Genomic DNA, 128,977 nt, shown 5'->3' with positions numbered 1-128,977 from the left:
CTCGGTGAAATAAGATACTGTCAGAAAATGGGATAAAGAGCGCAACATCGCGATCCGTCGCATAAACGTCAGTCGGCGAGGAGCGTGGTGTGTCATTAAACCCGTAGTTCATAAAACCGGATACGAAAGAAGAGTTGTAGTGGGATCGACTAAACATATCGATTCTCCGATCGAACCCGAACACGGTCGATCGTTCCGCGGAGAAATCCGCAAAGAAAGAAGATTTCTCTGATCGAGGGGACACCCGTTAGAATTTCAATCAGAGTGATGCGTCGATCCCATGCTTGCCTTTCCAGACATCGGAGGAGGCGTGCATTGGCTGGGCCGATGCAACGCGACGCGATGCGATGCGCGCACAGGGATGCACGTAGGTGCACGTAAGCGCGGTTTTACCGCGGAGGTGAGTGTGCATGCACCTTTCACTAGCGGAAGTGAACAACTGAGACAAACGCGTGAGAGCGACCCGGGTCATCGTGGGTTCTTTCATAGACGGCTGGATGCACTATCCGAGGGCAATCTGGCCGATCGATCACGGACGATCCAGCCGCGTAATCGTCCGTAATTATCGGGCCTTTGATTGCGCTTGTCCACGACCGTAGCCTGTCGCCGAGCCTCGAGGAAGTCTTCTAAACGTTGTCGCCTGTATCATCATTAGGCTCCGGATTTGAAAATGAGCAAACGTAATTTAAAACAGTGAAAATATTAAGACTTTACGAATATTAATATATGTATTATATTATTTTTACTACATTAGAATTATTAATTATGAAGAATATAAGTTTATATTCAGCTCGTGTGTCTTGCAATTGATGCACAAACCTTTTATTTTGCATAAACATCCGGAGTCTAAACGTCTACGAGAAACTGAACTCTGTTACAAGAAGAGGGAAATTTCGAAAAACATTACTGATTTTCACTGTTGAATCAACGCGTAAGAATCAGTGTCAATGTTTTTTATGACGAGTTTGTGTCTGAAAGAAACACGAAGCTAAATCTTCTACCGCACAACGCGACGGATCTTTCGGTAGTTGTTACGTAATTGAAAGATAACGGCGCGGAAGGTGTCGATGATTAGAAATGGAAATGCTGATAATTATGTACGATCCGATTCGAAGACTCTCAGGAAGGAGAATCAAGAATCCGCACTGGGTAACCGTGAGAAGAAGCGGGAATGATCGTGAGGCGGTAAATCATGCAGCGCGTTTGTACGAGAGCGTTGCCATAGGCGCAATAAACCAACCGCACATGTCACATTTCACGTTGAATTAGCGTTGGATAACGGTGCCGGCTTCAATAAATATTAACGACGGTTTTTGCTCGACAACACGCAACTGATTCGCTCGTCAACGAGGCGAGCGCGCTAAAAAAAGAAAATCGAAATCTCCATCGTCGATCGATTATTATCACTAGACTCAGGATTTTATGCATTTATTTATTTATTTATGCATTTATTAAAACAGCGAAAATATTAAAAGACTTTAAGAGTATTAATATTCGCTTTATTACACGGGTTAAGTAACTTGGCCGGATAAATGAACAACGCGAAAGCGTGCGCGAGCAAAAACGTGAAATTTAATCTAATCGTGCGTTAATAACGGTAATGCCGTTTTGATTGCGCGGTTCGTGTTATCTATATTACAAAATAATTTTCAAATCACGTTTTATTTCGAATTTACAAGTTAAACATTTTAATCCAACCGAAAGACGCCGTACTTTCTCATAGAAATAGAAAGATCATGTCTGAATCAATGTAAAGGATCGATCGAGTAAATTGAAGCACGAAGCGCATCAGGTTCGAAACAATTTCATCGTCGACTAGAATGGATGTTACCCGTGAAACGGTGTTCAAAGCCTCGGGTACAAATAGCCAATTACTTTGTCCTAGACATCCCCAATTACCCCCGAGGAGTTCTGATTAGCCAGCGGGTCTCGTGTTTCCGTGAACCGGGATGATTTTCGATGGATCGTCAAGGAGATCGTGTAGGTAAGGTCGGGAGCGTCGGTTCTCAGGGTGCATGGCTCAGAGGAAGAAGGAAGTGCGCGCGTATCGATCTTGAAGGAATGTGTACAGTACAGTTGTGCAGGTAACGGTGAACCTAACAGCGGACAAGATGAGCATGCCGGTGAAACTCGAGCGTGGTCTGGCCGACCTCTCCAAAGGTCGCTACTCGGAGCCAACCTCGAAGAAAGTGATCCGATAAGTAGAAACAGTGGGCTGAACGAATAATTACGTTTACCCGGCTCCTTCGAGTCGCCTATGTATTTATTTATTTATTACGGAGCTCTAGAAATAACTGTTTCACATTATCTTATAAGCATAACAAGAATGTGTCTATCCAAATTTTTGGCCATTTTTCCAATAATATATACCCAAATAAATAAATTTGGTAAATAATTCCTCAGGGAAGCATCTGGACAATCTTAATAATCGCAAATTAAGAATATTAGAACCCGCCGATCTCCTTGCACCGGGTCGAGTTCGAGTAGTCTAACGCCTACCCCTTGGAACAATCATGGGAATATTTCGAATTAGCACCGCCGAAAAATTCCCCATGAATAATCAAAATTGAAAATATGAAATGATGTTGAACATCTCGTATATTTGCATGGTTGTTGGTCAAACGGTCAGGGGAAAAGTTTGCCAACAAATGACCGGTGCATCCCAAGCCGCGGCTAATTAATGATTAATTAGCTGTTTGGTAATCATCGTTGTGCAACCTAGGTTTACGTAAAAAAAAAAATAGACGACGAGGAATAATCGAAAAGTAGAGCGGCACGGTAAAAAAGACAACGAGGAGAGGATTTTAATGGACGTTACGCGGCGCCAAATAAGCGTATTGAGCCGGAAAGGAAAGCGGAGAGATTAAAACGGTGCCAAGCTGATTAGAAAGAAGCGAAAGGAGCGAAACAACGAACTCTCGCGAATCTACTGGCACCGTGAATATTTAGCGCCGCGTTTATGGCAAGCCGAGGATGGTTCTTTGAAAAATATGTACCATAAATTCTTTGAAAACGAAACTCAAAGATTATTTCAGGTCACTGGCTGTCGATCGTTGACACTTTGCACAGTAAGTTGGTCAATTGTTAAGCAAACACGCCGTCTAACGATTCTAGAATCGCAGTCTAAACACTTTCGTTGACGTTTTCTAAATTCTCTCTTCGTGTCTTCGACTTTGATTCTACAGATGTCGAGGTAATTGCACGGTTACGTGACGGAGTAGCTTCGAGCATGGATCGTTCGATTAGGCGAGAAAGATTCGTCGAGGAAGAAGGCGCGAAGAAAGTGAAGTCGTGGCTGAAGTAACTGCAGCTTTGTTCATCGATTGGATCGAATATTGAAACGATCCAAGTGCAATCTAGACTTTAAACCTGTTCCTATAACTGCGGACAGCATGGAACGTAGCTAGGATAAATCCACACTGAAATATCTCTTAATCAGCCCATCGAATTCTGGATTTCTGGACAACCGGTATAATCGAAAAACTGATGAATCTGGTTCATTATCGAAATATTCTCCCTAACGACATATGTATATATCAATCGGGACCTTTGAATAAGAATGTAGAAGTTGTCTGGGACGAGCGAACAATGGAGAGCGAACAATGGACGGTCGATGGTTTTACGATGAAACGGCAGTCGAAACAATATGCCTGAGCATGCAAAAACGTGCAAGGTTACGAATCGTGGCCAGAGGGGTGTTCGAAAAATGAATAGCTCGTCATCCAGCGCGTCGTCTCGTCCGGTATAAACCAACCGGAAGCGTTTCTCCAGTTTTCACATACCACAGTGATAATTACGTACATGGGAAGATGTTCATGACGCTGTTCTAGGACGTCTGGCTATAATACCGGTCTCTGCTACTTCGTACAAAGAGCGTGCATCGTCGTCCACCGTTAGTACGTTTTGTTTTTCTTGGCCGGCGAACGCGCACGACATTCACGGTTCACGAGAACCGCTTAGAACCTCGTACGACATCCTTCACGAACTGTACACGCCGGTGGACGAACAGTGAAAGTGGTCGTCAGGATGTATTAATAGAAATTCCTCGGGAACTTCTTAATTCGTTTTAATGCGCCCCTCTGAACCGGGACCGCAGCAGGGCTCAAAATCGAAAGTCATAATTGCTGATTGTACAACCTTCGAACAGGTTTCCACTTTCCATTTCTTGGAAAATATTCAGACACGTTTATCGAAGAATGTCACTTCGAATCAGTATCTGTTATCGTCGAGCTTATATTCGATCGAGCGCGATCGGTTGACAGATTCGACGAAAAAAAATTGGATACAGTCCACGTATTTGGTACGAATATGAATGACTAGGCTGCAGAGTATAAGTTGAAAATAATACACACACAGATTCTTCTTTTCGTGTAAGTTGAAGAGGAATCGCGAGTTTCGTTGTCGGGACTCCGGGGGGTTAGAATAGTCAGTTTGCGCCGGAGGGTATGCCGAGGGGTCGAGCATAAAAGTCGACGGAAAAATTGTGGTTTTATTGTTGAAATGTGTGCCGTGCGTTGGCCTTCCGTGGCGCTGGTACTGCAACAGGGACAAGAAAGGTTCCGTTCTTATTATTTCGATAAGCATCGCACGATGTAATAGCCGAGATACGTCAACAACAGCTCTCATTAAGACTGTTGCGAGCTCGACGGCGCTCTGCTCTCACAGTGATACTACCTGCTTGTACCAATTTCTCAGCGATGAGATCATTTTATACCATGAAAGCACCGACGCCGCTGATTGCTCTACGGCGAATCTGATTCGTCGACTATCTGCCGCTTTCATCATCGATTTCTGTGGTTCCTGCAGAAGCTGCTCTGTTCTTCAACTCGCAAAGATTTTTAAACATGCAAAGAACATTTTCTTCCTTTACGCAAGGTTGAAGGGGATGGAATCAACCCTTAATGTCAAGCATTCTAAACCCAAGAAAAATCGATATCTCGTCTTCCCCACTTTTTATTTCTATCCGCTAAGATCTTCTAGCTAACCTAAATTCATAAAATCCGGTACCGTGGACGGAAGAAGAAATCAGGAAAAATCGAGCTTACAAGTTCGCAAGATTGACCCGGATCTCTAGCGCTTCGTAGAAGAAGATGATCTACGAGCCCATTAGTCCTGCTACAAGGCGAAGGTCCTGTAAACAGGCTCGCGGAGCGACAAGAATCCAAGGACCACTCAGAAGCTCGAGAAACGAATCGGCTGACAAGAACAACTGGTGTCGCTATTGAAATAATAATCGACAGATTTCACACTCTCTAATGGTTTTCGATGCTAGCATACTTAAATTATGTGCTGTTGGACTGAGAAGGGAGGCATCCTCTGTTACGCAACAGTCCAGCTAAACGCAGAGCTGCTCCGCTTCTCGTAAGCAATTTTGCGCAATCTAGCTACCTGTACAACGCTAATGAGCGCTCTCTGCTCACTTACCGCAAATCTTCGTTTCGCACTTATGTTAGTCGGTGGAACTCATCACTGAATCAGCACATCCGAGAACCTAGACATTGTATCAACAGCGAGCTACATCCTTCGAGGATCGTTACTGAAACGCGCCTTGATTTATCGAGCCCCTGCTACGAACCAGTTCGATGTTTTAATAACACCTTCAAGAATCGGGTATTGCAAACTGGTTTTCAGTGCATGCTGCTCCCACGATGAGGAATTCGATGCGCCATTGAGGATTCTATTAACCCTTAACATTAGAACTTGCCTTACCGCTCTAACACTAGAGGTAAAACAGCCTTTATTATACGTCTCGCGATACCTGTTATTATACGTCTACGTTTACTTTAAATATTCTCGGCAAAAGAACAGCATTTTGTTTAGGCGCGAAAGAAAGGAGTAACTTTCATAGCACGTCGTTTCATTAACACGTCGGCTTCGACTACTTAACAGATTTTAAACGTTTATGATTTTCACATGAGTATATCGCTGAAAGAATTACTCAACAGCAATGGCAGCTTTAAACACGGTCTAGCAGTATCAAGAGGTTAATCAGAGTCAGGGTATTAACCTAATCTGAATTGTATAGCTCTGTCCCGTAAGAGAATTGAGTTTTCACGCTTTAAACGCCACCCAGTATCGAAAAAGGGTCTATAAGCTTTGGATCCGGCCCGTAAATCATACATCTCAATAAGAAAGCGTCAAAGGACAATTCCCCAGCGCTATTTCGCGTAAATCTTCCTTAGAGCGTCGCCTGAGGTCGTGTATATTCATGAATTTGATCAGCCATCGCCGTAAATTTGCACCCCCTGAATCGGATAACCCGGACCCCGCCAAAGCGTTTATTATTCAGCAGCGTAAACATTTACGCCGATCACACATCCTCATTAGCATGGTAATATGTCAAGCGTCCCATCGACGTTGCCCGTATTGTTTGCACAGTTTATGGACCTTTTACTATGCGAATGGACTAACGCGCTCAGCGTAATGGTCACGTTGCCAACGATTCCGTAATAAGCATAGACAACCGGCGGATGCTTCCGAATCATCTAAACGGTCGCACAAAATTATTTTTCCTTTCACCTTTCACTTCGAATTCGCAGCCTTTCACCTCGCTGTCTAACATAGGATTTCGTTTCGCGATTCGAACATCTTTTTGTCCGCATCCGATCGACCTCTTCCGATGATCTTCTCCCCCTTTCTGTCATCCTCCCACGTTAGACAGATAATCACTGTTTTTATTAACTTCCTCTCCTGCTTGGAAATAAACGGACGCACTGTCAACCTTGATCGTGTATTCGACGCAAATCGACTAAAACCGGCAAGCGAATGATATTTTATGCATTCATAACATGTCCGTAGAACACAAGAGTGTGTAACAGTTGTTTGCTTTTAATCTTGCCGGAAGAAACCTTCCAATTAACCGAAACTATTTATTAATATTGCAATACCAGAGTATCGTCAGATATACTTGTAGTGTTGTATTAAGTTGGCCCAAAAGTTTCTTTCGCAATGCGTACATTTAATATTGTTAAGTATATACAGGGTGTCTCAAAATTAGGTCCGGAGCCGAAAATGGGAGGTTCCTGAGGTCATTTCGCGGCTTCGTTAACGAGTTATTAACGAAAAACACGGACCAATCAGAGCGCGAGCTGGACGCGTGCAGCCCGGCGCGCCGCGCCGGCAGCCGAGTGTCGGTGGCACGCCGCGATGTCGCAACGAACAAAAGTTTCTTGATGATGTGAATCCTCGCCAATTTCGATAAGCTTTGGATATGTTGTCAATACTTGATACTGAACAACATTTCCCTTTACGGTTTTTGTCGGTCGGCTTTAGTTTACGATATTATTGTAAAAATTTGTAATTGTAAATCGATCGATGTACATATCTCCTCGCCGATTTCGATGAGCTTTATTTCAAAGGAAAAAGATATTTAAAACATCGAATTTATAACATATTTCAAAGTCATCGAAATCGGTGAGGACCCACATCATCGGCAACTTTACCCGAACGATAGAAGAAGCACAAACTTATTGAATTAAAAACTCACTTATTCAGCCGTAAATCCATTTGACTACCACATACAACCACCACACTTTCACATAATTGTTGAACTCGTAGCACACTGTTATAACTCGTATCGATATCGAACGAAATTACTTACTCCGACGCGGAAAGAGTTCGATGCTCTTCGCGATGCCGCGCGAAATCCTATTATTGGCTGCAGTGTCAGCAATATATACAATAGTATTCGTAATATATACCTTACAGATGATAGAGTTGTGTTAAAATTCGTAGTGCTTTTAATATGGTATGGTATGGACATGATATTTGGTCCCCTCAGGGTTTCAAATTCATTTACCAATCCTCTCCTCTTTCCACTCTCACCATCGCCTTTTCAGCGGGACCTACTGCGAACCACCTTTTGCCAACAACACGTGAAAAACACCCCGGGTGGGTCACTTTCCGGTTTTTGACCAGACGGTCACCCATCCTAGTGCCGGTCACGTTCCACGTTGTTTAACTTCGGTGATCTAACGAGAACCGGTGCTTTCAACGGGACTACGGTTGTTGGCGGTATAATGGTAGTAATAAATGCTATTATTTCAGCAACTTGTGGATGTCTGTGAACCTATGAAAAATAAAACATTTATGAAAATTATGAAGAAAGAAAACATTTTATTTAGAATATTCCGCGCTGGGCGTTCTTAAACAGTCACTAAGACAGCGTCTGTTCATTGGCGATTTTCAAGTGTTTGAAGGAAAATTCTGTAAATTCTTGTATTACAAAAGTTGTTCAGGTAGGTATACAGAGCACTTTCGCATAGATTTTATTTAGTTATCATCTAAATTAGTATAGTTATTAATATTTGAATATTACCAATCATTCTGTAAGCTTTTCAAAAATTACAAAACTTTATTGACAATTTTGTTATAGTATAAAGCTTTATTGAGTGCTCTTTTTGGTGTCATTACATTCGGTAAACAACGGGTCGATCGTCGATTCGGTCGAACTTTTCGGACAACCTAATATAACAACTTAGTATTATAATCGCTAGTAAGATCATTCTGCCCCTCCCCAGTAGAAATATACTAACCAACCAACCAAATAAAAATTGAATAAAATATCAGCGCCTACACAAACATTCTCCACGCCCAGCAACATGCAATCAGATTGTGGGAGGCTCGACTTTGCTACAGGCGAGAAATCAGCCATGGAACATCAAGTACCATTGCGCAATCGCAAAATTTCCGATCCTGGAATCCAGGATGAAGAATTAACACTTTCTTTTTTTTTCGAGGACAAGCTAACTGGAAATGTCTATCCGAAAAAGGAATAACTCTGTGAAATCCGACGACCTCTAGCACCCGCGAGCCACCTTCCTCTCTCGCTATTTCCCTTAATTGCTTAGGCAAACGAGTGATCAAGCCGTTGTGTAAAATTCTTAATTACACGGGCGATGCTTTTATCTTGTATCTGCAAGGAAAGTTGGAATGAGTGATGCGCTGCTTAACGAAGCAGAAGCGGCTTCCCAAAAGCACTTCCGCTGGTACAGAGCACTCTAACTTCTACCGAGACAATGCTGAAGGCACTGTGAACTTTGTAGCATAGGTTGCAATACTGAAATTCGATCTATCAATTTTTCTTTGGATTCTTGGATTTTGTGCATTTTGGTTGAAACTTATTCTATAAAAATTGACAATCAAGTGATAAACAACGTTTTCTCTTAAGCAGACTACACTGTACTGTTCCATTAATTTCAAACGGGCTTTCCCAGGTTAATTTTGCTTGTGTGACGCTATTGTCTTCATTCGGATGACTTGGGGACATATTTATTTCATGTTATCTTGATCTGTATATTATAGAATGAATGTCTATGTAGATCCTGTAGCTTGTAATTAACGCGGACAATTTCTACATTGTATAAAAATTCACAGTCTTCATCTATGCGACTTATGGACATTTTTACTTGTTGTAGGGTAACTGCACCAGTGAATGAACATTTAAGAAATTGTTCAGGAAGATATTTTATTTTTAAAAAAAATATGTGAATTAAAGGAATCTCATATATGCCAAATGGCTCCCTATACTTCATTTGTCAAAAATAAATGAACACAAATAAAATGAAATTATTATTATTTTTCTTTATTAAACGTTAAATAAAAAATAGAAAAAATACCAGTCAATGGACACTACATTCTAGTAATTGAACAATGATGGTCCAATAGGAATACAGCTACGAAAAAGAGTCATATATTCCATTGGCCCAAGAGTCATTATGTATCGCTAGTATGCCGTGCGGCTTAAAATTTGTTGAAATATACAAAAGCGTTCATTTACTGGTGCCCGTTTATTCACTCTGGTGCAGTTACCCTATAACCTATATGTTAAAGTGAAACAAAGAGTAATGATGTGGAATTTTTGGCAACAAGTGCTGTTAAAGGTCTCGTCGCACGATGTCCGGGGATCGAGCGATAGTTGGTCGGTTCTCCGAATTTCCGTGACCACGATAGATCATCGCGTTCGCAATCGAAGCGTTTCATCGGGTTCTGCAAGCAGAAAGAAGTCGAACGACAGCGTCAAAGAGGAGGAGGACGCGACGCGAGGGTCCGAGAGAAGCCGAAGCTAATGGCCGAGCGAAAGTCAAGCCCCAGGCCCACGGATTCCCCTTCTTTCTCTCGACCCTGCAACATTAATATCCGAGAAACTCGGATACAGTACATGGCAAGACGTGACTCGAGGGCCCCGACGAATATTACGAGTCATCCGGATCGACGGGTCTCGACGGATCGCATACGCGATCGAGGAAATCGACGTTTTTGCGACTGACCTCCGACGCTTCTAATCTCTCGTTAACACTAAACCTACCGACCATCAAAAGTGACTGATGTGTACAGTATTATAAAAATAACAAGATTAAATTTATTTATATTTTGTGCGATGTTTACTGTAATATATATTCGAGTCAAAAAATATATTCAATAAATTCCCATGAAAACACCTTTACAATTTCAATAATGGGTCATTTGACCCCTCGTGGTAGGATTTAGTGTACGACGAAAGTAGATCGCCGTTTTCGCAGGTTTTTGCAAAAGCAAGACGGAAGAAAGAACGTCGAATCCATGGTGAAACGATGACATTTGAACGGCACGTACGATTTCCTATGTATCTGCAATCCGGTGGATTTAAGGAATTTCTGCACGTCGCGAAACGATCGCGACTCCCTATATATGGCGACGGTTCGAAATCGTTGCAAAATAAGATGGGATACCCATGGGTACCGGTGTGTGCGGGTGCATCTTGCCTCGATACAACGGGTAATTTCATGATGAAGAGCAAGGTGTCACACCCGTCTACCTCCGCAGCTTCTTCGGCTTTCTCCTGGTGGACACGAATTTATTTATTGTCGTGCGTGATAAATTATCGCACGACGCACGATGGCATTATCTCGTTACCATTATGGATTCCAGTCGTTTGACACCCACCGCGTGTCGTAAATACTTCTATTCTCTTCGTTGAATATTCTAAGCAAGTCGTTTCGAGAAATGGGCGGGTGACGCAAGGGAATTTCGGATGGACGAAAATTTCTTCATGATTTGCTTAAGCTTGCTCAAGCTGTTAAAAGCATCAGCACTTTTTAAAATAAACATCTGACCCTGCACTGCATTCTAGAAAACTATACTATACTACTAACAATAAGCGATTTTGCAGGGAAGGATGAAGCGCCGAACAAAAATCTCTGGGAGCCATTTATCTTCCGAAGAGATACACGATCGTCGGTTTTCCCAGTGTAGAAGCATCGCTCGTTTCGTAACACTGAGATGTTTACGCGCTTCAATATTCCTGTTATCGAACCGAGCGTAATACAGGAATCATTAGAGTCGTGTTTCCTTGTTCCTCTAATTACAATCGAACGATTATCTTCGCCGTCTGATGGCGAGCTATTACTTTCCAGATTTCTAGCTGCGGTACACTGGAAATCTAGAAACGGCGAGCATCGGAGGAAAATGAATTCTGAAGTTTTAAATACTGAGAGTGCGTTCCGTTTCACGCATAATGCGCATACACTGTATAGTGTAGTATAAGAGTCTCTATGCATACACTATACAGTGTATGCGCTTGAAGCGTGAAACGGAACGCACCCTGAGATCAGCGTGGAATATTTTTCTACAAAATCCCCTCTGCTTTTAAGGGGCTGGCAAACATTTGGACATCCGAATGACAGTTCTTCGAAACTTCTACATGACAGAGTTACTTCCATGGATTTTGCACAGCTAAATCGTGGGGCCACCTTGCGAAGAGGTCACCGCGCGAATCCGTCCGGAAATGGGGCAAACAGTCCTCGGCAGAGGAAAGGAAAGAGGCGAGGGATGACAGCAACATTGCTCAGCAGTGTCCCGGGAAGTGGGTCGAGAGTTCATGAGCCGGATAATTAAATTCCACATCGAAGAAAGCGTTTTCCCTCTCGTTTCGCGGTATGATCGTCCGCGCGCGCGGACCAGAACCTGACCAGCGCAGCGTCCGGTATCTTCCGATATTTCACCGCGTGATCTCTAGCGCATGTGTACACACAAACGCGCACGCGATCTATGGATCATCCAAGAGCGTGGCTGGCGTAGACGACGATGATTACTCTCGAAACGAGAGGAAGCTCTCCGGCGCGGCGAGAGGATGATACAACACCGACCGCGTACTTTTCTTCCTGATACTCTCCACCTGGAGAGCAAGGATCAACCGACCTACCGGGTGACGATCTAGAAACGCTACATAGATGTATACAGTCGACACAACCTAGATGCGACATATTTTCATTTCACCTAGTTGCACAACAGGGTTACGTAAAATGGGCGCGAAGAAATGTGTGAATCTTCGACGCTGCCGGTGTTAACGAGCGAGGAAGATTGCTCTGAATTAGTATGTTCCGGTTAACGAATTTTGCAAAGCTCCTGGGGAAATGGGCGCACATTTTTCTCGCGACTATTGGTAGAAACCTGACATCGCCAGGAGCTGTCGTTCTCTCTAAAATTAATTACTTTGAGCGTCGTGTTTGAGCAAGTGAAGCGAGCTGTCTCGTGAAAGATTGATGTTCTGGGCAATAAGAATCGATTCAAAATGAATTGATAATTTTGGTTAACACGGTGTGAAGCAATTACTTTCCAAGAGATACGAGGATGTTCATGATCGTTCCTTAATCTAATGAATTGTGTAAATATAATGTCTAACATCAAAATTGTTCGAACCATATGAAATAAAGCTAGGAAGAAAATACACAATTGTCCTACCACGATCACTTCCCTCTATCTTATCACGCAACAAGTCAGAGTTGTGAAAATACAGGAGCATTAATTGGCCGTTCACGATGCACTATTGACAGAACTTTTTCCACAGAAGCGAGATAAAAGCTTCGCCGATAAAAACCGTCGTTGGTTTATCTTGCTTTTAGTTCTCGACGTCGAGTAAATTGCAACGAAGTAGGTTAAACGTTCGAATACACCTGAAATAGCGTACCGACTCGACGGTCTACTTGTAAAGTAGATGGTCCCACGCGTGTTCCATGAACGTGTGTACAGAATCTTAATACCCGAAATTCGTACACAAGCGGGTCCTAGATAAACGAACCTACGCAACAGTTCTCGAGTTCCGACATTTTTTATCCAAGTATTAAACAATGTAGAAAGGGGATTTCGAGATCTTGCCAGGGAATCCCAAAGCGATCGATCATCTAATAGAAAGAGGCATTCATCATAATTTCGAGTGGCCGTTGCGTCACGTGGCATGATTCCCGGGCCAAGATCGAAGTTGGTAGCGATCGCTGCGGGTCAGAGAGGATCTGACGAAATCGTTGAGGATCCAGAGGATCGAGGGCGCAAAGGAGTCGAGGTCTAGGACGTAAGATGGGGCCCGCAGGCCGTTCGTGAGCGTCCGAGAACCGTGCGTTTCGCAACCGGTCACCAAATTCGGTTGTTCCCCGATGGGGTATAGGCATGTGGATCGCCGGCAAGTAGGATAAGCCTTTACCAAGACCGGCTGAGCAACAGAGACACCTAGCACAATCGAAAGGATAGCTGAGAGCGTCGACGAGGGAGGGAGGACGAGGAGGAGGAGGAGAGAATCGTCTCACAAGCTGAATTACTCTCACTCGAGAGGCCCCCGTCTCTTCTTCGTGGGGGCCCCAAGTATCCCCCTGCTTCTCTTCGGGGTATAAAGGATCCTGGTCTACCTTCCACAGAGTCACAGAACCGAGCGGCATCGCAGAAGCCGACATGAATCCTCTGATCGCGGTAAGCACGCTGAAATTCACTTAAGAATTGCCCTAAAACCGTATAGAGAGAAAGGGAGAGAGTGAGAGAGAGAGAGAGAGAGAGAGAGAGCGAGAGAGAGAGTGTGTGTGTGTGTCTGTGTGAACAAGTGAAGATTGACGAAGTGACTGACTACCGGTATACAGTGTCCTCAGTGTATAGTCTAAGCAAATTGATCGAGAGTGTCCCCAGTCGATTTTCCAAGCGGAAGTTCTACTCGGACACTCCATCTTTGCTGTGTTTTTTTTTGGGTTTCCGACAACTTTCCCTTTCGGCTTTTATTTAACTTCGACCACGCCTCGATGAACAGTGTGGCAACATTTTTCCTGTTTCCTCTTGAACCGATGCGAGAGAGAGTGAAACTAATTATCCCTTTGCTCCGTAATATCCTCGCGATCGAGATTCTGAACAAAACCTACTAAATATTAGTTGTTCATTTTTGATTTTCACTACTATCCTGAAAAGAGTCCCCGACAAAATCATAAATTAATGTAATATTCTAAAATGTAAATTCTGTTTATTTCAGTGTATGATAGTCGGCCTGGCAGGGTTCGCCCTGGCCGAACCACCAGTCTCCTCAGGCTACAGCTACAGCAGACCAAGCGGTGGTGGTGGCGGCGGCGGTGGTTACTCTCTGGGCGGCGGAGGTGGTGGTGGAGGCGGGTACTCTCTAGGAGGAGGAGGCGGTGGTGGCGGCGGGTACACCTCCGTGTCCACCGGATATCAAACCAACGAGGGCGCATCCGTCGACGGAGCTCTCCTCGAACAGATCCGTCAAATCTTGCTGAAGGAAGAACTCCAGGCCCAGCAATCCGGAGGATTCGGAGGCGGTGGTTACGCTCCCAGCTCCAGCTATGGGGCCCCATCTTCCCAATATGGAGCACCGAGCTCCTCGTACGGAGTGCCTAGCTACCAAACCCGTGTGGTAGGCATCGATCTCGAGGGAATCAGACAGGCTATTCAAGTCGCCCAGTTCAACCAAATCAGCCAGGGACCTGGAGGTTACCCCAGCGGTCCCAGCTCTGGCTACGGGGCTCCGAGCAGGCCCAGCGGTAGCTATGGTGCACCGTTCTAAGCGGTCACCGTAACGAAAAAAAGAAAGAGAGCAGAGGTTGGACGTCGGGAGAGCGAGAGAGGGAGAGAAAGGAAACGAGTGAACACACCAGTCGACCACCGCGACCATCTTTCGAGCCGAACTCATGCCACAGGTGTTCGATGGCGGATGAAAACTTACTTGCCGTGAGGGAAGTTCTTCCAAGTGAAACGTTCCCGAAAAAAGCCGCTCGGAAGATCGCCGCACCAAGGACAGATCGTTGAGATCGTCGAGGAAGCTAATCGTCTCTAGGGAAAGAGTCCCGCTGATCGAAGGTCGCCGTTCCGACGTATCAAAGTTCATAGAGGGACAAAGAAGACTAGGAAGTCTGAAGGTGCACGTACAGAAAGAGATCGGGAGAGAATTCCCAGGCTCCTGTCTCGTTGAAATCAAATCGTCGTCGCTTCAACGGGCCACGAGCCTCTTTGGAATCTACGGAGGTGCGTGCGGATGCTAACTTAGCCCTTGAGCTGCTAGCTCGTTGGAGACCAAGGGTCGTCGCTCCAATGGGTCAGGGCTACGGGGTGAACTTGAACGTCGGGACGGCAGCCAGCTCAACGATCCGGTCGGTGTCGACGAGGTGTCGCACACCTGTCCGTCGTCGTAACAAATGTCTGTCGTCGTCGCGGTCGTGACCGCGAGGGATCGAGAAACCCCTTCACAGTGATAAATAAAACAAGCATCGATCGAAAGAATCCTCGGAAGAAGGATCCTCGCCGATATATTTATAAGACTCGCGAGACATGAAACCGTTGAGCCGGAGCCGAAGTCGAAGCCGAAGCCGTGATCGGCGCGGATCACGCGCCTTGTAAATACAATTAATACCTACACACGCTTTCCACGGCGTCTGCCGCGCGTTCTTCGATCCCGTTTCGAGGAGGACATTGACTAGCCTTCGCCGGACCTGGCCGACATCGAAAACCGGAGGAGCAAACATCATGGGGAAACGGGAGCGTAACATCTCGAAACGTGTAGGCGGCCGCTGGCGCGGAAATATACACACGTACACACACGTACAGAGATACACACTATTTTTTTATATGTTCTGAACGCTACTTCTTAACCACGCATCTTTTTTATACTTGTATAAAGGCTTTTTTGTAGAAAAAAATAAAAAAAAACGTCGCCACCGTTGAACCCACCGCATTTATTCTATTCTCTTCAGCCATTGAACCTTCCTGCGTGGACAATTTTACCGTCTACCGCTGTAACAACGCAAAAACGTTCAACGCGATGTTACTATAGTCTCTTGGGAGTCTGCTCACTTCCCTAATTTCTCTTTTCGACGATCCTACTCATGCTTCCTGATTTATGTCCCGAGGTTCCGACCGCGTGACCCGAGCGATCCCTCGGACACTTTTTCCGCGCTTCCTTCTCCGGGAAGAGACTGAACATTTTTTCCTCGATTCTTTTTCGGCGAACGGACACCTTTCTCCTTTCACTGCGTCGATCGAACCGGGAGCGTGCCCTCGGGGGCCACGATCATCTCCGGCGTGACGTCAAAGCCTCGTCGAGCAGCAACGTTCAGCGAGAAGGTTTTGCAAATGCAGACCAGTGGTCAGAGATTCGAAAGTGGCCGGCCAGAGGCCAGGCATTCTTCCGTCGAGAGAAGGGGCGAGAGATTCCAATCGCCGATCATCTCGATCCCCAGGATTCCCGCGTATCCTCTCTCGGATCCACGGATAATTTTTCCCGTGAAAGCAGGCATCGATCGCGCCGCGCCGCGCGCCGTTGCGCAAGATCTATCGTGTTGATCGTTTTCTCGGTCATCCGGTTTTATCAGACGGTGGAGAACGTTTAGCAGGCCGGTTAATGAATTATGTTACGGGGCGTTAAGTCGCTTACGTGTGTTTAGATTTCGTTGGTAACGCAACAAGCACCGGCGCACGTAACGGGTTCATTAAGAGCCCCGTCAGGGAATTTCCTTTATTAGGAGTACCTATCGCTGGGGATACGTTGATTAGCCCATCGGTTGATTGCTATTGTCTTCGCGAGATTCGTTGGAGGTAATGATCGAGATTGGATATATTCAATCGTTTCGAGGTGAAAACGATTTACACCGGCAGGGATGATTGTAAACGTGAAATTCGATTATGGACGGAGATTTGAAGAAGCAATTAGAAAATGAGTAATAAGTCCCGGAATTGGGTAACCTGGCCACACAATGCGAGGCTGGTGCAATCGTGCTGTAGATTGAGCTGGCACCTACGCCTCGGTTAAATTAAATCATTACGGTGTTCCACCGCGTTTTACAATTTCGTTTGATTGAGCAAGGGAACAACCGCTCTAGCGAATTTAGGATGTGGGACGCTATGTGCTTGACAACATAGTTCACAATTGTGTCGTCAAAGCAGCCCCGTGTCTCATTAAAATTGACTGTACCAAAGATCTTCTCAGATGACTTGGCGATCTAATTATCCTCTGACTTCTGCAACAAATTAGCGTCGCGCGTTCTGTAATTTCAATTCGATGGAATCAGATTCGACAACATTGTCCAATATTATTTCACTTTACTCAACACGTTAACTCGACTTACTTCAACATAGTTCCCCTGGGTTAAAGAATATAGAGTCTCGAGTACTCGGATGCTACACAGTAGTTTTCCAACGTCCCGAGGAAGCGTAACGACCCGCAAAAACTCGGCTCGTCCCTAATACAGGGTTCCCCCGACCGAGGATCGAATAATTGAATTCAGGAAAGTGTTGTTTCTTGGAACACCGAGGAAATCGGTCTATCAACGATTCGCCCATTCTAAAAGACTTACGTATGTACGACGTCCAGCGGGGAAAGTGCCGCGACTCCTCGCCAGCAGGGATGGCGGGGTCGAGAAAGGGGAAAGGAGAGAAGAAGAGGAACTGTGAGACTCTCCGTGGAATTTTGTAAGAGCTGTGCATAATCCATAAACGCGCCTGCCAGCCAGCTAGATGCCGTGCGAAAGGAGAAAAACGGGCGCGCACGCACGCAATGAGGCTCTGTGCTCTAATTCCACCGAACGAAATCTATCGAAGGTATAACTAATACAGATTATCTATGCAAGTTTATCGCTTGAACCTCTGCCCCGGAACTATCTCATTTGCATCTGCTTTCTATCCCGCTGGTAACTGTTACAAGTACCAACTCTTTCATTCTACATTACATATGTACGTTACATTCTACATTGCTTAGGGTGCTCGCACGTCTGTGCACGTAAGAAAGTTGCACCAAGCCTGGCAAGAACCGATTAGATCAGATTCAGAAATCCGCGGACGGAATTGATCGTAATTACGCCCGCGGTCGATAAGGAGGAGACAAAAGAGGAACGGTGGCCATCCGAGGGTTAAAAGAATGTACAACCGACTTTTTCCACGCGTTGCACGCAATCGGAAGAGGCATCAACACAGCGGAGACGTGGTTGTCGTGTGAAAGGAGAGAAAAACGCGGGCACGGTGACGCACAATGCGATCCGGTCGGCCAATTATGGGAAGAGGATTTGTCGAGCGAGGCACACACACCAGCTGGCTCGTAAAACCTGCTCGTTTCAACAATGGCCCCCGTGTGGCTCCTACCATACTTTCGCTAATCCCCTTTCCGCGGCCGCAAGCTTCTGACCGGGATAACGCTGGTTGCCTAACACGTATTCCCTTCGTTAACGTGGACGGATGTGTTTTTAACGAACTAGCTTAGGCCGGAGAGACGCGCGAGCTTCGCCCCATCTTCTACGATAATTATGGGACCGGCCAGCAATTACCTGGGCGTCAATTAGATCGGCGTCTTCCGCGAGCTTCTAATCATGAGATACCCAGGTGTAAGGACTACAACGGCCCACGTGGTTACGTGTCATCCTTTCACGGTTTTCGGAAAGGAAAAGGAAACAAGGAGCCTACCGACCGCCGAAGAAAGTTCCGCGGATGTCCTCTTTCTCCTCCCTCTCTCTCTCTCTCTCTTTCTCTAATTATATCTATAGTGCCTCTAATGATCTTCGCTGCAAAGTGCGTCGGTGTCTTTGGTTATTTAACGGCTCCGCTATCGCTGAACACCGCTGCAACACCTTTCCAGCCGCTGGCACGCTTGAAAACCACCGGTTGCACTATTTCTACTTGCGCTGTCAATAATCTACGGATTTAATTCAATTTGGCTAATAGACTTCTTTAAATTCTCTTTAAAAAATACATAGTTTTAGCAGCTTCAGAATGATTAAGAATGGTTCAGAATGGTTGCGCAACGTGTAGTCCCACAAAAAACAGGAATTTTACGGAATTAATTGTGGGGGACGAGAATCTCTCGGGGCAAGAAAGATAAGAGAGACGAGAAGATAACTTATGTAACGCGATAAAAGTTGCGTGGAACAGTTCGGCGAATGCAGGTCGCAGTTGCAGCTGTGTAAAAGGAGCAAAAAAAAGAGGCCGTGTAATTTTAAGGGGTCCGTACGTGTGGCCAGAAATCGTGTAAATCGGACGAACCGGTTGCACAACCCGGGCATCTACCTGTCTCGATCGTTATTGCGGTGAAGGAGATCGTAACAGAGAGAATGACCGCACACCGTTATGATACTCCCTTTTCCGATCGCGACCACCGATCATGGTAACAAATTAATTTCCTGCAAACGTGCCGAGGATTAATCGCGAGTACGGACTCTGCTGATTTTTAATCGATACGATTGTCATTACCGCCTCCCCTAGAAGATATAATTTATCTTACCAATTAGCAAAGGTTCTATACTTTTAAAGAAGCATCTTTAGCAATTGCAGACCCGTTTAAATAAGACAGATTCCTTAAAATACTACTGCAATCTCTTACTTGCAGATACGCTCACAAGCATCGGAAGCATTGAATCATTTTTCAAGAGAAAGTCGGCCTCGTATCCGCTTTGGGCAGCGGGATCGGGGAGTAATAAAATACAAAAATGAAAGTACCTTCGATGTGAAGCAATAGACGTTAATGGACAATAAAAGATAATAGTTACGAAGGAGAACAATTTGATTGGGACCGTCGAAAATGAAGGAAACACAATTCAATCTCGCGTTTGAAATGAGAATGCGAGAAGTTACAGGTCTATCAATCGTCGGTAGATTTTTATCGCGGAACTTATTTAAAAAAAGAAGTTGCTTCTGGGAGAAAATGCTGTGCAGAATGCAGATGCATCGCGGTTTGGCGCGGCCGTCGATTACACAAAGATGCTTCTACCCTGAGAAAGCGAGGAAGGGGAGAAAGTTACGGTAAAATCATCGGTTTCCCGTCCGAGCGCGATTACCTCGTCCGTAAACACACAAAGAGGAAGACAAGTTACGAGCTACACCTTGCCACGCGGCTGAGCATAATTTACAACACGGCTGGTCGTTCGATTTATGATTTAAGTTGCGTCTGGGAGAACATATTACAAACGACAATCCTCGACCGGAAGCCAAGTGGATGCGCGGGTCCCGAGCAACAAAGCAAAAATCGAATGTTTACGAAGAAACTGAGGAAATTAAAATGCGCATTTTAAAAATACAAAAGACTTTCCAAATTGATTAATTACGGAAGAAACTCGTAATGCGAAAGTCCGATAAACAAGTCAAGAAACTTAAAAGAGCAAGGATAAAAGTGATTTCAAAGTTTTTCATGGAACAGGTGCATGGCTTGGTGGACACCAGAGGAAACCAATGTGGAACAATTCCTGTTTGATAATGAATCGAGTACTTCCATTTTCTTGAAAAGATAAAAATAACGGAATTTAATTGCCATTTATGTACATGTTCAAAACCCCTGGTTTTGGCTTTTCACAGCACTCTGTCCTTTTATTTACATCGCGAATCATCCTAGCAACATTTTCATAACCATTATTACAATATTCAGAAATATCAATGGAACTGAAAATAAAAGAAAACAGATTAAAGAACACAGTAGCGAATGTTATAATTGAAATAGAAAATAGTTGAACATACCCCTTGCCACTGTTCTTATGGACCTAACAAGGTTCAATAGTTGTGCTTTCATTGTGGGCCTCTCCCCAAATCCTTGAACATTCTGCCATGATGCCCAACCAACTAAAAAATGAAATATAGAATGTACAGGCTTATTATAGCAGAAGTAAATTGTTGCAGCATCAAGAAAACAATGGGTATTGTAATGATACTTTTGCATGAAGCCAACACAACAAAATAATATAACCTATAACTGTTTTCATTCCAACATCATCACAAAGCATAAATAAATTGGCAAGAAATATTAATGTAAGCTTTTTAAAGATATCCACCTTTGGCCAGAAACCTCTCCTCGTTCAGAACACAAACGGCGTTCAAACAAAGCAATGTTGCCTCAAAAAGAGTCCACAAGGTGAACGCCATTGTACAGTATTGATGTGAACGTCATCTCCATCTGGTGATAGTCATAGGGAACAAATACTGTTATCCCTAGACCGTCTAGGACTGTTAGCAACTGTTAGGTCAATATAGGCTTAGACCTCAGACCATATAAACCTATAGATAATTTTCCTTGAGGCAAAGACTGGCCTATATCTACATCGGCTCTATAAGTATATATGGTCTAAGGTTTTATTATACTGCATTTGACTCATTTGACTGCATTATACGTCAGTTCGGAACAGTCCGGAAGGGAGCAGCACAGAGCAGCACCGATTTAGTTGTTGCAGAATGAATTTTATCGTTCGATACCAGAGATATGTGCAGTTGCATTTTGATGTGAATTCTTAAACGCTATTGTGCAAGGTATATCCATCTGATGCAGCTGTCCGAAAATACCGAGCAAATGCGGAAAAGTGTCTCAGTGCGATAAATACGTGCGTCGAAGCTATATGTTGAACTAGTGCGTTCAAACGGGGTACTAACCTCTTTTTTTTGAATTCCAACAATAACAATAAATCTTTTGTCACTGAAAATTACTTTTTAACGCTGTCAAAACGATGTCACACAGATGCCTGACCTCCTGGGACAGTTTATACTTTATAATTGTTATTTTACTCAAACCACAAACACTGAAAGTATATATTTTTAGTTAGCCTGCTCTTGCATATGCATAAGTTGTCTGTTCTTGCACATTATAGCAATAATATATCTAGAAGAGATTCGCTTCTGTCATTAAATGAAATCATTGTTTGCCTATTTACGATAGACAGCAATTTGGGACTTCTAATAAACATCCAGCTTTTGTTGAAATAGTTAATACAGCAACATTTTAGCAGATAATAAGAGAAAGATGAGTTATCATCGTGGAGGAGGTAACAAGCCTAAAGGCTTTGGCTTCGCCGGTTTCCAAATGACTGGCACCAAGAGAAGCGGTTCCAATATACCGCCTCCTCCTCCCAATTCGACGCTGAGCAAGCAAGGCTATCATACCATGAATTCCATCACGGAGAATGCCTTGTCAGCCTGTTGGGGTATGCCAAAGAAACGCAGTAAAACGGAAGAAGAGTAAGTTCAGCATAGTCCTTACATTGCACGTAACTACAACTACATATACATTTTAGATACTTCGAAGACGACGACGATACTCCAACGTCCTCCTTGGAGTATATCCCAGCCCCAGGGTCTCCCACTTACGATTTGATGAAAAAATGTGCGCCTAAGGAGGATAGTGATAGCGAGGAGGATCCATTGGATGCATTCATGGCTGGTATAGACGCAGAGGTGAAAAGGAATACCTATGAGGCTCAGCTTGCGGAGGACGAGCGCAAGGAGGACAAACCCAAAGGAATCAGAGCGGACATAGATGGAGAGGACGACGAGGAGAGTTACTACAGGTAAGTAATGTACATTAACGAAGGTTCCGTAGCCACACCGAAACGAACGCACGGGGTTTGTGCGAAAAGGTACATGGAGGAGAATCCGACCGCGGGTTTGCAACAAGAGGAGTCCGATCAGGAGATCGAGTACGACGAGGATGGGAATCCGATCGCGCCGCCGAAAAAGAAGGAGATCGATCCGCTGCCGCCCGTCGATCATAGTGAGATACAGTACGAACCGTTCGAGAAGAACTTTTATAACGTTCACGAGGAGATCGCTAGCTTGAAGAAGCAACAGGTCGAGGACTTGAGAAAGACTTTGGGGATCAAAGTGTCCGGACCGTCTCCACCGAATCCGGTGACCAGTTTCGGACACTTTGGTTTCGACGACGCGTTAATCAAGTCCATCAGGAAGAACGAGTACACCCAACCTACCCCCATTCAAGCTCAAGCAGTCCCCGCTGCTCTCAGTGGCAGGGACATTATAGGTATAGCAAAGACCGGCAGCGGTAAAACGGCGGCATTCATTTGGCCCATGTTAGTTCACATTATGGATCAACGTGAGCTAAAGCCCGGCGACGGACCCATCGGACTGATTCTTGCTCCAACGAGAGAGCTGTCCCAACAGGTACTGCTCGTTCACGATAGTTGAACGTCCATGTAGACCATGTTGAAGGAATCGCTATCGCGTCCCGTTTCGTTTTAACCCATTCGCATCATTAGCGTATCTATGCTGCTCGTAGATTTATCAAGAGGCGAGAAAGTTTGGCAAAGTATATAATATTCAAGTGTGCTGCTGCTACGGGGGCGGCAGCAAGTGGGAACAGAGTAAAGCGTTGGAAGGGGGTGCGGAAATAGTGGTCGCCACGCCAGGAAGAATGATAGACTTGGTTAAAATGAAGGCAACGAATCTGACCAGAGTCTCGTTCCTCGTGTTGGACGAAGCCGACAGGATGTTCGATATGGGTTTCGGTAAGGATCGGTGCGAACTACAACATTGATTCGAATATTGTATAATATTATCGTTTCAGAGCCGCAGGTGCGTTCTATCTGCAACCACGTCAGGCCAGACAGGGAAACGTTACTGTTCAGCGCAACGTTCAAAAAGAGGGTAGAGAAGCTTGCGAGGGATGTTTTAACGGATCCTGTCAGAATAGTCCAAGGGGACGTCGGCGAAGCGAACGCCGACGTCACTCAGCATGCGATAGTCTTCAACAACAATCCGATCGGCAAGTGGTCGTGGTTGTTGCAAAACTTGGTCGAATATCTAAGTGCCGGTAGTCTGCTAATTTTCGTGACGAAAAAGGTTTGACTTCGATTTAGTCTAAATTGGCGTTGTCTTCCAGAAACTTTCGAAACTGTTTAATTTGCAGTTGAACGCCGAAGAGCTCGCGAACAATCTGAAGTTAAAAGAATTTGACGTGCTGTTGCTCCACGGTGACATGGATCAGATCGAAAGGAACAAGGTGATCACGGCATTCAAGAAGAAAGATGTCAGTACGTTGGTCGCCACCGACGTAGCTGGTAATTATGTCGTTGCGTTTTATTTTCTCGACCTATACTATAGTTGTATATCGATGCGATTCGTTGTCCGTAGCCCGCGGGTTGGACATTCCACATATCAAAACGGTCGTGAATTACGACGTCGCGCGAGACATAGACACCCACACGCACAGAATAGGTAGAACCGGGCGAGCGGGTGAGAAGGGTACCGCGTACACCCTCGTCACGGAAAAAGATAAAGAGTTCGCTGGTCACTTGGTTCGGAACTTGGAGGGAGCGAATCAGGAAGTGCCAAAGAGTCTAATGGACCTGGCGATGCAGAGCGCTTGGTTCCGGAAGTCCAGGTTCAAGGGTGGGAAAGGGAAGAGTTTGAACGTCGGAGGGGCTGGACTTGGATTCAGAGGTCGACCGGATGCATCCCCGACTTCGGTATTTATTCGTCGCAGCGTTGTTGCTTCGTTCTGAGAATCTAGGTCACATTTCTCGTCTATTTGTGCGATTTCAGAGCGGGAGTTCGTCGTCGCAGGCGTCGAAAGACATAAGCGAGGTTGTGAAAAAATTGGAAAGGCATGGGCCTGGCAGCGACCGGTTGTCTGCAATGAAAGCCGCCTTCCGGAGTCAATACAATTCTCAGGTAAATTTTGGCAACGGTTATAGAGCGAGGTGGAGATGTTTTATCTATGGTCGAATCTTTCCGATTTCAGTTCCGGGCATCGTCGGATCACACATGGGAACAAACCATTACGCCACCTTCTGTGATAATGCCTCCACCACCCCCGGTTCCACCGAAACCAAATACGGAGCAACCAAGGAATCAGGACAACCAAGCTCCGAACGCGGCGGGAGAGAAGAAAAGGATCAGAAAAAGTCGATGGGAATAATGGAACGCCTGTCAAACTACGATTATTTTGTGTATACTGCTGTACTGCGATAATATGCTAAGAATCGACGATGCCGAATTGTTTTATATTATGATAAAATTTAATTTTACCAATTCCCGTATTGTCGTGCATGCTCACGCCTCGTCCTCTCTGTAAGTGCGTCTCTTATCCGGAATCACGACAAAACGCGTAATGGTCAACGAGAAGAGTTTTTATTGTGATATCTTCGATACAAAAGTTTGAACGGCCATTCGTACTCAAGAACGAATGGAACGATCGGTTTCTTCTAATCAGGTTCTACGTTCTACGGAATAATGCGATTAAATCTTTCTTCGTTACATGTATGCCGATAGCGATAGAGCGATAGAATTAGTATAGGCAGAGTTCTATCGTAAGAAGATAATCTCGCGATCGAGCAATACTCGTCGCGGTTTCTTGTTCCTCCTGGATCGATTAATAGCGTCTAGTTTACAACGGGATAGAAAGTGTGTGCCTGTTTTCGCCATGAAAAGCAAAAACGGAGTACGCGTTCGTTCGTTTAGCTCGCAGTTTCCTCCGAATGAATCACATTGCAATTATCCTCGTAAAGGAATATCGCGACTCTACCGGTGTCCACGTTGGTCTTTCTCATAATTGTATCGCTGCCTTCGAGAGCGATCGGTTCGGTGTCATTTTCATTGTTCTGTCGGTTCTCTCGGATTATCTGGTTCCCGGTCCCTCGAGACGCTCGCGAGACGACAAAGCTTCGCAGCTATTCTCTTCCGCGCGCGCGCGACTCGAGTCACCGCGATTATGGCGAACGGCGAGGAAGGGGAAACTCTGGATTCAGTCTTCGTGCAGAGGAATTCTAAGTTTACGGGCTGACGCATTGCGACATGGCAGGACTGCTTTTCCGTCTGGTCTTCTCGCTGGGTTGAGCTTCGTTCGATTGACTCCGTTCGACAGGTCTCGCCGTTTTGTTCGCCCCGTCGCTGTTCTTGCTGAACTTTTCCATCGCTCTGCTGTAAGATCCCGTGCAGACTCTACCCCAGAGTCTCTTGTCCTCCGCAGACTTTTTGCTTCTTCCGTCGTTTTTCTGTCGAAGCTTCCCGGCGCCGTCTTCCCTCTCCGACGGAGCGGTCGATGTCGGCGATCCTTGCGCCTCCTCCCACGAGGACGCGTTCATCTCCGATTGCACGCTGCAAGGTGTCTGACAGCTGCTGTCGCTGGACACGGAACAGGATCTGACGATAGAGTCTGTCGCGTCTAGCTTCGTCCTATTGTTCTCGTCCTTGCGATACAAGCTCGTCGGTGGCTCGCTCCGAGCTCGAAAAGTATTCCTGGCTGGCACCTCCTGACTGTCGTACGCTAAATTGTCGTTCACGATTATCTTGGCGATCGACGTCCTCTTCCTCAAGTTCTCCAGGTTCTCCTTCGGCGTGTATTGGAAGCTGTCCACCCTCTGCAGAATATCCTTCAGATTCACGTTCGCGCATTCCGCCGCGTTGTACGTCGATCTCGACCGATCCTTCTCGACCGGCGCTTTTTCTCGACCGTTCTTCCCGTTCGAGATTACAGGCGACGTCTTCTTCGTCGTCGAGCTCCGCGACACGTCTTTAACCTGGCACGTTATCTCCGGGTAGATGTAATTCGGCAGTCTTTCTTTCTGACAAGATGAAATTGTTCCTTCGGACTTCTCCGTTGTTGTCCCCGTCGCGTTCATTCGAGCACCCTTCACGCACCGTTTGTACTTCTCGTCGATCCTGGTGTCGACGTTATCCCGAACGTCCATGTTATCCGTAAAAATCGAGTCACCGTTGATCTCGATTGCCGGCAAGATCGGCCATCGATCCTGAGTCGGTGCTGTATCCTCCTTGTCGCTGTTCTCTATCGTAACTCGAACGATCGGCTTCTTCTCGTCGTTGCTCCGTATGCCGGAAGCGATCGTGGTCGTGTTCGTGTTCGTGTTGTCATTCGTTTTCTCCGCAGTCTCGTCGTTCTCCTCGTCGTTCTCCTCGTCATCGTCGCCGTCCTCGTTGCCCGAATCCCGATCGAACCGCTTCAACAGACCCTCGTTCTTCTCGTCCTTCTTCCTGAGCTCTTCCCAATTCTTTCGCGGCTTGTAACTCGTCTTCCTCCGAACGATCTTGGTCTCCGTGATGTCGATGTCCGGGATAAACAGCCGCAGAGCTTTGGTCCCAGTCGGGAAAGTGACCTCGTTGATTCTCTTCTCGGTCATGATCGCTTCCAAGCTGGTCTTCGAGGCTACCTCTTGGTGCTTGTTGAACGCGGAAACCAGCTGCGCCACGGTGTACTTTGGCTCCTCGGTCTCGGACTCTGTCGATCGATCTTCCTTGTCGTCGGACGTCGCGGAATTGTTCGAATGGCTCGAGGCGTCCGAGTGTTGACGATGACAGGGATGTCTGCCGGCGATCAAATTCGGCTCTGGTTTACGATTCGCCGGGCTCTCGTCGGAATCCTCCGTCAGCGTGTCCGATTCGATGGACTTTAGCGAGTCGAAGTTCTCCTCGGACTCGTTCGGTTCGTGTTTCACACTGACGCCGATCGTCGACGAGTGGTTCTCCTCGGTTTTGTCGAGAGGATCATTGGCGGCCGATGTTTCCGGATCGGGCGCGGTCTTATCTTCGTCGTCGTGGTCGTCGGCAGCCTGATCTTGGATGTCGTTCGCGTCGCAAGCAGTTACGATCGACGCGTCCGAGGCGTTGGAGGAATTGGACGCGTCGATTTCAGCGCCGAGACGCTTGAAGATCGGCAGCATATCCTCGGTCTTGGCGCGCTGGTAGCTCTTCCTTCTTCGTCGGAGACACTCGAGGCTTCTGTATATATCCAAGACCCCTTGGGACTTGGACAACGATCTGAGCCCGTACAGCTTCTCGCGGGAATGGCTGGTCACCGGGTTGATTATCATTCGCGTTTGCAACGAGTTCGAGGCTGCCGAGGGGTTTCCGTTGAGCAAACACGCCTGCGATTGGATTCGATTCAAGCTTCGTATTCTAGACAAGAGTCCTCGACTCGGCCCGTGATTCAGATTTGCCTGCGATCGGCTCTGAGCGCGACTCAGCAAGCCTTGCGTCTGCTCTTTGTTCAGCAGACAGCTCTGACTGGCGCAGCTCAAATTCGTCCTAGAGGAGTTCAGGCTGGTCCGCGATTCAGCCGGGCTCGGGAAACCTTCGCTACCCTCCAGACTAGATCGGCTTCCGGTCAGCCGATGACTCAAGCACATCTCGCTTTGACTCAGCAGACAGTCCTGCAAGCTCTGGTCGCAATGATTCGACTCGTGCGCGTCGCTCGACGACAGATTCGCTTGGCTGCTCGCCTGACTCAAAAGCGCCGCTCGACGCAGATTCTCCCGGCTGACGACTCGCTCCAACAGGATCTCCCTCGACTTTGACAGGTATCTACGAAGATGCGGCGACGCTTGTGTCGGCGCGCCGCGCAACCATTCGTGACGCAGGCATTGTTTCGCTGTCATCCGTGCACTGGAATCATTACGAGATCGAGGATAGACGCGCGTCCGGCTACGAGCGAGAACGCATCGAGCGAATTGGCTCTGGGGCTGTTACGTTCCTTCGAAGGTCGAAGATTTTGAAGCTGAATTATTCGAAGATTAAAAAATCTATCTACTTTGTTTCATGTAATCTTGGTTAGAATTTATTTCTACAGTAATCGCGCGATTTTTGTCGGGAATCGTCTGCGCGATTGAGTCAACATTGACTCGAGTGAATCGAATTTTCAAACTTCTTAATTTTCATTATTTTTTTACGCGGCTTTCACTACCTTATTCCTGGCATTTCTCTGATTAAAATGACACCAAACACGATATAATTTCAACTGTATATTTAGTGGTTCAATCGACGATGAAAGTTTCGAACGCAACGAAGAAGAGCGACAACGCGGGCCTTTGAACCGTGCCGGCGACGGCGCTTGTTCGATTAAACCACTAAATACAGTTGAAATTATATCGTGTTTGGTATCATTCTGCATTAGAAAAATGCCACGAATATGTTGGTGAAAGTTCCATAAAAAAATAATGAAAAATAAAGAAGATAAAATTTTGGTGTTACATTGTGATGACGCACGGGCCTTTAAACTGTGCCGGCGACGGCGACACGCTTCGGCCTCGCGATCGTATTTCATTCTGTCCTTTTCTATGTTCGGCTCGTCGATTGAAGTCTCGGCGCGGTCGACGCAGCCATAAAACAATAATTTCCCTGCGCAATATTTGACGGTGCAGCACACAGGCTGTTTGAAAAAAATCGCACGATTACTCGATGTACACTGAATATATCTGTTACAACTGGGTATACTCATATTCTTTGATGGTTATACTTATTAGATTATTTGTCCAAAATCATGACATAACGTGAAACTCGCGACAACTTCATACGATTCTTCGGGAAAGTAACAGCCCCGACAAGCTCACCTTGGGTCCAGCACCAAAAGCTTCGCGACGAAATCCTTCGCCTGCGCCGAAATATCCCCGAACAGCTCCTCCGGGAAGTCCACCTCGCCCAGCGAAATGTTCTGAAAGGTTTCTTGATCGGTCTCGCCGCCGAAAGGAGAGAATCCCGTTAGGAGGACGTAGGTCGTCACGCCCAGGGACCTGAAACGATCGCGTCGATCGGATCGAGTTCGAATTCGATTCGCTTTCCTTCGAATACTTACCACATATCGGCGGCCAACGTGATGGGCTCGTAGTGGAGAATCTCGGGTGCTGAAACGCAAACAGTTCTTGTATGTACTTTGGTCAGTCGATCTCCTAGACTCGAAGGACAAGAATCGTGAAAACATTTGGTTATCCGGTTGAACGACCTCGTTTCCGATGGTGACGGCATCCCCGGCGACGTCATTTTTATTTGGAAGCCGAAAATTGATGGTACCGTGGGCGTCGATGATCGAAAGCAAACACGGCAGTCTTCGAGCGATGCTGGATTGGTCATAGTTTGATTTCCGAAGAATTCGCAAAGTCGCGATAAAAGTCGAGCTATCTGCCGGGCACGGGTAGTCGAGGCTTTGAGATGCGATCGCAAGAAACGTTCTCGTTCGTTACGAAAAACGTCGCGCTCGATTAACATATTTAACGATACGATCTCTGCGCGCCGCGCCGCCAGTATTATTCAACGAATCGATAGGATCGGCGAGAATAATGTCGTTGATCAATTATATCGTTAACTGCGCAGCCTACGACTTCTCTACGAGAGAGAGACGCCTCGCCTCGATCCGTAAAACTTTTGAGCGTTCGCTCGATTGACATTCCGATAGACGGCAAGCAATTCGGGAAATTAAGATTCGCGACGATAACCGCGACACGCTCGTTATCATTCCCCATTGTTGCTGGCACGAACAACGAGGAGATGCGAAACGCGATCTGCGCTCACGTTGGACCGGTATGGGATTATTAAGCTGCTGCCGTCGCTGTTTCCAGCGGCACTGGCAGCTTCGTCTCGACCCGGACCGCGTCGCGCAATGAGGCTAACGCGTCAATTAATATCCATTATATCCGCGGACTCGGTCCGAAGGGGAGATCGTCAATTAGCGAGGCGAGATATCGATCGGTGGCGATTAAGCGCCGACCGGGAGAGCAAAGTGCCGACACACCTGTTTACGTCCGCGAGAGAGGCGCGTTCACGGCGCGGAGTAATGCGCGCGATACATCATCCCGATACCGGCAACGCGACGGTCATTTATATTTTTCAGAAGAGCGGAGATTCGGTTCGCGCGTATCCCGGACACACAAAAGCGGCTCGTTTGTCGGACATGTGTTTCGTTTCGTGTTTTCTTGTTGGGCCCGAGTGGCGCGCGCTCGATTAAGCCGCGAGGGAACAGAGGCGCTCGTGTAGAGGATAAAGAATACCGAAACAGAATGAAAAGAGAAAGAGAAGAAGGAAGGAGGAAAGAGGAAGCTGCTTACCCACGTAATCCGGCGTCCCGAGGATTTCGCGAACCTCCGTCCCCTCCAAGACCACCCTCGAGATCTCGAAGTCGCACAGCTTCACCTCGCACTCCGGGAAGCTGCCCATCATCACTAAATTTTGCGGCTGGAAACGTGAGGAACAAGACGGGCGTGATCAGTGATCAACGATCAGCGACGAAGGATCGCGGTGTACGTCGAGAGGCGCTCGCCTTCCGACAAGCAATTAGCGGCCATTAATTGAGTCGTTAATCGAGCTCGGCGAAGGCTCGGCCTTTTTTTCTTCGTTTAATTGAATTTCGATCGTAAATAAGATACAAACGACCGGAACTCTCGAGGCAACTGCGCGTATACCGCTACCTTCGGCAATGAACGAAAACTGGAGTCGTTAAGAATTTTTACGCGGCCGATCAACGTCGGACGGATCTCAATTATAAACGAAACCGTGGATCGCTCGAGACAACGGCAGCTCGTTATTAAGTCGCTCGACGTCGTCCACGCAGTTTCTGCGTAGTTTCCGTGGCCGATATAAATATTCCCGCTGCGAATCGTGTTCGAGAGACTTTCCGGATCGCCTCTGTCCACGGTCCAGCCAGTGGTTTTACGCGCTAACTGAAATCGCGTCGTGTATCCACGAGCAGCGTGTTGTCGTCGCAGGATTCGCGCTTCGTCCGGCGAAACATCGCGGCCATTTACATAAACACGGCAGATGCTGTTACGATAAATTCGAGTGCGAACGGCGAATAGAATAGAATATTAAGTTTCTCGGCGAACACGCGCGATCTTTGCTTGCGATCTTTGCTGCGCAGCTGTTCCCTGCAATACGGACGGACGGGATTATTTTTCTAGATTCTAGGTAGAGCCTCTCTCTTGCTCTCAACAGCTGGGTCCCCGAATTCGCGTTCGACGCGCAAATGAACCAGGCCCGAGGGAGAGAAGAGAAGGAACGACAGTGCATTTTCGCTCCGGTAGAATCTTCCTGGCTCGAGCGCCGAGAGGTCCTTGGAGATCGACGCGTGGGCGAGAATCTGAATATTCAAAGTTTCTCTCGGTAGTCCCGTCACGCTGCGCGACGCCACGCGGCTGATAAATAATGACAAAAGACGTAAAAATAATTCTTGGCTTGTTAGACCCGAGAGACGCGCAGTTCCGCGCGGGCGAGCCATCGCGAGAAGCCATTAGAGCCGTCGACGGATTAGGCATTGGGCATTAGGCGTTAGGCGTCAGATGTTTGGCGCGCGAAGGGGAATAGGACGGTGTTGGTCGGACACGGGCGAAATCGAGAGACGACGGACGGATCTAATTCTTTATTTCGATGGTCTAACGATTCACTATCGCGGCTAAACCACTCGGAAGGATATCGTCGAATCCCACGCGATCGGATATACTCGATCCGTTGACCAAACAACGGCGTGGGCCGAAACATCGTGTAACGTTACGGGAAGCTACGTCCCCGCCGCGCCGGACCGTTTACATCGTGACAAAAACAAACAACTAAGCTAGGTATGATCCACCTGGACAGAAGACTTTTGACGAGACCTTTGTTTGTTTCGATCGGCGTTTCCTCGGTGCGTTCGGAGCCGAGGCGTTACATTAAATTTCCCCTCCACCACCTCCTCCTATTTCAGTAAATGTCGGCCGAGACACCCAGAGGTGCTCCAGTTACGGCGAACAGGTTGGCCGCTCGTGTCCACGGGGACGCGAACAGAGCTAATGATTCATCGAGTGCAAACTACATCTCGAGCAGACCAGAATGCGATTGCTTGTTTGCGCGAGGAACGTGGGAGCTAACCGAGCGCGTTTTATTCTTCGCTTCCCTTCGAAAAGCGAGCGTTTCGCGCGACATCGAGCCAGGAAACTCTGAACGCTTCCGAACGCTTCGGTCGCGCACGATGCCTTTCCTTCTCTTTCGAGCAGGACCAAAAGAACAGTTATTCGAAAATTTAGTACGATAAAAATCATTAATGAGAAGTTGATTATTATCGAAATTTAAGATAATGTACGCAAAATATGAAGAAATAATTCGAAGACCAAAATGATTAAAAAATATCGATTTTTATACTTTTTGGTTACAAATAACCAGTTATTCGTGTTCAAAAAATTGGATCCTCCTCGATAACAGTTATCAACGAGAGAATTTATTTCGATCGTTCATAACAGTTATCGATGAGAGGAATTTATTTCGATGAGAGACGTTCATTTCGATCACTCATAACTAGACTGCGGATCTTTATGCAAAATGAAAAATGTTTCGCATCGATTGTAGGACACAGGAGCCAAATAAAAATGGTATTCTTCTTTTAATTATCCTATTAAGCTGAAACGAATACATTGATGTCCTTAAATATTTTTAACATGTCCACTGCTTTAAACTGTACGTGCCCATTTTTGTCATAAATGCATAGAATCCAAAGATGGGGAAAATAGTATTTTAAATAGTAAATAGTAAATAATCCCATTTATTTTAAACTATGTGTACAACTTTGAAAATAAAATATTTTATTTGATGCAGTAATTTTTGAAAATAAATATTTTATTTGGTGCAGTAATTTTTGAAAATAAAATAATTTATTTGAGGCAGTAATTTTTTTGAAAACAGTATTTTATTTAAGGAATATTGAAGGTATTTGTATATTATTGCTGAAAATAATGGTTCGAATTCAATACATTTGTGGGTGTACATAAATCGTTTCTTAACGATAAGATATAGACATAAACCGTATATGTTTATGCGGTTTCTCAGAGTTATTATAACAATGCAAAAAAAGTAAAATATTTTATCTCGTGCTTCTGATTGTTAAAATAGAAATATTTTATTTCGGGGATCAAATTGTTGAAATAGAAATATTTTATTTTGAGGTTCAAATTGTTAAAATAGAAATGTTTTATTCTCGAAATTGTATATCGTATTTAAAATACTATTTTCTTTAAGCAGAATCAAATCTAAAATATTAAATAGTATTTGAAATATTTGTTTCGCCAAAGAATGCCCACCTCTGATAGAATCCGCAGTCTAGTTATGTGATCGAGATGAATTTCTACCAATACGACGAAATACTTGTTATTCTATGACTTTTTTTCTTTTTGGTTTCGAGAGTTTCCCTGCTTTCGAGAGAATTTCACGAGTTATCAACACTTGCTCCAGTTATGGCGGTCGGGTGTACGTATTATGTAGAAACCTAGCGTTCCGTTCAGAGATAGGGACCAGATGTGATTCACCGACGAAGCCGTGGGGCGTGGTCGTATCTCCGCGACAAGCGTGGGGTACTACATATTGCGTTCTCTTTTTCTACCACCCTGGACACTCGTCGCAGAACCTGGTCATTTTTTCGATTACCTCGGAATCGTACGGATCTCGAGAGTTTCGAAATCAAGTTCGTCGAACGAGACGCGTTTGCTCGACGTTCTGGGAAGGGACGGCGGCGGACAATGCTGATAATTGCATCGATTCGGCGGTGGACACCGAAGCACAGAGTCGAAGCTGAAGTTGAAGGGAGGTGCAGCTGCATACACACACTCTCGCTTCGCGTGGAGTGCATCCCGTCCCGCAACCCGCGCTGACTCGCTCTCCGATACGCGCCCCACTATATCCAAATACGGTGGTCGAGTGTTTATGGAGCGCGGGAATAATGTAAGTATCGTGAGCGGTGTGCGCGCAACGATTCCGCCGGAGCCGGGTTGTTCGATTCTCGATTACAAAAACCGAATTCGTGCGAGAGATAGCCTCTGGAAAGACTCTGGCGCGTTGTCCGCCGAGGGCGACACGCGATAGGTTTATCCTCTGGAAGGGAACACCTCTTCGAGCGTGTCGGATTTACAACGGTTTCGCCGAGCGACAAATTCGCGGCTCCAACGAAAGTAAATCGACGGGATGCGACGAGACGCGCATCGACTCGGCTCGAAGGAAGATACGTCGGATACGGATTTACGGCGGGACGGGTTTAAGGTTCCGTTCGGCCGATTCTTAATCGAAGTGCGCGCCTCTTCTCCTTTTTTTACCGATCGTAAGTTCCGAGGAAGGTGACGGCCGAACATGTTCGCGCAGTTTATATCGGTATTTACACTCGTACTGACCGGAGTCCCGAAGCGCGAAGGCGCGTCCCGAGGCAATCGAATTCGAAACTGCCGACTAAATAAATAACCGGCGGAGATTGAGCGCGCGACACGATTTACGGAGTGTTCGTTGTCCCGATGGAAAAATCGGCACGCGCTGCGGAACGACTTCGCGAAGGATGTTTCCTCGTCGCGAATAGCTCGTCGACCTTTCGCGAATTTCTCGCGAATGTGGCCGGGAGGAATCCTTTTATCCGTGACGAGAAATCGGATGAGTTCTCGGGCTCGGAATTCGCTTGCCAGCTCGTCGACGGTCGTCACGGTCGCGGACATAAACCGTCGTTCATTCCTTTTTCCTGATCGAGTCTCGCAATCGACTTTGCGACTCGCCGTTTAATTGAAATTTATATAGCATCGTGCGTTATCTGCGCTCCGACCAATCTTGTCCGCGAATCGAATAGTTGCGGCCTCGGTCGCCAAAAGAATCGGCGCGATCAATCCTCGAGCGGCTCGGCGAATTCGTAAAAATCATCGGCCGGGAAGCTCCGCGAGAACATCGAGGCAGCGAGAGACCGGTCGTCGTTGACCGTTAAAAAAGACGGTTGCCTCGCTGCGACGAGGCGAGGCGAGGGGACCGACAAGCTGAAAATACGCGACACGGGCTTACTCGGGCGACACGCGGCGAGTCGTCGTGTACGGAGCCTTTTTTCGCGGTGTCGCGTCTCGTCGCGTTCCGGTTAAAAGGTGTTTATGTTTCCGCGATCGGCGGAATAAATGGTGCGCGTGCGTCGGGAGGCCGCAATAAATTGTGCGCGACCGACGGATAACAGAGATTCGTTTAAAGAGGAGCCCGAGACTTTTTTCGCGGAGATTTCCCGAGCCCGAACGCGAGCGTATCTCCTCTTTGTCCAGCCGAGACGTAAAAGGCGATTCCAATTTGTTTGTCGGGCATGTTTATCGCGGAATCGCCTTGGCCAAACGATCGCAATTAAAGCTCCTCCGCGGCAATCGCGAACCGACGCGACGCGACGCGAGGCACGGCGGACTTCCGTGCCCGTCCTCGCCTCGAAGACGTGGAAAGTCTGTTCGCGGCTAGCTCACTCTCGAAACCGATCGATCGGTTCAACGCGCGGCGAACGCGTCGAGTTTTATGCGGAAAAAGGTGCCGATTCGTCATCGCGCCGATTTATTTTTAGACGCGACCGTTCTCCAGGTATTCGGAGCTCGGCTGAAACTCGTGGATTTCTAGGATTCGCTTACATAGAAGGCCGCGTTAATTACGCGCGCCGCGTAACGCGTAAACGCGTAACCTACGACGCGTAACGCGAATGGTATCGGGCCACTGAGAATCGGTTCGACTTGAATCGCGGCGATTGTGTTCGAATTCTTTCGCGATGGTTCACTGACTGAAGTTGGCGACCCGTGAGCCGAGCGTTTTCGAATTTGCCGCGTCGGACAGAGTCGATTCCGGGATCCGGATACACGAGAACCGCGCGCGGCAAGTTCGCGCGTCGACCTTTTATGGGTTGAACTTACCTTGATGTCCAAATGGGCAATATTTCTCTCGTGGAGGTAGGCAAGTCCTTCTACTAGCTGTCTGACAAAGTGCACCACGTCACCTTCGAGGGGCACCAAATCGCCGTCGATGAGCGTCTGCAAATCGCCACCGGGAGCGCTGAAACGTTACAATTCCGAGACTTTCGTGTCTAGCTCGTGACTCCGCCGCGTCGTCTACTCACTATTCCATCACCAGTATGATCTCCTTGGGCGTCTCGTAAACGTCGTGCAGTCGAACGACGCGCGGCGACTGCGAGCAAAGGGACAGCAGGGCGATCTCGTGTCTGAGCTCGGCGCTGCAGTCCGCGTTGAATCTGTTTCTCGACGAGTATTTAGCCGCGTAGAGGATGCCGGTCGATCTTGATCTGCAGCGGTACACTTTCGCCCATTGTCCGCTGCGAACAGAAATATTTCCGCCTGCAGTCGCAGTCATTGCCACGACCGGCGCGCGGCCACTGCCACGCGGATGCATAAAAGACGAAAGCAATCACGAAATTTTGCTGACCGTCAGCGTGATTTTTACGATCGTAGCGGAGGATTCCGAGCGTCTCTTCGGCAAGGTCGACGCCGCGGCGCCTCCGAAGGCTACGCCCGCAAACCCGAAGCGACCGTTTTTACGCGCCGTTTGCCTTTGCCTTTGCTTTTGCCTGTTCGAGGATTTTCTACGCGTGTAGCACGTACGCCGGAGTTTATTACGCAAACATCCCACGCGAGCACGCGGGCACCTTCGTCGTTCTCGAAAGATCGAAATCGATCGCCGAGGGACCTGGCCGGTCCCGAGAATCACCTCGCGTCCCGTCGGTACTCGTCGATGTCGACGTCCTCTGAACGTTCACGGACGAAACGAGATAAGCGAGGCAGTCGTAAAGAGTATCCGATAGCGAGCGCAATTAACTCGAATCGTCGAATCCAGCGAGCGGAAAGCGGAGAGCGGAGGACGAGCCGGTGTCCCTCACCCTCGCGCGCATAAAAGTAATTATCGCTCGTCCAATCGCAACGTACGCATCGTACAAGACCGTAGGTGCAAAACGATCCGGCGATTTTCTAGCGAAACCCGGCCGATCGTCCGAAAAATCGGATAGACGGTCGTTCGAGACGGTTGCGCAGCTGTTGCCACGAGGATCGGAGCCGCGCGCGGCCTCAGATCCGTCCACGGGATAATTTATGAAAATTTATTGGCGTCGTTCTTGGCCATTTTGATCGACCCCCCTTCCTACCGCCCCCGCGACATCGAGCAATTAACCGGCGTCGCTCGCGATCCGAGTCGTCGTTCATTGGATGAACATTCGTCGGAGCGGGTCTACCGCGAGTTTCGCGCTCGCCTTTCGGCCCCCGGCTCGTTTTGGTCCGTAAATGTGCTCGCTAACGAGCAGCCGAGCAAAAAGACCGGCTGAAAATTGCAAATTCGCAGCGAAACCGAGAGAACGAGATTGTACCAGGAAGGAGGCGGACGTGTGTCTCGAGCCGCTCGGCCGAGTTGAAAACAGAACGTCTTTGTATCCGACTCCCCCTGTCTCGCGCAAATCCGCTTCATTAAGCATGCAAAGGCATCGAGAGCGGCAATCGGCGGCGTTGATATCGAGCACCGAACCGGGGACTATCAACAGCGCCCGCTGTCACCGATATCGTCGTTATTCAGCCTTCCGTTAAGGTAAATCGGCGCAGAGAGCTGCAGCGGAATAATATTAATCGAACTCCTCTCGAGGACTTACTTTGCGAACGGCTTCGGGTCGATCTCGTAGTGCTCCGAAATAGGGCCGGTCTTGACCACCCTGGCGAGCTGCGTCTCTTGCACCAGAACCAGACCCTCCTTCACGTGCTTCTCGCTCCACTGCACTCTGCACCGTCCCCTGCACCGATCCTCGTTCCCGGTCCTGTCGTTGCCGCGCTTCGCCTTCGCGTTCACGCACTTGCCCGACGAAGCCTGGAGATTTCGTCGCTGGGAACGAGGGGAGGTTTTCCTCGCGGACGACATCGTCGGCGTCTGGTGGCTCGGCTGGTAGATCATGTTCGTTCGAGCGGCTTGTCAGCGATCGGTCATATCGAGCCCGATCGATCCCTCAAGCTCCCGTTTCCGCTGGACGACGACGGTCGACTCGAAATTCTCCGGAGAAAGTGTATCGCGTCAGAAGCCGCGACAGAGAAATAACGCGTCGTTGCTCGGTTCGGTCCGCTCGGTCGAGAATGCGGTCGACGATGTTCGCATCTCGAGGCGGTCGCCTCGCTCTTTCGAGAGATCTCGGCGAGCCTGACGGTCGAGTGCCGCGACTGAAACTGGCCACGAGTCGCCGAGAGTCCACACGCTTCGGCTCTCCGTTTCAACTCGAGCTCCTCTTTTCTTTCTTGCCGCGGAGTCGCTGGACCATAGACTACCGTTCGTCCCGTTTTCTCCTCCGGCGTCCACCTTGCTTCTCTCGCTCGTCCCTCCTCCAGCACCCAGCTTCAGCTCCGGTCCGTGGAACACCACGTCGCGTCTTGTCGCGCGGTCCTCTCCTCTTCCTGAGCTCTCGTGTGTCCCACTCCTTCGCCCCGAGAGTGGACACGAGGCGAGCACGGTCTCGTAGTTGTTGCTATAGCTGCTTTTAGCGGTGTTTACGGCGCTCTGGTGGTGGTGCACGCCGCGCACAGCGTACACCGCTGCATCTTGGACGTAGGTGGTATGCGGTCGGGCCACGAGAACGCTCCATGATCGAGGCATAGATCAGCACGACCGGTGAATTATAACATTGAGCATCGTGTACGTTTGTGACAGCGACGCTCTCTTCCTAGGTCCGGCGGATTCAAGCATTTCGCCCATCCTCGGAATCGTCCGTTTCTCCTGGAAGGACTACGGACACCTTCGACAAACGGTCCTGTTCTCCGTTCTAGATCCCGCGTCGCGGTAATAGAACCAGATATGAGCGCCAATATGTTAATGGACGCGTGGGGTTTTACCTTCGAGATCTCCATGCCCGATTATATCGGTTCTTGGAAACCAGTCTAAGCGTCGATCTCGATTCGAACGACGTACGAAGCTGCATCATGCGTCCAGGTGTGTTGCGCGATCGACCGAAGCTTAGGTGGAAATGGTTTGCGGGTTGCGCTCTAATCGGTTCTGTTCTCGGCGTACGAAGATTAACAAGCGCGCGCGGAAAATAGAGATTCCGCGTTCGCTCGTCGACGCTATTACGGATCGACCGCAAAAACGACAAGGATGCTCGGTGGTGCGTCAAAAGGAAACACAAAGGTCTTTCCTGATCGAGTCGTCTCTAAGGAGAAATCGATTAGACCGAGTCTACTGGAAGGAGAGAGAGAGAGAGAGAGAGAGAGAGAGAGAGAGAGAGAGAGAGAGAGAGAGGTCAAGGAATCGATGTACGATCCACTTCGCGAGAAGAAATGATTTATCGCGAGCGAATTCTGCCGGATCGCGAGAACGATCGGTCTAGCGCGCACCTGCGGATCGCGGATTGCGAATTACGAATTCGTGGAAGATCGATCCCCGGAGTATCGGCTGTCGCGCGGAGAATCGTACGTGCAAGTATCCACGAGACGAGACGAGACGAGACGAGACGAGACGCGCGACGCAGCGAGGCGAGAGCGGTGACAAGCAATTAGTACCGACAATTAGTAACGACGTGTTCGAGTCGGATCGTGCCAAGGATAATTGCGCGCTTATTCGCTGTCGCTCGTCTACTTTCAATGACGAATTCGCAAACACTTTTTTGCGGCACCCCGTCAGGCTCTCTCGTTGGCCGCGGGAAAGAAAACGTTCTCTCCCGCGGCGCTCGTTAGCTAACGCGACCCGAGAAAAGGGCAAAAATCGAAACCGGCGATCCCCGATGGCGAAACCGAGGAATCGCGAAGCGAACCGGTCGACTCGGCTCCGCTCGGCACGGCTCGGCGCGCGAGGTCGTCTCTTTTCTCTCCCTCGCCGATCGAAATCAATTACCTACCCGACGCGACGTCGATTCGACGGTCTCGTGCGCAACGCGGCAAATGATTTCTCTTTATAGGACTACCGGCAGGTGCAATAAATTCGATCCGCGCGTCATCGGGTGACTTTGATGGCTCGTTATTCGCGGCAACGTCCTCGACCGGATGCGCGCCGACGCGATCGCAAATCCTTACGTCTCACTCTCGAAACGAATCACAGCGGGATTGGATTCCAACGAAGCGACGCCGTCTCTCGAGTATATTGCCCCGCGAACATTTTCTTTTGAATTGACGCGCGGGAACAATGGTCGGTGGACACACGCGGCGTCTGTCTCGTCTCGTTTCGTTTTCTCTGTCTCGTCCCGTCTCGGATCTCGTCCGCACGATCGCTCAAACTCGTTAGGTTCACGAACGAAGTATTATTTGCAGAACGAAAGAGACACGTACACCAGCCAATGTCCGCTGAGAATGCAAATCACCGACTACCATAACGGAGGGAATGATGTGCGAGGGGGTATGATGCACTGGTTTGCTCGTAACGCACGAATCTCGCTCTGCACGCACGTGCAAGTTCCCTCACGATTTACGATCCAAGAATTAGACACAATAGGAACGACCGGCTCGCGTCTAATAACCGAGTTACGACCATACACGGTGCTTGATTAATGCCCACTGTCTCGGCGTATCGCTAGAATTTGCAAATCTCCCGTCCGAAATGGACTCGCGGCATTAATCTCGGACCATCGTCAGGCCATTTTTCTTTCCGAAAGCCTCGGAAGACCCTTGATTGGAGCTTCCTCTAGCCATCGACCTCGAGTGGTCCGAGGCAAAAAGATCTTGTCGATCGCGTCCTAGGAAGTCCTGTTTCGGGAAATTGTTTGGAACGATCGACGAGAACGTTTCGAGTGCGCAACGGTACTAGTTACCGTGTCCCACCAGATTATCTGATGCAAAACAATCTTTTTAGAAATTAAGAGAAATAACATCAAGTACCTGGTATTCTTGTGTCCGGTAAATAGGACCAAAACTTCGAATTAATACTTTGTTAATATTTCTTTCACTTAAAAAAGAAAGAAAAAAACGCACTAAAAAACAAGAAATAATTTCCATTTAATTTATGTGAATACACACGAACTTAAATACAACACAATCTTTTCGGAGGCGCCGCAAAATTGAAAATTTACCAAATGACAGATGTTGCTGATTATGATTTCATTGGAATATGATAGGACTTGGAAATCAGTAGGTGGCAAGAGAATTAATTCCACATTAATATGTGGAAGCATGTAGAAGAATTTAACGATTTTCGTAATTTCCAGTGTTGAAAATTTTCAATTTTGCGCCGCCTCCGAAAAGATTGTATTGTAGTTAAGTTCGTGTGTATTCACATAAATTAAATGGAAATTATTTCATACTTTTTAGTGCGTTTTTTCGAAGTCGCTTTAATTTTCTTTTATACAAATTTTTTATTTCACACTTTTTAGTGGAACGAGTAGAATTTGTAAAACACCGCAGGATGGCTTTTCGGTTTTATTCGTATTTGCAATGAAAACCGCAAAGAATGAAAAAATGCAAAATTTGGTCTCAAGGGATCAATCGGGAGACATATCCTACAAAATGCAGAAGGTTTCGTTCCGATTGGTCCATCCATCTCGGCGTAATCGGTGAACATACACAGAAAAAAAGCGAAAAAAAGCAAATAAAGATCGAATTGAGTAACCTCCTCCTTTTTCAAAGTCGGTTAAAAAGGTTGATAATCGATCGATCGTCACAAATGATAATAATAAAAATCTTCCAAGTATAACTAGTACCTTTACTTTACTGTAGGAGTTGGCAAATCGACGCACAGTGGTCTATTTGGCCTGAAGAAGTGGAAAAAAGTCGATTTTTAAATTTTTGTTGTTCGTCGTAGTTAAAGGTCTGAAGAATAAGGCTCCAATGTTGTTTCTTTTATTTTTTAAACCCGTGAAGTAGTAAACTGCATCGAAAGTCAAGAGATTTTGAGGCGCGCTTTGCGTTCTTGAACAGTCTCTAAAACAGCGTCCGTTCATTGGCGATTTTCAAGTGTTTTAAGGAAAATTATGTAAATTATTGTATTACAAAAGTTTCTCAGGTAGGTGTACAGAGCACCGTCGCACAGATTTAATTTTGTTATCATCTAAATTAGTATGGTTATCAACATTTGAACATTACCAATAATTCTGTAAGTTTTTTTACAATTACAAAACTTTAATGATGATTTTGTTATGTGAGTCTGGATGCTCTTTTTGGTCTCATTATATTCGGCAAAGATTTGTGATTATAAGCCAACAAAATTTGATTCCGTCTATGTCCGAATTGAAATTGTATAGCTAATTTAGTATTAAGCGTTTAGCAGCTCAAATGAAGAAGAAACATTATCTGAGGAAGAAATTTCAGATGTATTTTCGGATGAAAATTAATGGTAATAATTTGAAAATGTTCTTATAATATACCGGGTGAGTCATTTAAAGTGAAACAGACGTATATCTCGGAAATGAAGCATTTTGTATAAAAATGTTTCAGACAAAAGATGTATGGTTTCAAGAGGGACATAAAATGGTGTCATTGATTTGACCTTGGATAGTCGTTTGAAAATCACGTGAAGGTCACCTTCAATTTCTTAAATAGAACTCCCTATTTTTTATTGCACATTTTTGTAGCATGTTTCGAGAGCTTTCCAAAACACTATAATAAAATATTTTTTCCTTAAATATTTCTCAAGTTATACGGCTTGAAAGTGAGTTAAAATGTTCCGCTATCGCCACGCTTTTTCACGGGTTCTCGATAATCCGACGAAAAAATGTTTCCAACAAAAGAGGAAAAGTATTCAGACTACAAATTTCAATATATGAAAGTTGGAAAAAATTCTTTTTTACAAAAAATTGAGGTGAATTTGATTTTTTAAATGCTGAAATGTATTTTGGATTTCATAATGTTGTAGCTGATCTTAAGACGAACCCAACGATACATAATATTATAACCTTGAGCCTATAAATAACGCTAAAACAGTTTCTTCCACTTTTTCTGGTCAAATAGACCAAATAGACGCCCGCGAGACGCTGCTAGCGATTTCGTTTGCCGAGGCCGAAACGAAACGGGTTCGCGCTTTCCAACGATAATTCGTTAATTAACGCCGTAGGTCAAGACGAGACGCGACGACCGCGACGAGAGGTAAGCCGACTCGCGAAGATTAAACGACTGCCGACAAAAGCGGCGTGTTACCTCTAATTACAGGCCGCCGCGATTCCATCTTTGAGCGCGCTACTTTTGCGAAATCGGACGCGGCGAGTCGTCGGTCATGGTTACCCTTGACCGACCAAAATTCAACGTTCCCGACACGGAATAGCATCTCGATATAACTCGATTGAACCACCGAGGGGCTCGTAAACTTTAGGCAAATCGTCGTCGAGAATCGGAGAGGATCGCGCGAGAGTCTGAGATATCGCTGGAGCTCCGATTAGAATGGGATTAGCGGTGTGGAGCTTTTGTCTCGGCAGGAAATCTCGGCGGTGAATCATCGCTTCACCTGGCCGCTATTAATACTGCCGTCTATTTATAGGATGAAAAGAAAACCGACGTTCTTGGAAAACGTGGTTTCCCCGTGTATGGGAAAACTCGGGATTCGAGCGGCGCGAATTCCGCGCTGGGTAACGAGCGCTCGTTTCTCGTTCGTGTTTCGCGCTCGGTTTTTCGATCGAGAGACCAACCAAGGGTGTCGATTTGTGATTTGCGGTATTTATTTCGCACGTTATTCAAATTAATACAGTATGACAGAAGTATTTACACAAGATTTTGGTAGTCATACATGCGCGATTTCATCTGATCGTAAATAACCTCGGTATTAATAACATTACAGCGATAACGTAATAGCGATGATAATCATAATAATAGTAATAATAATAATAATGATAATAATGATAATAATAATAATCATAATAATAATAATAATAATCATTGTGATATAATAATGATGATAGTTGAATAAGTCGGAGAGCAAGGCGTGTACGAGTACAAAGAAGATACAGACGTATCTATGTGTATCGATGAAAGATATTCGGAAGGCGTTTAGAGTACGGCACAAGCTCCTACGAGGCCTCGACGGACGAAATAAACGCCACGAAATCGTAGCGCGAACGTAAAACGGAGGATATCGATTAACTACGATGTCGAACGGAATAATCGAACGAAAAATAAATAACAACGAATTGGCCTCGACTCGGGGACGCGGTGAACCGACTCGCTCGGACACACGCCTTCCTCTGCCGTAGTAGCAAAACTATAATATATTACAGGTCTCTATAGGTTCCTTTGATTCTCGAAGGCATTCATGGATTCACGCGACCCCACGCACTCGCTCGTTCTCCCTGTTTCCCGTAGATTCATTCGCTCGTTGTGCGCACACCCTGCTACATCAGAACTGGACTCGTTTCCGTCGTTGTCGTCGTCGTCATACGGCTGACTCTCTCCGTGTGCGTCTAAAAATTTCGACGGACGAACGCTCGCGACAATGTTCCCGATGTTGGGCAGAAAATTCGTTTGGCAGTCCCTCGATCCACGAGGCTAAACTCTACGAAGATGAAACGGCGCGAAACGAATCGCTCGACTGTGTGTCCCGCGATTAGTTGTTTCTCGCGACCGTTCTGTCTGTGCGCGTTCCGAATAGCGTGCACGAGGAATGGAAATATATCGAATCGTTTCTCTTTCGGTTTCGACGCGCGATTCGTCGTTTCGTTCTCGTGCTCGTTTCGCCTCCTCGAACCTTCCCGTCCGCAACGAGGGAACCGAGACGAATTCGAGGAGGAGAACCACGAGCAACGTTGTGTATTGACTAGCATTCACGAAGCGCTCCCTTCGACCTCCGAAGTTGGCGCTTCACAAGATGTTTGTTAAGCGTTCGCCCTATCGCCTCGGCGACGCAGACGTTCGCAAAGCTAATTGTCTCTCGCTCTCTCTTTCTTTCTCTCCCCCACATTCTCTCCCTTTGTATAATGTATATATAATATTTATATTTATATACTACGCGTTCGATTCACCGAGTGAAAAAAGACCGCGACATGTTGTTCGACGAGCGAGCAGTTGCAACGATTCCGTAGTCGCGAGTTCAAACTCGTCTCCGGAGAGATTTCTCATTGGCTAAATTTGTGTCGATGAAAAAGTTAGTTGGTCGAAAGATCGAGGGGAATTTGTTGTATTTGCGACGACACGTGGTTCCGAGTGGTACCCGAACGATAGTTGTTTCGATGGTTTGCAACCGCGTCGTCCAGCGCCGATAGGACTCGCGATGATCTAATTGATGATCTCCCGCGGGAGATTCTGTCGAACCAACGAGAAAAATTCGAGACGCCTAACGCCGGTTTAGGCTCTCAATTTCGACCGTATCCGTATCTGTGTGTCTGTGTCGAAGCTAAGGCACTGTGCGAACACCGGAGAGGATTCTCTGCTCGTTCGTCGAGGCTCGTTCTCTCTCGCGCGAAAAAGAGAAACGAAATTAGGCACTACGGTTTAGCGCCCGTTCGGACGCGGCCCGGAAACCGCGCGATCTTCGTTTTCGAACGCGCGGTTCCCGGCGTGTCCGAACGGAGTCTTACTGTAAAGGCACCGAAGTCATCGGAATTCGATTTCCGGGGGATCCGCGAACCTCCGAGCAGTTACCGTGTCCACGTTTACGTTTACAGCTCGTATATGGCTAGTTCGGCGAATTGGTTCGTCGACACCGAGTCGCGCGCGAGAATCGTTACGTTCTCGTCTCGAGCGAGACGACGCTGTACTCTGGAATTCCGAATAGAATCTGACATATGCCTGACATTTCTTCGGTTGCGTAACGATCGCCTGAAATTCCAACGACGCCGACGAGGCAAAGAGAACCGATGTCTCGCGAGCGACTCGGTGCATCGAGCGCGCAACTCGCGTTCCCGTTTTTTCGTTCACCTCGAAAGGACGGCCGGTCAGTCTATCGGTAATGGCGGACAACGAGCTGCCAGGCTTTCATCCACTCTCTCGAGCTGTTCGTCGCTCGCTTAGAATCTCGAATATGTACAATCGCGTGTCACGAACGATCGGCACCCGCCACCCACCCACTCATTCACGCATCAACACACACGCACACAAATCGTTCTCACGTATTTACAGGCGTTACCCGGCTTGCCGCCGGGTACAATGGATATTACAACGAGTCGAAACGGAAGGAACGACTCCTGTAGGAAACGTCGTTTCGTCTTTCGCGTACTTTGGCACGGTCTCCGCGTTCCGCCCGTTTCGCAGATTGGATCGCGGGTCGCGTCGACTGGTTTTAACGCCGCGTACCATCCGACTATACACTGTACACCGTCGAGTGATATGTACAAGGAGGCCTGTCGCGGCGGCCCGAGTGAACCGATTCGGGACGAGTCGCTTGTCCCGTCGCTGGCGCGTGTCTACGAGGCTCCGTGGACTTGGAACCGGCGAATCCGTGCCTGCACCGACTCGCACTGCACCTCGCTGTACCTGGTGTACCTGCCTGCTCTGACTGGCTCGCGAATCACCACCAGATTGCCTCCGCGTTCCCGGAGAGCCTCCAGTCCGGTTTTACCGTGAACCGTAGCCGGGCTCGAGAGCTTCGCGATCTTCGCGCTCGATGTTTCCGACGTGAACCGGCTGAGAGCCTTGCTGACCACTCCGTTGCACTCCCTCGGCCATGCTCTCGCGTGCTGCTGTTGCTGGTGATGATGCCTGGGCTCCCATCGGTCCGACGAAGCCTCCGTCGCCGCGAACGGGAAACTAGCCCGACTCTGACCCTTGCCGAACAGCAGGAAGTCCAGCGAGTCGTCCGAGTAGATGCTGCTCCGATCGCTCGAGCTGTCCGTCGAGATTTCCGAGACCGTGTCGCTGCCGCTGTCGCTGCACTGCTGCTCCTCGCCGAGAATGAACACCGGGGTGCATTTGAAAACCTCACCGGCCGGCATCGTGTGCGTCGCGGTCGCTCTCCTCTGCGTGACCGTGGTCACGGTGGTGGCGTTGCTCGCGACGCTCGTACGCATCGACGAGGTCGGCTCGATTATCACGATCTCGGTGGCGGAAAATTTCTGCGCCAGCGAGTCCATGTTCCTCTTGAAGGTGTCCCTGCGGTCGGGACTCAGACCGAATCGGATGGGCTTCGTCGACAGCTTCGATTTCGTGTACAGGTTCTCCGTATGCGAGGAGACCGCTCGCGGCGCCGTCGTCATCGTCGTCGCCGCGGTTATCGTCGTCGTCGACTTGCTCTCCGTTAGTTGGTACGCGTTCGCGGTCGACGACCTCTGCGTGTGCTTGTCCGTGTCGTTCTTCGGCGTCGACGATATCGCGGACTGTTCCGTCGTCGTCGTCCCTGCGCCGTATTTCACCGTGGACTTTGTTTCTTGCGAGGATACGGTCGTCTTCGTCGTTTCCATCGTAGACTGTTCCAAGGCCGGGCAATCGATCGTGGACAGAGGCGGTTGGGGATCGTCGAACACGCTGAACCAAGAGTGCTGCAGGCATTCGGTGACTGTTAGGCGTTCACTGAAATAAAGAAGATCGATCAGACACAATTCGCTGCTTGCGTACTTCCGGCACGGACCGTCGAATCTCTCTCGCTCTCTCACTTGTCTTTGGTAACGGTAACGAGCGGTTGCGCAACGCGTCCGGGCAGAAGAGAAAGGACAGGAAACGATGGCGAGGGGCAACCAGCGAATCCAGAAGAACCAGAGGAAACGGGAAAGCGAAAAGGGAACGAGCACGAGACGCGATATGTGGGTACTCGCGACCGATAAACCGCGCCCGCGACGACAAGATAAGTTGGATGTCGCGTTGGAAGGGCGCGGACGGGGATATACTCCGGATGGGGACTTCCTCCCAGCTGTCCGACTGGTCGGCGATAAGGAAATCTACGAGTTTTTCAGCGGAACTCGTTCCGCGCGCCCGACGACGTCCCTCTTCCCGTTTCGAAGAAAGTCGTCGCGCGCTGGAATGTCGATCGTTTCGCTTCCACGTATGCGCAAGACCGATGCAGGAAGTTCGACGATCACGAGTTTCGAGAGTTACTCGGCCCGAGGACGATGATGTCGGCGACGAAATATGCCCTTCGTCAAATCGGCTACCGCGAAGACCGACGAGAACGAGACGGTCTCTGGTCGGTCGAGCGTTATCGGAGCAGACGCTACTAGGAATTCCGGCACTGGTTCGAATAATGCCTTCGAGGAAGCGTGCCGCGACCTACCGGGAACGTTTACGGCTCGCCGGCTACCTCGAAGCGAAAGAAGATAGGATGGGCGCAGGGCGACGCGTGGATCTCGCGGGAACATTGTTGGCCGGATCGCGCGTGCGTTGGCGTTATTTAGCTTCTAGGAACGAAAAGCAATCCGTGGCGTTCGTCGTTCCGCGTCGGATCGCGGCATTCCGATGACGGGGCTCGAACGCGACCGTTCGTCCCGCTTGTCGCCTCCTGACGCGCGTGCAACAGAAAACTACCGATCGGATTGCTTACTTTGGATCCTTGACCATCAGCTTGCGCATCAGATCCCGCGCGTCCTCCGACACGTCCTCGAACAGGTCGTCGGGAAAGTCCAGTCGACATCGGCTGATGTTGCAGAACGTTTCCTGCTTCGTGTCGCCGCCGAACGGGGAGCATCCCGTTAACAGGACGTACAGCAGCACTCCGACGGACCACATGTCGGTCGCCAGGCTGATCGGCTCGTAGTTTAAGACCTCCGGAGCTGAAACGGACCGGAACGCGTGATTCAACACGGTGCAAACAACTAGACGCGATCGAACAAGATCGACGAGACTTTCTCGACCGTGATCAACAATCGAGGCAACGTGCTTACCAACGTAGTCTGGCGTTCCCAAAATCTCCCGTATGTCCGCGCCGTGGCTGATGTACCGCGAGATGCCGAAGTCGCACAGCTTCACGTCGCACTCGGGAAAATCTCCGGTGAGGACCAGATTCTGAGGCTGCAAACAACAAGGAAAGATTCGTTAGACTCCTGCGATCGCATCGACGCGGAGTTTCCGCGAAGACGACGCGCGAGGCTCCGCTTGATTAAACGCGCTTAATATGCGACAATTCCGGGACCCGTTCGTCACGTAATCGTAGCAATTAATCGCGCCGCGGGGAAACGTAGCCACCATTTTTTCGGAGAATTAATTCGCGAGCAGACTCGAAAGCGTTGAAAACATGCGCTGGAGTAATCTACACGGGCGTGCGAGCGTCGTTCCAATTAGCGAGGAGAGGGCACGAGCGAGTACTCGAAAAGTTGACGTTGTTATCGGGTCCGCCTCGTGTTAGGATACTTATCGTAACGTTTGCGACGAGCGCAACAAGCCGATTGAGACCACGTCTTTTTCTCCGTTAGGTAGCCCGTGTTACGAGAGAGCAACGCGGTTAGAGATCGTTGAGCGTGTCCCGATGATTGCGGCCGGTGGCACTTAATTCGAGCCATCGAATAAACGGCGATTCCCTCGTTCGTTTGCCGGGTAATCGGTACAATTAATCGCGACGCTGCGCTGGAAAGCGCACCGGTCGGAGAGCAAGGCTAACGCGTGTTCGATGAACCCTGCTGGGACGATCGGGATTTTTTCCAATTCGGCCGGTCGTTCGCTCGGTACCGATCGGCACGCCGCATCGTCTAGGAGGTCGCAAACCAGTTGACTCGTCTTCCTCTTTTTCTTTCCGCGTGCTTGGCGGCGCGGCGTGGCGTTTTCAGCGTCGAGGATCGTTTGAGTCGGCCGAGCCGCGTGGCGTGACAGAGGCGTTTAAGGAAACGCTTTCCCACCCGGACCGACTGGTTTACAACGTTATCCGCGCGAGACATCGACGCCGAGCGTGCTCGTTCGTTTTTCTGGCTTTGGGATTTCGACGGGGAACGACAGGTCTAAAGAGCGCACGGTGTTCGACGACGAGGGGAAGCGAGCTCTCGGCTACTCGCAACGCGTGCTCGCTCGTTCCGCTCGTGGATTCGGCTTGCGCGTTACGTTTCGTTATATCCACCGAGTTACGAGTCGAACGTGACCGGACTTGGCCGTAAGACGGTCGATGTCCGTCGAACGACAAGATTCAAAGGCGCTTCTAAAACGCGTCGAGGTCGAGGAACGTTTTGTTCGTGGCCTGCTTCTGCTTTCGAAACTCGTGCCCCGCCAGCTGGCTCGACCTCGTCGAACGGATCCTAACGAAACGCTCTCCACCCTTCCTGACGCCCTCCGTTTCGCTCCCCGTTCCTTTCAATATTTTACGAGTCGGGACAGCAGCGAACGATCGGAACAAGAGCCCGAGACGAGACCAGACGAGTCTCAGAAGACGTTCAACGAGGAACAAAGACATTTCCATAATTAGTCGTTACGAGGTTCCTGCGTCAGCGTCGTGTCGCGGATGTTCCTCGGATCCTCGACGAGAACAGAAGAGCGGAGAAGACGCGGCGTGGGCGTTGGGATCGATTACGCGAAGAGAATTATTGCGACGCGCGCGCGATTCACCTTGGCGAATAGGATAATCGCGGGGCCTCCGCTGATTTCCTCGCTTCCGTCGGATACGTAAATATTTGACGTCGCGGCCGGATCGATTCGCGGTAATTCACGTTGGGCGGGGACCCGAAAATTTCTATTGAAATTTCCTGACACCAGAGACTCATTCGTAATCGAGCGTTTTAGGACACGGAGTGCGGAGCAAGCGGGGTGAACGATCGATGGAATCTCTGACCGGAGAATGGTTCGGTCAGACCGAGCGTCTCTGGATCGACGCCGGTTCTCGAGCGAGCTAGGAAAGTGTAACGGGTGAGCCTGTTCCTGCGGCTCGGTTTGTCGGATGTCGCCGTTTAACGTGGATCGCTCGCAAAAACTGCAGGAAGGACGTAAGCCATTAAATCGGTGCTAGCCGTCGCTCGCCGGTCTCGAAATAAGAACGTAGCTCGCGGTTAATTCTCACGATGCCGCGCGCATCCGACAGGCTGCGGCGCGTCTCCGCGAGCGGGTAAGTCTCTCGGCGCGACGGGGTGACGGGGTACCGAGCGAAAAAGTCCTGGCAATTTCCAGGCGATGCGGATAAACGCGTCGATGACGATAATTATAAATACTCCTCGGTCCGCGGCGCGCGTCCCCGTCCGACTTCGATCCAGGCGATTCCATTCCGAGCGTTGGAACGCGAGGCTCGCCGAGGGAAAAGGCCGCGCGAAAATGGCAGCGCGTAGTTGCGAGCCGGAGAACGCTTTTTAGCCAACGGACAACGAATTTATGAGGATCCGTCTCTCGCGTTCATTGAAACTTCCGGCGGTTGAGCAAAGGGGGAAGCGACCCTACGGTACGTACGCGACACGAGCAGAGTTGCGCGCGTCGGTGTTGGTACGTGTAACCGCGCGAGATCGTGCGCTGGTGTGCGTGAACGTGAACGTGAACGTGATCGTGAACGAGTGCGCGGCACGAATGTAATAAAGTTAGGGGAACGAGCGAGGGAGTCGGTCTCCGACCGGCCAATATCAACGAGTGAGGGATTTGCGCGTCGCAAAAACGTGCCTCGTTCGATTTATCTTCGAATGGAATCGTTTCCATGGAACTGCGATTATTTTCTCTTCGCGGACAATTCGATTTCCCGAATGAATTTTATCGGTGCAACCTTTCGATACGACGAGGCAGAGAGAAAAGAGAAGAGAGACGATCGTCGCTTTCCTCTCGCTGCGGCACACAGTGGGACGAAACGACATATTCTCTCGACATGAACCTAAATAGAAAAGTTCGGAATTGACATTTCTAAAGTGGCCCCTAGACGATCGATAATATTGTCAATATTCGCTTCGATATTGACGCTCTATATTAAAGCGCGCATCAATATGTGCTTGAATAAAATTATTATTATTATGTTCCACCAATCCAGCAAAGTATATATTAGATAATTAACAGAACATTGTTTTTGTATTTTTTGGAAGTGGTCACTGGAAGGGTTGCTTCCAATTCCCACCCCTAAAAAAATAAACGATTTTTGTCTACCCTTCATGACTGTGAAAAAAATACATGATATGAAGGAGGCAAATTCGAGTATTTTCGTATTTCTTTTTAATCTGAATATCTTAATTAACAACCCAGAGAAAAATGATACTTATTAGGTTATCTTTCAACCTAAAACCATTGTTTTCCGCACAATATCAATAAAAATTGTGGTTGGGGGCCGCTGGACCATGCTTATCCTCCTAAACTTTGGGCGAATCTATGGAAACAGAATAAACCTGATACACTTGTTGGACTTGAATGATTTTCAGTACAGGTACTCTACATTATAAGGGTAAAAAAGTCTGTAAAGTCTTAATTCACTATCTTCAGCCAATGAGAAGTAATCATATATCCATTTATTTGTTCGTTCCACTGTGCGGCGCGTGAAATATCGATTCCGTTTTCCCTTGGCTCGTCGTCGCGGTCCGCAGTGTAAAGAGGCACTCTGGAATCCGGAATCCAGAGTCCGGACAGCTTCGAGTATCCCATTAACAGACTCGATGAATAGATTCCGCGGAGCGGGTCGCGTCAGACCGCCTAATGAACGAACGAACAGAAGCGTGCATCGATCGAGGGAGCGCCAGCCACTGACCACCGTTCAAATGGAATTCTCGGTACGAGTCCGATGTTTGAACTACCAAGGCTGACTCGAGAGTCCATTGATGAATCTCTCCCCTATCTCTGCGGAGGTCGATCGCCTCCGCTCCCTAGAAGACTCCACACCGTGGTCTATGGTTTCTTTGATCCGCGTGCGAATTCGAACCGGTGCGAGACAAGTCGAGGCGACAGCGAGAGACCGTGGGATAGGTCGGAAGCCCCGGATAATCGTTGCTCGATCCGCTTTACGCAATCGGTTCCCGTCCATTTAATCGAAGGAATTAGCAGCTATAATTATCGAGTGCGCGAGGTCGCGGATGCGCTTTGGAGCACACCGGCGCGGCGCCCGAAACCTCGTGGATGGCGTCCAACGCGGGGCCCCGCTTGGAACCAGGCCAAAGAATTCGCGTGCATTTTTCCATTCATAACCGCGAGGATCTATATTCGGGTCAGCCGCGTCGCGTGAATTCGTGGCACGAGGATATTTTCGGACAATTCGGAGCGCGGCGCCGCGCGTCGTGTCGATGTTCTCCGCTCTCGAGATTTCGAAAACGCGCGTCGGCTCGGAAAGGCCAAGGAACGAATCATCGTCGGTTTTCCTTTCGAAACGGCCGCTCGTTTCCATTCGGCCACGCTTTCGCGATCTCGAATCGCGGATCAAGAGCGGCTTCATCGACTGAAGACTGAGAAACGATCGAGGCCGTAGTGGTTGGGTGCGGGGACCACAGCCTAGTTACCTGGTTGCCATTTAATCGGACCGTTTCGCGCGCCTAGAACGCGACCACGGTTATCTTATCTTATCGGCTGGAGAACAACAAGATTATTCCGACGGATGGTTAATCGTCGCTGATATCAGAACAGAAGAGCCGATAACGTTGCGCGAATTCATCGCGCGGTTGCGCTCGCAGCCGAGTACGAAAACACGCGTAATTTAATTGACCGCGATTCGTCGGCTCGTAGAAGCGAATTTAATAACGACGCCTCGCAGCAGCCACTCTCCTCTCGCTTCGACGGCGTGTACCTGGTAACCCGCATCTCCACAAATTGCTATCAATTTGCGAAACGCGGGTAATTGGGTTGCATAACCGCGATCATAATCCGAGCCGCGTTAAGAGCACCGAGAGAGAGAGAGAGAGAGAGAGAGAGAGAGAGAAAAAAGGAGGAAGGCTGAAATACGCGACCCGCCGCGTGTGTCGCCGAGGGAATATTATTAATACGACTTGCTCGCCTTGGCTCACCCATATCGATCACTCTGATAATCGATAAACACATACACGAGCGTTCTCGTGCTCTCCCGCTTGTACGTGGCCTGCGCGGGTCTCGCGAGTCGCAAATTGCGAATCCACGAAGCTACCGCCTAATAAGAAAAATCTTTCGTCTCGCGTGACGCGCTTACGAAGCCTCCGTTCGTCTATCGCGCGCCGCCTCGAAGACGCATGGCCCTTGCTCGCGACGTTCGGCGCAATTTAAGCTCGCTTTTATTGGCAAAATCGAGATTTATCGTTCCGAGAAGTAATTATGCAAATTCGACGGTGGTTCGTTTCGATTGCGGTCGCGGAACGGAGAGGCTCCGTGCTCTCGTGTTTCCTAATTGAAAATGAATCTGCCTGCGTGTGGAGAGAGAGAAGGGGACGCGTATTACCCCCGAGGTGAATCGTCCGACGGAGAAGAGGCATCGGGCTATTTTCGACCGGGTGTCTCGCGGCGAGACGAGACGAGACTCCCTCAGGGTTCGTACAAAAATAATTTAGTAGACGGGAACACCCTATCGGCGACCGTTCCGTCGGGATTCCACCGCGGTGACTGGTTCGGCTCGATTTTTATTCCTCTCCTCGGCGAATAACCAGGCTCGCCTGTATCGCAGAAAAATGCGTCCCCTTTTCCCTCGGCTGGCGAGGAGAGCGGCGCGGCGCGCCGCGGCGTCGCTTTCTAGCAAATATTTGAATTCGCGAGAAAGTCGATTTACGAGGCAACAATGTGGTCTTGTCACCGAGTAACGCCGCACGAATTAATGTGTCTCTCTCTCTCTCTCTCTCTCTCTCTCTCTCTCTCTCTCTCTCTCTCTCTCTTTCTCTCTCCGCGCAGTCTGGGATCGTGATACGACGCGACAGGTGCGAAAATGGACGTTAACGATGCGAATCGCAACGTGGCACGGAAATCTCGCGCTAGGCCCGAGTTTTTGGCAGAGATCACCCTATTACACGGATACTTTTATATAACAATTTAGGTCGTTCGCACCGACCGCGACGCGGAACACGCCTGAAGCATCGTCGTTTCGTTGCCAACCCGTTTCTTTCTCTCCTCGGACCTCTCGCGCCGAACTGCTCGCGAAACAATCCTCGAGATTAGGCTCGGACCCGGGCGCAGTGATTATCCGTGGCGAGGCAACGATCGAAGCAACGTGGTACCCGCGTGCCAAGTCCAGACCGAGGTTTTTCAACTCTCGAGAAAAATCTAGATAAGCGTTATTTGCAGGAACGGCAATCTTCCAGCTTCTTATCAAGCGCTTTTGTTATTTTTCACGAGTGCCAGATAAGAACTGTGTACCGACCGCGTTTCTACGTTTCGTCAAGCACACGGGAATATCTCGACTTCCCAGAAAATTTTATACGAACGCGTATCGCACTCTCCTCTCTGCCTCTCTTTCTTCGCTTACCTTGATGTCCAGGTGGGCCACGTTCAAGGAATGCAGAAAGGCGATTCCGTCGAGAATCTGCCTCAACAATCTGGAGACCTGTCGCTCGTCCGGAACCTCGTCTCTGTCCAAGATCATTTGCAGCTCACCGCCAGGAGCCCTTCCAGAACAAAAACAAAACGCGGAGTTATAACATTGAAAACACGCCGAGAAAATCGAGGGAGAACGACGAAGTTGTTCGCGGGAGACCATTGTTGGAATTCTCCGCGAGAGAGATAAGGAATCTCCTCGGGCTGATAAGAAAAAGGCTGATTACACTTACAGTTCCAGAACCAAGACCATCTCCGTGTGGGTTTCGAAGACTTGATGAAGCGACACCAGCCGAGAACAATTCGCCGCAGCATCCAGCACCGCGACCTCGTGAAGCGCTTCCGCCCTGAGCTCCTGCGCTCGTCTCCTTTTCCTCAGGAACTTGGCGGCCCATTGTCTTCCGCTGGATCTCTCCCGACATCTCCTGACCGTCGCGTACTTGCCTCTGCAAAACACAAGCACACCGGTCGTTCATTTCACAGTTGCGCAAACCGAGATTATTCCGCAATCTCCGCGATCTCGGGCCTAACCGAGTACCCAGATACATATTTTTCTCGGGGGACCGTGACGAGCAACGACGGCGCGAATGAAGTAACGCTCCGCGAGGAGATTGTACGCGTAAACGATTTACTTTCGCTCTTCCATTAACGACCGGACACGGCCGCGTGCGCACACACACACACTGCTCGCGTCTCTCCCAGATTTTCAAAGAACGTTCCAACGCCTAGAAATCCCGCGGTCGTGCCGATACGCTCGCCCCGCAATTTTCTACTCCGTAAACAGTCGGTGATCCACATTGTGCTGGGATCGCGATCATCCTCGATACGGAGCGAGGCGCGGAGGTAATCCCGCGATCTAAACAGCCTCTAGAAAGCGAAGTTGCGCCGCGGCCAATGCACCGAGCCCGAGTCCAAGCCCAACGAACAACGGTGAAAGCATCTGCGTCTATCGTACGAAGCTCTTTTTTTCCGAACGCGCGGATGCTCGTTTCGTTTTCTTTTCGATCGGATGCCGATGTCTCCGGCCGGCCGCTTACAAATTAGCTGCGAACGATCGCGAAGCTTCGAGCTCTTTGGGAACGAGTTTTAGGTTACAAAGAACAGATGGTCCGGAGGGATCGACGAACGGCCGTCACTGGGAGCGTCATTAAGGAGTATTGTTCGGACCAAGGTACCCCAGGGAGCAAGTCGAGGAACGGGACGAGTGCTGGACACAGTCTGCACCCTGTGATATCGGCGAACGTGAAATCGTGGACGATCGCGAACGACGCGCGTTAGTTTGCAGCTGTGAGATCATCGATGGAATTATCGATGGCATTAGCCCGGATCGGTGAGGCCTGCCCGACGAGGTCCGCTGCAAAAAGCCGCGCGATACCTTCGGTGATAAAGTTTGTTACTGTTCGCGTGCGCGCTCGGCTTAGAGATTTTTGTAGTTCGGGGCCGGGTTACGGCGGCCTGTTCTGGGTATCGGCGTCTCGACACTTTTCAGACGATAAACTGGTTGCAAGAGCGACGTCGCGGAACGGCTTACGCGTCGGCCGACGAGGGTCGCGTCTTCGTCGAGCGAGCACCGAGCGGCTCGTCTAGGTATGTAGGTTGGCAAATGTCCGATAGGAGCCGACGACCGTGGGCAGACTCTATCGAACGGGCTGGTTATCTGCGTTCTAATTACAGACAGTTGCAACTTCCAGCGGCCGACGACGCGACCTATCCTCGATTTCTCCGCGTGCGCTGGACAAAGGGGAGATACGAGATCGACCCTCGGGTCTGCCGACGACGCCGAGCGCAGCGACGCGACACACAGTGGCTCGAACGGGGAAAAAAATCAATTTTTTATATGTTGGGTACATAGATTTTTCATTGAAATTTCGTTCACTAGATAGTTGGTGTATTTAAACCAATCCAAATTTTTGATACTATATGACATGAAAGTTTGGAAACAGAAAACCTGCGATTTTGGCTTATAAATGCGTCTACATATAAACGCAGCCGCAAGAGTCGCAACCGTCTGCGTGGCAAACTTAGCCCTTAGCACCCGAATGGTGACTCCATCATTCAAAATATTGTTTACACTATTAAATACGTCGATATCTAATCGCCAGACTGCGAATCTTTACGCAAAATAGAAATGTTCTGCGTTGATTGCGAGCAGCAGGAATAAAATAAAAATTGATACGCTAAAAACAGCATCACAATATTCTGAATATTTTCTGATCTTTTACTGTTTCATTATTTCACCGAACCAATTTCTTCCTAAAAAAGATCCCCCAGTCTACTAATCAATTCGACTTGACCAGCTTGGATTCGTCAGCAGATCCGATTCGTCGAAAGAGTAACGAGAACTGGCGTACCCCGAGGGAAAGCCAATCGTTTCCAGGGAACGGGAGGATCGCGATAATTGGCGGTTTCGCGGACTTCTCATTTATCCTCTGGGTTTTAATTTTCCAGCGATGTCGCGGATCGCATCGCGATAATAATAGCGTACCGGGTAGTCGTTGTCGCTGTAATATCGGATTTACAGTTGCGCCATTAGACGGCGCGTGATCGCGAGCGAGCGAGCGAGCGAACGCGAGCGCGTTCCAGGAAGGGTTTCTTCTTGTCCCTGGACCACATCCAAGTTTTTCCGATCATCTTGGGATTCGATTCGACGCGGCTCGGTTCCGTGTACACGCGATTCGTCTTGCGAGGCGACAGGCGAGAGAGGCATGCGATCTCGAGCAAAGAGAAAAGCCGATGCTCGTTTACGTAATCGACGCGAACGCTAGGAAACAAGTTCAGAAGTCGAGGAAGCGAACGCAACCCGTAAGCGCTTGTTCGCCTCGCCTAGTCTCTACTCGGCTCGACCAGACTCGAGTCGTGGTTGCATTACTATGCGCGTGATCTCGATTTCCCTGGTCGAGCCTCGGGTCGAACTCCCACGCTCCGTTGTTGTTGCCGCGCGTATGCACGATTCTCGTAAAGATCGCGCGCGATCACCGAACAAATCGCATCCAGCATCGAGCCTAATTTGTCTTGGAAATACAGCGCGGCTTGCGCGCGTTCTTGAGCAATCGGATGACGAGGAGATTTCGCTGAACGGCACCCATTGGACCGCGAGAAATTTCAATCGCGTTCTTCTCCGCCGCGAGAGCCAACACCTGTCGCGAATCGAGCTCGGTCTCGACCGTCGAACCGATTCCCCGCAACTGCCAAGGGCCGGACAGCTGCGCAAACGCGAACAGGTGCTGCTCGAGCGACCGTTGCAAACCGACAGCGATTCCGAATCCGAACGTTTCTCGATCTCCCGACGCGATTCGTAGAGGAGAGACCGAAGAAACTTTCGCGCGCTCGTCACGAGAAGTGCCGTGACGTTAATAGGGTCAGCGCGAGAATCGCTCGAGCGAGATTAATGTTCGACCGCGCGGTGCGTCGATAAGGCCTCGAGATGCGGTGAATTTTAAGTAGCCGTCAAGAGTTCCGAGTCCGATCGGGTCCCGAGTACTCGCGTACACGTCCGAGAAAACGAAGTCGACGCGGAGAAGCCTCTAACGAGGAGAGTCAGGTGCGCCGGTCCCGATACCCGACGAGCATCTTCGTTAATTAGTCCGGCGTGTGGTGCGGCACTTCGAATCTCGAGGAGTGGTCAACGAAAATCGCGTTTTCCGTGGACGAATCGAAGGGAGAGGCGCTCTCACGCGACGCTGCGCCGGAGGATACCCGATCCGCGGGTTTTCGACGAGAAATCGCGAGAGTCGGACGCTGTCGGGAGCACCGCGCTTCGGATTTCTCCGCGAAAATGCAAAGCAGCTTGGCCGGAGCCAACCGATGTGTACACGCGGCTCGATTCCTCTAACGAGCTTCGACGGTCTCGTATCGGTCCGCGTGTGTTCGCCTGTAACGAGCGATCCAGAAGAAACGTCGTTCAAGGTTCCGGCTCGATCGAAAACGGTGGCAGCACCACCGTTTTACCGTTTCTGTTCTCGTGTTCACTCGAATGATCGGCCGTCGAAACAGAGCCGAAAATTTAGCGAGCGGGAAACACTGATGACTCGGCTTTGGCGGAAACGGAAAGACGAAGGGGGAACGACGGATTTACTGGAACTGACGTGGTCCTACGACTTGTTGGAAAGGCTCTTCGGAGAGGTCTAATCGCGAAGACACGTCAGGGCGACGCGGTCTCGATTCTACGAGCACCTTCCGAGAAGGAAACGAAGAAACAGCTTATCGCGAAGGAAGCGACGATTACGAGTCGACGTTGCACCAGCGGAGAAGACAAGCGAGAAGCCGGGAGATGCCGGAGCGGAGCGACGACGACGCGGTAGTTTGCGCGGTTTAAAGATTTGTCCAGCACCGCAAGACCCAATTTTCCGCGCCAAGAGGCAAGTCGGAAGCCGGGTCGAAGTTGCAACCGATCGAAGAAGCGGTCGGTCGCGTTGCTCTGCTTTCCGGGAGCCATCAACGTCGCGCCGAGGAGCGCAGCGCGGTTTCGGATTTACGAGCTCCTCGAATCGCGCGCTAAAGTCGTTGGTTGCCGCCATTCCTCCTCGCCGGCCTGCTCCACTCCACTCCGCCACGCCGCGTCTCGAAAGTGTACCGAGCAGGAAACTGGACCGTTCCACGGTCGTGCTTCTCCGCTCGAAGAAACTCGCGGTCGCTTCCTGCTCTTCAATCTCCGCGTCCGATACGTTTGACAGATAGCGGCCAACCGCGCGAACGAACTCGAATCGAATGGGAAACTCGAAAAATCGAACTTTAGATCGAGGATTTAGAGCGCGTCCGTTCTCGCTGCTACAATAATCCCGATACACCGATCGATTCGAATGATCCTCGAGAGTCTCGAGAGTCCGTCGACGAGGATCGAATCCCGACAGCGCATTTTCGCCGCAGGAATAAAGTTCTAACCGAGACTGAAAGCGGTAGCCTCCCGAACTCCATAGAAAGTGTACACACTTTCACCGTGATGTCTCTCGTGCACGATTCGTGCGACGCGCGCGACGCGCCACGAAGCGTCCCTTTCGGAGCCGCGGAAAGGACGACCAGACGGGTTGTTCCCAGACGTGGAATCGATGTGTCCGTTGTTTCTCCACTTTTCCCATCGCGGACGGTCGTTGCTACGCCTTCGGGCTTCTTCGAGAGAGAGACCATGGCGTTTCGGGTTCGCGTGGATCGTTATTACAGCGAGATTCGTATCGCGTGAAGGTCTCGATGGCCGAGAGCCGCCGAAATGGGAAGCGGCTCGTTTCTTCCCACGACCAGGCACATCGACCGCGCGATTGGCGTGTTACTTAAAAACTACCGAGCGTAGACCCATTAAAACTGTATACGCAGCACGGTGGAGGATCAACGACCCAGGGTCAAGGGAAGAGGTAGAGAAGTCGGGTATAGCGTTAAGTGCTCGTTGCCCTCTGGCGCAGCGTGGCGTAGCGTAGCGTGGCGGACCAGGAAATCGGTGCGCGAACACCGGGATCCGACGAGTCCGCGTCGTGCAACACAACCTTGTATATCCGTCGTCCTTTAAGGCATCCATTAGCTTCCTAACTACTAAACACACCGGTCGGTCCGACGACCCCGCTTCTACCGGCCGACCAGTCCGCGAGGAACCTTCTTCCACCGCTTCACCACAGAGCTTAGCCTTTTTTTACTTTTCTTACTCGTGCCGTCTTCTTCGGGCCGCCTCGCGGCTGTCCCGTGTCCTCTCGCTCTCCTCTCCTCTTCTGTTCTGATCCTCGCCGGGCACCCTCCAACCCCCTCGTTCCGATACCGACGTTCGACACAGGGTCATCGACACACGCGCTTGGAGACACACTCCATCGCGCGACGCTGCTTCATCCACGCAACTTATACGCTTTTTCGCACCTCGGTTTTTTCTTCCGAAAACGAATTGCCCAACGTTGTATAATCGAGCAGCGAGCGCAACTGGAACGAATTTCACCGCGTTCTCCTAGTCCCGGGCCGTTGCAGTAGTTGCACAATAGAGATTTGCATTCGAGCAACTCCGAAACGGACCAACCGGTGGACGCCCCGAGCTGGCTTGGTTACCCGCCGCGTCTGCTAGGCATCCGCTAATTTCTTTAATCACCGACCGAGTCGGAGCATAATTAATGGCAGGGACCAGAGCCAGCGAGTCGCTTCGGTTTCCGTGTTGCCTGCCCCGTCATAACGAGATAAACTCGGGCATCGCGTGGCGTCCAGAGTGCTCCATCGTGAATTAAGTGGTTCGCGTGGATTCAGGAACCTTTCGAGCGCGAAACATCGTCCGACCAGGAAGACTATAAAAACGTCTGCGGCCAGGCGGTCGGCCGCAACATTTTACGAGCGGTCTCGCGTGTTCCTTGCGCGTCGCATAATTATCTCGGACCGACGCGACCCGACGACGAAGCCTTCTCCTCGAGAAACCGTCCGGGCTTCTCGGTAACGGTTTAGGACTCGCTCCAGGAACAGGCTACATGCACAGATCCTGGAGAAGAGCCAATTGCGGCTCGAACAGCGTTACGCAATACCGCGAGTCCTCGACTTACGCGGTTAATTCGTTTCAGCGCTGTCGCAAGTCGAAGAACCTCGTGAGTCGAAGAACCTCGTCAGTCGAATAATGCCCAAGTGACACCGTTGAGAGGTTATTAATTCAAATAAACTGTGTTCATGCAAAATAATAATGTTTTGCATTGATTGTGGGAAGCACGAATAACATAAGAATTGATTTTATCCCTTAACGACTTTTTGTTATACTAAAAACAATACAACATTCTTGAATCTATTTAATCTTTTACTGTTTTATATGTTTCTTCTATCGATCGTATTTGCTGATAATAAATTTTTTAATGTTTTCGGCGCATCGGTTCGATCGTGTTTACTGTTTTATATTTCACCCAACCAATTTCTACATAAATGCATAAAGATCCGTTTATTGATCACTCATAAATAGCTGAATGCCTCTGTACACAAGCAACTCTCCTGATTCGTTTATAATAATCCACGTATTTAAGGGGGTAGACCAGAGTTGAAGAATAGAAATTATGTCGCACAGACAGCAAACAAGTACTTATATGAAAGAAAAACACAAAAATATATCGCACTTCTTCAAAGTTCTGCGCTATACTTTGGAGAGCTGTATTTTAATTGTACTGTATTTCAATTATATTGTATTTCGATTATACACATCTGACTAAAATACTTAGTAATTGAATTAATTGAAAGGTTAGAATTATGTAATTCAGTTACGACGTAGTTGAATTACTATATAATTGAAATACAATGTAATTGAATTAGCACAACTCTGAGGTAGACTCCTTTTTCCAGGATTGCAAGATTCCATCTGCCAAATAATGCAAATCACGCGTCGTAACCGAAAAATAGGACTTTTGAGGGAGATAGCGCCCTAGATCGATCTTTTATCTAGCGTTTTTGACTACTGAAAATCCCCGTGTTTGTATTATCGAGAAATGAGAAGGCGAATCCCGCACCCTTGCAATCCTGGAAACGAGTCTACTCCCTTATGAACCCGCGTAGTCGAGGACTCGCTGCACTAACTCCAGGCAGTCACGGAGCGGGAAAAATCTTGCGAATTTCGTGTCGTTGCCATTTCAAGTGTCGCCGACCGAGAACGAAGAGCGTCGCGTCCCGATGAAACGCGATTTCTCGGAAAGATGCAAAAGAAGTCCTGGGAGGAAGGGAGCACCCTATGTCACGAAGGGACGGTAATTTTCTATGGCGCGGTTGTTTTCTACGCGAGAGAGCCCGACTCCTTCCAGCTTTCGATTCTTCACGGATGTCACACGCGGGAGAACAAAGGAGCTGCGGGACGAGCTCTTAAGCAGGCATTTGGATTCCGTGGCCCGTTCAGGGTCGCGCCGAGAAGAATTCAGCGACCGTAATGACTCGGGAACGATTCGAAAAAGCAACGATTCACGATTCACCGACCGCGAGCCACGGCGACGACGAACCGCTAGTAAAAATGTATTTCGCCGCGGTCCGCAGCTCGAGAGCTAGAAGAGCACTCGTAATTTTTGTTGAACCGACTGCATTCCCGCAAACCGCTTCGAATCGTTTCATTTGAAACCTCGTGCGGTCGACCGCCGCAACAACTTTTATCGCTCGGCGAAGGATGATCGTCGTTGCGACGCTCGACGCGAGCCAGCGCCGATTTTTCCGACCGACCCGCAATTTCATCCAATTTGCGAATGTTCTCTCGATAACCTACAACGTATCGATACGTTCAAAGGCTACCGTGCGTCCCGAAGCGGTTCTCTCAACTGGAATTTCATCCAAGCGCGCGCGGCAAAACTTTCACGCGAATCGTTCGTGGCCTTTATCCTTGTTTGCCGAGAGCGCGCCGCGCCGTTCTCGTTCAAGCTCGGCGTCGTTTTCGTTCGCGCCGTTCGTGTTTCTTAGCCCACGATTACCATCGACGCCGGCGCGCGGACCGATTCTTTTTTCGTTTTCGCGACGACCTTCCAGCGCCGCGAGCCTCGTCAAAAACAAGAGTTTAGGCGCACTCGCGTACAATTTGCAATCCAAATGAGAAGGCAGTCGAGGTCAAGAAGCGGACGCCCGTCCCGATGACGAAGAGTTATGTCCTCGACGCTTCTCGCGTACAAAATCTCGAATCTCGACGCGCGTAACTGCGAACCACCTCCGGCTTTCGACGGTTATTAGCGAACTCGGTGGAGGCCGAGGTAAACTGGACGCGTTCGATCGGAAACGAAAGCAGCGAACCGTTGATTGGGTGTGGATCTACGAGAACACGGATACCCGTCAAAGGAAACGAACAAAGGAGAGAGAGGTTCGGTCGATCGGTCAACGATCGTTCGTCTTCTTGGATCGACTTCCTCCCGTCGATCCGTGAACGAGACTGAACGCGTTCCGAACTGTTTCAACGATCGCGAAGACGCGGGCCACGTTGCTTCCGGAGATGTTGTTGGTCGAACAAAACCGATCGTGTATCGATTTCGATAGCGTTTCGAATTCGCGAGTTGACTCTTCGATGGGTCCCGATTTAGCCACGGAACGAGCAGGAACGACGTTAAAAAGATGGCTCGTTCACTGCCCGGGATGAATGCGCGTCACGATCGAACGAGGAGACGAGCGTCGACTTCCAAATTTCGCGAGAACGAAAAACAAGCCGGTCGGAACGAGATGAGGAGGAGGACGAAAACGAGCGAGAACGGAGAGGGGGAAAGGGATCGAGGCGATCGCCGAGCGTACGAAAGCGGCCGAAAAGGAGGAAGCACCGGGCAAAAAAGAGAAAAGAACACCCTTGGCGGCCTTCGTCGGCCGCCACAGTTTGCTGACCCGGTTCGAAAAGAAGAAAAATCGAGCGCGGTCCGAGAAGGACGAGAACGGCGCGGCCGAAAATCGAAGGACCGGTCGGTCGAGCGGTTCCGCGAACGTTTTCCTAAGCGTCGAAGGGGCTCGCTATAATCCCGGTTGCCCGCGGAGAGAGTTTCCATAAACGTCGCAGCTAATCGATGGCCACTGTCGATGAATCATCAATTAACCGGTGGAAGATGTTGCGTCGGATCGAATGAAAACCAAATCAAGTCGCGTGAGTCACGCGCCTCTGTGTACCACGCATCTCGGTCTCTGGCCGAACGGCGCGCGGCGTGAAGCGTGGGCGATTCGACGCGATGCGAGCGTCCTCGCGAAAGGCCGCTGCCTCCGCGCACGATTTCGCTGCAAGTTGATCGCGTACGTCGCAGTCGACAACGATCCGACGAGTTTGCGATCTTCTATCCGAACCGTGCCATCCGGTAAACTACGAGAACGGCGAATCGGAGTTGCGCAAACAGAAAGACATTAAGTGTTCCGTCATCCTCGGCCGTTTTCGAAAGGAAGAGAACGCGCGAGTGGTCACCGGTCCCGTGTCCGGCCTTGCGAGATACACATATGTACCGTTGCCAGAAATCGGTGACTAAATATAAATTAACACCCACCGGCGTTGCGTCAGAGACCGAAGAAAAACACAGCTGCCACGAGAAGGGGAGGAGAAAACTCGTTTGTAACCTTTCACTCGCGGTGCACCGTCGAGAGATAATCGTGAAGCAATCTCCCGACGCCTTCCGTGCGCAACGATAACGACTTATCAGCGTCGACTAATCGTACGTACTTTCTCACAATGGGGAACCCTGTTGTGCCCTATCTCCGGCAAATAAGTTCGAGCGGAACGTACCTGCGACACGGCAACGAAAACGTTCTAGCCTCGCGAACATGCGAAACCTGCCGGCCGGTTCGTTGAACTTTCCGAAACAACATCGGAGAACAAGGAGGGACTAGTTCGCGCGAGAAGAGAGCGTCGTCGGTCATCCTCGACGAGCCTCCGATGACTTCTAGCCTACGTACGTGTGGGAAGGAGCTATCGAAAATCTCAAATCCCACTAACCTCGTTGGCGAGCTCCCAAGCCGATGGTGCGCGCCTTCGGTACGAATTTCTTTACGGCCCGCTGGGAATTTATTTCTTCTTTACGTGCGACGGATATATATTCGCGATAGCCGCAGGTAGCCCTTCGCGAAGGAAACGCGGCGAGAGACTCAGGTGTTCCTCGGCTCCTAACATGCGCTCGATCGTACCCGCATTACTGATAAAGCGCACTTGGGAAAAACGAAAGCGAGCTTCGTAGATCCAAAGAAATCCTGGGGAACCAGGACCGTCCGCGTTCAACAGATGCTGGAAACTCGGTCGTGTGACGCAACGTCGCTCTGCTCGAGACTAACGATTATTGCCTTCCCCCTTCGTAGCTGTCGTTCGTCGTTGTCTTCGTCACCGTGGCCGTCGCGATCCGTGGTCGTTGCCGCCAGCCAGCGAAAGCAACCGACCACGTGAAATTGTGACAAGCGTTAAAGCGTTAAAGCGTGTCGCAATTACTCGGCCGACGCTCCGCCGCGAATCCACTACACGCTAGACGCATTTGTATCGCGCGCGAGCGCTCTACAATTTTCTTGATCGTTCGAAACACGAGCGACCTTTACGGATTCGAGACACGCGCGCCGGCGGTCAGCAGCTCCTTGCGAATCAACTCGACTTGGACGATCGGACACGTTGCTAAAATCGCACGGGTTTTCAATCGACCGACAGAGATCTAGAGAACGATCTTTTGCCAGAGCGAGAACGTTTATCTGTACGCTATCCGAGATCTAGGTTATCTGGGAACCGCACCCGCGGTGCTATCCGAGCCGCGATTTATTCGCGAGCAGCGTGTAATTTCGCTGCATTCGATCCGCGATATCGTTGGACGCGCAGCGCCGCGCCGCGAATCTTGTTCCTGCGAGAAAAGTACCGGAGCCGCAACGAAACGTGCTCTTCGACCAGCAAAAATACCATCGCGATAATGGCGTGTCGGCGAGGCGAACGCGGCACGATTCATTCCCCGATGCGATGGCCGAGACTCGCGACCGTTTCGTTTCACACGTCCCCGTTGGCCGGCTCTCGGATCTCGGCTCGTGGTGGCTCGCGATGCGCGCCGCACGATGGGAAACCAGGATGAAAAGCAGAAGATGGCATTCCAGGGGTGGGGTTAGCCTCCTTAAGGACGCTCTATTCTCGGAAGTTGGATCTACTCGGCGCCCGTTAGCCGCGATAGCCTCCTTCCTCTATCGCGGTCGCCGCGCCGCACTGTGGTCCAGGTGTTTTTGTGACCAAAATTCAATTTTTTGACTTTTAAATGATAACATTCCTTTTTCTTCTCGATTAACACTACAACTACCGAATGGGTCAGAATGTCTGGTTCCAGATTTGTTCTTTTAGAAATATTAAAATTGTAGATATGTTTTCCTGAGAAATTTTTTTAGTGAACTTCTTTATTGAAGCACATATTTACACAAAACAATGCATGCCAATTGCGTTTAGTGCTCGATAGTTCTAGTGTTAAGAACTCTTCGAAACCTCGCAATTCTAAATATTAGATCTTTCAGATAATTTTACCGAGCAGGTATAGCGTTTTAAGTGCAAAACTTTTTTAATGTCAGATTCGTAATCACTGATTACAGCGCAAACACACACAGTGTTCGCTCTTCTCCAAATTTCGATACAGAAAGTTAGAGAAAAAATTTTTTGTATATAAACTGACGTAACATTAAACCTTGAAATAACGCAACGACAATTTTGGCTACAAAAAGCGGGCTCCCGGACTGTGCACCGATGTAGTCCACCGCTTCTGCTACGCGAGGTAACCGCGCGTTTGACAACGAGTTTCGATCTACCGAACGAGCGGTCGAGGCACGCGATCTCGTGATTTATGGTCAACGGAAGAAGTCGAAAAAGTCTTGTAGTTTGCTTGGCGGGACGCGCGTGGGCGTTTCGGTTAGGTGGAAGCGAATGGCCGGCCGGTACTCGAGTGACTGAAAAAACGAGGACGCGTTTCTCTTCGAATTTACAACGTCCGTTTTGATTGCGCGGTGAAGAGGTTCCGAAGTCCTCGACAGAAGAGGCGAGACAGAAGACAGAAGTGTTCGAGATAGATGGAAAAAGAGTCTAGTCGAGAGCGACAACGACGAAGCGAGGCGTAGCGAAACGGCGAAGGGACCACATCCGGCGCGAGGCGGGTCTCGGCCTCGACATCCGGCCTGAAAACGGATGAGACCAAGCATTCAAGTGCAAATCGTTTCGCAGCATTGTGCTCGAGACCTCGAGAGGCCCGCGCTAACGATGCAGTCCTTGCAGTTGCCACAGTCTACCGAATTTTCCAAGAATAGGGTGCAACTTGGAAGCTTGCCGCCCATCGAGCTCGTTCGTTTCAAGGATGTCTTCGAGCTTCCCATCCCGGGAAAAATCACCGAGATCCGTGTCGACGAAATTATCGGCTCGTTTCTGCGAGATTAACGCGTCGAATGGTGGCGCGCGCCGTTCCCTTCGACCCGCCCCTTTATCCCTAACGAGACAAATTTTCTTTCTATTACGAAATTGAAGGTAATCGCCAGCGGAGGCTAGGTGGGCAGCGTTTAAATAATCGGTAGGAGCACCGCGTTCTCCGTGCACCGTACGCCGCACTTAATTGGAATACTCTTGTTTCGTTATTGCGGCGCGGTCCGGCTCGACTTAATCTTGCCATCTTCCTGGCAAAATATTTACATAATGCCGGCAATTGACCGTTCGATAGAGATCCCGGCGCGCAAGGCTTATAATTTCAACGGGCTGCGCTGAGAAATCGCCGGCGGCGGGCCGCGAGCCAAGGATTCGAGCGGAACGCGCACGCCTAGATCGAGTTAGGTTCTTCTCGCCGGTGTGCATCGACGGAGAGATCCTCGGGAACTTGGAACGGGCACTTTGGTTTTATCGGTGACACGCGGCGGGTTCAAATTCCTCGTGAAATCGTTGGAACGACTGGGGGCTCGGCGCGGCGCGGCACGCGGAATGGCGGAAGCTCGGCCGTGAGAATCGAACGGATTTTTCTCGGTCGCTGTTCGGTAATGACGCCGATAATTAGCGAGCGCTGCTCGTTTAACCGAGGATGCAGATAACGATGGAATTTGATGCAGCATCCGCCGGACCGTGCCGAGTCGGTAGCTTTTCATAGGCCGCTAATGAACGCGACTCGAACGCTGGGATCGATCAACGTCGATCGGCCGTGGCGAGGATTACGCGCGCGACCGATGCATCCGAATCGATTTGCAGTAATTCAATTGCCGCGATGGCTGTGCCGGCTAGGCTACGTCGATAGCGGGTGCTCGTTCGCTTGGAAACAGCGAGGGTACACGCACATAGAAATAAAGAGAGAGAGAGAGAGGAGCGGGGAAGGAGAGAGAGGAGGGAGTCAAGAATGAAAGTAGCATGTGCGAGCGAGGGAGGAACAAGATGGGATAAGGCAAGGGCAAGCGGCGAACCTTCCGTGGAATAGCTTCACGCATGCTTCCCACGTGACTCAGCCGGCCGAGCATAGATACGCATCGTTCGGTGAGCCCTCCGCGTTCAACCTGCACGCACAATGCGTGGCAAACGACGCCGTTTCAACGGACATGGCAAGTACCGCCTGCCTCGTGACTCAACCTGCTCGAGCCACTAACCTTCCCTCGCGTTTTTCCGTTTCCCCTGGTCCCTCGACCTTTGAACCTCGCCAGCGAGCAACCAGTCCTCCGCGAGGCTAGAGGAACGGTCGTCGCGTGGGACCCGACGGAAACATGCTCGAATATTACGAAACTGAAAGCCGCGTTCCTCTCTCTCTCTCTCTCTCTCTCTCCTGTCCTAAGTCCACTGTCCAGAGGCACGGGGCGCGAGAGATCGCGGAGCGTGAGTCACGTCTCGAGGTGGGTTCGCGTCCGCGTGATTCAACGTCGCCTGGCCCATCCTGGACGAAATTCCTCGGCGCAGTCCTGCCGCATGCCTTCGCTCGCTTCTGAATACTAAATGCCGGCTCGTGAGAACCGACCGATCCTCGTGTGCCACGAGTCTTCGAGGAAACGGTGGATCCTGGAACGGGGTGGAGGCCCACGATTGCTCGAAGAAAAGGAGAGAAACCGGTGGATAGAATCAGGGGCAATTTGGTGCATGCTTGGCCATCGCCGGATTACGGGACCGGAGCGTGATTTACGAGCGCCCGTGAGCCGGTCGCTCGTTAAAAACGCCGCGGCATGGAAAGTGTCGCAAACCTCGCGCGGCGGAATAAGGTCGTCACCGAAAGCGAGGCACGAGCAACGGACTCGGTGCGCCGCGCTGCAAGGATTATTATTTCCTCGATCGCAGCGGCGATACCCGGTCGCGAAGGATACCCAGCCTGTAAATCGAGCAGCTTTCAAAACTGGTTACGCGCGATGGACATACTGTCATTAATACCGCGCTTCGGTCACGGTAATTGAACGATCCGTAGCGGGGCGATCGACAAACGGATCTCGGTTCAAAACGATGCTCGAATTTGCGCGATTAACCCTTCCGACGGAAGGACGTACGGTGTATGTCCTCACGATCTATCGTACGCGGACGAACGACGTCCGGTGTACCAGTAAAGATTACTCTGTTATAAGCAGTCTGATCGAAAATGTTTTTAGCGCATACAGTTAGGAGCAGAACTGATCACACACGCTTGAAGTCAGAATAACTTTTTGAAGAATGGACCGAACGAATTCAATTTCTCTGCAAGGTTAGAAAAATTAGTTTAGTAAATGACATCTGAAAAATATGTTGAAAAAATGCATTTTTTAGCTGGGCCAATAACGAAAATTTAAAAGATGTGTTTGGTCAACGCGTATAAATTATACACGCTCCGAAAATTTCATTAAAATCGGTCAATTGGTTGACGAGTTATAAACGATCAAATGTGGTAGAGGCCGAGAATTTTGTAATATTGCAATTTTCCCCACTTTTGATCGTTTATAACTGGTGAACCAATTAATCAATTTCAATGAAATTTTCGGAGCGTATATAATTTATACGAGTTGTCCAAACACACACACACACACATCTGTTAAAGTCATTTACTAAACTAATTCTTCTAGCCTTACAGAGAAATTGAAGTCGTTCGAACCATTCATGAAAAAGTCATTCTGATTTAAAGTGAGTGTGATCAGTTTTGCTCCTAACTGTATAGCATGGTTTCAAAAGAACTTCCATGTGATTATAGCAAACTTTATATACAAAAAATTAAAAAAGCAATTCTTTCGAGGGGGCAGCACCTCCGTCGGATCAGAAGGGTTGAAGCCAACCACCTCGTGCCACGCCGAAACAACAAGGGGATGGGAAGTTCGATCGTTCGCGATCGCGGACGCGCGTCGGCTACTTGGCACCGTGATAATTTATCGCGGTCGCCTCGAGATTGTTGCGCGAGCAAGTGAACGAGCCAGCTAGCCAGCCTCGCGATCCGTTCTCCCGGAAACGTTCGAGGAGATTTATCGTCGGACGTCGCTCCGCGACGGAGGAGAATGTCTCGAGGGAATAAATGACTCGCGGGAGGAGAGCACACGCCTTCTGACCTCTGCTCTTTGATCCCATTAGGAAACCGACGAGATGCTGCGCGATGGGACGCGCAGGTATTCTCCTCTCTCCACGTTTCGATTCTAGAACACGCTGCTGCTGCTGCGAAAACCTCGCGCGCGCTGCTTCGTCGAGACGAAGCACGAGGGTGAAAGAAGAGACGCGTCTTTTCGCTCGCGAGAAGGCCTACTTTGCGCGTGGCCTACTTGCGGAAGACCGACGGTCACGCGAGAAGGCATTGGGCCGAGCTGAGCCGAGCCGGCACACGCTTGTCTCGCTGACTTTGACCTCGAAGCATCTCGGACAGACGTGTTCGATTATCGATCCCCGGTGTTCGAATCCTGTCGGACCAGGCGCGAGAGGAATCGGCGAATTATCGAGGAATAATCGACGAGGAGCAGACAAAGCGCGCTGTCGACAAGGAGGCTGCGACGTCTTGCGATGCGACTCGCACGAGACGTACATACGTCGACTCGGTGTCGCGACGATCGGGGACCCAGAGACCTGAATAGCCGTAGCCGCCGGGCCCGACAGGGCAGAGTAACGGTCCTCGGATGAAGGTTAGTCGCATTATCCGCGCAACGACGTTCGTTCGACCAAGATCGCGAGACCAGGGAGCTCAGGGAGGACCCGTACCCACGTTTTTGCAGCCGCCCGAGGCTTTCGTTGAAATTGAACCCGCGCCGCGCCATACGCTCCGAGCAGGCCGGAACACCGCGAGAGCCGAGTATCGATTCATGTTCGTAAAGTTCTGGCTAGAGTCTGCCAGAGTTCCGAGTCTGACGAGGGTTCGAAAGCGTCTAAATGGGAGGGTTGATTTTCTTTTCTGGCGCGGTTCCAGCGGTCGGTGCTCCCCGCGGGGAGCAGAGAGAAAAAAGGAGAAGCTGGGCAGAGTATTAAAGCACGGGTCGGCCGGAGAAGAGATCGCCGCAGACGCGTTGCAGGATGTTGGACCGTTTCTTTCACAGGAAAGCCTCTTTTCGAGCGAAATTCCGAAGGGATTACTCACTGCGCCGCGCCGGAACTGGCCGCGTAAAAGCCAGGCAGCGCCGTCGTTCTTTCAGGTAGAGAGCGTCGAAAATGGCAATTTCATCTTCGAGAATTTCACCGACAAAAGGTGGAAACCTCGGCCGGACGCGTTCCTCGAACCGTGAAAGGGCGAGTCGAGCGCTTTACGGCGTCCGTTAAAAACCTCGTTCGCCTCTGCGAACGCCCTCGTCGAAATTTCGACGCGGGAAAAATCTGTCGAGCTAGAACAAATTGACCATGTTGCTCGATGGTCATAGGTCGCGGTACGAGTTTCGTTTTTATTACTGCTCGTCGAGACTGCCCCGCATCCATCGCCTACTTCCTGCGGCACGACACGGCTATCGTCTTTTACATCCTCGTTCTGCTCGCCTCTGGCTATCCGCAAGCCGAACGCGTCCAGCCGTTTTCTACGCCGACGACACACTTTTGCCCTTTGTCCGAAAACCCGCTCCGACTCGCGTAGCGGAGCCTCGATCGAGAACTCGAAGGGATCGATGGTCGGAAATGAGTCACGTCTAAAGAATTTCGGGCCGAAAGCGTTCTGGGAAACCCCCATGTGTGTATCGCTGGTCGAGGTCGGTTATCGAATGCTCGCTAACTCGATAATGCCACCGCTGACTCAAGGTCCACGGTGCTCGAACGATGACATTGCGAGACCGACAGCTGTTCAACGATAAGAAGAAAATTGGTCGGATCGTCGACCCGCTCGGCTGGGCCAATTTCGCGAGAGGAAGAGAGTGGGAGAGAGAAGCAGAGAGAGAGAGAGAAACGGGGAAGATGGGAAGCGGATCGCGACGCGGCGCGGCGGCCTCCACGAAGCCGCAAAAACAGTTTTTCCGTCTAGGGTGCATCGCTGGTTGTTCTCGAGCGAAAGAAGCACTGGCGCCAGCGCCAACGGAGCCTGCACTCCTCAGGAATGCACCGCTGTCGCAGCCAAAGAGCCAGGGGGGACTGCATATGTGCACACTGCACGCGTTCGCGATACATTTGCGTACGCGCCCGGACCCGACCGACCCGGGACGAATCTGGAAGCGAGCCGAGACCCCGTGCTTTCGAATCTTTCGATCTTTAATTTTAGTAACGAACCGAGGTACCCGTTACGTCGTGTGACTCGATTCGATATTTCGATGCAAGCGGCGCCGCTCTCGTTGGCGCCGTTTCTCCCGGGAAAGGTGATTCCCCTCTGATCCGCTAGAATTTCCGGTGACTGGACCTCGTCGATCTTCCTTCTCGCAAGGCGAACGAACAAAGGGACCAAAGCGGGAATATCCGCGGAGCAATGTTTGGTCGTCAAACAGGATATCCGATTAAAATGCCTGAGACGAGAATAAGCAAACCGACCTAAGAATAGCGTGCGCCGTGCCGCGCCGAGCCGAGTCGGTTCGTTCCCTCCTGCTATTAGCGTAACTGCTTCTCTTTCTCTCTCTCTTTCTCTCCCCCGACCGCGGACAGACGAAATTCTTGGCGGCGCGCGTGCTCTCGGACCGGCCGATTCGTCGCGGATAATTTTTGCAGGGAATCTTCCGTGGCCAAAACGAAGGAGACGCGCGACCGCGATATCTCGTGAGACTCGCCGGAAGATACGCGGACACGCGAGAGACAGCGAGAGGTAGCAGGTTCGATCGAAAAGGCATGCAAACGGTGAAAGGCGGTAAAATTTCACTCCTCGATTCGTTTGAGTATATTCCCTCGCACTCTCTCTCTCTCTCTCTCTCTCTCTCTCTCTCTCTCCCTCGCACTCTCTCGCTCGTCGAAGGCGTTTATATGCCGATTTCGCGGCGTTCAGACCGAACCGAGAGAGAGAAGTTTTCGCGTCAACAACAGGGACTGGTTTGGCTTCGCTTTTTAATCGGCTCGATCTTCTCGTTAGCCGCCTCGACCTGGAATCTAGGTTTGTAGAGCTGCAACCAACACGGTCGCGACAGGGTTGACGGAAAGCGCAGCCCTATCCGTCCACTTTCGTTCCCGCGGACATGGACATTGACAGGATGAATCCGGTGGCGAGGAAAACGGCGCTCGATCGAGGAAAGTGACAGAGAAAACGTATGTTTGCGTGGTCCAATTAGAACCTACGCTCGAACCAGGTGCGCTCGTTCCCGACGCCGGAGGGACTAGGGATCGAAGGTACACACGTCAGCGGTGGCCACGTGGCGCTTTCGAGTCTCCCTTTCCACAACGCAAAGGGATTAGGGGGGTCGAGTTGTTTCTAGGATTGCTAGGGTGCAGGCTGCGCCTTCTCATTTCTCGATTAACGATCAATCTAGGCCACAGTCGCACTCAAAAGTCCTATTTTTACGTGTACAAGGCGTAATTTGCATTATTCTGCTGCATGTACAGTGGCCCACAAAAGTGTTCGTACGCCCTTTAAAACAGAATAACTTTTTTATAATTGTACCAAACGACCTGGTGTTTTGTAGAAGCATTGGTTTACTGAATGATGTGCAAAAGAAATTTTCGTGCAAAAATAAAAGAAGGCATTTTTTAGAACTTTTTTATTTGAGCCTTTGATGAAAATTTAAGATACATGTTTTGTAAATCAATGTTGGTTATACACATACTGAAAATTTCATCGATACGAGCTACAAGCGGTTAAAACTGTAGTTTTTCACGACTTTTGATCAGTTTCTGCTTAAAATCTACAGATTTCGATGAAATGTCTTATTATGTGTATAACTAACATAGATCGACAAAACAGGTATTTTAAATTTTCATTAAGGGCCCAAATAAAAAAGTTTTACAGACATCAAGTCGTTTGGTACAACTATAAAAAGGTTATTCTGTTTTAAAGGACGTACGAACACTTCCGTGGGCCACTGTAGCTCTCGCAGCTTTATGAAAATAGCTACCTGCGCGAATTACGCCTCGGAAATGTAAAAGTAGGACATTTGAGGGAGACAGCGGCCTAGATTGATCTTTTATCTAGCGCTTTTGATTATCGACAAACCCCATCTTTGCATGATCGTGAAATGAGAAGGCGAATCCGGTAACCCCGCAATCCTGGAAAGGAGACTACCCCTTTGGGGTCGAGTCGTGTCGAGAGTTTTCGAGGAAAGAGCGGAGTGGCGGCGCGGCGCGAGCTACGAGAACTGTGTTGCAGAACGTATTTTGCAATGCAGCGCGGGAGATCGAGCGTGTCTATAAATCGCGCGGCTCGAGGGCCGGGGCTGATCGGTGCGAGCAACGGTGCGCGGCGTTCAGTCCGAGCGGAACGGAGAAACGTTTAGATCGGCGCCGCGTCTGCGGCCTCGACCACGTTCACCGTCCCAGAGAGAAAACTGTGCTAACTAAATGTAATCCGTCGTACGGCGGCGATCGTCCGCTCGTTCAGAGCCACACTCCCGGCGACTATTTCCGCGTTTTCACGTTTCGTTGCGCGAAATCCACGGACGATCAGTTCTTTTCCTCGAGATCAGGCGCGCCGTGCGTTTTTTCAGCGGATCGCGGTTGGTCGCGAACAAGGAATCGACGGGAGGCGACGGTTATTTCGCTCGGCCGAGCGTTAAATGGATACATATCGGGAGACATCGTAAGAACGAGAGTGTCGTCGCGTTGTGTAACTGGACGGTCGATGCGAAAAACGGACGCGCGAGATCTTGACCTAGCGCGTTGTAAGCTGCTGTGTTTCAGCGAGAAAGGACGGACTACCGATCGTTCTGCGGAATAGTAATCGGCCGTGTGCGTGGAACCGGACGAAAGGCCCGCGAGCAATTCGCATCCCACACGCCGATTTCACGGCATTCAGGTCATCGCGGACTAACCATCCCACGTCGACGCGTTTTGTGTACACGCGTGGAAGTTCGATGCGTTCGCTGCTCCGCCCACGATGCATCGGGAGCCGCGAACATCGAACGACACAGCTAGATTCGGCTAGAGAAACTGATAAATTGATTTCCGACGAGAACAGAGACAAACGCGGAGAAGTTCGCGCGCGGAAACGAGGTTACGCTCGCGCTGTATCGCGCGTTAACGCATGCGAAAGCACACTCGTCCGGCTATCGGAAGAGGAAACGGCAGGCAGGATCGTGCGATTTCAAAGGAGGAGGTACCACAGCCGAGAAACGGGGACACGTCCCAACCTCGTAAACGGGAACACCAAAGCGTGCTTGACTCGCGAACGAGGAAGCGACAGTTAGGCAGTCGCATCGACGGTGTCATCGCGTTCTCGGTGCCTCGATGCTCGCCGCTACCCAAGGGGCCACCTTTCGGGCCGAACGAGGCGAGTCGAGTCGACTCCAGCCGAATGGTTCGCTTCCGATCCACTTTCGTCGGCCGCCTCCTGGCTCCGTGATTTTCTCTTTCCGTCTTTCGGCCGGCTTTTGGCCGCGCGCCGTGCAGACCGACGCGATCGATCCACGAGTAGTCGAGTAGAGATAAGCTAAGCAGACGAAAAAATACAAGAGACGTGGGTCGAGAAGCTGTCGTTACGGCACTGCCAATATCTTTCGGTATGCAGCAATAAACGAAGAGGGCAATAAATCGAGCGGAATAACTGGCCACACCTGTGCACGGTGCCGACGGTAGGTGGGCACGTAAAAGTCTCGAGAGCAACGCGATCACCCGCGCGCGCGCGCTCGCTCGTTCGAATCGTCTCGCGCAACACTTCTGCAAAACTGTATTTCACGTCGTGCCTCGCATCTCGGCGACGAGTCGTCCCACGGATCTGTTTCGTCCTGGATCCTCGCGAGTCACGTCCACCGATATAGGTTCCTATTCCTCGTAAGAGATTCCACCCCCGAGAGTGTCTGCGGAGCGTCCACCGCCCACTCGTGCAATATCGAGCACCTATTTCCTCCGTGCTCGGCGCGTTCTTTGCGCTGGAATGCGGTGCACTTACCGCGGAACGTCATATCCTGTGTCACCGCAGGTGTGACCGCCGAGTTTTACGTTTTTCCTCGCATTCCTCCCGGCGAAAAGAACGCACGCGTCGATCCGTTGTCGATTTACTTCCACGGTGTCCTTTCCCGAGGTCCGATTTCGTACGAATCGGCCTGAGAACCGGATAGGAAATGTCGGGCGAGTTGCGTCGAGTTCTACCGAGTCGAGGAAATCGCGCGCGAGAAAGGCTCGCGGGTCGGCTGGTCGGCTGTCAGTTCTTGCGGCGAAGAATGCGCGTGTCGAGGGGAACGAATTCTCGCGTTTCAGCCGACGACGAGCCGAACATCGTGCAACGCGTATAAACTTTTCATGGCTCGGCTTTCCGTTCGCGTTCGCTTGCACCGACCGACAAGCGTACGCAAGCCTGGCGTTGCGAAAACCGCTGCAACCGCTATCAAATATAGCGTTGCGCGTTGTCGACGATTTCAAGAGGGCGGTGACGGCGACCGATCAAACCGACGACAACGTTACCGTGAAAAACACACACGGAAACCATTCGGCGCCGGGTTCTTCCGCTTCCCCTCTTGAAGAGTTCCCCGCGCGATACCCTTCGCCGACCCGCGCGCTTCTTCCGTTTGCACTCGGACGATCCGAGCGCGATTTAATCGCGATACGAGTTACGCGCAGACTTTCACGGCGCTGACGTCATTAGCGTAACGTCCAAACGCGAAGATATCGAAAGGCACGCTTCGGAGAAGCCTGAACCGGCACGGTGTTTCATTATCGTCCGTTAAAGCGATTTCGTAACTAGCCTAGTAGTCATAGACTTCTACGAATCCGCGTGCCCCACATACCTCGTGAATCACGAATTCGTGCCGCGTTTAGACCGGCCTTTAAAATCGTTCCTCGGGTTCCCGAGAAACCGGACGGGTCCCCGGACAGGTAAAGGGAACCGCGACAGCGAGGTCTCGCGTGCGACCGGCGTATCGAGCCGGGAACGGCTCGGATCGATTCGGAACCCCGGTTTCTCGATCGATTGACCCGCATTACGTTTACCAGAGCCGCGCGCAGCTGGCCCTTGGCCGATGTTTACAGCCGTGTATCGCGATTCGCGATACATACCAGCAGAATCTGGGACGTCGGAGAAGAGAGGACGCGAGAAACGTGAACAACGAGTCGGGGACCGCTCGTTCGATCTCTCGAATTCAACCCCTCTCGATTGCGCGTCGATTTTCGTGCTCGTCGTTCGACGCTTTATCTCGCTTTGCCTAACTAAACAAACAACCAGATCACTCTACCGTCGATTGAACGGTCACCAATCATTAGACAGCGGATTTTATGCATTTATGACAAAAACTGGTAGGTGTAACTACAAACAGTGAAAACATTAGAAGAATTTAAAACCATTGTTATATTATTTTCGACCTATTAATCATAGATTAAGAAAATAAATTTTTATTTCACTCCAGCTGATTGCAAATCGAAAAATTTTTGTTTTGCATAAAGATCCGCGCTGTCCACTAATCATTCTCTGGCAATACAAGAGAACAGTTCTCTACGTCACGCGTCAGTAGATAATTATTGAATCTCCATTATCCATTATTGAATTTATATAATTCGTTTACGCTTAGCAAATATGTCAAAGTTTTATTGATATTACCCGGTTTTGCTGAACAATTACTATAGCTTACAGTATTTTACAGACGCAAAATTTCTCTTGACAATGGTCGACACATTTGGATCGAAACGTCGAGAACAATTTAAATTGCAAAATTGCTTAGTGAGTAACATTTGATCGCACCTGTGGCGTCGAGATCATTAAATAGTTTATCAGTAGAAAATGTATGCAGTGTTCTTCGCGTTGTGAAAGATGGAGAAGCAAAAGATGCATTCGCGTCATGTTATGTTCCCCTGCTTTAAACGCCAAACTGCGTTCAAACAGTCTGTAATTGGTTTAAGGTCGGTACATCTCAGCCAGTGCGGGCTATCTTAGACAGAATCTTACTACCCTGGTTTTGTCCGTTGGTAAATATAAATACTGGTTACAAAACCAGGGTAGTACGGTTCTGTCGACTGGCTAACAATAAGATAAACCGACCTTTCGAAGGTTCAGATCCGGAAATTAAAAAAAAAAAAGATAAGACCTATCCGAACAACCTAATATGTACATAGTTTGTCTGGACTGGAAAGCCTGAAATCGTCGGTGACTCATCGCGAGCAGCCGGTTGTCCTGGTCAGCGTCGCGTGGACGACCGTTCCGATGTAGCATGCAGCGTAACGAGAGAAGTCTGGATAGGATTAATCGCTCCAGGAAACGAGATACATATTACGCGTATCTGCTTAGGGTCTTAGGGACACGGAGGCTGGGCTCTGTCGAGCGAATCGCGACACAGGACAGGGGTGGCTGCGTTGCGACACGATAGAGAAAATGCGGGCAAGGTTATTCCCTTTCCAATGCACGCCACAATGGATACACGGAACCGCAGCGGCGATCGGCGATCGGCGATATGGCTCGCGAAGTAGGACGCCTCGAGGTGGGATAGCTAGATCGAGTGTTACTTTCGAGCGATTTCTGGACTTGGCCGTTCGTCCAGCCGAGACAAATTCGAACGTCGGGAGCAGCAAACCAGTCGTTGGAAACCCGTACCGCGAGATCTTGACCAGCGCTCGGCCATAAGATCGCGCGTGCAAACTGAGCGAGATACCGTTGTAACACTCGCGAGTATCGATCGCGAGAGTTTCTCGAAACAAAAGAAAGCGAAAAGAAAAAAAAAAGCGGAGAGGGTTCGCGACACGAAGGATGATCGAATCTGCGTGTTCTTATCCTCGATCGGAGTTTCGTCTTTCGCCGCCGTCACTATCTTCGATCGGTCGCTTCGACATCGATTTTGTCGATCCCGATGTACGATTTCAGGACGAGTTCTCCGAACTCGAATTTCGTTGCGCGGAACAAACGAAACGAAACGAAGCGAAATAGAACAACAGCGGCGGAGAGACAAGCCGAACCGAGCCGAGCGGAGTCGATTCGAGTCGAGCCGCGCCACATCGATTCGATTCCACTCGATTCGATTCGTATCGTTGTTCGCGTCGCTCGCTCGACTTGGCCGACCTTCACCCGGCTACCGTCGCCATTATGTTGGTTACACACCGGTCGCGGTTGTAATTTACGGTTAACCGAACGGAAACCGAAGGGGAGCGACCGCGTTGGAGTAACGAGGTCGTCGCGCATAGGGTCTTAACGAACAAACTGCGGCTCCCTCTTTCTCTTTTCTGTCCTCCAGACTCGTATCCGGCGAAATCGCCCGACTAGCATTCCAATTTCGAATGGAATATCCTCGATAGTAACGAGATCAACGGCCAGCTGGATAGAGAGAAGACGAAACGAAGCGCAAAGATCTGGCAAGCCCGCTTTATACTGCGCGGAGAGAAGACAAAACGAAAAAAAGTTTTGCGGAGCGCGTGGGCGACGAACAGGCCACGGAAGGTCGCGCAATCTGATTTTCGAGGATAGAACTGGTCGCGCGAGACTTGGAGAGACCACCGGAGATAGCGCGAGGTCGAAAAACGCGATTCTGCGTTTTCAAATGGTCCACCCACGTGGCTCGATGTTTCGCGCGACGCGACGCGAATGCGAAACGTTCCAGGTCGAGATCGTCCTCCCCTGACAGCAACGGATCGTGACCCACGGATCATCGTGATCGCGAGCGAGATCCATTTGCCCTTCCCCGACTGCCTGGTGCCTGTAGCGTTTGTGTCGTAATATCTCCACCTTCGGTACCGGCTTTCGCCTCGCGAATCTCGTGATCGATCACGGTCCATAGATCATTCCATCGATGAACGTTCCCGCTCGAGATTCGCCGATTTCCCATCTGGGACGAGTATCGAGATCGAACGATTTTTCGAGTGATCCGTCGCGGAAATATGACTGTTCTATTTGATCGAAGGACAAATTGAACGCAACGCTGCGTGTCTAAACACCGGTGAATAACGATCGTTGGAATTTCTCGTTATTCCTCCAAAGGAGGAGTCACAGGCCCCGTCCGCGACTCTGGGTGGCTTCCTCCGAGACGTAGAACACGAACTCGGGAAGAGAGTTATCGATCGGATGAGCGAGCAGCGCGGCAGTGAACGGGCAATGATCACGACGACCTTGAGAAGAAGGCAGCGTTTGTTCGGCGATGCAACGCGCGCGCGGCATACCATCGTATTTTCTCACCCGTGAAGATCGAGCCACTGCACTTTTTCTCTCTCTCTCTCTCTCTCTCTCTCTCTCTCTCTCTCTCTTTCTCCTTGTTCCTCTCCGCGCGACAGAAAGGGACAGATATCGTCGGAGCAAGGAAGTGAGAGGAAGAGAGTTCGCGACGACCCGACAGTGATCACCGTTGGCGACTGTTCCGATCGAACGAACCGATAAATATAATTAAGGCGACGGGAAGCTGAAGAGCCCTCGACACGGAACGCCACGACCGCTTTATCATTCGCTGTATCTGTATCGGCGATAATCGCCGTCATCGCACGGAAGGGATGTTAATAAGACGTCGTGCTCGCAGCCTCGGAACCTCGCCGAGTCACGATGTCCTCTCTAACAAACTGTTCGACCGTCAAAACAGGAAACCCTTCGACGAACTACATCGCGTCTCGAAACGATTTAAACGCGAGCGTCGAACAAGGAACTCACGAAACCTGCATCCTTCGACTCAAAGAGGAGTATTGTTATGTTAAGTGAAAAGACGCGCCCCGGTACGGCATGGGAAGCATCCTGAAAGGCAAAGGACTGCCGGGAGGGAGACCGAAGTAACAGCGACGGACAGACAGATCGAGAGGGAGAGAGAGAGAGAGAGAGAGCACGCGCTGTCGAGGGCACAGCTGTTGCTCGTGTGGAGGCAGCTGCGTGCCACGGAACGCACCGCGACGGAACGCGACCCGAAACCCTGTCGAGGGTGAAGGAAAATCCAGAATCGATCCTTCACTGCGAGTCGAACGGAAATCCATCGAGAACGCGTGTCCCGGGCAGGGCTGTTACTTTCCTTCGAAGATCGAAGATTTTGAAGAAATTGGTTGGGTAAAAGATGATACAGTAAAAGATTCATCAAATTCAAGAATGTTGTAATGTTGCTTTTAATGTAACGAAGTCGTTAATGAAGGAAATCAATGTTTGTTATTTCTGCTTCCTGCAATCAATGCAAAACATGTTTATTTTGCGTGAAGGTCCACAGTCCAGTGATGAAAATCAAAGTTTCGAAGCTTCGTTTAACACTTTCTGTGCCGAGCAAATTTTTGTTTTGATAATTAAGGAATTCTTGAAAGATTTTATTATATATTAAAGCCGTTCTTGCTCGATTTTTCATTTACGCCATTTGCTCTGTTCCATACTGTATTTTTTACTTTATTTTTACGATTTTTTTAGCTGGGCCAATAACGAAAATTTAAAAGATGTGTTTAGTCAATCCGTATAAACTACATACGCTCCGAAAATTTCATTGAAATTGATTAATTGGTTCACGAGTTATAAACGATCAACAGTGGTAAAAATTGCAATTTTACAAGAATTTCGGCCATTTTACCTCATTTGATCGTTTATAACTCGTGAACCAATTAATCGATTCAAATGAAATTTTCGGAGCGTATATAATTTATACGAGTTGACACATCTTTCAAATTTTCGTTATTGGCCCACCTAAAAAAGTCGTAAAAATCAATGTTTACTATTGTTTTTCACAATAACGACCAAATGCATTGTTTCAACTTATTTATTAGATGTCATTTACTAAACTAATTCTTCTAACCTCCCAGAGAAATTGAAGTCGGTTGGTCCGTTCTTCAAAAAGTTATTCTGATTTAAAGCGTGTTGAATCAGTTATGCTTGTTAGTGTAGGTGCGCAAGTTGCGTGGACCACTCTGTATTCTAGTCTTAAACTTGTTCTAAACTTGTTACAATCATTCTTTTAGCGCATTAAACAAATATGTCAGTATGTACCACCACAGTATTACACGCGGCCTGAACGTGTTGAAAATTCGAATCCTTCGAATCTTCGAATCTTCGGAAAAGCAACAGCCCTAATCCCGAGTGGCTGGTAAAGAAAGCTCGATCGGGAACCTCGAAATTGGAAGAGAGACCGCTGGGATACACACGGCAGAACCGGATGGCTACCGGGTGATTATTTTCCGAGGAGATCGGCTAACCGCCGATGCACCCTGGGATCTCGTTTTCCCCCCTCGGCGGAAGGTCATCGACGACCGGATCGCGAACGCTCCAACAAGTAGGCACACGGCCGGGTTGGCTGTCGCGCTAATTGCAGGTGCCGTTACCGTTACTTTCCAGATGGCATGCCCGTTTCTGTCGCGCTGCCTCGTCCGCTCCAATCGGAGAGCGTTCCTCTCGGCGAACGTAACGAGAGCTACCGATCTGGTTCTCCGATCCAGTGGTACTCGCGATCCATCGCGTTTTCGCCGATCAGCTCTACCAAATTCGTGAAACGACAGCTCGCTCGCCTATCGTTCGCGTAGAAACGTGTCGCGCGGCGAACGCATAGCTCGCGGTCTCCGCATTCTCGGCTCGGAGCAGAATCTATTTTCAAGCGACGCTAAACTCTGCTGCTTTGCCCGTCCCCCACCTGTCCCCGTGTATTCTAAGACGCGACCCGACACCGTAAAAAGCGACTACTGCCCGCGCGTCCCGCTGCTCCGCAACTAAAAAGTATCGTTCCACCGATCGAATTTGCTCTGGTTGCTGGTCTCGTTCTTGGCTCGACCAGGTCTTTCTCGTTTCGTCTCGTCTCGTCTCGGCTCGTTAAAACGCCATCCGACAGATCGGTGTGACTACGTGCCACGTGATCGCGACCGCATACGCCGACACCTGACGATTACAACGATAAGATTGCGCGAGAAAAACAATGTCACGCTGAAGTCGCCTCGTCAAACTCGAACTTCGTTCCTGGCAAGATTGCATCGGTTTCGGAGACGGCCTCGCAAGTGGAGCACCGTCGACGGATGCGGCGGCGTTCCCCGAACACTCGAGAAATTCGTTTGCCCTCGTGACTCACCTCTTTCGGGAAGGAATCCGTCCCTGGCGACCATGTTTTCTCAAGCATCGAGAGCTAATGTTTGCACAGGGAAATAACGCGGTCGTGATTCATGGAAACCTGCACGTCGAATCTCCTGATCTTTGCGCAAAGTTTGGGACACGTTCTCCGAGACCGTATCTCGACGAACTCGTCGATAACTGTACCGTGTGAGTCATCGCGAGGAGGAACGGATGCACGGAAAGTAAACCGCTCGCGGTCTTGACCTTCGCGGTGATCTACGTCAAAGCGGGTAATCGCGTTAACGATCCAGATGCAGAGGCAACGTAAATGTTCCCTTTGTTCCAGACCATGCGCGGACGGTCCGAAGGCGCCAACTCTATGCGTTCGCGGCGAAGCTGGATAAACGTCTCGCGTCTGGCGGTTCTGTTGCCGCGGCAATGGCTCACGGCTCGCGAGAGGCAAAAGTAAATCGACGCGAAATGCCAAGACCGTGACGAACGCGAGAGACGTTCGAGAGTCGAGAGGGCAAACGTTGCGGGCAATAAAGCGCCGGTGTATACGGTCAGGCCGAGTATCGAACGCTCGCGCAGAACCGCTTAATTGGTAGAAAAGGAATGGCGTGCTCGCGCGAAACGCGTTTGCTCCAGTTTATTTACATTCGCGAATAACGACCTATACGCCGATATAGCCATAATATTTACGCCGAGACCCCTTTACAACGGACGTTTATGGCGTCGGTCCGACAATTCGCCGGCTCGATCCCGTTTCCACTTATCTCCGCTTCGCCGAACGAAACGTTCGACTCTCTCGACGCATAGCACAATTGCAGTCTCGCTCTGCATTTAATTCGTTTCGTTAGCAACGGTTGCGTAATTAAGATATTTTCAAGGAATCGCGACGTCCCGTCCGTCGGTTGTTTGCATTCCGACGCTGCATAACACGTAACAGATTGCTGCATCGACGTTGCGAACGCGAGCGCGGCTCGGATAAACAGTGCCGAACAATCGTTTCCACGAAACTCGAGTCCGATTAGTACGAATCGAGGCGCGCGATATATTGGGACACTCGCTTCGATTCAATTCGGAGCGCGCCGCAGGTGTTTGCCGGCGTGCAGCTGTTATTTAGCATCTCGAGCGACGAGGAAAACGGCTGCAGAAATCTTTGCAACGCGTCGAGAAGGCTCTACGTGCTCTCGGAGAGAGTCTGCCGGAGTCCCCTATCGCTGAACGGCGAGGAATCGCGACGTTACGACCGGTGATAAATATTAATGTTCGAGGTATGATAATTTCCGAGATGTGACCGCTGCGTCGCGATACTCGCGCGCCGCGGCGCAACGCCTGCAATCGGTTTCGATGCAGCGGCGGCTTAGGTGCGAATAACGCGCGTACCACGCTGCTGCGTGTAACGACGACAACAAACATCGTAACCGGTGGCCTATATTATCGCGGCCAGCAACGAGAGCACACTCGCTGCCCGCTACCAGCGATTGGCGAACAAAAAGATCCACGAGGAAAACGGCACTCGGACAAAACGAAGGATGAACGCGCGGCTAGCCGTGACCAGAATGCAGCTGTTCGCGCGTCTTGATTTTTTTCAAGAGGCATTTCCGACGGAAGCGCGCCTCGGGCGAGAACTGTTGCTTTCGCGAAGCGATCGGACCGTGGGTCTGTCGCGCGACCTGTTGCTCCGAAAGGAATTTCGTAAACATCGGGGCACGCGTACCTGTTTGTCACACGATTTCGTAACATCTGCCAACCTTTGTTGATCGTGTGTTATGATTCGGTTCTCGCGGTCGGTTCTCGTCTGGAAGAAAGTAGCGCGAGAAGATCGTTTCGGAACGATCGACGATAGATCCGTCGAGATCTCGGGATGATTAATATTAGAAGCGAATTAACTGTGTCGCGTGACCATCGTGCGACCCGATTCCGAGATTTCTCTTCGACGGTTTCTTACGATCGACGAGTCATTCGGGACACGCACCGGACCATCTTCCTTCCGTGGATGGTCCTCGACCTTGCACGGTTTCGGAGGAGCAAGCGCTGCGAGCCGCCTCGCAGCCTCCTCTTTCGTCAGCTCTCTCTTCGCTCGACGAGGAGCAACGGAATTCTCGGGAAGGACCGACGAAGAAAGAGAGATGGAGTGAGAGATACGCCGCGCCGTGCCGGTAGACCGAGGTCGTAAAAGAGTATCGGCTTGTGCGAAGTCTCGACCTCGATCTCTCGCGGTAGGGGCACTTTCTTTCTCCGGCAGGATACAAGTACGAGAAGTTAGGGGTGCTCAGAGCCTGACCACAACCTTGCGGATGATCCCCTTTTTTTCTTGTCCAAGTTTTACACTCGCGAACGGTTTGCTCCGTTTCGGAACCGCTCCGAACGAAAGCAAATAGACGATTTTAATTAGCGCGACGGGGACCGCGTGGTGAATCGACGACCTCGCGAGGTCGTCGGAGGAATGCGGTGCTATTTCAAGTCGGAAGCATAGGCGACGCGGTAACCTCGTTACACAAAGAGACGAGCAGATAGGATGCCGAGACGACGGGACGTAGAAGCGAGACGAGGCAAGGGGAGACAAACAGAGGAAAAGAGAGGAGAGGCGCGGAGAGACGCGGTGAAACGAAGCGGACCAGAGGGAACAGAACAACGGGGAAGGGAAGGGAAGAGAAAGAGAGTGTGTATATGTGTGCGCGAAAGATAAAAAGAGAGAGAGTGAGTGAGGAGGAAGGAGAGAGAAAAGAGAAGTCGGACTCACCGTGCGAAAGGTTGTTCCTCGACCTCATACAGCTCCTCGAGGGTCTGTTTCGAGAGAAGCCTCTCCAATCTCTGGGGCGTGGGAGCGAGATGCCCTGGGATGCTGGTAGTCTCGAACTGGCTGTCCGCCGTCATGGCCGCTGCCGATTCGACGACGCGTCAATCGTATCAACAACTCCAAACGGTGGTCGCGGATAATCCACAAAAGACTATCAAAAAAAATTTCACTCGGAACAGACGATCACATCCAGCTATTATCCTCGTTGTATCCTTCTCTCTTTTTGTGTGTATGTGTGTGTATGTGTGCACCAGTCGAAGAGCGGGTTCTAGAGAGAAGGGGGGGTCAAAAGCAAAGAACGAAACAGGGGGACGACGTTTTCTCTGGTTCGGTCACTGGGTTAGAATATATCCACGAGTCACGAGCCACGAGCCACGATTCGCGTTCTACTCTTTTCGACAATCTAACGGCGAACGGTTCACCACGTCACTTGCGCGACAGTTCGCGGCACGCATCTCTCCGTTATCTGGGAAATCCAGCTGCGAGTCTCGCACCGCGCTGAAGACCACCGATAATATCCGGTATCGAGAACGAAGACGAGAGCACGGTCTTTCCTCGAAGTGCACGCACTGATCGCGATACGCGATATAAGGCAGGCACGCGCTTCTATCGTGCAAGCCTTAGCACGCGCGACCGCTCCTCGCGACGGTTCACCAACAATTGAACCTTCCGCCGCGGCTTCGCGCGATCCCCACTCTCTCCTCGGTGGCCGAGCTGGGCCGAGCAGAGAACCGAGAGCTCCTTCGTTCGCTATCTCCACACCATGGAGGGGAAAGTATATCCCCTCTTCTCACAGCCGTCGACCGGTGACAGTCGGCGGTGTACGGAACCGAACCGAACCGAATCGCTCCGAAACAAGCCGAACAACCTTCGCTGCTGTGCACCGACGAACGATGCAACCAACAACTGCGAAAGAAAGATGCACCCCGACAGGCATGAACCGACCGCCACTTCCTCTTCTTCGCGATGCACGACCGCGAAGCCCGATTCGCGCATTCGCATCTCTGATACCTGGTCCTCTTTTCCTCAAGTTATCCAAATCCCGGGGGGTCGTAGGAAAAATCGTTGCACCCTTGGCCAGTGCAACCGCGAGTCGATTGTCCGGGGAGAAATCGATCACGACCCAGGGACGATTATTTATATTTATAACTGACATTGTTGACGCACAGGGTGGTTTCGCGGAGACTTCAACGCTGCGGCAAGGCAGGAACGTTTCGCGCGGATCCGTGAGTGCCCGGAGTCCGGAGGCTTCTCTAATTTTCGGTGGCCCGCGCTAAACGCTGGGTAAACCAATTAGCAAGGCAAAATGGGACAGCGGTCACGCGGCAACGGGGCACTATGGGAATGGGTTTTTGGGCCAAAACTATTTTGGTGTTATTTCGAGGTCCAATGTTGTATTATTATAGGTGGTTGAAGTCGTCGCAGTACATATCAGTTAGAATATTATGAAGTAGAAAAATGCTGCAGCATTTTTCAAAATATTGTTTACGTTATGAAACATGTCGGTATCTAATCAATCTACTCTCGGTATCTAATCAATAGACTGCGGATCTTTACGCAAAATAACAATTGTCTGCGTCGATTGCTAGAAGTAGAAACCAAATTGGATGTTAATTCTTTCGTTAATGATTTCTAAAAAAGGAAAAAACATATGTTGACATCTTCAATTTTCAAAATTTTCCTACTATTTTGAATTTCTTCTTCTCAATTTTCCTATAAATGCATAAAGATCTGCAGTCCACTAATCAATTATTAAATATTTGGGTATTGTACGAGCTATTACACTTTCATATCCATGAAACTTAACCCATTGCCGTACGATTTATTTTACGGTTTCAGTGAGTAGAACTTTCTTTGTAGTTCATAATTTCCTAAAAAAGGAGAACATTTATATATCTATTGTATGCCTACATGTTCTGCGATAATTATACATTAACAAAACCAAAATAGAATTTCAGAAACTTTATTCTGTGTTCAGAATCTTCAACACGTGTCTGACACGATATCGTAAGGCAAGGGTTTAAAAAATCATGGGAATGGAAATACTCTAGGTTAAAGGGTTTCCCGGCCGCGAAAAACGGGATTCCAGCGCTCGTGAGAATCTGGAGAAACCGTGATGGTAAATCGACCGGCTTACGGTCGGTCAAACGGATCTCGGGGCCTTGGGACCGGCGCACGGTGGGTAAAAGTGACTTACCTCGCTTCAAAAAGGAATAACTTTCGATAGGAATGAGGTAGAGCGATGAATTTTTTTTTAAATTAAAGCTGAAACTTTGCAGAATATGGGAAAAATAGGGAGATTATGGTACGAACGGTTTTTAACCTTGAGAAAGTTCGTTAAACTTTCACAATTTCCAGAAAATGTGGTTTCTGCGTTACCACGGGCAGAAAAAATTTTTTTTAATTTTTGCTATATATCATTTCCCGTAGATTTTTTCACGCTGATTTCAAATCTGGTCTCAAAATTTGTCTACGACCTCTGGTTTTTTCAAAAAATCGATTTTTGTGAACAGAACTAATGTAATCATTTTTCGTTGAAATGATTTGATAATGATGTATATATTGTATTCTCATATATAAAACACAATAAAATTAAACATAATGAAGTATTTAAACGTTTATTTGCCGTATATCACTTGACGCGCGCACGCGAACACGATCACCCGATGTATCGCTGCGATTGCCGCTGGCACTCCTTGTAGGCTATGTATGACTGTAATGCAATTTAAATTAGATATCTATTTTCCATGATTATATTTTCATCTACACAGTAAGTAAGGTAAGTATTTAATCTTTTTAACTTACTTCTCATCAACAAATTCTTTATCTTCTGGTGATACTTTATTCTTATTTGTATCACCAGAAGTTTCGAGATTCGAATCATAAAGATTTGCCGGTAACGGGCGCTGACAAAAACACCGCTGACAAACACGCTTGAGAAAAAAGTAAACAAAACGGAGCTCGACGCGGCGGTTGGCGTAACGACCGGCAAATTCACAATTCGAATCCCGAAGAACGATATTTAAGACATTTCCTACGATCTGCCATAGAATGTTTCCAACAAAAGTTGATCAGTCTTAGGATCAGACCCGACCTAGCATACTATAACTTTATATACTATACATACTATACTTCAACTTTAAATAACGCTAAAATACTTTTGGCCACGAAAAACGGGTTTCCAGACTATAGTGGCGCGCATGCGCGCCAAAAGTTGGGCCAAATCGGAGCACAAACAGCACATCACCTTCGACACTCATCGAAGAAGGAACTGGAGTTAATGACAGGTGTTCGGGATTCGAATCGAGAGGTTTACCGGTCGATTGAGACACGCGGGGTTTTTCTACCTATTTCAAGAACACACGCCGTGTGTTATTATTTTCGACACCGCGTTCTCAACGGCTCGCCGTCATGACCCGTAAACTACCTCGATTCGAATCCCGAAACAATCGACGCTGCGATCGATCCGCCAATCGCGGACCACCGCGTTCGTCGACTTGGGCCTATTCGGGAACCCCCTCGGCGAAGCGGAGAGACTCTCTCTGTTCATCGCGCTCCGATAACACGTTCAGTTCACAACTCTTGTAAAACGCGCTTCCTTAGCACTTACGCAAAACAGTGCCGTGCGCGCTCAACTTCTAACAAATAAAGCAACGCGCGTATTCGATCGAAATCACGGCGTTTGTTGAGAGTTTTCTTTATCCTCGGTTCCTCGACCGTTACATCTTCCTCGCGCGTCCATATCTGGGCGATCCTGGCAAACAGGCTTTCCGACCGTCGGTCGTAGCCGAAACAACAGGTATGAAGAAATTTATTATGATTATTATTATTTATTCAAGTGAAACTTGTTTCATAAATGAAATGTTTTTATTTTTCTAATAGATTAGCAAAAATCAACATGGATGCGTTAGAAACTTCAAATTTATACGAATCGATGGAATCACTATATATGAGCAGTGAAAATTTGAGTCAGAAGGATGCTACCACACAGACGGACGAAATAAAGTTCATAGATATTAAGACACTGTCGCGCAAAGTGCGCGGCTTTGTAAATTGGGCAATATGTGCTTCCAATTTATTCATGCTCGAATCGTTTGGCGTTAAGTGGCACTCAGGAATACGTTTTAAGAAACGCATGCATGTTTATAATAACCGTAAATTGTGCTACCCATAAGTGTGGGAGTGTATTTATGTCGACGTTATATTCGGCAGCAGATTAATAAAGAATCACCTTGGGCGAAGATTGCGGTAACATCAATCGGGGTGATCCATGTAATGACTACTACGTGGTGCGGTTGCATGTCTTGTGAGTGAATAAAATTTGTATAGCATTGATAAAGAACGAAAACATTTTTTTAGAATGTTCCCCATCCTTAGCGACAACTTCCTCCCCACGTTTTTCGTTTTAAATCTTACAAGTATTTGTGTTAACGACAGTATTTATGGACTGGCTCGCAGGACTGTGGTTTGGAGAGTTTTTAATCTGGGCGAGTGGACGGATACTCTTTGATTTTATTATATAAGAGCCTGACGAGCTCTCTTACAATAGTAACTATTCAATACGTTGATTCGACTCTCACTGGTCTCTTGAGACCGGCACGCGAGACGGCAGCGATTCAACATACATTCGTTACAGTTCAATTTCGCCAATCAGGAGCTGAGACGACACTTAGACAAAGACGCAGGGTCAGGTTACAAAAACTGTAAACAGTCACGAATGACGAAATCTCTGGAACGCGTAGAGACAATACCGGCTCAAGCAACCGGCGAGCTATTACGGCTATTAGAATGATATCTCGCTCGCGTATATATGGTTTTAAACAATTTGCGTAGCTGTTAAAAATTCACAATAACAAATTTTCAGGATTATCTGTACGTGGTTAGGAGTCTGTACGGGGCTAGGAAAAATTATTTTATACTTTTTAGTCCATTTTAAAAACGTGGTATTTAAAATTTATTTTTATTTTTTTTTAAATCTTTTTTTCAGTTTTAAATCCTAAAATTTATGAAATCTGCCATTAAACAATTATTTTTTAAATAGAAAATGCACGTTTTTTATTTGTGGGTGTTGAAAAAAATCGAACATAAAAAGAATACAGAGTTATATTTACTTTATTATTGCTCATTCTTTATTAATAAAAAAAAATTACGTGTTAGTATGATACGACCCAGAATGATAGAGAGGGGCTCTACGATCCGCGATCGCGGCTACGCGCGCGCCTCTGCATTATAGATCTCCTAATAAGTCGGTGCAGCTTCCAATGCCGAGATAAATCAGCTAATCTCGATAAGGATAACCGTTGTTTCGACGCCGCCACTATGACGCAGTCATTCCTGTTCCGCGGCAACGGTTCGGACCCATCGCCGCGCGCACTCTGCTTCTTCTTGCAATGACAACGGTAAACCGTTGTTCTTTGTCCGATAGATAGGTACTCCATTAAGAAATTCGACCGGTCGACAAAGTGTGTCTCGAACGCGTTTCCCCACAGGATCTTGCGAAACTTCAGGACAAGTTTCTCAATCGCGTTATCTCGTGCTTCCGATGAACTTGGCTGACGCAATTAACGCACGTCGACCAGATAATATTTCTGCGCAAACGAAATTGTTTTGTGAAATACAGGGAGGATCGGGGGGGGGGTATATCTGGTAATACCAGAATCAAGTAGGTTACAGATAGGCGCAGAGACGATGGTTACTAGACTATTCGATGGCAGGAGCTGGTTTACCGGCGCTTATCTAAATCCTTCGACGCGTTGACCACCCATTTCGAGAAGAATCGCGTCGTGTTCTAGCCAATTAAGAAGGGAAAAGGACAAGGCAAAGCGTCGGATAATGCGCCGACTGATGCCGTGGAACGGCGCGCGCGCTAAAGCATTTATAATTGGACTGGTGTGTGGACCGGTGATTGCTAGCCGTGATCCCGTGGAACAGGGAAAAGACGCCGACACCGACGAGACTCGAAAGAGGATTCCGAGGACTGCGAACCACGGGCATGTAGGTACCCGTGTTATCGCGAGAACCACGATGCGAGACCGTACACCGGGACCGGACGCTGCGTTGCGGCGCGGCGCGTTGCATCGTCGAAAACCACCTTCGATAGGATTTCGAGGAGAGAAGACGCGTTGCTCGCACGGGAGAACGACTCTCGATGATGCGCCGCTGATTCATCGCTCGTCGAGTAATCTGCGCGGCGCGCAACCAGTTTTCTAGGATAGCAGTCGTAATCGATGATCCTGGGAAGCGATGCGGCGCACGCTGTATCATCGAGTCGAACGATGAAACGTCGTTTCCTTCCCATCGCCGATTTCACGGGCATTCGAGTCCATTAATACCGGCGAGCGGCCGGAGCCCCGCCGCCGCTCCTGCGCCGGTAACGAACGCTCGCTACGATGATTAGCTCCGAGCTGGTACCTCTAGTGTCTCCGAGCTACATAGTACCTCTGGTACCTACGAGGTAGTATCTCCGAGCTGGTACCTCCGATCTAGTACCTGCGATCTAGTACCTCCGAGCTAGTACCTCCGAGCTAGTACCTCTAGTATCTCCAAGCTAGTACTTCCGAGCTAGTATCTCCGAACTAGTACCTGCGATCTAGTACCTCCGAGCTAGTACCTCTAGTATCTCCGAGCTAGTACCTCCGAGTAGAGCAAAAATACTCGAGTATCTTGTGAGTAGACTGCGAATGTTTATGCGACTTTCAATTTTTGTAGGCGAATTTGAAGAAGCGAAATAAAGTAGAATCTTGTTTCCAGTGGTACATAGTAGCCTTTCCAGACGTGAAATAAGTAAAAATTGTACTAAATTCTGTCGAATTTTATATACCACCCTCTTTCGAATATCTTCAGAAGCCACGAATAAAAATGTTCTACCTGCATTGCAACCAACTGGAGTGACGCAGAAAATTTTCTAATATGTTCAATGATCCAGGCTGGCTGCTATCGGCGAACCGAGGCGGAGAGGCGGTACGTACATATACCTTTCGGTAAAGAATCCCTCTCGGCAACCTCGGGTGCGCTCCTTTCTCTCGTTTCTTTTCTAACTCGCGTCAGGCCTCTCAAGGATAATTTGGCACGCGATCCCATTCGTTCGAGAGCGAAGGACAACGAACGGCGTGCGTCTCGAAACCACCGCACCGACGCGACCATTTCCTGCCGTTCGTTCGATCTCGTACGACCCGGCCGCGGTGCACGCGAGTTCGAGAGCTCGTTCCGGTTCGTTTTTTGCGCGCAGATGTCGAAGACGCGCAGCTTCCTTCGGAAAGTACACAGCAGGGGGAACAGAAGGAGCAACAGGAGTACGAGGAGAGGAGCGGCGAGTGGCGAGGCAAGGCAAGGCGAGGCGTGCAAGGGGGATCCTGCTGGTAACTTTCCCTCCTACGCACGTAACGCGACAAGGAGGTCTTCGGAGAAAAGAACAGGAGTGAAAAAGAGAGAGAAGGACACGAGAAGAAGGCACTGGCATGCGAGAGAGCCTTTCTAATCCATCCGACCAGTTGATGTTTTCTTGCCAGTTAGTAGCTCGTAACGGCGTGGTGCCTAGCGCGAGGGGCAAGGACGGCCGAGGCCGACCGAGCCCGCAAACGCGAACATGCCAGGAAGTCAACCCGGGGAAAGAAAGAGAGGAAGCCGATCGACCAATACCACCGACACCACTCTGCTTGTACTTTCGTGTCCTACGCAAGTTTACATCGAGGCGCGTTCGCGCGACCGAGAAAACAAATCGTCCTCGAGAACCGAAATTGTGGTAGATCGTTTCGCTCGAGGAAGCGGAAGCGGAAAGGAAACGTTTCCCACGCGCTTCTTTCGTCGATTGTGGACGAGCGCAGGGTTATTACAATTTTTAACAGAGAATAGATTCCCGCTACCGTGTTCGCGTTCAACCCAGATTCGCGGTACACATACGTTGTCGCCGTTTATCAACGAGATTGCGAGCGAATGCGGGTCACCGGGGACAATTGGCACGGAAAAGTCCTGTCGTTTTCAAGATTTTCCCGCTCCGCCGGAGATAAGCTCCTCGCCGCGCATAAATTACGGGCACGAGACGCGGCGTAAAGTCGGCGCGCAGGCTTTCACGGCAGTTTCAAAAGCGCGCGAGAAACACACCGGACACAGAAACCTTTGTGTTGCGGGCTTGCGGAGAACCAGCGAGAATCTGTTCCGGATCCTTTGTCCGGGCAACTCTGCGAGGCGGGTTGCTTTTTCGATTCGCAGCCGCCGATAAGCATCCAGATGTCGGAACATTGTTCCCCGGCCGGACCCTTTAAAAGCCCGTGTTTACCGAGCAAACGATCTTCCGTGATCTCCGCCGTAGATCAGAATGGTACGTTTCCGAGGAAAGTAGACGGCAATTTGTCCTTGTCCGAGGAGATAAGAGGCCGCGACGCCACTCGAGGAGCTCTCGACCCCTTTTACGTCTCGCTCCGAGAGGACGCCGACGACGAAAAACGTATAATTAGCTCCGACGATGTTTTCGACGAACGTGGAATTTGCATTTGAAAAGTGCTCCGGCTCCGAGGCAAATATTTTCTCCGACTAGCCCGTTCAACTTTCGCACACGTGTCCGCAGGATGCGCGTTCGTCGGCGTTCGCGAACAAAGCTTGGATCGATGCGCGATGGTCGAACCGCGTCGGGTTGTGTCCGCAGCCCTCGCAGCCGATTTATGACGGCGTTCGTAGCAAAACTTATTGTCCCGACGGGGCTTTATGGTCGCCACGTGTTCGTTAACGCGACAACCGCACATGCGGCACAGGCATCCGACGTTTCCTCGATACCTGAAAAATTTGCAGATGTTCTCCGAGTGGCGGGGTAAAACGACGATTGTCCGGCTATTTAGTATTCCCGACGCGCCTCGCCGGGAGCTAGATTCCAGCAGGAAGCTCGTGATGATGATTGATTTCCGGTGAAGGCGGAGATTGCGTGGGAATCCTGGTTTCGGCGTGTCTTATCGACGAAAGTAAAGGCCGTCGGGAAAGTGTGTCGGCACCGATCGAAGTTTCAGCGGTTTACCCGATCGAAAAGAATCCTCGCGAGGTTCAGATTACGGCTGGTACCTTCCTTCGAAGGTCGAAGATTTTGAAGCTTCGATGTTTCGAATTTCGAGCCTCCGTAGTGAATTATTAGAAGATTAAAAGATCTATATTATTTTATCTTGTGTTCCTTCGTTCTCGTGAATTCTTGTTTACAATTTATTTGTACAATAAATGTATATCTCTTGTCAAAAATCACGACATAACACGAAACTCGTAAGTTACAACTTCATACGAATTGAGGACCTCGAAACTTCGTGCACATTCGAAGTTCCCTTCGTTCCTTCGAATCTTCGAAGAGTCGAAGCTTCGGAAAAGTATCAGCCCTAGTTCAGATTATCGCGCGCATATGTTCAGGGACGCGTACACGCCCGGCGCAGGGACGCAGGATCTTTGCGAGGGTGCTAAAAGGGAGTGGAAGCGTAATGAAACCGAACTGTTTGCTCGTGCTCGCGCAACCGAATCGTGACTGTCTTTTGCTCCGATACCCCTGTATCTATAAATATGCGCATCGGAAGCTAGAAAGAGGGTGACGCTGCGACAACACAAAGGACTTAATTGTATTGCTCGACGACTCGCGCGAATTACACGGTCGACGGCCTGGAAATGGCTACTCGTATCGTGGAACACGCGCGGAAACGTTTAGTAGGCCCCCGGGGAATAATGGAAACATTCGTTCTCATTCGACGACGGCATCGACGGACCTGTGACTCGTCGAGCCAAAGGGAACTTTGTTATTTACGACTATGCACGGCGTGCGGCTCCGTGTAAAGTTCGATTTATACTATCCGGACAGACGAAGCTTCGTTTCATTTCATTCATATATGTTAAAAAAGGCAGATTGAAAATATGTGTATAATAAAACCATTGAATTTGTAACGTTTACTAAACAGAAATTACATTAATTTCAAAGTGTGCTGCTTTTGTCCCGGACTGTATATCTTCAATATTCATTAAAACTTTAACGAAGAAGAACACGCACTTCAAGAAAGCAAACACGTCTATTCAAATGCATCGTGGAATATTTGTCTGGTCGGATACGTTCCGTGTCGGTGCGGGATCGCGTCGGACGAAGCGTTTTCGCGTCCTGTGTTTGTTTCTTTGGACGAAAAATATGAGAGGCACGATAAAACGGACCTTTTATGGAAACCAGCAAAGAGAAAAGCGTTGGAAAACGCGCGCGCCGCGGATACTTTCATCCCTTTTGACAAACCTGCTACATCCCGACCGAGCCAGCCGCGTTATCTCCCTCGGGAACAAGGAAAACGAGTTTACCCCTGTATTTTTCTAGCAGAGAACCTCCCGAAGCCCCTTTGTTGCTCGCTTTTGCCAGCGGATGCATTTCATGCATTCCGCTCGATACTAGGCGCAGAGGTTCGTCGGAGCGCATTGTGTGCGTCGTCTGTGAAATTCAATGAAACAACTTGTCGTATCGGCAGGTGTCAAACGCAGACTCTGAATGGCCTGAACGTTCGCGTTCCACGTTTCACCAGCGGCTCGTATTCGAAACAATCGTGAAATCACGGTTCATTATATTCTATACAAATGACACGACAAACCGTTTGTCAGCCGGTCCGGCTGAACGATTCGATTCGATTCGACTCCAACGAAGAGAGAGAGGGGGGGGGATGGATGGAGGGAAGACGACACGGACACGCTCCGTCGTCGCACGTATGCACTTACCGTGTGATGCAACGAAAGAAATCGGCTGAACTATTCGCGTGCATGCGTAACTCGGTTACGAGTCGCTATTAGATCTACCGGAAGCGAAACCGTAAATGGAAGATAAATGGTACATCGAAGATCGTAATTACCCAGTCACGGGGCTAGACGACGCGCAAGGATGTCTTGTATCAGAATGGTGAAAGTATTTCCAAGGTGAGGTGGCTATTATACCTTTAAAATACATAGCCGGCCGAAGCAGCAGCGGCAGCACGCCGAGATATTAAGGAAGGCGGCAGATGTTGAGCCGATGTGCGAGCGCATAGCAAAGGTTGTTCGTTGCCTGGATAATAAAAGAAGCCTGCGCTCCGTCTGGCGCGGTGTAATCCGTCCCACGTGTCACGCCGAACCGCGTAGTAAGAGGATCTTTTTCGGCGCAGCGATTCCGAGCGTACAATTAGTTTCAGGCTCGAGAGTACACGAGAGGCTGCTGGGATTTCCGTGCAGCCCGAGCCGCCATCCTTGGAAAACCCAGCGCATCCGACCGGTTCGAGAAAAATGAACAAATATTTTAATATTAGTTTTAACATTCCAGCACAACGTAGCAGAAACTTGGCACAACTCAGCAAACCATTGAATTTATTTAATTCTGCAAGTGTGGGGGGCTAACTTCTAGGAGGCGGTGAACGGTGTTGCGCCCGCAATGGTGAACAAACGGGCTGCGCGTCAGGTGTCGGATTTTCCCCATAACAGAAAAGCCCGGTGTGGTCACACGCGCAGCTCGCGTCCCCGGCTGGCAACAATGGACATAACTTTTCCGCGGAACGCGTATGCAAATGGCGGACGGGGCGACGCGTGTGGGCGGCGCGCCGATATTTTCCATGAATGTAACCCAGTGAAAGTCTAGGGACTAGCCGCGACCGAAGTTGGATCGGTTTGATAAAAATAGCTTTGCGAAATCAGTCGCGGCGCATTCAAATCGTTTCCATTGAATTTAAATTTCTTCGGGCGGTTTCCTCATCGCCGAAGAGGAACTCGATTGCAACGCTATGCGGGTGGGCTCGTTATTTCCAGCCGTTGCGATGCCGAAACGTAACCGGACAGGTTGTCGGGACTGGTATCTGTAATTTTCCTTCGGACTAATGGATTCCCCTTCTTCTCCAATTACTCGGTCGCGTTAGATGCAGCGCTGCAAAGCTGCGTCCCGTAATCCGGTCAGGAAGGAACAATGAATAGGGAAGAACACCGAGCGTCGCGTCGCGTCGGTGGCCGAACATCGATAAACGATCAGTCTCTTACAGTTCCGCGGGGCATCTCCTCTCCGAGTGCAGCCCGTCTCTCGAGATGTTTCAGAGGGCCTGCAACGTGTTCCCGATAACCGGCGCAATCTATTTCCGGCCGCACGAGCCACAGGCGCCAGACATTAGGCATTCCGCGTCCGTCTAAGCCTGCCAGTGATCGGTTACTGACTTGGACGGAGGACACGCAGCACATGCGACGGTCTACGATCTACGATGCACGATCTACGGTGCAACTCCCTGTCGCTCGGCTCGTTTTCCTATTAATTCCGCGCGGCTCGCAAAGGAAGTGCGCTGGAGTCGGATATGTGGCGCCATGCATCGTCGGGAATATCTCGCGTCTGAATCACCCGACTCGTACCTCGGCGACGTCGCCCTCTTCGATGCAACACCGAGATCTCTCTCTTTCTCTCTTTCTCGAGTCCACCAGGAACAATTATCGAAATCGAGTACATCTGCTGCTCGTTATCGATGGGCTGGTACGCGGACCCGTGGTTCGAGCCCGAGGAATGGGACGAAACGAACGAAACCAGTACTAGAGGGACGATGTAGGACGACGCGTCGCAACAACGCATAATAGCTAATTCGGCCATTTCGGGGCCAAAAATAGAAAAACATTTATCTAAGTTTGGAAGATTTGTTTAACGTACTTTATTTATAATCTAGTAGGGCTTATTATAATCCATACTTCAAAATTTCTGTAAGATTTGTTATCAGCTATGTGGGCTTCAATGAAATAGTTGTCCGTCAATCGAGATCTAGCAGTAATTTTCTTTTTGGAAGAAACTTGAAATTTACTGAAGAACATTCTGTTTAGTTTGCCAGCGACAATTTGCGACTTTATGAATTATCTTCATTTTCATACGAGCCCATACATAATTAGTAGACAGCGGATCTTTATGCATTTATAGGAAAATTGAGTAGATGAAATTCGAAACTGTTGGAAAATTAAAAAAATTGAATGATATCAATATATGATTTCTCCTCTATTAGAATCATTAATGGAAGAAATAACATGCAATTTATTTTCTATTTCTTGCAATCGATCCAGACAATTTTTATTTTGCATAAAGATCCTCAGTCTAATAATCAGTATGAGGAAAATATGGTCCAACAAAGGAGAAAAGAGTATTCTACAGATGTTTCTCAATTCCTGGATATACTGAATATCAATGAATATTAGGTGTATTAGGTAATTAGGTACTTTTAGATCTATAATTATAAATCGCTCTTCCTTAGTACGACAGTAATGGTGGTTTAGAATTATTTAAATTGAAATATCTCCTGAACTACTAACTTTTCGACATACATAGGTTAGTTCTTTTTCATAACGAATGTCCAGCTGCATCGATTGATGTATTAAAAAATACCTCAATCCATTAAAAAAATGAAGGTGACTTCATATCTCTATAAAAAATTACATAAAAACAAATATCTTTTTTTGGTATCGTATGAGCCCCATTTTACCATTCAACTTTGTCCTTCAGACATTTGACGTGTCTCTAAAAACAACAAAGATATTCAAGGCGGTCAAGTTAGGTGAAATACCCTGTATACAAATTCAATATTTTTGATAAAAAGTAGAGTATTGTGATTATAAAGTCATACCATTATTTATTTCAATAATTCACCATAGATTTCAAGATACGAATTTCGGCGACGAATTCGGCCGAATTCGCCACTGTGCGACGCAACCTAAATAGGAAGTGCGTCCCGGCGCTGGACGACGGCGGTGTCATCGGTGGTAGCCGCGTCGCGTCCGCGGCCGTGGTCGTGCTGATTTCAGCAGCTGGCAGAATTTGAGCGGGCATACTCATCGTCCCACCTAAAATTACGCAACTGTATTTAGCGAGATGATTCAACCGGAGGGCCAGAGTCAGCCTACCTATAGCTGCCTACCTATACGTGGGTCGAGCGAGTGCGTTACACACGGGATGCGCCACGCCACGCCACGGCAAGCCGCGACACGCCACGACACTCGACGGTATACAAAATACAAACGCGATGGAAGACTCGAGAAAACGTGCACAGCCTCGAGAGCGTGCACGCGCTCTCGCACAGTGATTCACGCCGTGGAACGCGAGAAACACGACCTCACCGTTTCGGCCGTTAGAGAGCCGTTCTATTTCTATTTCGGGCAAACCGTGGTGTCCATTCGGTCTGTTTGCAATCGTTAATAGAAGCCGACTCGCGGGCCAAGCTCGTTGTCGTTCCGCCGAAAACCCACCCTCCCTCCGTTACCGCGCTCGCAATTAGTTCGCCGCAACCGCGATTAGTAACGATTACCTCCTAGGGCCGATTACGGTGTTACGTTTCGCCGATCCTTTCCACATCGATTCCACTCGAATTCCATTTGCAGGAAGGAGCCTCCGAGTATCTTGTTTCCACCGACGCTTTCGCCGGGAGAAAATAGAAAATCGTGGGTTCGAGAACGCGAATTTAGATGCCGGAGTTATTGGCCGCGGTCCGAGGAACGGTCCGAGCGTTTCCTCGCTCGATAAACCATGTATCTTTCGCATTCCTTCGAAATCGATATTCGAGATCCTTAGTTCCCCGATTAGAATGGTAAAGAGAAAAGAACGACACCGGTGAAACGAGGGTGTAACGCGGGATTACATTGCGTCGACGGGATGCGCGAGTGTCTTCGCTTTCGTAAGGAAACGTCAAACAGGGAAAAAGGAAACTGAAATTCTCCCGGATGGTTTGCGCAACGGCGCGATAATGTCATAGCGATCCGACGCTGTAATCGTTCGCGATTATTGCTGCACCGAGAGGGACGGTCAGTGAACGCTTCGGACGTTCGGCACGAGCCGAAGTTATTTTAGCCGGCTGTTTGGCTGGCCGCATACCTGCCGAATATTTTACAAGTTCCATTAACGTTTGCCTGTGGCCTCCGTCCCTTCTGAACCTTTTTCGGTCGAGCTTGACCGGTACTACGACGACACTTTTATGAATGACGATTGGGAACAAGGTTCTTGGAACACGAGGCACCGAAACGACGAACGACGTAAACTTCCGGTTTCCTGGGTGGTTTCTCTACGTCATATTGGTAACACCGATCACGCGTCGAGTTTCCGGTGATTGGTAACCGCTTTGAAGGCGCTGCGCAGCTTTTAGGACGGACGGGGAACGTGTAAATCACGCACGAAATCTCGGTCGAGTCCCACGAGGCTGCGACCGAGACGATATTTCCGAATACCGGTGGGAACGTCGAATGAATTTCAATGGAAATGGCGCGTCGCGACGCGACGGGGAAAACGGCTCTCCATGGGAGAACGGAAACAGCGGCCTCGCGACACTCGCGCATCATTCGCGATTTTCTCGACGCGACGTTCGAATGCTGATCAATATTTATCGGATGCGGACGAGCCACGTTTCACAAGACGTTTGCAAGCTCGCCATTAATGTATACATATATAGGTAATTATTTGCAAAAAATTAAATTCAACAATAAAATTCATAGATTACAAAGAAATTAACAATATTTATGCACAGGGTGTATAAAAAGTAAAAATCTTGCCGCAAAATTGTTTATAACAAAGAAAATTGTTGGTAAGTTGCTTTTTACATCAATACCTTCTACTCATCGAGAAGAGGAGCAGCTTTATCTCAATAACTGGTTGTTTGGGACATGTGGCTTCTTTCAAACTGTGTCTTTTCTGGATGAGTGGAAGGTGTTGATGTAAAAAACAATTTTAACAACAAGTTGCTCTCACAAATGTCCACCGATCCAGAGGTGTAGATTCACCCCTAGAACGGATGACCATTACTTTTTATACATCCTGTACATCGTGATGTAAAAGAGCAATGAGTAGACTGCGGATCTCTGAATCAGGAATAACATAAAAATTGATTTCATCCCTCAACGACGTTATTACATTAAAAGCAACATTACAAAATTAATGAGTTTTTTAAATCTTTTACTTGGTTTATATTTCACCCAACCAATTTCTTCATAAACGCATAAAAATCCGCAGTCCAACAATAAAATATTTTGTCCGCACGGTGCCACTGTGCGCCGGGCCGGTGGCGAAGGGGTTGTTTTCGCTCCGACTCGAATCTGTGCACCGAACACTCGCATAGTCGGAGCAATCGTTTGGCGCACCTGGTGCAGGTGGCACGATCGCGCGAAACGCGGCAGCTATGCGGCCGCGTGCCTGATTGGCTTCTCTGAAATTCGAACGAAAATCGCACGAGGCGCGCATCTGTCTCGGATAACCATCGAAGCATCTCCGACGAGCGCAGCTGCGCTCGTGAACTGTTTTCGGCCTTGTCGCCGGTGCTTCGTGGCTCTTGGAAACGCGAGAATCCCATCGGGAACACGATGGAGTTTCATAGGGCTCGGGGAGCATGGGTCGAACGGAGAGGCAAAAGGCGAGCAGTCGACGACGGGGCTCGCACGCTGAGAAACAAGTTCCCCGCTGGACGAACTATTAATAAAGGGAGGCCCCTGTTCAATTGGGTTTTAACTGCCGAAGCAATTTCGTACGATCTAATAGAGGATCGTTAAAGGTCCACGTAGACACCTACTTAAACGGCCGTTTACCGATGCCCGGTGCACGCGAAGGAATTTATTGTCCCGCTCCACGGTACTATGTTTCTACACAGCGGTCCAATTTGCGAGAAAATATTCGCCGCGTTGCCTGATAAACGTCGACATTCGCGGTAATGTAAGCGGCGCGATAATGATATTTCAAGCGCGGATCGTACCACTGCGCGCGCGCGCGTCTTGTATTTTATCCAGCCGGGGTTTAAACAACCGATTTTTCCGTGGATCTACGAAACGGTGGCGTGGGTACGCTTGCACGGAATTCCGCGGAATGAGACGGAAGAATGGTCTATCCTCAGGAATTATCGTAGGCTCGGCGATCTCCCCCTGTGGGCTACCGCCGCCTGCGGAATGGCTCTCGGCGATAGAGTTTTAAGGGATTTGCTCGCTAATAACATTACGCAACGGTTACAAGGGAAAGAATTTCGCGCGTGTGGAGGGTCGAGGTCACGGGACGCCTCGGGAGCTTCCAGCTCAATCTCGAGGAAGGTTGATGCGTCTGCCCCGCTGGGATAATTAATATAAGCCCCCTCCTCCCCACGGTATCCCTTATTTATCGCGAGGTTCGAAGGCAGCGCTAGGCCGTGTAATACCAGGCAGTGAAATATAGTCGCCATAATGTCGAGTATTTTATAGTCACGACCGAGTCCGGCAAAAGCTGTAACCTTTGAACGCGGCTGCGAGGCGGTTTCGTTGCGAGACGGTTTGCCTTTGCCTGCGATCCTGCTTATTAAATCGAGTACCCGCGGACTCGGGCCCGGTAAACGATCGTCAAACGTTTTTCCCATGCCGGCGCGCCGCGGCGGCCACGGGATTACGCGAGTGAAATTCGTGGCCACCGTGGCGGCGACCGATGTCCACGATAACGCGTTTCATGGCTCGTAAGCTGGCCGAGCATTCTTGAAATCGAACGATGCTACGCGAGGAACGCGCCGTTTCCCGTGTCCCGTGTCTCAGCCAATTACGGAGACGGCGCGGCTAGGCTCTCGGGAACGACGTGGAAAACTCGATGCTTTTGCGAGAGATCGATGACTCGACGAGATCTCCGTCCTCCCGGAAATGCAAACCGAAAAGGATCGGAAACGGACACGGGGGAAGAAAGCGGGTAGGTGTACCTTTCGCGTTCCCTCGGACCACCGAATCGAATGCAAGTTTCACTCGCGGACACTCGATATCGTCTTGCCCAAACGATCCTTCCGGACAACGACCGTTTCTCCTCGCCTGTTCCAACTACTTCGCGTTACCGTTTCGATTCTTAGCCTCTCTTCCGGTTAGCGCCGTGCCTCGTCGTAAAAATCGATCGTAGCGGAAGCTGCGCTTCGTCTTCGATCGTAAAACGAGTAGCAACGAGATACGCCGAAGCTCTTCGGGTGGGACGTAACAGTCGCGCGATAACTAGATAAGCGGTTGTTGTGGCCGAGCGTGTAGACCAAGCGTTGCCCCGAAAATAACGGTACGGATTTCCCACACGATTCCGACATTCCACTGTTCGAGCGCGTCGCTTCCTGCTTCGGATTGGAACAGCACCGGAGCGCAGCGCCGGCTGCATATGGAAATCGATGAGAATCGTTCGGCTGTCGAGATCCTCTCGACGTGAAGGACGGTTAAGCCGCAGAGGAAAGGAAGAAGAGGTCAGAACTCCCGGATAGAGACGGCAATCCCACGGTCAGGCGATTATTCGAGAGATACGCATTATCCTTCCTCGAATTAGGTAATACCGTAGAACGAGACGCATTCGGAAGCGCGAGAGATCCTCGATCATCGTCGGAAGAGGACAACGTTCTCCTTCGAATAATTTGAACCATTCGCGGGTACGATATCCCTCGGCCAGACATGCTCCGGCGACTTCGCGAGGTCTTGGCACGCTCTCGTTGCTCCGCGTGCAAAGCGAGATCGGTTTTCCGTTTGGTTTTGTTCCGCCGGTTCTCTTATCATTTTCCAATGGACCGCGGCATTCTCTGCTAAATACAGGCGTTCCTTTTACTCGCGCGGCGGTCGGCTCGCGGGTTCGGAAAGAGCGAAGAATTCCAGTACAATTCCAATCGCGAACGCGCTCCCCGGTGCCGAGTACAGACATCCGGTGACGGTCAATTCGTTACGGTTTCTACGCGTTAGTTTAAAAGACATTCGATACACCGAGACACGCCCCGTTGTTCCCGAAGACGGCTTCGAACGTGCGAACACGTCCAAGTATACGAATCGTGAAAGGCAAGTTTCGCTTCTTTGTCGAACCTTTGCCGTTTCGTTTGCGAGACGCGCGTTGAATTCGATGGAACGTCGGGAATGATTCGTGGCGAACGCAGATCTGAAACGACCACTGTTTCTCTCGATGTGGCACGCACACTCGCAGATAAAGCGGCTCGATCGAAAACATCTCGTGGAAGTTTACGACGGTCGGAGCTGATGGACTAATAAGCGAGTTTTTCTGCCGGTTAAAAGCAAGGTGCGATTAGGCGGATAAATGCCGGCGTCGATTTGCAACGGTAATCAGAGGCGACGGTGTTCTTTAAATAGTTGGTCGGATGGGTCGCGCCGCCTTGATCGCGTAACACCGGTAATTGCGCAAGGTGGTCGGTTATCTTTGGTCGAGAACCGAGCATTCGAAACGGATGTCGAGTTCGACGCGCAGCTTCTCGATGCTCGGAATCCAATTTAGAATGCAAAGCTCCGTCGCTGATCCGCGACGCGACGTATTCGCTACTATGTGCTATTGCTGTTGTAAAACGAGCAGGGAACGGGAACGCGAACGCGCAAGGTCCCGGGAGCATCGCTTTGCCTCGGTTAATGGCAATTTCATCCTCGTTTGCGTAGCTCAGGACGCGTCGCGTCGCTCGCAACTGACTGACACCTAATCGCGACCAAAACTCCATTACCATATTCATAGAATCTCATTACCATTCGCGCGTTTCCTCCTCCTCCTTTGCCGGACTCGCATTGTTTTATTTTATCTCCGGCAGTCACGAACGGTCGTATTAGGCATATCTTTAAGCCGTACGATATCGTTCCATTAGCTACCGATGCTAAACGACTGCCAATTATTTATCCTTTTCTTTCGACTCGCTCACCTTTCGCGGCGAATCGTATCGCTTCGCCGTCGCTTCGAGACACGGACGAGCGTAAAAGGCGGAGGATGAATCTGTCGTTGTGCGCGCAGCGTGCACGCGGCCTGCCTCGCGCGGTATCTCGGCAACGGCCGAACGCAACGGTGTCCGGTCGTAAATGAAAGTGAAAATAAACCGCTCGGACGCGGATGGTTCCACCACAAAATGCAATTTGCTCCATTCATGGAGCCAGTCCTTCGAAGCCGGCCGGGAGACGCGTCGAAACGGTCCCGGTCCCAAGCAGCGGCAGACACCTAAATTATGTTTCGTCGTTCATTCGTTTCCTTTCTCTCCTCCGTCTCTCGCATCGAGGACAAGCGCCTCTCGAGAAAGGGTCCGGTCAAATAGAAATAGTTTCTCCGCGCCTCTCTTCTCACCTACGACACCCTACTCGATTGCGACCGCGCCGTAATATTAAAAGTATCGTCGCGCGAGAGGCACGCGCGGCTGCGTGGGAGACGCACGTGGTACGAAATGTCCATCCGGAGCAGTGGAAACGGCATTCCAGGTGACGTCTGGCGCCAAAAGCGGTTCCCAACCAAGACTACCAACACCTCCGATCTACGCAGCGTTTCTGTAACAGATTGTCGCCCACCGAAACAGACAGCCAAGAGGGATCGAACCGCCAGACATGGCGTTCCGATACGATTTTGGAGTGCAGGAGGGTAGAGGTGATGCTGAGGGATAGAATAAATGTGTCGATTGCGAAGCTAACAAAAAACTGGTTTAGTAAACCAAAATCGTGGGCCTCTACCTGTTTCGTGGCTTTTCAACTCTCTTTTTCGTGTCTCCCGCGCTCGCGCCGCGGTCCCCGTTTGCATCCGCGCGCTCCTTCTTTGTCGAGACGCTTACAAGTTTACGAGCTATTCTAATTCGAAAACAGAATTTTTCTTTCGGCCTGAGATATCTCCATTTTATGTGATTTCTACTTGAAGCTGATACACCTCGTACAACACTTTTAATAGTTTATTAACCCCTATGATTTATTTTACGGTTCCAGTGATTAGAACTTTGTTTGTAATTCACGATTTCCTGAAAAAGGAGAAAATTAATAGAACTCTTTATCTTTTTATTAAATTTATAACAAAATAGATGTTCAAAGACTCTTCCGGTCGAATAGGAATAATTCGATTACCGTCAGTCTTTAAAGGAAGAAGGAATTGATAAGATCGAAGAAACGGCAAGGGATCAATAACTGAAGCACCTTTCCGGATTTCGTGTGTTTATCGACTGATCGATCGGCGTTCGATCGGCGTTCGATCCGCTCGCACGGCGCCCCTCCGTCCCCGCTTCCCCCGCGAGCCCCAAGCTGCTCGATCCACCTGAGGATCACGCGGGATCGGCGGGGCGCGGTGGGACTAGCGAAACGCAACCGTCGACGATCAGTCCATCGTCTTTAATGTCAAACTATATACATCTTAAGGTAAATACAGAACGTTTGAACAAGGATAGCACGAGCTATCCTAATAGCGACAGCGAGTTTCGAATCTGCCGAAACAATAGAATTTTATCTCGGTTTAAAGGAAATTATTAATGTATATATTTATTACACTCTGTTGTCTGAATCTTCATCGTGAGTCTGACACGATATTGTAGGGCAAGGGGTTAAATTGTTAAATACGTTCAGTAATTTCTTCAAAGGGTTAAACCGACACACACGGAAAGGATCGCGGTTTTTCATGGGGAACGATCCAGAAATTCGAAGAGGGAAGAAGCGACCCGTCGGATCGAGGATTCGGCAACACGGAACTCGGCCGAGAATCTGACAATGGAAGCTCCTTTCACGAGATCCCGGGGTCTTGTCGCCGTTTGGGAATCGAGGCGCGAGACGACGACGCTTTCACTTTTTGCGATCGGAGCACTCGCTGCCATGACCCGGGAAAGATATTGCTCCGCGGACTGAAAATAATCCGGGCCGAGCATGGAATGCGCGATTGTGTACATACTCGGACGCGGACGCGTACGGCCGAGTAGGTGTGCGGTGTCCGAGCGCATCGACGTTACCCCTACAGATTCCAAGATACCCCAATCCGGTTTATGAGTCTCGGATAAAATCCGCTGTCCTGGCCGACAGTAAAAATAGACATGCCTATCCCAATGTGGGATTGAGTTGTCAGGCGGCTGCCCCTTGAACCGTGTCGCGGTTCACGAGCGGATATAAAGGGAGAGAAAACGACCGAATGGGAAAAAATTGACGGACGATAGAAGGAGAAGCAAGAGTTATGACGAGCCGTGGATGACATCTGCATTTAAAAGCAAATTCGGCGATAGCAGACTATTATCTCTAGCCCGCATAGCTATATAATTAGACTGTGGACCTTTATGCAAAATAAAGAATGTTTGCATTGATTGCAGGACACAGAAGACAAATAGAAATTGTATTCTTCTTTTAATTATCCTATTAAGCTGAAACTAATGCATTGATGTCCTGAAATATTTTAGGAATATTCACACTAGATTGAATTAAAAGTACCCATTTTACTACGTTTTTTACAACATTTTTATTATTAGCTTGCTTTCTTGTCTGTCTGTCTGTCTAACTTCTCGATGAGCTAGAGACTTGAAATTTATAGTAAGATTTAAAACGAAAACCGTGCACTGCAAATGATATGAACTGTTGTGCGAAAACCACAATTTTCTTGAAGTTGTGCAAGTTTAACGAATTCTTTCAAGGTTAGAAAACGTTCGCACCACAAACTCCATAATTATCCCATATTTTGCAAAGTTTCAGCTTTTATTTTAAAAAAATAAGGCTCGGGCTCGTCGACGGCGTCACCTACCGCGGTCACCACCAGATGGCCAACGCGACGTAGCGTTTCTCGCAAGTAAAGTGTTGCGCGGGCATAATTTCCATGATTTGTAATATATATGCACGTGCAAATCCAAGTTACTACATATTGTAATTATAACTGCGCTTAATCCTATTATTGGCTGCAGTGTCAGCCGTATGTACAATAGTATTCGTAATGGGAACGATAAGGGAACGATAAATCCATTATTTCTAGATTGGGGATTTTAGGCTATACATTTTTGCATATGCATTAGCCGTCTAGTTATTTATTACCACGTTTTTATTAGCTCGCTTTCTTGTCTGTCTGTTTGTTTGTTTGTTCGGTACATATTTTGCAATTGTTTTTATTTGGGTATATGTACAAAAATAAAAAAAAAAGAAAACAAGTAGCAAGATGACTTTACACATTCAACGAATGTCTTTGACGATCTATCTATACTCTATACGATTCTTATTCATTATCTTCGTATCACCTTAATGGAAATGGCCTGGAAAGTAGCGCTTACAGCGTTTGCATAACAGGAACATTTGTACACATGACGGCAGTCTTGATAGGAGTAACATGCAATATAATAAAAATTTGTCTAATGAAGGGCAATAATGCATCAAACACATATTTCTTAACTATGACATCGTCATTATGCACGTTTATTTCAATTGGTACTTACATGCTTATGACAACTTTTTGTATTAAATCATAAATGTTTCATTAGTAGACAAGGTATGGTATGGTATGGTATGGTATGGTAAACTACCTCGATTCGAATCCCGAAACAATCGACGCTGCGATCGATCCGCCAATCGCGGACCACCGCGTTCGTCGACTTGGGCCTATTCGGGAACCCCCTCGGCGAAGCGGAGAGACTCTCTCTGTTCATCGCGCTCCGATAACACGTTCAGTTCACAACTCTTGTAAAACGCGCTCCCTTAGCACTTACGCAAAACAGTGCCGTGCGCGCTCAACTTCTAACAAATAAAGCAACGCGCGTATTCGATCGAAATCACGGCGTTTGTTGAGAGTTTTCTTTATCCTCGGTTCCTCGACCGTTACATCTTCCTCGCGCGTCCATATCTGGGCGATCCTGGCAAACAGGCTTTCCGACCGTCGGTCGTAGCCGAAACAACAGGTATGAAGAAATTTATTATGATTATTATTATTTATTCAAGTGAAACTTGTTTCATAAATGAAATGTTTTTATTTTTCTAATAGATTAGCAAAAATCAACATGGATGCGTTAGAAACTTCAAATTTATACGAATCGATGGAATCACTATATATGAGCAGTGAAAATTTGAGTCAGAAGGATGCTACCACACAGACGGACGAAATAAAGTTCATAGATATTAAGACACTGTCGCGCAAAGTGCGCGGCTTTGTAAATTGGGCAATATATGGTATATGGTATACATATGATATTTGGTCCCCTCAGGGTTTCAAATTCATTTACCAATCCTCTCCTCTTTCCACTCTCACCATCGCCTTTTCAGCGGGACCTACTGCGAACCACCTTTTGCCAACAACACGTGAAAAACACCCCGGGTGGGTCACTTTCCGGTTTTTGACCAGACGGTCACCCATCCTAGTGCCGGTCACGTTCCACGTTGTTTAACTTCGGTGATCTAACGAGAACCGGTGCTTTCAACGGGACTACGGTTGTTGGCGGTATAATGGTAGTAATAAATGCTATTATTTCAGCAACTTGTGGATGTCTGTGAACCTATGAAAAATAAAACATTTATGAAAATTATGAAGAAAGAAAACATTTTATTTAGAATATTCCGCGCTGGGCGTTCTTAAACAGTCTCTAAGACAGCGTCTGTTCATTGGCGATTTTCAAGTGTTTGAAGGAAAATTCTGTAAATTCTTGTATTACAAAAGTTGTTCAGGTAGGTATACATTAGTATAGTTATTAATATTTGAATATTACCAATCATTCTGAAAGCTTCTCAAAAATTACAAAACTTTATTGACAATTTTGTTATAGAAGAAATTCGGTGATCCTGAATTTACCAGACGGAAAGTTCGCACGAAAAACACGAACCACGAAGAGCCTGACTGTGTGTACTCGGCGCGCACGGGGGATCCTACAGGATTTTTCGAAAGACGTCGCGGCGTTGGAACTCGTTATCGTGCCGGACCTCCTGCTCGAAGCTATCCCGATAAATAAAACATGCTCACGACAGAGTCCGTGACCGATCCGCGTGCGCGAGCGCGAGTCCAGAATCCTGTTTCGCGTGGTCGTCCTGTCGACGAGAGAAACCGGCCGAATCTGAACGATGGACGCGCGCAGGTGATGGCGTTTCGAAAACGTCGGTCCGAAATAGTGACGAAACTAGTCGCGAGCGATTGCACCGGGGAAGAAACGTCGAAGACCAGTATAGAACAACGGCGATCGAGCAGACATTCTTATGCGTCCGTGTCGTACCAAGGACGAGCTCGGCAGCAAGAGCACGCGCGGCGGATTCCGCTTTCTTCCTTCTAAGTATTCGCAGGGAGGATGCTCCGCGTGTCGTTGACGTTAAAAGCGACAACGGTACGAACGTTTTTGTACCAAGGCTATGGACGGTGTATAACGCGACCGTGACCCCTTGGGATATTTTTCACAATGTACACGGTGGACATGGCGGACATTGCGGACCCGAGGCGCAAGGCGCGTCGAGGCCGTCGAATGACGCTCTTAATTTTTTTCTACGCAAACGATCCGAACAAGGATGTCTCTGCGCGTCTGGTTGCTCTTGTTGGTAAAACGCTCGCGAATCCGCAAGCGAATGGAAGATAATCTCCGGGTTATTTTGGAACCTCGTTGAAATATGCACGCGGACGTTGTCCACTCGAGCGGAGGAGTGGTCGCGCGATTCTCGAAGCGGAGCGATAAAACACTGGAAAATATTCTTGTGTTACGATATCACTCTATGTATATTAATATATTAGAGTCTATCTAGTCAATTCTGTAAGTTACGAGGCAACGGAACAAGAAACAGACACCGACTTGTCCACGTGTTCCCTATAAGGGTGAACCACGAATCGTGACCAGCAGAGATTACTCTGTGTTACTAGTAGACTGCGGATCTTTATGCAAAATAAAAAATGTTTGCATTGATTGCAAGACACAGCAGCCAAATAGAAATTTCTTTCTTCTTTTAATCGTCTCATTAAGCTGAAACTAATACACAGATGTTCTTAAATCTTCTCAATTCGTTCTCTGCTTCAAATTGTACGTGGCCATTTCTGTCATAAATGCATAAAATCCGCAGTCTAGTTATTAGTTATTAGAAAATGGTTTTATCACATCGAACCCCCGCAAGAAAAGTGACACATGCGGGGGTGCGACATGTAGCATGGTTTCAACAGAGCTTTCACGTGATTATAGCAAATTTTTTACAATCTTTTCAATGTTGCGATGCTTACCGAATTCGCCTGGAAATCCTCTAACGAATAGGAGTAAAAAAATTATAGGCGTATTAGCAAAGAATTGAAGGTGACCTTGAAAATGAAGAAAAAAAGAGTTGACAAAAAATTCGCTATACGTGAAGGCTCTCTTGAAACCTGCTGTACCTGATAAAAACACTTACGGTCAGACAATGTAATCTCTACCGGTCAAGATTCGTGGTTCACCCTGTATACTGGCGACCCGGTGGTGAACCAGACATACGCTAGTCCACTGTCCCTCTACGCAGACAGCAACCCTGTGGTGCAGCAGTCTACATGTGCAACCAACCCTCGGCTCGCAACATTCGCGACATTTCACGTGTCGGGGACATTGAACGTCGCGGCGAGCTCCTACGGAAAGTAGGCAGCGTACGACCTCTCGCCGCCCCCGTGTAATATTTTGAACGAAATAAAAAGACAGGATGCGCAGCACCGCTCATCGGATAATGACAATGTTTCAGGCTGAATGCCAAAGAATGCCGGTCACGGGAAAGGTTGATGGCCGTGCGACATTCGTGCATTTTTTCGTTCGTAATTGTTATGCGCGAGACATTATAGCGAGTCTCCGCGCACCGACTCCGCAGGTGCGCGAAGAAAAATCTGCGACGCTGATCATCCACCGAGACAGGAGTTTTCTTTAATAGAGCGATCGGTATCGCGCGCATCGATCGAAAGTTTCTCCGGCGACATGTGTAAAACGCGACGACGTTGTCGGTCGGGTTTTTCATCCAAGTAATTACAATGCGGTACACGACTAATGCGGTAATTCGACGTAAATGGCAGCCGTGGATACGGTGGTACCCGTATATATCTTTGAATATCTGCTGGACGTATTTTACCATAATTAAGGCGGCCGGATCGGCCGCGATTGATTTACAATCCATCCAGTCGCTTGTTCCTTTTGAACTAGCTGGCAGCCAGCGAATGCAACGACTTTGATACGATTGCGCTCGCCACGGGCGTAATTTCATTCGCATTATGCAACGACGTAATACCAGCTCGTGCGACGCGGACGTTTAACGTTCGATAGCGTCGAGAGAGCCTGACGACACACGACCAACTTTCTAACTCGGAACGATCGGCGCGGGATAATATCTGAAATCCGCGTTTCCAATTTAATTGCCGACAAAGCGAACATTGCGCCGCCGAGTCGCCAGATACAATATCGAAGGGAACGGAGACACCGTCGCCACCGGTCGTCCAACATTTCGCTGGATCGCGTAAGAATTTTCGCCGCGAGGCGAAGTTGTAAAACAAAAAACCAGTCGCGTGATTTCCACGCTGATAGCTCGCGAAAACGGCTCGTTCAACGGATCGAGAGGTAATCGAGGAGACGCGGCGCGCGAACACGGTGCAATTTCGCGGCTCGATTTCGCTAACGCGAGCGACGACGAATAGAGCGTTCCTCGTGACAGGCGGTCGGAGGACGGTAAACGTGTTCGATGTTGCGGAAACCGGCCGAACGAGGGACTGTCGCCGGGACGCGAAGCGACGAGTAGATTTCTCACGAGACCGTCGAGAAAAAAAATCGCTGGAGAACGTTAACTGCTCGCTCGCGATAGAATCCGCCGTACCGGTAAACGATCGCGGAGTCGGTCTCGCGAGGCTTCCACCGGATCGGTTATAACCGATAAAGCCGATAAGCGGACCGCGCCGATGGAACGTGTAAGATTCGAGGCGCGAATAAATTTCCTCGTACACGCGACTTCTGTTCTCGTGGAGCGGATCGAATCGCAGGCGGCTCGCAGGAGACTGGAAAACTTTCCTGTCGAGGACGTTTCTCAGCAACAGCCGCGACACGGGTCGCGGACACAGAAAGCTACACAGACGTCTCTGTCGAGTGTATCAATACAAGATAACGACGACGGCTTTTCGATCGGTGCCGATAGAAGCGCGAGAGAGCCCGGTGTCGGACTACTCAGCCGAGCTGAGTCGTGTATACTCGGGAAACGGAACGGGTGGGAAAGAGTTCTTTCGGTTGCACGCGCAGCAAATAAATCGATGTGCCGGCAGAAATTGCGCAGCCACCTATTGTTGCGTTAAAACAAAGCTCGAGCGGTGTCTGGCGTGCGAGTTGCCCTCCTCTGGTTGTCGGCGCGGCGTCGTACGTTACGCGAAAGGAGTTCGCGCTCGCTCGGAGACCGAGCCGGCAGCATTGTGACGACCTACATAATGGGAAAACACGCGGAACGACTCGCATTCTTTCGGAGCGAGGTAGACGAGATCGAGCGTCGCGATCGGTACTCGTTGTACTCGGTACTCGGTGAGAGGAGAGAATAAGCAAAGAAATGTTCTCCGGCGTTACGCTCCGCCAATGGTTGTTCGCGCGTTGCGAATCTCGACCGGGCGACTAGCGTCCCGCGACATGCTGCATGCTCGGTTCGATAATCGATGGGACCCCTGCCGCTCTGTTCCTTGCAATCGTGTTGCCGCGAAAGAATCAACGATTCCGCGTATCAATCCGCGTGTACCGATCGGCTCGGGGCGGGGCGGGGCCTGGTTTACGTAAGAATGCATCGAGATTTGACCCCGTTCGACGCAGATGAACCCGCACGTTCCGTTGCGTCTTGTTGCGACATCTGGCTCGTGTACGACGATCGAAGAATTCCGCACCGTGGCCATATGGTGTATCGCGTCTCGGTATCGGCCAATTAATTCGCATGAATCGAAGCACAGATAAGAGACGTTGATCGTCCTCGATCGAAGTCCCGCAGTCTCGCTGGTTAATTGCTCTTTAAACGACACGCGATGCCGCGATACCACGAAGATGCGAGGGACCGATCGAAGCTGCTCGAGAGAGCTCGAGCATCAGGACGGAGACGAACTTTCAGTCTGGATTCTCGAACTAGTAACCCCGGTTTCAGAGATTCTCGCAGAACCGCATGCCAGCCTAACGCTCGCGTAACGACTTATCGTGCAATTTCTTTGGAATCTTCCTGCCTGCTCCGGCGCAAACGCCGTGCCGCGCTGAGGAAACGCGCGCCGCCGCCTGCCCACGGCAAATACGTAGCGACGTAGAATCGCGCGTTTGTTCCAACGAACCCGTTCCGTTCGCGGATCGGATCGAGTCGATCCCCGAGGAATCGGGAGCCTTTCTCTGCCGGAGAATAATCTCCTCCGGTTTCCGGAGGCGAGGTCGTAATCGCGGTTACAATTGGAGCGAAAGTGTCGCGCGTCCTCGGCGAAAAAGGCACGAGAGCTATTCTCGTCCCCGGTGATTCGGTGCGTTCGCTTGCATTCGATGCAGCGCGCCAGGCCGGAGCGCAGCATTATTGTATTCGTTTTTTCCGTGATCCATTGCCGCGACGGGACCCGACCTGTCGCAAATGAGTCGCATCCGCGAGTCGCAACCAGACCTCGTTCCACGTACACAACCATTTCCCGTTCCATCATTAGAGGTGATTTATTTCAGGAGCCACGGACCTCTTCCTCTTCCTGGTAGAAACGAGCCACCCGACCAGGCTGGTTCTTTGTTTCGCGGGTGTCTTGGGTTACTCCGCGAGCCGAACGGAACTTTCCCAAATTCGTTAATCCTCGCGCGGCAACGCACGCGTTCAAATTTCTTCGGTGCAACCCGTTCGTTCTCCTCGCGGCGTGCACCGCTCTCTCTCTCTCTCGCTCACGAGTGCCACAAACGCGACCCGACGAGAGAAGCGATCCCGGTAATAGCGGCATTACTTTATGCGATTCATTCCATTCTTTCGCCGTGACTATGACAAATGAGCTGTCCCATGGGGCTCTGTGGAGCTACCTCCGCGAGCAGGGAACGAATGTTATTCCCATGCCAAGGACATCGTGCGGCTGTTTTAGTTGGAGCGCTCTCAGCCAGCCCGCACACTTCCTGGATCTGAATCGTTGGGAATAATTTATGTCCTCGTTCTAGCCCGGTACCGTATGCAAATACGCGCTGATCGATTAATCGCGAAAGGACGGGAGCTTCCTCGCCAGAGAAGTAAGACATCGTCGCGGTCCGGAGCAGCTCGGCTCGGCTCGGCTCGATCCTCGTCGCGGACCGGAGCGGCGTGGCGGTTATTAAACTGGCTTGTATCCTGCAATTAACGAGGCTCCGGGCTCGCGTGCCGGGTCCCGGGTGAAGAGTATCGGGTACCCGGACGAGCGAGAACCTTCTGCGATGGTATCGCGTCGAATGGCAGTGCCATTCGCTCGATGACCTCATCAGGAATGTAGACGACTTCTCGGAGCGACCGTAACTATCGGAATTAAAATTCCCGCGGTACCCTACGATAACAACGCACGGAATAGTATTTCACGGTTGCGTTCGTCCAGTGGAAATCGACAACGCCGCGCCGCTTCACGAGGGCAAATTTCGTAAGACACGCGACATTTTAAACAATCATAACTTCCAAAGCGGCTCGAGGAGGTTCGTGGACCTTGCAGGGTCTTTTAGAGGAGATGTTGTTGAAAGTACTCCACTTTGACAGAATCTATCTTTCGTTGTCTGCTTTAAGATATCCCTTAGCAAAGGTAGAAACTACGACGATTCTCTTCGGTTCACAGAGTATTCTTTCTAAAGCTATTAACAAAAATTTTTAACTCCAAGTGCGTTGTAAATATAGACGCGTATACTATTTATTTAAAAGAGTGGGCTCATAATGTTCTATAGGTTTCCCAGGGCATCGTTACGAAGAAGAAGAAATTTTTTCGCTGAAAAAGTTTGATCTTTGAACGCTTACTGTAACGAGAGTTTTTAATAACTTTTATCGATATTATCATTTAAGAAACTTATGCGCGTCGATCTGGCCCACCGTGCGCCGTCACGAATTCAACTCGGAGCCGGATCCGTGAAACGACCGGAGGTGATACGATCCGCAACCTTTGTAGGTCGGTCGTAGGGGCAATATCACTTTCGCTGGCACCGTGAAAGAGGGAGATTCTGTACCGTTGACCCGTGACCTGCCTTTCGCTGCCTCACGATGTGACAACACCGTCATGATAAATATTCAATTCACGTCGTGACGGCAGGATCCTTTTGTCTCGGGAACAGTCGACTTTCCTAATTAATTAATTGTTCCCGGTTAGCGCACGAGGCCGCGCCGTTGCGCCTTCCTCGATCCGCCTTCCTACTTGCCGAGACTAGAATTTCCCACGCGAAACTTTTTCTTTCGGAGCAGCTCGGCGTCGACTACTTTTCTCCGTGCATTCACCCGATCGAAGAGCCTCCGAGACGCTGCTGCAACGCCGCGCGGAACAACGGGCCGCCCGCCATTTCTTTTAGAAATGCTTTGAACTTCGTGAAAGTCGTCCCGAACGTTCGGGAACCGCAACAGCACGGAGAAGCCCGGCTGATCGTTGGTCCTTCGGGACCCTTCGCGGACAATCCGAAATTCATTTCAACCGCGTTGCACAAAAGAATTGAAATCTTTTGTCCCCGGTTTGGTCAGAAGTTGGCGCCTCGCAAGAATGTTGTATTTCTGACCCTTACATATCAGTATTTCGAAAAGTAAGAAGAAAGTGTGATATATAATTTCGAAAAATATCTGAAAGACTTTTTAAAAAACACGCTTATATTAAAATGCACTGAAAAGGAGAAAATCATTTGTTTCCTGGTTCTCCATAAATTACCGAATCCAGTTAAATGATTGATAATATTTCTCCCCAAAGTTTTAAGCAATTAGTTCAAAATTTCTTCTGTTATAAAATTAGTGTCGGAATAGATGGAAAAATGTCATATTTTAAATAAAAATCATGGCATTAGTGACTATATACATATGCCCCTCGCGGACAACTCGAGTTTACTTCTATCAGTTCATTTCACAGCTATGCACAAAAGAATAGAAATCTTTTGTCCCCGGTTTGGTCAGAAGTTAACACCTCGCGAGAATGTTGTAGCCGGCTCGCAGGTGTGTGCTGTGTGCAAGAGTGCGCGGAATCGATCGAGAATAGGTTTCCGCGTGAACCGATTTCACACATGTCGGTGCACGTGCAGCCGCGTACACAGCGTGCGCATAACTCACTCCGTCATAACTCACGATTGCGTGGGCAATGCCTTATAGGTATTGTGATCGTCGATTGCAAAAGATACGCGACCTCTTTTCAGACCGACTGCCTCTGGAGTCCGGATCTCGTTCGACCGCAGCGATTCGCGAGAAACGATAAAGGTCTCATCGTGGATCGATTATCTTTTTTTTTTTTTGCCGCGGACGGAAACTGATCGTCGAGGACTCGTTTAAAATAGTAAAATTTCAACTGGTCTGGGTAGTCGAGGGCTTCTCGTTGGTAATTGCCATGGCTCCCGATGCTCCGCTCGGGCTCGCACGACGATTCTCGTGCCCGCGGCAGGGATGCATACTTTCTCGTGGCAACAGGAAGAAAAGGGTCAACGAAATACTCGAAGGCGGTTCGAAAGGGAGAAAGGAATGAAGAAAGACGACGGGTGAAAGAAGAAAGAAGAGCCGAGTTTCCGAGAGGGCCGCGTGACGAGGGACGAACCAGAGTTGAAAAAGAACCGAGAGGAAATCACCGAGGAGGAGAACCGATGCGAGAGAAAAGAGGGGATGGCATTAGAGTCGACCTTGAAAAGAACCTTGCAAGGCCGTCACGCTTACCTCCGGATCGTCTCGAGTTGGTGCCGATGTTGACGCTGCTTCTACGCGCTAGATCCTATCGTATCTCGAGATACGATACGGTGAAAGCCTATGAAGCCGTTCGCCTCTTCCGCGCGTCTAGTATTACCGACTCGAAATCGATCGGATTTCGACGGACATTCGGATCTCGAAAAGAATCGCATTCCAGAGACAGTCGCGCTCGATTAGAACCGAACTCGGCTTTGCTCGACTCTGCTCGGCTCTGCTCGGCTCGGTCGCGTCTCTCCTCTCTCGGAGATAAACTCGCCGCGCGAACCGACCGGCTTTTATTCTCGACTAGCATAGTTCCCGGTGAAAAATCAACGGCTGGCTTATTTCTGCAGGCACGCCACTAATTTATTTTTAGCAGTTAATCCTGTGGGATTTCCGGGTTAACAGTATATTCGTGCACCCCTTTAGGCTAAGAGCTTCCTGTAAACCAAATTTCAGCTTTCTAAGACTTCTGCGTTTCGAGATTTTTTTATTAATTTAATTTTAGCACTTGATCCTGAAGGATTTCCGGTATAGATTCGTGCACCAAGTTCGCGAATCCGTCGTCGTTCTAAGAAATTTTCGAAGTTTCTGCGATCCCGATCGACTTCTAGTCGTCGCTCGAGACTCGCCTTTTATCGACCGTATGACAAATCGACGATCGCGACAGGTGTTCGTTTTTTTTCCCCCCGGACGAAAAGCTTGTTTCTCGAATAACCTGCTCCGCGCGCGGAGCGTGCGGTGTACATTCGGCAAACGCGTAAACGAGCGGCCGGCCAGGAGAGATAAAGCGGAGCGACGCGAGCCGCCGCGTTAATCATCCGGGTGCCACGATGAAACAGTTTATCGGGTTTCCTTATCTAGCGATGACGTCCGCAAGGCCGAGCAACGTCCTCAAAGCAACAGTTTGTAGAACGCTCGGCGCGAAAAGTCTGTTTCCACAGGCGCGCATTCCGATGCGATGGCGCGTACGCGTAATCGACGCGGAATAAATAAGCGCGGCGTTTTTTCGTGCTCTCGGGTGTCGAAAGACCCTCGATTTGGTATCGTCGCTCGCTCCCGTTTAATTAACTTACAAATTGAACGACGCTATACTCGATCGCTTCCAAAAGAGGCGAGCCGAGTGCGATCTCTTCCTCGAGGCGCGCTTCGCAAAGGCGTGTCGTCCCATAAATATTCGTCAATTTCTAATTAGCGTACCTTTTAATTCCGACGAGTCGAGTCGACTACGCGAGGCGAAGCCCCCCCATAGTCGATGGCTCATGCCTGCAATTACAAGGCGGACGCGCTTAGTCGAGAACGTTGCCGAGGTTAACGACGATACTAACCCCGGAATGCCGCGAATACCGCGATACAGCAACTCGACGCTTCCTCGCCCTGCAGAGGACCACGGTCCGTTCCGATCCATCTCGGAAACTTTCCACGGTGGATTCGTGAAAGCGGCGAGGAAGAACGCTTTCGAGAACGGTCATGCGGGCCAGATCGCCTCGTTCGCTCTACCTCGAACGTTTCCCCGAGTTACCAAATGCTCACTTATCTATACGAGATACGCGTTACCCGCTGTTACACAATGCGTTACTCAATTGCTCGTGTAACGCAAGGTCAACCGGCAGAACGACATATAGGCTGCGACCGCTTTTTCTGCGAACCTTCGGGCCACCGAGCTCACTCGAATTGGTACCGAGAAGTCGCCAACAGAGCCATCAAGGTGGATGCTCTTTGCTGAATAGAGTTCTGCTTCGAGATCGATCCGCGAGGACGCTGACGCCGCCTCTGATTTTGCAGGGTAAATGGTCGGTCTCGAGGAGACCGAACGTGAGTTAAGGGGCCTATTCACGATCAAGCATTTTCCGCAACATGATTGATCGTGAATGATAGTGATTGACTAATTAATACAATGTGGATTTCCGTAAACATCATGCTGCACAATAATCGTTGCGCAATATGCTTGATCGTGAATAGGCCCCTTTAGACACCATCAATCTTAGCCAAACAACCACTTGTAGCTTCCCACATCTTTCTCACCTAATTCGTCCTAGCCAAAACATATTTTTATTTTTATTCCTTTTGTCACCCCTTACAGTTACAGCCAGCCCAATAGAAAAGGATCCAAGCCTTGAAAATTAGAACTAAAACATCTCGAACCGTTCACAATTAGCTAGCATATATTGCTAAGTTTAAAAATATATTTGCAGGTGCTGTATTCTACAATTCGAACAGCTGTTACTGTGTAACCTCGCCAAAGCGAAACGGGATTTACGACCCCTAGCAATGCGTTACAAGGATTTGCGACACATTTCGGACGCTTCAATGGCAGCCAAGGCGGAACGGAGGACGGGGATGACGGAGGACGAAGCAGTGGCCGTCGATCAGGTATTACGCAAGAATCGGTTGGCCGAGGTTGGCTGTCGAGTTATTCGTCGTTTGGCAGTTGGTTTATTTGCCGGGCTGGTCGGGTGGGTTAGTTGCCGGGCACGGCAACACGGCAATACAGCAATACAGCGACTGCGAAGACGGTCGCCCAGGCACGAGCAAGAAGTAAAGGAGAACGTCCTTGCAAGGCCGGCCGCCGACGCCCGAGAGTCAAGCCTCTCTCTTTCGCTTTGCTTCGCGTTCCCTCCTCTTCTCCAGCCTCTCTTCGTTCCACGTTCGTTCGTTCGCTCTCTCCAACTCTCTCGCTCCTCTCTGTCTCTCGCTTGCCCGATCCCGAGCCCTCTCCCGATCTCCATCTATATACGCGTATCCGTCGAGCAGCCCCTGCAATCCTTCGACTGCACCTTCTCGCCGCGCGCCGGTTACACGCGGCTGTGTAACATCCATTCTACCATCCTGTTTGCTTATATAGAAAACTGTCGTCTCACCTATCCGGGTGTAGTTACCAACGTGCATCCTGCATACCGATGCGCCGAGGCCGGGATAAGAATCGTAGTGCGATGAGTTCGCGTGAGAAAACCGGCGGACCCTAGAAATACCACCATTTTCCTCTCCTTCATTTCTTCCCGGCTTCCTATAAATACCGTCGTTTTCCATCGAATAATAACCGACGACTATCGTTTCGCTGTACCGCGGAATGCTACGAAAAGACGTACGAAAATTCCCTTTGTTCCAGGCGTCCACGGACTGGACCGAGATAACGCGAATGAGGCCCGCGTTTTATCCGCGGTCCTGTCACCCGGTGAAAAATTCCCCGTGGGCGGCCAACCCGGGGCCCGCCTTCAGGTGGTCCAGAGATAACTTCGTCGACGATAATGCTCCTATAAATACGGGTCTCGTGAAAATCACCGACGCAGGTTTCACCGACGATATTTCACCGGCAATTATTTTCGCCGACGTCTTCAACCGACAACGATTTTAGTCGGCGACAGTATTGTCCGATAGTAACATCATTTCTAAAGATGGTGCTGACATTTCGTTCTAAATATTAAAAATATAATTATTACTAGACGTAACTTAAGCAATTCAAAAATGTTGTTATGTTGATTTTAATGCAACAACGTCGTCAAAGGACAAAATCAATTTTTATGTTATTCCTGCTTCCCACAATCAATGCAAAACATTTTTCTTTTGCATGAAGATCCGCAGTCTAATTATTACGCTATAAGAAGAATTAGACGTAGTCGGCTAACGTTGTCGAACGATGTCAACGCTAAACCTACCGAGCACTGAAAGCGATTAAAATGTTTCATCTGATAAAAATGACAAGGGTCTATTTGTTTATATTTTGTGCAATTTCTATTGCAACACGTGCACGGATAAATAAATTTATCGAATCAATTGTAAGCAACGTCATCGTTTCAATAATTATAAAATTAAAAATCTAAGACCGGTTATTTGGCCGGCAGTGGTAGGTTTAGTGTTAATATCGAATAATACAGTAGTCAACTAAAGTCATTGTCGGTTGAAGACGTCGTCGGCCGAGTTCTAGCTGTCGAAAGGACCCGTGAGAACCACCGGCGGACAGCGCGACAGTTACTCGCGTACTCGGAACCACGATGGACTTTAATTTACGCGTGGCAGCGCGGCGAAGAATGCCGTTTGTCCTTTTGTTTAGCGCGAGCCGTTCGCGGCAAGGCGTTAAACAGAAGTCGACGCACCTTGACACGGTCGCTAGCGGACCAAAATCGTCGAACGGTCGTCGGCTTGAGCAAGATGGCGTCGGCATGCGAGTCACGTACGGGTTACCGTGCGGTCTGACGTCGATCGTTTCCCCGTGTTCGCGCGACAAAAGCAATCGTTAAGGAGATAACGTTATTATTGTCCGTGATCGCGGTCGACGCGCCTCGCTCCGTAAACAGGTAAAATTCCTTTTTTATCAGAGATTGTCGCGAGAGATTAGTCGACCGAGCGAATTCCTCGACATCTTACTCGAGCGTTCCAACAAGCCATGAACAGTGATTCAGACACCGAGACATTTTACCGACGACGCTCGACGATAGCAAACGGTTGGTTGGTTTTCGTGGGTGTGCGAGAGAGACGCGTAATAGGTTTGCCTGGACGCCGAGGCCCGCGAGTAGGCGCGAATCTATGAATGCATACGCCACGCAATATGCACTCGTTCATGCGTCCCACTTTGTGCTTCCTCGCCGGTAGAGAGAACGCGCATGTGCACTTGCACACGCTGGTTGCGCAATGCCCGCTACTCTCGAAACTGTGGGCGTCCTGATCCTGATCGATCGCCGATCGCCCGTACCTCGTTGTCGGTCGCATGAATCGTGCTTTTATAAATAGGCAAACTGCCGCTTAATACGTGGCGGAATAATATTTCACGCGTCACCGAACAACGACTGCAGGAAACATACTCTCCCAGATATGACGCGATCCGGTTCGAGGGATTGCAAGCAGATATCTCTCGTTTTGGACGGCGCACAGTCGGGTGAACCGATGAACTTTCTGTCAGTTTTGTGTCAATTTCAATCATACTAGTAAAAACCACGCGCGGCAGAAGTGAAACTTCTTGCAGTCTAGTAATGTTTAGAAGTAAATGGAACCTGGAACTGACGCGATACACCCGCGGGAGCCGAGTTCCCCGCGTTCGCCTATTTCAGGCGTCGCTTGTTAAATAGCGCCTCGAAGATGGTAACACCGCTAGATCGCGCGCCGATAATCACCGTGCGATTTAGCTCGTGTCGCTGTTACCTCGCCGGGTACTCGGGTATGCAGCGGCGAGAATACGGGAGACAGTTCGTTCCACGAGCATTACGCATTGCAGTGAGTTTTGTAGTCAGCGATGCATAAAATCGGAATGCGAGCGAACGCTCTCCGTGCTTCGGATACTTTCGAATCGAACTCTGCGCCGCGCGACGCGGCGAGACGCGACTCGCGACAGAGTATCCCAACGAATTATGCAAACGCTACTTTTTTTCGCGCTTCCGCGATACGTTTCGGAAACGCTCATCCAACAACGCGAGGCCTTTCCCACGGGCAGAAACGAGTTCATTTGCTGGAACAAAGTCTAACGTTTACACGATCGTCCCTCCATTTTATTTGTATCCATGTTTGACCGGCTGGTGTGTAGCAACTCGTTCACCTCGCTAAAAACCAATCGGATTTTTCCCGTCGATGATAAACGAGCCGTGCAACGATGTTACAACTTACGCGAAATTACTCTCCACGCGACGAGCGTGATCTATTATTTGCGCTTATTAATAATATCGTCCGGGAACGTTTGGTTTATCTTTGTATCGCGGGGAATCGCTTCTCGACGAGAGGCGATATTAATGCGCGCTAAAGTTTTCCGGATAGGCATCTTCGCGAGCTGATAAATCTCCGAGCGGCTCGAGGTTCGATACGCTCTGTAATTACGGCACGTAACGAAAGTGTTACGTGTAGGTGCTCCGAAAGCCTTGGGGCTGAGCGTCGGGTATCTAAGGGCGTGCCCAAACCCAGACCGAGACAACTTTTATTGTCGGCGATATCATTCACTATATCCGCGTGACTTTTTTCCATCGACAAATGAATAATCGTCGGCCCATTTGTTTCGCGTCGCCTGCCGAGACGCGTTCGACGCGGTGCGCACAAGGGACGAAGGGAGAACGAATCGTGACCGAGAAATTCAGTGACATTCTCTGTGTAAAATGAACTTTCTTATTCTTGGATGAACTTTTTCAGTGGCATTTTATTTTCTAGTACAGTCGTACCTCGATATACGTCTGCTTTGGAGGACGTCCAATTTAGAATACGTCCTGTTTGGGGACGTGACAAATTTTACTCGGTATAGGGTAAAGTGTCCAAATATGAACCACTTTTTGTTGATGTTATTTTTTGATTATTTTAGAATGCTCTTTTTCGTGCGAAAAATTACCAGTTATAGATGCATTTCGTCCCTATAAGATTCTGGGGTCGATATAAATACGATAATACATAAATACAATATAAATATAAAGATAGATTTAAAAATCTATAATACAATCTAATTTTTTATTTATGTGTTTAAACAGTGTTTGAATTATTTTACATCCCCATTATGGTAGGTATAATATCAATAGGAGTTTTTTTTAGATGAGAACAGATTAATCATTTTTACATTACATCTTATGGGAAAGGTTGGTTCGGTATGTATACGTCCTATACCGAGGTATGTACCACTGTATTTTTTGAAGCCACAAATGCATAAAGATCCGCAGTCTAGTTCTAACAAAAAGTCGAAAGTGACAAAGACTTGGAAAGTGAAGGCTAATTTAGACGTGTAATAATACGTATCGAGGTTTGCACGTCGAACAGCTCTCGTACAGAGATTCTCTCGTGGAATTTCAGCTCGTAAAGCTAGCCAACCATTAACGTTTTGCTCGCATATCTCGCCTTGATATTTTTCTTGCTGGTTATTCGACGTGTCGACTCCACAGAGAAATGCCAGTTGCGCCGACCTCGATGAATTTTCCTTCGTCGATCGGCTCGTTGGATCATACTCCAAGATTTCTCTGACGTCCACCAGTCTATCACAGATTATTGCGTAAAGGTCGTATCGATACTGCACCAACTTCCGATAACCGAGTCGAGCAAAAATTCGAAGCTAGCTTTTATCTACTAGAAGATTCGCAATCTGCTGGTCTACGTGCGCAAATAATCTCTCTCTCGACATCCTCGATGAGCAGCCGATAAGATAGCGGATTCTATGAAACCAGCATTTCCTGGTTGTTGTGCTTAACCCTTTGGTGACTCATAGATAAGCATCTTTGGAAATGAAACGATACATGCCTCGTATACGTGTTTCGAGTCGCCGAGATTGTTTTAGCGAGCTGGACCCATCTTCCGGCAGAACTGAATTTTTCACGACGCTCGAATCGATTCGGTCGCGTTGTCGCAGCGCTCGCATAAACTCGAATCAATAGAGGCTATCTGTCGGGTCTCGGTTAGATAAATAATGATCGAGCCAAAAGCAATTGTGGAATGTTTGACGAGTCGAGTCGCGATTCCGTCGGCAACAAATTGATTTATACACGGCGATATTACGGCGTTTCCATCGACTCCCAATTGACCCGCGTCTCTCCAGGAACCCTGCGCTCCGAATCACACTCCAGATTCGTGATCCGATCTGGATCGATTGCAAGTTTGAGAAGATGGTGGATCGTGCTCAACCCTCTGACAGTGATCCAGATCAACCCTTGAACAAAATGGAAAATATTTTATTGATTACATTGCTCGGATCAAAAAATTGAATAAAAAAAAATTTGTTTGCCAACCCAATATACAGGATGTCGCAGCTCAAGGAGGCCACTTAACTATCTCCTTTATTTTTAATGGCACAAAAAATCTTCATGGCATAATTTAAATGGTATCGAAGGGGGAATATCATAGAAGAACAATTTCTTATTCCGGTTATTTTTTCGGCTGAAAAAAATACATTTGAATGTGCTTAAGTCATTAACAAGATGGAATAAAAAAGAAAAAGTTTTCCCGATAAAATATAACGATGACCTTGAAAAAACTATGAAAAAATAACCCGACAAAAAAAGATTGTTCTTTTATGATATTCCTCCTGATTGCACAAGTTCGTGGCCGATGTGAAAATAAAATTCAACGGTTGAATTTTAAAGAATACTCTTTTTTAAGAAAGGAAGAATATTCTTTTTTACACTCCGCCGTGCAGTACAGTTCGCGACATCTATGAAAATCAAGAACGAACTTATGCAATCATTTAATGTTAGATTGAAGAACGAAATCCTCGGTCCCGCGGGACCCAGCGGGATTCAAATAAATCCCACATCTATCCCGCAGGATTGGAAGCCCTATCTGTGACCGTGGCTCGGTAGAAAGAAGAACGGATCGAGATCGACAACCACTGGATCTCGAGACGATGCACACTACACGCTGCAAAGTACACACGTGTGGTCTCTCTCCGAACAGGGGACCCGCGTATCGCGTTACGCGGCCTTACAACTACGGGCCTTCGGGTACGAGCGATCGCTCTTCTCGAGTCGAATCGAGTTCGCGTATAATTCAGCCTGTTATTCGAAAGACAGAAGAATTCGTGCACCGCTTATCCCGCCGAGGGTGGGTAGTGAAATCGAGCGGTCCACGAACAATCGGATCGGATCTGTTCGAATTGAATCGAATCGTTGCACGGCTCTTTCGCATATCTGATAGTCTATTAGGTTTTGCGCAACCCACGTCTCGTGGTATTTATCGAGGTCGAGTCGATCAGCGTTCAGAGCGTGGGTCTTAACCTGTCACAATTCGATCGTAATTTCGCGATAAAACGGCGCGCGGCTGTTGTCCAATCGAACGAAAGACAGACCGAATGCCCCGAGAGGACCTGTTTCTTTCGAGCAATTCGGGTTACGCTATTTTCGTGTCTCATTAGGCGCGACAACTCTCTCTCTCTCTCTCTCTCTCTCTCTCTCTCTCTCTCTCTCTCTCTCTCTCTCTCTCTCTCTCTCTCTTTTTCTCCCTCTTGTACGATATCGTACACGATATCTATAGATGCCCCTTATCTCTGATTACGCTTATATAAGTCGCAAATACTTGAACTTTGTTACTCGATATCCAGTTGAAAACTTTTCCGTCGAACGACGCGTTCACGTGCTCGTCGAAACGCCTGTACGAAGAGTATACGCGTCTTCTTAAATCTCTCTCCTCGGGGAAAACGAATGAAAAGTAACAGGTCGTAAATAACAGCCTTCGCAGCTATACGCCCGAGACCCTTTGTCCCGAGATAAACTACAATGTTGCGATAGCTAATCAACGAGGCTCCGAGGCAACGCGCATTACTCGCGAAACCGGGTAAAATTGGAATTCGCGTGCGCCGGATCGAATGAAAATTGATGTACGCGGTTAAAATTGTCGAAGACGTTCGATTATCCGGTTCTCGGTAGGTACTTGCGAAGAACATAATCGATCAATTATCTTGC

At 49.1% G+C, this 128,977-nt stretch overlaps 5 protein-coding genes across 11 annotated transcripts; 2 read left to right on the top strand and 3 right to left on the bottom strand.

Moving 5' to 3' along the window:
- The first annotated feature begins 13,570 nt into the window (after nucleotides 1-13,570).
- On the top strand, nucleotides 13,571-15,967 carry LOC143211674 (uncharacterized). Its single transcript, XM_076429537.1, has 2 exons — nucleotides 13,571-13,719; nucleotides 14,264-15,967. The coding sequence occupies exons 1-2, from the start codon at nucleotides 13,702-13,704 to the stop codon at nucleotides 14,810-14,812; spliced, it is 567 nt and encodes a 188-aa protein (XP_076285652.1). The 5' UTR covers nucleotides 13,571-13,701; the 3' UTR covers nucleotides 14,813-15,967.
- A 4,521-nt stretch (nucleotides 15,968-20,488) lies between these two features.
- Nucleotides 20,489-21,201, bottom strand: LOC143211675 (immediate early response 3-interacting protein 1). Its single transcript, XM_076429538.1, has 3 exons — nucleotides 21,045-21,201; nucleotides 20,734-20,835; nucleotides 20,489-20,658 (listed from the first exon to the last, which is right to left on the bottom strand). Exons 1-3 carry the CDS (start codon nucleotides 21,133-21,135, stop codon nucleotides 20,603-20,605), a joined length of 249 nt encoding a protein of 82 aa, XP_076285653.1. The 5' UTR covers nucleotides 21,136-21,201; the 3' UTR covers nucleotides 20,489-20,602.
- A 170-nt stretch (nucleotides 21,202-21,371) lies between these two features.
- Nucleotides 21,372-25,027, top strand: LOC143211672 (ATP-dependent RNA helicase DDX42). 6 transcript variants are annotated; one of them, XM_076429534.1, is made up of 10 exons: nucleotides 21,372-21,516; nucleotides 21,990-22,218; nucleotides 22,275-22,547; nucleotides 22,617-23,157; nucleotides 23,273-23,501; nucleotides 23,561-23,835; nucleotides 23,903-24,053; nucleotides 24,127-24,461; nucleotides 24,538-24,666; nucleotides 24,737-25,027. In XM_076429534.1, the coding sequence occupies exons 2-10, from the start codon at nucleotides 22,004-22,006 to the stop codon at nucleotides 24,911-24,913; spliced, it is 2,325 nt and encodes a 774-aa protein (XP_076285649.1). In that variant the 5' UTR covers nucleotides 21,372-21,516; nucleotides 21,990-22,003; the 3' UTR covers nucleotides 24,914-25,027. The 6 variants fall into 6 exon arrangements, with proteins under 6 accessions (XP_076285649.1, XP_076285648.1, XP_076285647.1 ...); XM_076429533.1 differs by having other exon boundaries at nucleotides 21,382-21,516; nucleotides 21,987-22,218; XM_076429532.1 differs by having other exon boundaries at nucleotides 21,384-21,613; nucleotides 21,987-22,218.
- LOC143211671 (uncharacterized) lies at nucleotides 25,017-38,579 on the bottom strand. The gene is made up of 7 exons (XM_076429527.1): nucleotides 38,147-38,579; nucleotides 36,617-36,829; nucleotides 36,414-36,552; nucleotides 30,825-30,951; nucleotides 29,579-29,627; nucleotides 29,337-29,516; nucleotides 25,017-28,392 (listed from the first exon to the last, which is right to left on the bottom strand). The coding sequence occupies exons 1-7, from the start codon at nucleotides 38,440-38,442 to the stop codon at nucleotides 25,767-25,769; spliced, it is 3,630 nt and encodes a 1,209-aa protein (XP_076285642.1). The 5' UTR covers nucleotides 38,443-38,579; the 3' UTR covers nucleotides 25,017-25,766.
- Nucleotides 38,580-44,082: 5,503 nt separating this feature from the next.
- LOC143211673 (uncharacterized) lies at nucleotides 44,083-87,909 on the bottom strand. 2 transcript variants are annotated; one of them, XM_076429535.1, is made up of 6 exons: nucleotides 87,144-87,909; nucleotides 55,889-56,101; nucleotides 55,588-55,726; nucleotides 49,187-49,313; nucleotides 48,847-49,075; nucleotides 44,083-47,882 (listed from the first exon to the last, which is right to left on the bottom strand). In XM_076429535.1, exons 1-6 carry the CDS (start codon nucleotides 87,275-87,277, stop codon nucleotides 46,781-46,783), a joined length of 1,944 nt encoding a protein of 647 aa, XP_076285650.1. In that variant the 5' UTR covers nucleotides 87,278-87,909; the 3' UTR covers nucleotides 44,083-46,780. The 2 variants fall into 2 exon arrangements, with proteins under 2 accessions (XP_076285650.1, XP_076285651.1); XM_076429536.1 differs by lacking the exon at nucleotides 87,144-87,909 and adding an exon at nucleotides 61,286-61,552.
- Between the last annotated feature and the right edge of the window lie 41,068 nt (nucleotides 87,910-128,977).

Source organism: Lasioglossum baleicum, chromosome 8 (genome assembly GCF_051020765.1).
Source record: "Lasioglossum baleicum chromosome 8, iyLasBale1, whole genome shotgun sequence".
Taxonomy (NCBI): domain Eukaryota; kingdom Metazoa; phylum Arthropoda; class Insecta; order Hymenoptera; family Halictidae; genus Lasioglossum; species Lasioglossum baleicum.
The sequence above is the reverse complement of the archived record's forward strand: the minus strand, read 5'-3'. Positions and strand labels throughout refer to the sequence as shown.

Coding starts and splice junctions, on each gene's coding strand:
- LOC143211672 (XM_076429534.1), top strand. CDS start 22,004: ATGAGTTATCATCGTGGAGGAGGTAACAAGCCTAAAGGCTTTGGCTTC. Junction 22,548..22,616: donor GACGAGGAGAGTTACTACAG/GTAAGTAATGTA, acceptor TTGTGCGAAAAG/GTACATGGAGGAGAATCCGA. Junction 23,502..23,560: donor GATGTTCGATATGGGTTTCG/GTAAGGATCGGT, acceptor TTATCGTTTCAG/AGCCGCAGGTGCGTTCTATC.
- LOC143211675 (XM_076429538.1), bottom strand. CDS start 21,135: ATGGCGTTCACCTTGTGGACTCTTTTTGAGGCAACATTGCTTTGTTTG. Junction 20,836..21,044: donor GGAGAGGTTTCTGGCCAAAG/GTGGATATCTTT, acceptor TTCATTTTTTAG/TTGGTTGGGCATCATGGCAG. Junction 20,659..20,733: donor CATAAGAACAGTGGCAAGGG/GTATGTTCAACT, acceptor TTTTATTTTCAG/TTCCATTGATATTTCTGAAT.
- LOC143211673 (XM_076429535.1), bottom strand. CDS start 87,277: ATGACGGCGGACAGCCAGTTCGAGACTACCAGCATCCCAGGGCATCTC. Junction 55,727..55,888: donor ATGGTCTTGGTTCTGGAACT/GTAAGTGTAATC, acceptor TTGTTCTGGAAG/GGCTCCTGGCGGTGAGCTGC. Junction 49,314..55,587: donor TGGCCCACCTGGACATCAAG/GTAAGCGAAGAA, acceptor TGTTGTTTGCAG/CCTCAGAATCTGGTCCTCAC.
- LOC143211671 (XM_076429527.1), bottom strand. CDS start 38,442: ATGATCTACCAGCCGAGCCACCAGACGCCGACGATGTCGTCCGCGAGG. Junction 36,830..38,146: donor GACCCGAAGCCGTTCGCAAA/GTAAGTCCTCGA, acceptor TTCTGTTCGCAG/CGGACAATGGGCGAAAGTGT. Junction 29,628..30,824: donor CGGGACGCCGGATTACGTGG/GTAAGCAGCTTC, acceptor TTTGCGTTTCAG/CACCCGAGATTCTCCACTAC.